Raw genomic sequence first — 126,413 nt, 5'->3', positions numbered from 1 at the left:
TTGTAGACTGCAAGCATTATATAGAAGTTTCTAATTATCAGAAATCAGTTAGAAAATCAGATTCTTTATGTTACCCTAGAAAAAAGGTAACTATGCCATTTTATAAGTATTTTATTTGCTTTGTCTTCTGATTTTTTTTTAAAGAGCAGTATTGTCTTTACTGGAGAAACAATTCTAAAACTATCTTGTCAAATTACATTGATTCTCTCTCTCTCTCTCTCTCTCTCTCCCCCCGCCCCTCTCTTTTCTTACCATCTCCTGGCAAATTTGAACAGCTTTCTTTGTATCCTGGTACATGAGGTAGACGATTTTTATACTGCACAAATAACTCTTTTTCTCTTGTGATTTGACTTTAGGTTACTTTCTCTCTTTTTGATGTAGCTCTTTGCCTGCTTGTTTGCATTACAGCGCAAAATCTGCTATGTGTGCTTCACATCTCCCTTCATTTCTGTATTCATGATGATAGGCAAACAAATGCAAATTGAAGTGCAAATGTTAGTGGAAATATACATAAAGAGAATAAATATACTATGTAGTAAGCATTTTAAAACATCCATATGCTTCTTATGACAAAAAGCAAGCTGTTTTTAAATTATAAGCTTTCAAATTAAATAGTTATTAATGGTTAATACTTAATCATTACTTGCAAATAATTAAGAAACAGAAACATGTATTTGTGTCTCTTTTAAGATCTTCTTAACTTTATAGCTTAATAAAATGACTAATTCATTCTGTACATCTATCCATCCTTGCAATGTTATGACTTCTCTACAGCCACCACTTATGTGAATAAGATAGGAAAACCAACATGTACAGGGCTCCAGTTTGTGATTAGTGTCATAGGTTTTTTTAGGGAACAAAAGTCCTTCAAATTAGACATCTTGAACTTCATTCAAACTGGGAGCTTGTGTTGGAGAGGAGAGGAGAGGCGAGGAGAGACTTCCAAAATGTTGGTGAAATATATTTCTATCTATAAATATATACATTAGGATTATTGCTACATCTTCAAAATGGGAATAACACTTCCATTATTAGCAGAGTATTTGCTTTGATATCAGAAAGGGTTACCAGAGGAAACTAATAGGAAGAAAAGGGTAGTCCAGTCTATAATGGATATTGGGTATCTCATCATGAGCTGTATCTTAATCAGCTAGTATTCAAAAAGAAGAGATTTAAAAGTCATCCTGACTGAAGAAAATAAATCTGCAAGATGTTTTCCTCCCTTCTTACATTAACAAAACAATCTGCTACAAATGAGCTACTTGCAGTTTTTCAGAGAGTATAGTAGATAGGCAACTTTAATCAACTTTGATTTTGCCTAAGGTTGGCAGCTCAATTGGCAGATTACTGAATTATTTTTGTTGTTGATCATGGGTTGTGAATTAGACCCAAGTTATTCAGTTTTTGTCGAGTTTCTTTTATTTGGTATTATTAAAATAAGGTATGCCCTTTCTTTCTACATCTAAAGAAATATCTTTCTTTCTATTTCTTTTTCAACAGTAAGAATTACCTTTTGTTTGTTGAATTCAAAGCTATCTCACTCCACAGTATGATTTGGGGAATATGCAAATATAATTGAGCAATTAGATATCTAATAAGGACAATTAATACAAATTGAAAAAAAAACCATTTTAAGTCTACCAACAGACCAAGTAGAAATCTTGTAAGAATTCAAATCATCTCTGTAGCAAATTATTTTAAAAAAAAAAATCCAGAGCAAATTATCTTGTAAAGCTTGAGTCAAGGAATATTTTCTCTAAAGATTCCACATCTTATTCACTTGTGCCTGAACAATGTATAATATTCAGCAAGCAAGAATATCACATCAGTCACATATTTCCTTTTCCAATGCGTCTACTTTGACCTGAAGAGCAGAATAGAACTAGTTCAGGAAAGCTATACACACAATTTTGTGGTATCCCTTCACACACACCCTTTCCTGCAGCTGTAATAGATTAACATAAGGGCATGTCAATGATCAAGGATGCAGGTATTAATAGCATTGTACCAATAGTGTGACTGAATTCTGCTTGTAATTTATGATGGAATTGTTTATCTTATGCCTCACATCAGCTATATTTTGGGTGTTGTTTCCTATCTTCATAATTGTCAGACAACTGAATGTTCTGGCTATTAGTTACAGGAGCAGTAATCTTAATACTCCAGGAGACAAATAGGATGATCTGAATTCATTGTTGTTGTTTTCATGGTAAAGACTTCTGCTTCTAATCCTATTTAACAAGTACTTTTCTTTGAAAATAAAGCTTTTCTGTAGCTGTGGTAATTTTTGTGGTACATTACTAAGGAAGCATGCAAAAAATCACGGTCTGTCATTCCTTTTTTTCTACTGCATCAATAAAAACTCCAAGACTGCCATGCAAAATGCTTCTAAGATGAATATAATAGTGTTGTGTAAATTTCAATAATTAAATATGTCAGTGTGGCAAGGATATTAGATGTTGCCACAAAGAGTGACATCCAGTCTGGATTCTGAAGAAAATGATGTAAAGAGATTTTCCTCCTTATTGATATTTCTATCAACTCACCTATCTAGATGTGCTATTGTTTCATTTATCATTTCCGTAATCCTTCATTTCTTAAGGGTTTTTATTCTCTTTTCTACTTTGTAGTTGAAGATTTATCCCTGAGTTCTCAAATGGTGGCTAAAAGCTCCTTTTATCTGATAAATCTCAAGACTATCATTACTATATTACAGTGGTGACAAACAATATCAGAATCCACACCTCAAAGTAACCAACAGAAGACCTTTGTGTATCACTGTTGCTGCAATCTCTATTATATCTACATTAAAAAAAAACCAAAGAACTATCTTTTTACTGTATGTGTCCTCTTTTTTAAATTTTGCATCCTCATAGAAAGCCACCATGTAATTATGCATAGGGAATGGAGAGGTAAATTGGAATTTAGAAATTTCTTTCTTTTTAAGTTCTTTTTTTCTAATGTTTTTGGATCAGGATACTTTGCATTGAAAGCTAACCCCTGCGATTGTTGTTTGCAGATGTATATAATATTGTACCTGTTATTACAAACTTTTTTTTTCATTTCCCCCAAATCTTTCTACTGATTTGCTATAATGTATCTGACAAGCAACTATAATAAATACTCCATGAGGGACATCCCAGCTGCCATTCACAACACAAAATCCATTAAATATATTACTGTAGAGGCCTTCTGGTTTATATGGAATAAAAGGTAGTGAAAAATGTCAGTGGGAAGCTGATGGGATTATTTTCCTTCTTTCCATGAGAACAATATCCCTGTTCTACAAGGTACCAAAGTAAAGTTCTTATCATAGTGCCAAGTATTTGTGCTAATAGGTATGTTCTATTCTCCCACTTAAAGAATCACGGACTGAAACTCTACAGGAAAACTATTTAACCACCCAGTGCTGATAACAAAATCTGGTATTAGTTGATTCTGTCAATATTCTGGAAATTGGGCCTTCATAATACTCCCCTTCTTTAAACCTGCTAAGCGACGCTGGGCATACAGGGTTAGAGCTGCGCAATCTTTCTCATAATGCTTCCAACTAAAATCTTACAGCAACTTTTTTTAAACTGATGTCCTCCAGAAGATTTGGATTTTCTTTTAATTGCATCATCCCTCAGCTAGAATAGCCAATGATTGAAATAAAGTAATGAATACTGGGTAGAAATGTGGACTTCAGCTCTCCCAATTTTCAATGTTAGCTAGGAAATGTTTACAATTGAAGCCCACACTTTTTGATGGCATCAGATAACTAATCTCAGCATGGTAGGAATAGCTACAAGGAATTGCAGTTAGCTAGTAAACTCACCATGGCACAGAATAGACAACTGATTTTTGCTTATTTGGCTATCATTTCCTGAAACTTGGATACTACAGATAAAAAGAAGGGAACCTATAATGAAAGAGCCTTGTTTGTAGATGTGTGTGCATGTAGTCATATGGCCTTGAAACAAAGAGGAGAAATCACCTTTCAAAATGTCAATATTCTTAATTCAAAGAGACGAAACATTATCAGTTAAACAGAGACACCATTGGTGTCAGGCTTCACATCAGGTTTGGCTATTAATGTTGGCTCTTCAGATGGCTGTTGATTTAGACTGAAATAATAGAAGACTGTGCTTCAGAAACAACAAGTCCAGGAGATCACGAAGCATCCTGTACTTATAGAAACCAAACTATTTTTTTTCTTTGTGTCTAATTGACCCTTTTCTACATCAAAAGCTGGGCAAAGGTGAAACCTTTGAAAACCTGCTTATACAAAACAGTTCCTTGAACGTCAGCCAGATACCATGGTGACAGATATGGGGGCTGAGATCACCTTGATACAGGTGATGCCATGACTTTGTTCCTTTCTTTTTCTAAGCAGAAGACAGATTGAGATCTGTTTAATGCTGTTGTACTTCTTTAGAAATAGTTTTCTGGAGAATTAAATTGCTGATTAACAAATAAATGGAAACAAGTGTGCCCTATATATCAGCGCAAAAGAAAATGAAAGCAAACAGCAGAATCTATCAAGTCTGGAGCACACAAATTAACTTCAAGTAGAATTCTGCATCCAGAACAGCTAGTTCAAAATCACTGGACATTGAGCAATTCCAGACTGGCTATTTCCTTTCAGGAATGGAATTATTATGGTGGTTTGTCTTTTATTAGACTCTTTCAGAATGATAGGTTTACAGTGGGAAAATCTTTGGAAAGGAAATGAATTATCTTATTTCAGATTGGCCTTGTGTATTTTGGATCCTGTCTATACCACAGTGGAAGATGAAGTACTGTTTAGTACTTAATTAATTAATTAGTGTTTACATTCCTTTAAGCAGCAAATGGTTCAGTACCCATTGTTTTTCTTTAAGCAGGAGTGTATAATTTGTTAGGGCCAAGAATAACACTTGAAAAATGGTGAAGCATAAATACAGCTTCTCTTTACTAGTCTCTAATACTGGTAGTCATATCCGTTTCTAGTTCACATAGCTATAATAGAAGCTTCTCCACTGCAGTTGTATAAGCCTAGAAAAAGATTTGACTGATTTAAGTAATTTCAAAAATATGGTATATACACATTCACATGAATTCTGAAGCACCTCTTTCCAACTAAATCCCATTATTCCACAACAATAATCTTTATTATTGCCATATTCTAGTCATATATTTAATAGTTTCTCATTTCTAAAGTTGGAAACAATTTTTGGAGGCCACTGAGGGATACTTCTAAAGCTTTCAGAGGATGTTAGACCTTTGGGTTTTACATTGGAATGAGGTCATTTTGGGACATTGCTTAAGTAATATGGGGCAGGAAGGTATATAACTCACTCGGTCTGCAAATCAAAATCTCACATGGATTTTCATCTTTGGCATACAGTTTGGAATATAGTTTGCAATGTGTTAGGCAACTCTGTGTACCAAAATTACTTTTGAGGTTTGCTCAAGAGAAAAGGTGAGATATATGGTGGAAAAAGTAGGTGCAACAAACATGGTCGCTGCACCTCCTTCCTCCCTGCCTTTTGGATCTGATTAGAGTCAAACTTAGCTTTTCTCTTGACTAACCCTATCAGATCCAAATGGATTCTCCTTGCCCCTGGACAAAGCCACCTGCAATCCCATCTGAACTAAATAAAGTATCCACTCACTGTAATCAGAAAAATGGAATTGCAACACAGCGACAAGGTGAGAAATATCAGTTTCCATCCTTAATCAAGGCCCCACACCTGATTAACATTTCTACTACTTAGCAATAAATTTCCCCAGTTCTGCTATTGCTACTGACCTATTGCCTAATAGTAACTTAAATATCATTTAACTAGTATTGAACAGTAATTTAATAATAACCTCATGGCCACAGACAAGGATCTTCCTCAAAAGTCACAAACAAGTCAGATCCCTCAGACTGCTTAACCTGTACAGTAGACCTCAATTTTCCTAAACACCTTTACTTTCCAATTGTTTAGGGTTTTCTTTCTTATAAAGTTGGAACCTAATGATAATTGAATGAACAGTTGCTTATTTTTTTCTCAGTGTTCTCTATTCTTCTGAATTTTGTATGTATTTGATGGAATTGAGAGGGAAGGAGATTATTGGATTCAAAGAATGACAGGCTTATCCTTGAATAGTAACCTTGTGGTCAATCACTCCAAACGTTGCTTCAGTTTCTAGACTGTGCAAGCAGACTCCTTAATGGCCCATTCCTTCTTTTCTCACTTGATGACTGGTAGATGGGGAAGGAGATGGGAAGTAGAAAATCTGCTAATACCAGTGCTATCCTAAAATTGTCCTTCTGTATCTATCTTCTAAAGTGTTGGCAAATCCCTCCCTCCTCCCTCCCCCCTCCCCCCAAGCTTGGTGTTTTATACAATTTTGATGAATCCTCTTATATCCTCTCATCTAGATCATTTATGAAGATATTGAAGAGTACTGGGCCTTGAGGTACACCACTGCACGCTTCCCTCCATGTAGATATACAGTATTTCCATTGAAGAGAAGCTGGTCAACTAGTTGTGAATCCATCTAGTGGATGTTGTCTATCCCACATTTTTCTAACTTACCAAGAAATAGGCCACAATCTACTTTGTCAAGTGCCTTACTGAAATCTAAGTAAACTAAGTCCACAGTATTTCTCCAATTTAGTTACTTTATCAAAGAAAGCAATAGGGCTTCTTTGACATGACCTGTTTTTAACAAACCCATGTTCACTTTTTGTAACAGCTTTGCTCATATTTAGTTGGTTGCAAACCTGCTGCTTCATTATCTTTTCCAGAATTTTCCTACATATTGATGTCAGGCTGATTGTCCTATCTGTCTGTTACTGTTTCACCAGTAATAACAAGTGAGACTTCTTTGACTTAATGTAAGGTAAGAAATGACAATACAGCATATGCACTTGGAAGCACATCTCACCATATTTGATAGAGATTTAGTTGTTTTAGTTACCCAATTGTTATTTTAGCAGTCTACTTTACTGTATTTAGGAACGATCTGCTGATTTCAAGTAATCTTTAGGTAATTTAATTGGGCATGAGCATTCTGTAACATATCTGACTCTAAACCACCAAAATGACAATCTTTGTAATGCTTGAAATAGCCATAGAATCCTTATGAGTATCCCCTTTGTGTACTGTAGCTATAAATTTAAAGCGATCTTTCCCATGGTTATGTCCTTCAGATTAAGACTCCAGCTAGTAGCAGGTGGAAGAAGGTTGTTCTAAAATCTTAAGATGACAACCATGTTTCCAAAGGAAGAAGTAAGAGTGATTATACTCAATGAATGTGTGTGTGCTTTTTATGGTGTCTCTTATATATCATGCTGGTACAGCGTGACTATAAAGTAAACTGTATGATAAAGGCAGAAGTCTTTAGATAAAATAGCAAAGAAAGGCTAGTAAAAAAAAAAACTGTAAGAAGGACACTGCAACTAATTCAACTAGGAAGAAAAATAACTGGAAAGGGCCAGAGAATTTGGCTGCCTGAGATATTTCCATCCTTAATAATAAAAACACAATAAATTAAATAACTATTTTCTGCTTATTTGCAGTATCCCAGATCTAATATCTGAGATGACAACCTTACTTTCACTAGTGGTAGAACAGTCATGAAAAGTTGAAAGGCAGCACAGAGGATCAACAACTCAATATGCATATTTGATGGGAGTCAGTTTTATGAATGAGTAGCTTGCTCTATCAAAAAGTATCTAGTTCATTTTTGTTGCCTTATTGCTCTGAAACCAGAGTCATACCTAATCTTATACTTTAGGGTTTTTTAAAAAAAAATATTTAGTTTGCACCTACATAGAATAAAAGGTTTTAATGACATTTACCATACTTTATCACTCTGCCTTTTATATAACTGTTTGCTGAATGCTGTCAAATGTTTGGCTTCCTTATCACATGGAAGTCCAATTTATGGAATAAAGTCCCCTTCTTTTGCTTCGACTGGCATTAGTGTGACTTCACAGATTGCATGCCTATTTTACAAAAGGATGCTCAATTGATTTTTATTGTAGCAAGGGAGTAACTCCCAGCATTTCAGGTTACTAAGTGACCTAATGCAAATGTTTAAAAATAGCAGCATAGTTATATCAAATGGATATTTATAGAAAATGGAAAGTAGTCCTTAGTATCACCACCTGGTAACCATGACGTGGTAAGTGACATGAAGTAGTAATGGCTGCAATCCTGCTTTAACAATGTGTGTGAACATAGAAAGATAGCACAGTCCAGTTAGATTATACAGTAACTTCAAATAGTAGCTAAACTGGTCAGCCAGGCGCTTGACAGTAGTTTCTCCTATACTTGGTCCCTAAGTAAGACACAATTATTACGTCTGTGGAAAACAAGTTTACATATTGGATCAAAAGATAAGCAGATTTGCTGTATCACAGCAAAACTCAGCTGACATATTATCCCAGTTCTTATGCAGCAGAGGGAATAATGGAGAGGGGATAGTTGCATTGTTTAACATTACTGAGATGGCGGTGGGGATGAAGAGAAGGACAGGTAGATGCCTTCAATTGAATTTAATTCCTGCAGATTATTTGGACATAACTATCCACAATTTTGGCAACAAGGAGTTGTTTTACCACTGCTTTATCCAGAATGTTTTTCAGCTTCTCGGTCTAATCTATATTATCTAGTACGTGTATCTGTTTATAAAGTTTTGTTTACTGTTTCAATAGTTTTAATAAAGGATGGCCCTGTTTCATTATAATTCTTCATATATGATCTAGATCTTTAAGTGGGTGATTCAGGAACAGTTCCCATTTATTTATATGGTTCTGAAAGCAAAATCATATCTTGCTTCTAAGGACTTTAAAATAAAAATAAAAAGCCAAGGAACTGTTTTTCTTCTGGACCATTTTAAATAAGTAATTTTTTAAAAAAATCAGGCATTTCCTTGCATTTTCCATTTCTTTTTAATATTTGTGATATAATTTAATAATACATCAATGGAAGAAAGAAAAATTATCAAGTCCATTCCAAAAATATTCTGTTAGAGGCACTTCCCGCCCACTACTACCACTTTTTTCAGTCTTATTTCTCTCACAAACTCCGGGAAAGCAACTATGACCAATTTTACTTCTGTCAATCTTAATAAGGATAATGAAAGAAAGAAATGACTTGGAAGCAGAACAAGCCAGAATTTCCATTAATGAGAAGGAGAAATTTAGCATGAGGCAAAGATAGGTAATAAGTAACTTTTCAAAATGGAAAGAAAGTCAAAAGTGTACCATCTAATTATGAGGATAGAGGGCTTAGCCACATCGTGCTTTTTGCTATCCTCTTTTTGCTATCCAGATACATTATATACTGTATCTGTTAACATAGCTACTCCATAAGAAGATGAAGCCAGAGGCTGAGGATGCTTCCATGGGGAAGATTTGTAACATTCCAAAATCAGCTCCAGAACTGCCTTACCCTCTACATCTGCAGTCTGGGAACTGAGTCAATTTCACAGTATATGTAAAATTACAGTAAAGACAGCCTTTTTCTCTTCAATCACTGCAATCTGACCAAGCTGGTAGAGAGTGCTTTCTCTTTCTGTAAGTGTTTTAGCTTTGGTGCTTTATTTAGAGTAGAATAACAAAGAGAAGGGACCTTGGTGGTCTTCTTGTCCAACCCCCTGCTTAGGCAGGAAACCCTACACCACTTCAGACAAATGGCTATCCAACATCTTTTTAAAAAGTTCCAGTGTTGGAGCATTCACAACTTTGGGAGGCAAGTTGTTCCACTGATTAATTGTTCTAACTGTCAGGAAATTTCTCCTTAGTTCTAAGTTGCTTTTCTCCTTGATTAGTTTCCACCCATTGCTTCTTCTCCTGCCCTCAGGTGCTTGACTCCATCTTTTTTGTGGCAGCCTCTGCGATATTGGAACACTGCTATCATTACTCCCCTAGTCCTTCTTTTCAAATTCCCTTTGTTGTGGTGGGGAAATAATCCCTCCTGAGTTTTGTATTCCTTTGGCTGGCTTGAGCATGTACTTTGCAAAGAGAAAATTAATTACAGATTCTTGCAGGAGTGACCTGGGTTGCATAATTGGCCATGAGCATGCCTAGATTGCAAATATCTCCTGACTGAGATATGGAAAGAACTGAAATGAACATGACTGCTAAACAACAACAACAACAGCAAACAAAACCCTAAGCTAATGCCTCACAGTAGTATACAGAGAAGTTTTTTCCAAAATCATTTAAAATGGAAATATTTGTAACAGGATGCTACTATAAATGGGACAAAGCCTGGGGAGTTTAATGGGATTTACTTCCAAGTAAACAATCAAAGGATTGAACTATTAAATCCCTGGGCCATTATGTTTCTCTTTTCTAACAGTAGTGAGCTCCCCATATTTGTTTCAGTAATGTACAGCATTTTAAAATGTTTGCAGAGCCACAATTGTGGAAATAAAAGAACTACTGCTTTGGGGTTTGCTCTGCTCTGACTAAAAAATAAAATAAATCCATATTCTCCAGTCAGGAATAAAACAGTCCCAAGGAATCCTGTCTTTTAGGAACAGCAACCTACTCAAATATTTGTTGCTTGGGGAAGGAAGTTATTCTACTTCACTCCCAAGCCATCTGTGTTATCTCTTCCAGGCATCCTAAGGGAAACAGCAGTATATTTCTGGTGAATCTTCTTGAAGCAATTTAACAACTACTACAGATCTCATGTGAGCTGTGTAGGCGAAAGGGATACCCACTGAGAATGTCGGCATAAATTCCCAGTAGTAAGCTACCAACACAAGCATCTCCTGATGTATATAGCATACACATCTACTGGTGGATGCAAAGTAGCAAATGCAGTAAGCTCTTTGGTTAGGAACATGCCTGTAATAATCACAAAAAGGTTGGAGGCAGGAGGATAGGATAACAGTTGCAAAAGGTTAATGGAAGGAATGGTATTGGGACACTGGAAGGGAGGTGCATTGGTATATATCAGGGGTGTCAAACTCAAGGCCCGGGGACCAGATCTGGCCTGTGGGATACTTAGATCTGGCCTGCAGGGCTACCCTGGAAACGGTGGACTGACCCGCGGTGGCTCTGCCAGCAAGAATGGAGCTTGGAAGGGCTGCACGCAGCCCTCCCAAGCTCCATTTTTGCTGGCAAAGGGTTACAGGAGGCCATCGCAGCTGAAAATGGAGGTTGCAAGGGCCACGGGTGGCTCTTCCAAGTTCCGTTTTCGCTGACAGAGGGTTGCAGGAGGCCATCACAGCTGAAAACGAAGCTCGGAAGCCCATTTTTGCTGGCAAAGTGCTCAGGCCACCACAGGTGCCCACGACACAAGTGATGTCAAACTGGCCATGCCCATCCTGCCCACACCCACCCTAACCATGCTTACCCTGGCTCCCAAGGTCAAACACCACCCTGATGCTGTCCTCAATGAAATTAAGTTTGACACTCCTGGTATATATTGATCTAATTCGCAACCCAAATCAGTCACAAATTTGACAGTTTCTATGCTTAACAATTAAGTGCACCGATACGCATAATGCTCATACTGGCTTTATTCTTTAAAAAAAAAATCCCGTTTGGCTAAAAGACTTTGGCAATAGCTTTCAAGATATTCAGAGATGGATAACACATCCTCCCATTTGACAATTTCCCTGGTGCTCAGCCCTTCCATTTTCAATAATACAACAACAATAATTTTCCTTGATGATGCAACAATTATGAAGATACAGGTAGTCTGCAAGTTATGACCACACTTGAGCCTACAATTTCTGTTGCTAAGTGAAACACTTCCTTTTCCCCATTTTATGACATTTCTTGCCACAGCTGCTGAGTAAATCATTGTGGTTGCTATGGTAGTAACATGGTTGTTAAGTGAATTGAATTTGCTTGTCAGAATATTGCAAAAGATGATGCATGAACCTGGGACACTGCAACTGTCATACATATGAGTCACTTGCCAAGCATTTTTGATCATGTGATCGTGGGAATGCTGCAATGGTTGTAAGTGTGAAAAATGCTCATTTTTTTCCAGTGCAGTTGTAGCTTTTAACAGTCACTAAATGAACTATTCTAAGTTGAGATCTACCAGTAGTTGATAGGGAGCTAGCTAGCTAGTTTTCATGACCCATGGAGTTACCAATTTTAGGAACTACTTAAGAAATAAAGTGTGACTTGCAGCCATCAGTCACTCTCCTTTGCTTATTTTAGTTTTAATTTAGCCATGTAGTTTAGTTTCATCATCATCATTTTAGCCATTGTCTGTCTGCAGGATGAAGGCCTTTTCCGCCTGTTTCCAACTAATACGGTCTTGAGCTTTCTTTTGCTAATTGGGCCCACAATACTTGCTGATGTCATCAATCAATCTTGTGTTAGGTGTCTTTTGTAGATGCTACTATTTTTACCTTTAGCTTTTTGATTAAGTAAAACCAACTCATTAGACAGTCGGTAAGATTTATAATACAATTGCAGGAACTGGGAATTCACGCTTTTGCTCTCCTGCTGCCAGCAAAGTTGATGGAAATGTTAAGCAAATAATATGCTCAATCCCTTTTCTGCTCCGCTTTCTTCCCATATCCACCTAGTCTGTAAAAGGTCACCACCATAACATTCCCACCCACATGCTGTTCACTACTTGCAAACTCACATTTGTGAGTTGTCCAGTGAAATCCTTCTAACTTGCTGGACTAATCTTAGAAGTGAATGTTTCTTTGCTTTACAAAAAATTAGAAACAATGAGTCTTTCCTAGGGAGTGGTTAGCTACACCATTACCCAAGGGCCTGAAGCCTTCTTGTTGGCAAGCTGTTCAACCCTGACAACCCCAAAATAACATCGTTGCCCTGGATAGCTTTGCTCTAGCTATATAATGGGTGGTTCCACCTTCTCTGCAGGCTCATCACTTCCTTCCCCCACAGGAATGGAAACAGTCCTCCATCTATTTCCTGCCCAGTGCATTTCCTTAACACACCATCCAGCTCATGTATGACTAATCTTGAAGCTGAGCTGAAACAGAATATAATAGGGGCTTAAGGGGTGAGTCAGTGGTCTAAGCTGGAATCATAAGACGAAGTTTCTTTAGTTTCTGACTCAGGAAGGGAACCGTGATCAACTGCAGGATTGAGAAAGCACTTTGTGACTTTTGTCTCATGGTGGAAATAACCATGAAGTGAGTCAGAGATTATTATGATTTTTACATAGAATAAAACAGGAGCATGTGTAGTTTATTTAATGAACTCGCATGTATTCAATCATTTAAAAAAAAAAACTGGAACGATTACAAATTTGAAAAACCAAATCATGAATTAGCTAATATTTAGGTTTTTCAAGAAAAGATCAGTGTATGAACCTGACTGAAAATCACCTCCTGCAATGAAGAAACTACTCTTGTAATCTTAGGCACATTTTAGAAAGAAGGAAATGCATGAAATCCAAAATCCTGCAAATTACGTGTTATTTAAGAGTTACCAAGCAGTGGTTTGAAGGAGTGGCTCAAAAACATACAAGTGACTGAATGATTCATCTTTGGCCTCATTGGTTATCTATGGACATATGTCATAGGAGATTAAAATGCTGATAAGAATATAGAATTAGAGGATTAGTACAACAGTGTATGTATTACAATTGTTTAGGAGAAAGATGATGAGACAGATTTATTCATTAGTGCTGGGACAGTTATGAGGGGGAGCTATCTATAGAACACAGAAACTTTGTAGATTGATTTTGCATGCTGGAAATCACATGTATCAGGTAGTAGGATTACTAGCTTGAAAAATGCAGATGTGGAATAGCATGAACTCTTTACTCAACATGAATAAAAGAATGATGCTGCAATCCTGAAGTATCATACTGAAAGAAAACCTCAAGTTATTCTTGAACATACCACTTATTCTGCCCCTGGAACACAAATTGCCTATTGTGTAGTTTAAATTGCAATGACAGGCAAATATGGAAAATAGAAGCAGGTGCAACACAAAATTTAGCTGTGCCAAAAGAGTAGGAATTGAACTAATGTTTTTCAGCATTCAAAGTAAATGCACTGCTATTCAGCTGTGCTCCTATTCTTTTTCCTCTTGATTGCATTCAAGCATAGATTCTCATGTAGAACTTAGTCCAGTAGATATCATATAAAAAAATGTGATGGTTCCAAATCTTAGGAAAATGGGTAGTGAGAAATTTCATACTCACAATAATAGAAGTGGTAGAAATTCTTTAGAAAGTAATATGCAGGCCATAATATTCCTGCATGTTTCAATTACAGATATAGGAACAGCTTAATCTGAAATGGTGTCTGTATGCAAATCATTAGCCATTTCTAAATGCATATGCCTATGACAGTCTGATGGCAAAACTGAAGCAAAAAACAAAGATATCTAAGGAAACTAGGTATATTTAGCCTAACCTTGGGTTGACATGATAGCCATATTCCAATATTTGAAGGACTATTACAGAGAAGACGGAGACAATTTATTCTCTAAAGCACCAAAGCACAGGAAAAAAGTTTTTCAAGTCTGCCATATTTACAATCTTCATGAATTTAGAGAAGAAAATTGACATCACCAATGGATTTGAAGCTCATGGGTATCCTTAGGAGGGCTCTGACTTTTCAACCATGCCTAATCTATGTTTCCTGGTAAAACATGTGGGAAAATCCCATTGGGGGCAAATCCATTTAGGGTTAGGGTTAGGTCTCCATGAATTTGTAGAGCAAAATGGATATGGCCAACAGATTCGGAGTGTATGGGCATGCTTAGCAGAGTTCTGACTTTTCTGACTCTGGCTTATTTACGTTTCCTCATAAAATACATAGGAAAATCCCATTGGGGACTGAATCCACTTAGGGTTAGGGACAGGTCTCCATAAATTTGGAGAGATAAATGGACATAGCGAAGGGATTCAGCTTGCATACGTATGCTTAGCAGTGCAATTAATTTTGAGGCTGTCTTATCTACATTTCCTGGTAAAATACATGGGAAAATCCCACTGGGGGTAATCCATTTAGGTTAAAAGTTAGGATTCCAAGAATTAAGAAAGCAAAATGGACATTGCCAACAGATTCGGAGCATATGAGTATGCTTAAGAGGGCTCTGACATTTTGAGCTTTCCTTATCTACTGTATATGTCTTGGTAAAATACATGGTGTCGTGCCCCTGTTGGAATCTGATTTGGAGTGGGAGGCCGACCAGCTGACAGGGAGTGTGGGTCTGGTGGCTGTGGAAGAAACTGGGGAAGGGCAAAATCCAGCTGGGCAGAGCAGGAGAGCGGTAGAACAAGGTGGAGGGAATTCCGAGGATGATCCAGGTCCACCTGCTCTTTATCCTAGGGCACGCAGGGAGGAACAGAGAAGGGAGCAACGTGAGTTGTATGGCTTATGGGGGAGGAAAGGGCCCTGATTCCCTTCATTAGCTGCAGCTGGGAACACAATGTTTAAAAAGAGAGATTGAACACAGCAACTCATGGGAAGCAAATTGTGAGTTATCTTTTATTGTCAAGGCTTATCTGGGTTCCTGGCGTCTTCTCAACTGTATGGATTTTGTTGGTTTTTAAAGTCTGCAATTCCTTAACCTGCCCTCTTCTAGTTAATTGCTGCAGCGTGGTTTGTGTGGATTTTTATTTACAGTTATATGTACTTTGTTTTCGGACTGAATTTCCTCCACTTAAAGACTGTTCTTGGGAGAGTTTTTTCTCCAGCCCTTTGGGGCACAAATCCACTTAGGGTTAGGGTTAGGTCTCCATAAATTTGGAGAGATAACTTGATATCCCCAATGGATTTGGAGCGGATGGATATGTTTAGGAGGAAAATAGACATCACCATTTTCTTGAAAGCCTGGCAGGGTTTCTTCTTCTGCCTCTTGTAGTGAAGGGAATCAAAATGGGACAATCTTTTGTCATTTCCTTATTCCTCCAGGCTATTCGGGCTACACTAATGATTATATAATAGTTGAATACCTTCTTCAATGCTATCTCTATACTTCTCTTCCTTATAGCTGGATGATTGTAATATTACATTTCTTTAAATTTCATATTTTCTATTTTTTTTTTATGTGTCCAGTATTTATTGAACTGATTGATATAGAAATATCTCTCTATATATTTCTGGCACAATGTTATTAATGTTAGCTTAAAAATACAATATTTATAGGAAATAAAAAGTAATAAACTACGTATAAAAATTTATTAGACTACCTCACTGCTTTTCCTCCCACATTTTTTGTAAATGAAAGAAAATCTGAAAAAAATAATATAGATATTTGGATGTAAAAAGTTCTTGAAAGAAAAAATAAAACAGTTCAGATCTCCAAAACTATTGTCTTCCAGTTGAACAATACTCTCATTTCCATTATCTGCAGCCAATACAGAATATTCAACAGCTATGCAGGCTGGAATTGATGAGAGTTGCATGCAGCACATCTAGAGAATGTCTGGTCAGGAAGCCTGTTATACATGTTCCTACACACATACATACAGAGAGAGAGAGAGTGTATGTTATCAGCTGAACAGTAGGCTGAGAAGTCTATTAAATAGCATCCAGAACAATCTGATAAGAGAATGTGGACAGATTCAGCATGATTCTTGGTATTTGATTACATTAAAGACAAAAGGAAAGATTCTGTGGAAGGTTTTGAAGACAGAAGTGTGAAAGCAGGGAAAAATAGAAGAACTGTGGGTAGGAAGAACAAAATTTCAGCCACCAGACCTGACTCTGAGACATTGTGACAAAGATTTATTCTCTAAAAAGTTTTTATTTCCCCCCCAAAAGCCTTCACATTTCTACTTGAGTAAGATGTTTAACTTTATTTTTAGCATTAGCATCTTGATGTGAACTGATGATAGTCGGATAGTATCAGATCAGGGCTGAAAAACAGTTATTTATTTTAACAGTTTATACAGTTATCCATATTATAATATAATGACTGTAGGCAGTGAACAAAAAGATTGAAACAACAACACAGTATAAAAAAACAACCAGAACCAATATTAAACATTAATGTATACAAGATTGAAAAATACATTTCACTTCTAATTCAAGGATTGGAACAAAATAAATTAATCAACAAATCTTCCTTCAGCTCCGGATCCAAAAGGCATTGAAGACATAGGGGAACAACCAGGTCTTGACAATAATTTCTTTATGAAAGACTAAAGGGGTTAAGGATATCTGATGCTGTTCTAGGAGGCAACTTTGTCAAGGATAAGATATAACTACTTTATTCCTATTTTATCCCTGCTTAACAGAAAAAACCTGGAATATGCCCATCTTTCTTGCAAAGACAATCAAAGACAGGCAGTCCCACAGATACCCTGGCTTTATGCAATGACTGCTAGTTGGCAGTAAAAGAATACTAAAAAAAATCTAATAATTATTTAGATTTTTTTCTACTCCAGGTAAAGTACTATTGGAGCCCCAATCAAACAAAAAGTACAAGGGAGTTCTAAGGTCAGAATAGCAAGGAAGAATGGGTATAGAGTACTTGCCAATTCTGGCTAAATCAGCAAACAATGGCTAGACATGCTATTATTTAAGAAGCGTAAGTTCAGTCACTATTTGTTCATAAAAATGAAGGCTATTGTTTCTTGCACTAAGAGACTTAACACATGGACATATGGACAAAAAACTTGTGGTTGGTCTGTTACCTTACAAAAGCATGCTGTAATGTCTTCTTTGCTCTTGTTGAATACTTAATAATCATTTTTCCTAGGCTTCGCCAACACATCATCAGAAGATTGCACAATTTTCTTGCCTAGAATAATCTATTTTCCTTCTTTATGTGGTGAGTAGATTATCATTTTTGTTAGAACTCATTGTCAGGAATGGTTGGCTACCTTTGCCTCTTGTCTCTCCCCACCAAAGTTTAATGCAGACTACCGTGTTCTGACTATTTTTTCTTTTACTGAAAAACATGTATTAATATAGTAATTCATTTGCCAATCTACTTAATATGCTGTTCTTTCTGCCAAAGGCTCCCAGAACTGTGTACATATGCACACACACAAATCAACACACAAATCAAATCCTTAGTTACAGTCATAGATCAGCATAGACACCTATCACATATGGACACACAATATATATAAATAATATAAATTAAAAAAAAAATCTAATCACAAATATAAAGTTCATTTTAAAAGGGAAATCTAAAAGGCACTCTGGTTCTGTGGCAGGTGGTGTCTCACAAAAGCCTGGGTGAAGAAGCATATTTTAGTTGTTATTATAACACACACACAAACACAAACACACACACATTCTACATGGGGATCAGCTGTACTTTCTTTGGGAAAATTTCCTAACTGAGGAAAGCCTTAGTCCTCAAGGAAGCCTTAGTCCTGACCATTATAGCCAGGGTAGGATTCAACCAGTGTTACTACCGATTTGGTGACTACGTTTTGCGTAAACATATATTGCTGTATACAACACAATAAAATGTACATTATATTTGTAGAGTGAACTATTTGTTCATAAAAGTGAAGTCTGCAGTATTGTAATGTATGGTTCCTTACACCTGAGGGCCATTGCCTCATCTGTCTCACATGGGAAACATCATTTATGGTGAGAACCACATGATGGAGTGTCTTTTCTAAAGTTATCTTTTTCCATATGATGCATAAGATGGATTTTTCAAGAGTAAACCTTTCTGTCTCTGGACCTGGTTTCTTAAGTCTCACATATCCTATCTTTAGAACATTTCTTTTTTGTTTTTACATTTGTAAGACAGAGGACTTTATATCTCTTGGAATGTACAGATATCTGCACTAGATCACGGAGATTCTCCTTCTGGATAGTTATGTATCTAGAGTCAGAAATTGGTGATTTATTAGGGATTGTTGTTCACAGGGCAGTGGCTCACCTGTGTCAGTTTTGTGAAGAGCTAGTTTGATATTGAAAGGTATGGAAAGAAGGTAAGATGAAAATTTTTTCAGTGATTTGCAGAGATTTGAGGAAGGTCTGTTATTAGAGGTGTGGCACGGAATGTGCTGTTTTCTAGAACCTAAAATGACTGGGGCTGCATCATCATGTATATTTTGCAGAGCTTGTTTTAAAACCTCTAATATTTTATCATAATGGCTTTTTCCTTCCTTGGTAGTTGAATAAAGATTTTTGTTCCCTTTTTAAATTATAGTTTCTTCTGGCACTATATCTGGCACTTAGAGAGTTAAAACTTATATAGTTAATATTCATTGTCATTGTTCAAGGCGGACTTATCTGGCACTAGGTAGCATTTGTTTTACTCTGGGTTTGGGGTCTTAGCTGCACACCTCTGATTTATATTAGGTAGTGATGGCTTAATGCAGCTATCACAAAAAACACAACTGAGAACATTTGAAAGATTTCCAAGTCATTTTTCATTTCTAGAAGAATGAACAGGATAATTAAAGTTTTAAAATTAATTATTCTGCTGTCATCAGAGGAACTAGAAAGCCATTCTTTTGTCTCTGGGTCAATTTGAGGAACTGGAAATCAAAGTAATTAGCTGAGAATAAAAAAGTCTTACGGGAAGTCCATTTGTTTTTCTTGGTGGGGCTTCTGATAGTTGTCTCCCCAGCAGCTACGGATTACCTTCAGCAGACAAACAGGCAGACAGATAATTTAGAAAATGATGTCTGTCAAGTTTGTCATTAATGGGGGCAAAATGTAGATGGATCAAGGATGTGATGTCCTTGAAAAAATAAAAGCATTGACTTGAGAGTTGATCAGAAAAGGAAGAGGCAGCAGTGGGAATTCATATGTGGCTCATCTCGAATGGGCTGTTATTACATTTTGTTAATATATAAAACACTCAGAAAGGGAAGAAGGCTCATTGCTTTGTTTATTACAATAGCTTCAATTTTAGTTTCAGTTAGATTTAAGCAATCAGATTGATTGTTTAATATGAATAAATTATCTTCATTTACCAAGGATATGTAGTCCACCACTGGAATTAATTCATCAATCTTCACTTGTTTTGAAGCTTTCTTGGGCTTGGAAGTCTGTAATTTGTTTATCCCTTCTTTCTCTCTGCCTATATTGCAGCTGATAGTAGGCTTCCAAGAAAAGCAAGTAAAGAAAGAGCAAGTAATTAAAAATGAAATGAAAGTAAAATAAAATTAAACATGCTAAAGTCTACAGAGAAATGTCATGAATAAAGCAGAGGCACATCCTCGCCTTGACTACATTTTCAAACCAAATACATGGCATAAAACTACATATTTTCACTATTTTCAGTATAGTATAGTGTAGTATACAACAAAGTTGGCATTACATGCTAGTAATCATATACTTGCACTAACAGTCTTTCCTTCCTACTTTCCGCCATCCACATAAAGCCTCCAGAATGGATCCAGTCAACTTTCTGATAGTCAATCACACAGAAGATAGAACAGATTTCTTATCTTTGTTTTCATTGCAGAAATGGGTAGAAATGGCAGAGAAACATATTCTGATGAAATGTTAGATGAACCACCTGAATTGTCTTAGTGACAATTACGTAATGTCTGATCTTTTTGGAATACTACTCTGCATAGTACAATGAGAAGTTGAGGTTGTATTTATGGCCATTTGCATAGTGTGCACAATGTATACTCTACTATTAAACTTCCATCTTTCCTGAAAAGAAGGATATCACTGGTTCCCGCTAAAACTTCCACAGTCGAATACAGTTAAAGGGAAGGAGACTAATGGCTCAAAAATGTCAAAAACAAACAAATAAATAAAGGGCAATATTAATGCATCAAATACATGCTCAGCTGCTCAAAGCAAAGCTAGATTCAATCACTTAATATAACAATATTTCAGTGAGTAATGTTTCAAGTTAGCATTCAAATTATGCAATCAGTTAAGTCCTTTCCAAGTACTCTCAAGTCCAGCTGCACCCCCTCCCCACCCTATCCCATTTAACATTCCAACTCTTCAGCTATTGCTACTTAGCATTCGATACAAACTTAGCATATTTGGTCCTCACTGAGCTCTATTTTCCCTACAGATGTTCCACTATTCTGTATTCTCTTACAGAATTCATCCCGATGACAGTTTTGTTTGCATAAGGTTGCATTCAGGCTGGCATACGCTATTCTGAGAATCATCGGTTTGGATTCCGATGTTCAAAATCTTCTGTGGTCCAAAGTGGGAATCTGCTATTTCAGCTTCTTCGGTCTGTCAAGTCAGAAAAATAGTCAGGTTTGTATTTAAATTAGCAGAAGGTGGAGATTGAGGATACAGAGGAAAGGATGTCCCTCTAGGTTTCTCTGCTTACTGAAATGCATTTTAGCTATTTCCAAGTTCACAGGAACGTATCTGTGTTGTTCAAATCAATGTCTTGCATAGCCTACAGTACATTCTAGCTGTAGAGAAGCTTGTGCTTTTGGTGCATTGCATCTAACTGCTGCATTGCCCTGCAACATTAGCTTTCAGAAATTAATGATGCCTGCACTCACTTGCCATGTATGAGAAGCCATTACAGTATTAGACCTTTTTAATATGAATGAACCTGATCACACAATACAGCAAGCGTATGGAGTTTGGATGAAGATTTGTGCACCTATGTACCAGACATTTTCATCGCTAATTTATACTACTGAGGTATATATATAATTACAGAACAGAGTTTAAATTGCCCATAGTTTAAAAAGCAGACAAATTTGCAATACTGCCATCCAAGGAAATTTGTTGCCATCTGTAATTCCTGATAGTGATGACCTATACATAGCAATAGCACTGAATACATTTTCATTGAAACAGAGGACTGATCTGTTTTGAACTTGACCTCCTCTACTCTCCAGGGACATGATCCTATCATACAAGAATCTGTGTTCATTATGAACGTGCAACTTGTTTCTGAATGCCGTTACATTGCCAAATGTGTATTAATGAGTCATTTGTGCTATTGAACAATATATTCAATTGGGCAATAGCCATTTTGAATCAGAGAAAGTTTTTATAGGGGTTGGGGATTTTTTTTTTTTTTGCATGCAGAGACACACATACTATATGAGATCCCATATTTCAAGAAATTCAAAGTGCTTTGTTGTATGTTTCAGTGGCTTACATTTGTCCCTGATGTCATACAGTGAAAATAACTACCCTTATAATATTAAGAAAAATAGATCAATGGAACTGATCCTATATCCTATACTAAGGGTTGCTTCACATATTTCTCTGGAGCACTGCATCTACCATTACAGGCCCACATGTTGAATTCATGAGATCAGAAGTGAGCAACAAGTTCATCTCCCAACAGCTGTGGTCAGAAAAGAAGAAAATACTTCCTCCCTTTTCCAGCACCTTAAAGCCACAGGACATGAAATTAATTTTGAGGGAACCAAATTAATCTCCAATACTGAACACTTCAACAAGAGAATAATCAGGGAAACCATCGAAATAGAGAAACACCCCCATAACATGAATAAACGGGATGATACGTCCCACCTACCAGACATCTGGAAACTAGCCCTTATCAACAAATCCAGCCACAAAAACCAACACCAGACCCAAAACAAGACATGACGCCACCACCAATCTCCCTCACCAGACTCAAACCCACCGCATAGACGAAAGACAACCACCATCCAGAAACCAGACCATGGCTGCATCACCAGGTGCCACATACCCCAACCCCCTAACCAAGCAAACGGACACACGCCATGAACACATAGCCAGGCCTCAAACTCGGAGCCAAACCAAAACCCAGAACGTCCCATCACAGCCACCTGCTCAGGATATCACATCATGGAACTCGGGAGGCTACACCAAAAAACCTCAGGATGTTACAACACAGCCAACGACCCAGGAGTTCACAGCACAAGACCCAGGATGTCACAATAATAGAACTCAGAAGGTCATCATACAGCCCATTACCTAGGTCGTTACAACACAGGAGGCTGATAGACACACAGCCAATACCTCAGCCACACATGTTCTCATGAAAAAGCCAGGCAATCTGCAAGTATCAACTCCATCAACCAATCAAGAAATGACAACACACCCAAACTCCTCACCAGTATTTATAGAGAGATGGCAGCTCAGATCACGCTTTGCTCACACAAACATGAAGCCGAAAGCACCAGCCTGAAGATGGCGAGTGGGACCTTGTTGAAACATCACCAAGATACTCTCAATCTTACAAGGGAAAAGAACCGAACTTGCCAAAACCTACATACCTGTACCCATGAAAATCTACAAGAATATATATATATATATATATATATATATATATATATATATATATATATATATATATATATATATATATATTGGAAGTATCTAGGCGACGTTTCAATGAAGTCTCATTCATCATCTTCAGGCTTGTGTCTTCGGCTTTGTGCTTTTCAGAGTAATGTGAGCTTGCAGCTCCTTCTTCCTTTTAACTGCTAGTGGTGTGTGACTTGATTGGGTGGGGGCTTGGCTGTGTTCTGATTGGGTGGGCGTGTGTTCTCATTGGTTGGGGGTTTGGCTGTGTTCTGATTGGTAGGGGGGTTGGCTGTGTTCTGATTGGCTGGGGGTGTGGTCTGTTTAGGTGGGGGCTTGGTTGTGCTCAGGTTAGTCTTAGTTGCTGGGGGATTTGAGCTGGTGAGCTGTGATCCTGTTGTTTGGCTTCGTGTTCGTGCCACATCTTCATGTTGGGTGTCAGTTCGCTTCATATATGGGTCGGAGGGGTTTGAAGTGGATAGTGATGCAGCTGCGGTACGGCTTCTGGTCCGTGGTCGTGTCTCATCATCTGTGTGGGTGTGAATCTGCTTTCTACGTGGAAGTGTGGTGGTAGCATCTTGTGTGGCCCTCGTGGGTATGGTGTCATTCTTCATGTTAGGTACTCGTTTGTTAATGAGGGAGGGTTTCCAAATGGCTGGTAGGGGGAGGTATCATCTCGTTTCTTCATGCTGTGTGGGCGTTTTTCTATCTCTATGGCTTCTCTGATTATTCTGTTGTTGAAGTGTTTGGTTTTGGCAACAGTCCTGGTATTTTTAAAGTCAAACTCACGTCCTGTGGCTTTGAGGTGTTGGACCAGGGAAGAGGTCGGTTCTTCTTTTTTGATTGAGTTCTTGTGTTCTTCAATGCGTGCACTTATTCTTCTGTTAGTTTGTCTGATGTATGTGGTGGGACAGGCTGTGCAAGGGATTTTGTATACTCCTTGGTTTTCTAACTTGATTTTGTCTTTATGGTTTCTTAGGATGGTGGATATTTTTCTGTTTGTGCAGAATTCATTGAAACGTCACCTAGATACTTCCAATTTTATGTGGGAGAAAACCCGAATAACCAAAGATCCACATACAAATACCCGCAAAAACCTCAGAAAACAAACACACACACACACACACACACACACACACACACACACACACACACATATATATATGGATCTTTGGTTGTTCGGGTTTTCTCCCGCGTAAGATTCGAAGTATCTAGGCAACGTTTCGATGAAGTCTCATTCATCATCTTCAGGCTTCTGTCTTTGGCTCTTGCTTCTCAGAGTGATGTGAGATTGCAGCTGCTTCTTCCTTTTAACTGCTAGTGGGGGTGGGACTTGATTGGGTGGGGGCTTGGCTGTGTTCTGATTGGGTGGGGGTGTGTTCTCATTGGTAGGGGGTTTGGCTGTGTTCTGATTGGTTGGGGGGTTGGCCGTGTTCTGATTGGTTGGAGGCGTGTTCTGTTCAGGTGGGGGCTTGGTTGTGCTCAGGTTAGTCTTAGTAGCTGGGGGATTTGAGCTGGTGAGCTGTGATCTTGCTTCAAAAAAGAAGAAACGACCTCTTCCCTGGTCCAACACCTCAAAGCCACAGGACATGAAATTGATTTTAAAAATACCAGAACTATCGCCAAAACCAAACACTTCAACAGCAGAATAATCAGAGAAGCCATAGAGATAGAAAAACGCCCACACAGCATGAACAAACGAGATGACACCTCCCGCCTTCCAGCCATTTGGAAACCCGCCCTCATGAACAGACGAGTACCTAACATGAAGAATAACACCAGACCCACACCCATGAGAGCCACACAAGATGCCACCACCACACTTCCATGTAGAAAACAGACTCACACCCACTCAGAAGATGAGACACGACCATGGACCAGAAGCTGCACTGCAGCTGCATCACTACCCACTTCAAACCCCTCCGAGCCATACATGAAGCAAACCGACACCCACTATGAAGATGCAGCACGACCACGAACTTGAAGCCAAACAGCAAGATCACAGCTCACCAACTCAAATCTCCCAGCTACTAAGACTAACCTGAGCACAACCAAGCCCCCACCTGAACAGAACACGCCTCCAACCAATCAGAACACGGCCAACCCCCCAACCAATCAGAACACAGCCAAACCCCCTACCAATGAGAACACACCCCCACCCAATCAGAACACAGCCAAGCCCCCACCCAATCAAGTCCCACCCCCACTAGCAGTTAAAAGGAAGAAGCAGCTGCAATCTCACATCACTCTGAGAAGCAAGAGCCGAAGACAGAAGCCTGAAGATGATGAATGAGACTTCATCGAAACGTTGCCTAGATACTTCGAATCTTCACGCGGGAGAAAACCCAAACAACCAAAGATAGATAGATAGATAGATAGATAGATAGATAGATAGATAGATATCTTCTTAAGTTTTCGTGGGTACTTACATGCATGGTATTCAACTTTGCTCAGGTATTTTCCCACATCATTGTAGTTGTGCTTTTAAAGTTGTAGCAACGTTTCAGCAGTAGCCGAATACAGAAGCCTGATGATGGCAGATGAGATTCTGCCGAAACGTTGCTACAACTTTAAAAGAACAACTACAATGACATGGGAAAATACCCGAATAAAGCTGAATACCATGCATGTGTCTATATATATAAGTGTGTGTGTGTGTGTGTGTGTGAGTGTTTGTGTATGTATGTACACACCAAGGCGTATATGAAGTCCCCTGTGCATCATGCCCTGCCACATACGTTGGACAGACCAATAGAAGAATAAGTACCTGCCTGGATGAACACAAAAAATGCAGTAAAAAAGCTGGAACACATTTCCTCACTAGTCCAACACATGAAAGCCACAGGTCATAGCATCAACTTCAATGGCACCAAAACCCTAGCCACTATAGAAAACCCCAGCCACAGAATTATCAGAGAAGCCATAGAGATTGAAAAAAGACCTGAAAGCATGAATAGAAGAGATGTTTCCACCAGACTCTCAATTATTTGGAAGCCTGCACTCACAAACAAAAAAATCTCCACACCACAAGCCAGGGAAACACCTGAGCACAAACAGATGCCCCCTGATACCTCCAGCTCAAACACACCCCAACCAGGCACCCAGATGAAACCTAGCTTCCTAATAAATGATAGCCGTCCATTTACTCGGAGCCAAGCTGCACTAAAAGCCTCCAATACAGGAACACAATGTTGCCAGCCAATCAAGACAAAAAAAGCCACAAAACAGACAGAAGATATTAGAAACACCAATCAAGCAGAACACAGCAAAGTCCAAGACCAATAAACACAGACCAAGACTCCCAACCAGTCAGGATGAAGAAAAAAACATTCTGGCACAGCAGTAGGCTAGCACCAAATTTAAAACTGAAACAGCTGTGAAAGTCTGACTCACAGACGAACATAATACAGAAGCCTGATGATGGCAGATGAGATTCTGCCAAAACGTTGCTACAACTTTAAAAGCACAATTATAATGAAGTGGGAAAATACCCAAACAAAGCTGAATACCATACATACAAATATATATATATACACACACACACACATATACATATATATATTTCATTATGTAAAAAGGTCACAAACAATATTTCATTACAACTTTATATTTTCATTCCCGCTTGCACAACACAACAACTAAGTTCTGAATTGAGTCTTAGGAATATCCTTACTAATTGCTTCTTTTCTAAATCCATATTTTCAATTAATCAATCATTAATTTTTATTTGGTCGTAGACCAGCAAATAAAACAAAGATCACACTTAAGATAAAAAGAGAATGATATAAAATTCTAAAATATTTAAGAAAAATTGGAGGAGACGTTACAGGGTACTACATAAATAATACAGCACTACTTAATTGTGGTCAGCAAAACAAAATTGGAATGGTAATTTGAGTTAGTAATTTGAGATAAAAAGCATCAGAATGACCAAAATGCTTAGTTTAAAATGAAGACAGTAATTCCTGGTGAGCATCTGCATAGAGGGAGCAATAAAAAATAACTTGTTCCATCATTTCAATTGCCAGTCTTGGTTCAAAAGGGATATTTTGGTATCTTCCTTCAATAACAGCTGTTGAGACGGCATTAAATCTAGCCAAGGATAAAGCTCTTCTAAATTGCAGAGTTGTTATGGAACTTAGGTATGTCTAATTGGAGAGAATATGTAGGATGGCCCAAAAAGATGTTTCTAGGTAGGACTGATAAATCAGATCTAGATTGATGATCCATTGTTAATGCATATTTCTAGCCTATAAAGGTGATGGCTGTCCATGTAAAGCCATAGGATCTATTTAGCATGCATTGCACTAGGACTAGGAAGGGGTCAAGGCAAGTGGGAAAAAAGGAGCTTAGGCCAACAGGAGAAGATATAAATCCAAGCATAAGTTTTTGTTTTAAGAAAAGACAGGATAACTGCTTTGTAAAGAATATCATCAGAAAGGTCACCCGAGTTAATGTTTTACTCAATACTAACATTTCCCATGGTTTCTCCTAGTATTCTTTATGGTAAGTTTCTAACAAAAAAAGTTTGGCCAGGGATTATCCCATATTTGGACTTCTACACCTTTGTAGGCTGTATGTAACTCATTATGACTTAAGACTGATGAAACAAAGGAGGAACAAGTGAAGCTAAAACAAAACACTAAATAAAACATTTCAGAGTAATCTTATCAGAACGTCACTAGAGACACTAGTCAGCTCTCGGGGTTTTCCCTCCATAGATAGTTAAAATGGTATATAAAAAGTGATCTGAGCAATGTCAGATTCAGGGCTGCACACAAACTAGAAATCTGATCCAAGAAGTTTTCACTAGTTGTCAATCAGTATTGGGATTCACTTTTTTTTTTTTACTACCTGTTTTGTGAGCGTGGCTTGGTGGGCGTGGCAGGGGAAAGATACTGTAAAATTTCCAGTCAGAGATGGTATTTGCCGGTTCCCTGAATTACTCAAAATTTCCACTACCAGTTCTCCAGAACTGGTCAGAACCTGCTGAATACCACGTCTGTTGTCAATGCGGCATTCTACCAATACCACTTTTACTCTGTTTTTATCTGAACTAAGTTTTGATTTACTTACCCTCAGCTATCTATAGCAGTCATTAATGGAGGTCATATTCTACCAGGATCTGATGGAAGGAGAAACAGAGCCGAGTTTACTGCTTTGTCAACTTCCCATATCAATTCTTCATTCAATAGATCAACCTGGGCTTTAAAAGGTAGGCTTGCCAGGTCAGGACGAGGTGAGATTAGAAGACAACTTCAGCTTGCTACTATTTTATTTTCTTCTTTGCTATAATAGAACCTTTCTTAGCTCATCAAAATGAACTGGTTGTCAAATAACAGAGCTAGCTCTCGATTTTCTCATTTCATTTAAGAAATATTTCATCTAGTTACTTATAGTGAAACATCTGATTCAGCAATTATTTAACTCTGTTTTTGCATCTTTCTCAGAAAAGCTTGCTCTCAAATGTAACAAGATATAATATGGGTTTCCATGCTAAATCAAATACACAGCCCCTATCTACAGATGGATATGATCTTCACAACTGTTAGGTATGGAAGAAATAACAGATAAGTATATCATGAGTCATTGGTTACAAAGGTCAAAGTACTAAATAGGAAACAAGAGATAAATAGATAATAGAACAAAGGTTTAGTTTCAAATGCTGGCTCACATTCAAATCTATACTGAGAGGGAACAAAAAAAAAATCTATGCCGAGCCACCTGTAGCTCTCCTGGAAAAAATGCAGATTTCAAAATTGTAGAGGCTGTAAAATATCAGCTGGTCCCTATGATTACAAACATTCCTCTTATTCAGAGTTCACCCCTACCCATTCTTAGTGATGACACGACAAGAAACATGAACTCCACCTCAACTGAGGTGTAATGGATGTAAGTAGTAAGCATACTTGCAGCTGTGCCAGCATTTCCTCCCTGCATTGATCATACAGAGGGTATCAGCCATCTGCATGATAGCATTTGTCAGATCTGATGACTTTGGAGCATCTGCTAGATGTTGCCTGATAGCTGCTTCCACTATTGTGCAGATATCCTGCTGCACTCAAGAGCTAATGCTCTGCTGCTGGATAGCATCATAGGCTGCTTAGTGTTGCCAAAGGTGGGAAGGACATCTGGATGCCTAAGTAACTGTAACTGCTGTAACAACCACAAGAGCAAAAGACACCTTGTTTTTTTCCCCTTGTTCAGCCATGTCCTACAACAGTTCGGGCTTTCAAGCAGAACCTTGATGGGGTTCCATATTATGTTACCTTCTAAATTGCTGTCCCACTGCCCACTGTCATCATGTGCATGGATTCAAATTTGAAAGGACAATTCCTCCTGCTCTTGACCTTCATTTTCACTCCTAGTTGCTAATTGAGAAGAGCAGGCTTGTTGCCTGAAAGTGTTAATCTCATCACATTTTCTGGTTTAATTTCAACCATTTGCAATAAAAATAAATGTATGTTGATTCATATTCAAAAGTAATCCTTGTTTTAATTTGTACTTGCATATGTTTGATTTCATTTGTGAATGTTATATTCAATGTTCTAGGCTTGAAATGGGTAATTTTCAGGCTGTTTTGCATATCCCTAGGGACTAACCATTGCTTGTGGGACGGTTGTTATTCATCCTAGCAATATTAGTAGAATTTGAGATGAAGTCTGGAACATCACTGAATCATTATTACAATCTGCTTCTACATTTCCTGTAACAGACTTGATGTTGGAGATGACTGAGCTGCTGAACCCAAGGGAGGGTTCAAATGCATCATCAGTTTTGAGTCTCTTTGTGCCCACAAGAAATCTAAGTCCGGTCCACCTTAAATTTCATTGGCTCTTATCTACCAGCAATTTGCTTTGACCATTAGTAGTTCAGATTCTTGTAGAGAGCTTAAGCTTCAATAAACCTTTTATTTGAAGTGGCTGGATTTCCTGATTTCCCCATGCTTCATACTTGAAGCATCAGCACTAGCTATTTCCCTCCTTCACCATCACCCCACTCATGCATAGTTCTGAAGAACTTAAAAGATTTCTGTTGGCTCAGAGCCGTGTACCGAGTCTCTTCCCTATTTACTTATAGAACTTTGTCAGATAGTTATAGGCGCAAGAGCTTTTGAGGTCTTTTAAAAAATTATTCTCTCTCAAATCTCAAACACTCACAATGTATCTGAAGCAAGTGGGATAACCTCAAAATGAACTAAGAAAAATAATCATCAACATTGAACCTGGAAAGTGATGAGTTGTTGCTTCTTGTCCAATTATGTTGAGTTAGGGAGAAGACCAATTTCAGCAGTAATTACTGCTACTTGATTAACACCAGTTGTCAATGATGTGCAGAGTTGGCTTTTCCCTCTCCACACTGAGCTCTGAAAACAAATTGGTTATACTTATACACACCAACTAAGACTAAGGCCCATTTTTCCATTGACAGGTAAGTAGGCAATGATTACAGATGACTTAGTCATTTCAGCTATAAAGAGTAGCAGTCTTCTTAGTAAGAAGTAAGAATAGAACAGTTGATCATTACTAGAGACTGGGAGTTGCCCTGAAAAACCCAGAGATGGAGAACAGAGAGATTTTTATGAAGTCTGTGCTTTGATAATAACATGTCTAATCTGGGCCTTCTGAATGAATGTTTTGTGAATGGAAACACAATTAAACTTTCATGTTTGTTTTCTTCTGAATTTTTAAATGTAGTGCTTCCATTTTTTAAAACTGCATGGTTTATGGAAAGGTTTGAAAAACACACATGCATATTTTCAAAAATAATGTATAAAAGTTCATTCAACTAGGGAAAAATGTTCTGTAAAAATAGAGAATTATGCAAAGGTGCATAAGATAACAAATATATATGAAAACTGTACCATAGGAACAATGCAGCTTTAAAAAAAAAATAGATGTGCAAATAGGATGCAATAAATATAAGATTGAAAAAATACCTCAGGCAAATTGATATAGATTAGTTTGGCCTTATCTAGAGAATTTCCTGATGCTAGAGTTAATTTTTGTATTGTGGTTTTGATTGCTTTATTTCCTGCCTTCTCTCCTTGCCTGGATGAACTCTTTGTCAGAAGTAAGTTTAGAAGAAAACATGTTGATGTCATAATAACTCTAAGCCATCATGTTGTTTGTTTGGATTTTTTTTTGTTCAATATTTTGTTTAAAAATATTTGTGGTATATATGCCATGTTTTATTGCTTAAAACGAAGTACAAATTCCCACTTCTGGCTTATTCAACAAACCATATTTAAAGAATACATGGCTTAGTGCAATGTGGGAAATCCGTCCTTAATTGATGCAGTCTGATGTCTTCAGCATTTAAGTTGCATATAAGGGAACTACTACTTGCGTATAACTGCAGCCCTAACCAAGTGTTAATCAAGACAGAGGCTGCACAGCATCAAATCTGAGGATGTTCACTAATATAATACTGTAGCATTAAAATATTATGCAAAGTATCATTATTAATCTGTAAAAACAACAATATATTTTCATTTTATTGATATTAATAGGATATAAATATATTGTAAAACATGTATGATTCTATTCCATCCTGTTGTAAAGGTTTGATACTCTTGCCATATCCCAAGTCTAATTTGTGCAGTATAACTGTAATTATCCCTACAGATATACCATTGTGGTCCTTGCTACATCCCTTCGTGCTTGATTATGGCAGCTTACAAACAAATGCCAATGCTCTTCTAAATGCAGCAAAGCAGCATTCGGGAATTATAAATCATGTCAGCTAATTCATTGTGTCAAGTTATATGAGGAGACATATATTTATTTAATAATTTTCCTAGCTGTTTCTCAATACTGAAATTTTCAGTATACCTCAGGACGTATAAATAATATAACTCAATACCAATTTAAACTCAGGCAATTTAAAAGTTAAAATGAAATCCCATTTCAAATATCTAACAGCTATAGATTACTGCAAAATTGGAGTGCTGAACTGATGGGCACATCACACCGTCTCCCTGCTGCCCCAAGGTTTCTTTTAAAAGCAATAGCCAGGTTGTAATTTCCAACAGATTGGAAGGTGGAATTTATTAAATATTTAGTAAATTGGAAAATGGTCATTGTAAACTAAAATAACTGAATTTCAAGTAAGCAATCATTAAATCTTTTTTTGTCTCATACATTTTTGGGTGGGGAAAGAATGTTGGCTGGAAGGGAGCTCAGGAGAAGAATAGGACTTGGGAAATGGTTAATCAAAGAACCACATGCCTAGTACTAGGATGATGGAATTAAACAAAATGATACAGAACCCAAGGAGGATAGTACAGCAAATACAGATGAGAACTAGAGAAATGAAGTATCTTAAAATAGAGCTCTCTGAACTTGGCAGCTTTAAGATTTGTGGACTTCAACTCCCAGAATTCCTTAGCCAGCCATGGCTGGCTGAGGAATTCTGGAAGTTGAAGTCCACAAGTCTTAAACTTGCCAAGGTTGGACACCCCAGTCTAAAAGAATGGTCTTGAGAATCCCATCTTGGGTTAAGTATGTTACACTTTATGTTTTCTTCTATAGGTCAATGTGGCTGGACTTATGCAACATGGACATGGACTAAAGCAAAACCCTTGATAGTTTAGCAGAACTCACAAGATCAGGGTAGGCATTATTATAGAAAAAAGTCACATGAAAATTAAAATTCCTGATGAGGGAGGTAAAATCTGGATCATGGGATCAAGGAGATAATGTAGCAGCAGGAATGGTCTGTGTTTTACTATATTTGGCATGTATAAACATGGTTTGTTCAACAAACCAAATCTCACTAGATTTCTATAACATACTTAAGCCAAAAAAAGCTAAACCTCATTACCCACCCATAGAAAGATGTATTCACACATATACCATCATTTTGGCAGAAGCTATTTTATATTCTGATTCCCCAAAAGACATGTCAGAAGACATGAACATTCAATTTAGGGTTGAATTTATGGCACACATTGAACGTGTAGCCTTCCTTCTATACCTCAATTCACTTTCCAATACTCTTCAAATTTGTCCCTGAAAGAACCGGTATCTCAAAAAAGATACAACATAATCAGTGGAAGTCAATGAACCTCTGTTTCTAAGTATTTAAAGTAAACATTTATGAAAATTCACTCCATAGTGAAAAATTAAAAACAATTCTTGTTCTTGAATAATTTATTGTTTCAATCCAAAATAAGTGATACACAAGAGCTAGTGGGCTACAAATGGCAGATCCTATTAATTCACATTTGTATAGTTGCCCTTATCTCCAGGGGTGGGATTCAAATTTTTTAACAACTGGTTCCATGGGTGTGGCTAGGTGGGCATGGCCATGTGTCTGGGTGGGAGTGGCTTCTTTTTTTGCAGCAACCCCCCCCCTCCCATTATTTTGCCTCCTGGGCCTCAGGGAAGCCTCCTGGGGGACATTTTTGCCCCAGAAGGCTTCCCTGGGGCCCAGGAAGGCAAAAAATGGAGCCTGGAGAGGTAGGCATCCCCCCCACATGCTGTTTTTAGGCCTCCTGGGGGGTGTTTTTGCTCCCAGGAAGCTTCCCTGGGTCCCAAGAAGGCAAAAAATGGAGCATGGTGGGGGCACAGCTCTCCCTGCACCCGCTGTACCTCCCCGTGCCCTTTTTGCCTCCTGGGCCTCAGGGAAGCCTCCTGGCCAAAGCAGACATTGAGGGGGATCCCGGCATAGCTGATCATCAGAACAGTTAATAGTTGGGAGGGGAAAAAAAGTAATGCCTTAAGGAGTGACTGGGTGGGGGAGAATTCAGTCCGTGATGTTGGGCATGCACATGATGTTGCATATACGTGATAAGGACTGACTGGGTGGGAAGGAAAGGAGAAAGGTGAGTGGAGAGGGGCGGAGCCAGCCAGGGGCACAATTTGCCAGATTTCCAAACTGCCCAGAATCATAACAACTGGTTCTATAGAACCGGTTGAACGGGTAGAATCCCACCACTACTTATCTCATAGTGACCCTCGGTACAATGGGCAGCATACAAAATAAATCAAAATATATACAAACCACTGAAACAACCAAACTGAATTAACAAAATGAGGGCAAAACATAGACACTGCATTCCTTAGCAGACTCCTATTATGAGTTGACCTCAAATCCCATTCCTGCTTCTTTAAGTCAGTTGACTGTTGTGAAATAAAATGAATGCAGGCTATTTTAAGCACCTTAAAATGGTGGCAAGAGACCATTAAATCCTAAATAGATGTTGCAATTACACTTCGTATTTCCATTTTTATCATAGAATATTTGTGGAAGAATGTTGATTTCTTGCAGCATCTAAGTGAGGACATAATTTGTTGGGGGGGGGGTGGTCTCCTCCTCTTTCCACTGAGATCTTTAAAAAGCCTTTATTCATTCATGTATTTGTTGTTTAACCTAACCCTAACCCTTTCCTATGGAAGAGGCACAGGAAAACTCCCCCTTCCACCACTATAAAATATGAAAAGAATTAGGATAAATTATCTCTGGCAAGATAGTTACTCTGAGCTGATGTTCGGCTATACCTTGTTGTTGTTTTTTGCCTTCCTCTTTTACTTCTTTTTTGTTCTTGGGTTTCCTCCATTTTTTTTTGCCCATCCTGATATCATCAGCTAATCCGTATCAAACTCTTGATATATACAGTCATCCAGATTAGTTGAAAGTCAGGAAGTAAACAAGTTAAATAAATTATTATTGATGAAACAAGAATAAAAGCAATAGGCCCTAGATAATTAAAACTTTCTCCTTAAATTATAACAAGTTGCAGCAACAATTTCTTTCCCGAAATTGAGGAAAATCCATAAGCCACAATAAATGAGCATATTGGGAACCAGATTTCTTTTTGTTAAATCATTTAGACATAGATGAAAAAGTACAGCCACATTTACATTAATCCAACTTGTTCTTTAAAACTGCATTACACTGCTCTTTTCTCCTGTCAACACAAACTGAGCAAGAGCAATGACTGCTAAATCCCTACTGTAGACAACAGCTGGGAAGCATTCACACCTCAGTTGGTACTGCTGATTTGACTTAAGAATTTCCATGTGGCACCTCAAGGTTTCTGTGTCCATTGAAATCTTTCTTGGAATCTCTGATGTTTAGATTAAGAGATTTTAATTTTTAATAAATACAATGCTTGTGTTGCAGAGCAAACATCACCCATTATTATTATTCTTGATTTACAAGTCTCAGATGAATTCCATAGGGTTCCTTAAAGATACTTGTGGCAGAAGTATTTTGGGAAGTCTGCCTGCCTTTCCCAAAAAATAACTAAGAAAGCACAAACAAGAAGAAATGTCCAAAGGGAAGGAAAGTCATGGCAGAAGAGATGGCAAATTACATTCATATCAATTTATACTTTGCAACAGACTAACCTGGCATTTTGTCAGAGCAAGTGTTCAAAAAAAGGTTAGAGATCTTTGCTCATGAGTGCCACTTTTGGCCTTTGAGTGGCATGCTAGAGTCTAAAAAGTGGATAAGTGCCAGGTGAAAAACTAAGAGGTAGCAAATAATTTGAGAAAGAAAAGTTGCTTGGGAAACATGTTGTGCCTATTTTTTAACGTGTGCATTCCTCACATAAAAGTCAACATAACACCCAATTATAATTTCCCCAAAACCCCAGAGTGTTCAAGGTGTATTTCCTCTTTTTCCTTCTGGACAACTCCAACAAGCATCATTTTAAATCCTGATGTTTTAGGAGGTTGCATGACTGTATTTGAACTCTACAGGGTTTCTCTGTTTATTTTGAGCCTAAAATAGAAGGCCTAGTATATTGCTGGCAATAAGGGCATCATTCTAAGCATTTTGGGGAGTTGTGTTCAGAGAACTCTAATCAAGACCAAATATCACATGTCAGTTTGTACAACTTGACCACTGGGGGCAAACTCCCACATGCTCATATTGAAAAAGTATTCCTGATTGGGATGGGTGCCTCATTTCAGACTTTTTTTTTTTTGCTGAAAATCATCTGGGCAGTTTTCTCTTGTGGTTGAAAGGACTGGTAGAGAGAGGGACTTTTTCTTTTTTCAAACAGGAAGCAAGCAACCTAGACTGGGGGCCCTCAGTGGGCTTTTTCCCCCCCAGAATAAAAGTAGTTTAACTCATAGTTGGTTTTAAAATGACTCTTAATTGATATAACATCTTTAATAAAGTCATACAGGTATTAACAAACAGATGTGAAGTGCTACAAATATTACTAAATCTGAGTTTAAATCAGAGCTCAAGAGTTCATTGAAAGTTCATTAGCAGAGGACAAAGTGACTTTAAAAAAAAGAAAGAAATAGTGGGAAATGAATGTAGAGAAAAGTGCTTTATTCATTGGCCTCCCTTACAATTCTTTTAGAATTTCCTCACCTGCACTCCACTTGGTTTTCACAATTAAAGTATCCATTGCTGTCAAAAAAAGAAAATATCCATTATGAGTAGCACATACCTATTTGATGTATTTTGCTCCAAGGAAAAGATTAGTCTAACTGAATCTGGTTTTTTTTAACTCCAATAAGCATCATTTTAAATTGAAATGGATGCAATAACTGATCTACATTGAAACTGGCACATATTGACTGGTAGCATTTCATGTGACAGGTTCAACCTCGAATTGGCCTCAAATGGTTGTGTAAAATGAATTTGAGGACTTCTAAGACTTCACTCTGCAAATAACATCTAAATGGACTATCAAAACTAGATATACATAGAAGCTGAATTACTGTTGTGGAACCAGATGTATTTTTGCAGCATCATGCAGTGTAAAAAGGTACTGTTATATTTTGATCCTTTTGTGGAATGCTCCATAAAAAGAATTATTTTACGCAGAAAAGCATATGGAAACAAAGATTCTAAGCTAGATGTTTCCCTACTGTGAAAATGTTTTCACTCCAGAAATTGACATTTATACACACAGTACATACAAGAACATGATACTTCTATTTGCACTTTGCAATGATCAAGTAACCCTCCACTGCAGGCATAGTCCTGCTTGTTGTTGTGGACTGGGCCCAAAAAACCCTCACATTCTCCATCATGTTATCTGGAGAGGGAAAGTGCAGGTAAAGCTGGTTATTGTTCATCTAGGAAATAACAAATTGCTTTTGCCTATCTTCCTTTGATGAGGGCCCAATTTTCTCCATTGCCAGGAGAAGATAAGTGAGTAATTAAAAGCAAGGAATGTTCCTTCCTCTTTTTATTTTTTGCTGGGCAATCTTCTCCAACTCAATGGGCTCCAGATGTGTTGGACTTCTCTCAAAAACTATGCTGGCTAGCATTACAAGAATTAAAATCCAACCTATCTTAATGTCATCAGGTTGGGGAAAGCGCAAAGCATTTTGTGGGTTACAAATCACATTGATCTAAAACATGGGGAATGCTGGGAGTTGAAGTCCATACATTTTAAAGTTGCCAAGTTTGAAAAACATTCCTTTAGTTAAGATGATGTGTTAGGTTCGATTCACACTCACAGTCAGGACAAAGACCAAACTAATTCATTAAAACTGAATTTTTAATTAAAATTTTGTTGAAATAATGCAGGAGGGTCAACCCATTGAATGACTGCTAGTCATTGCAAAAATCACGGGATAGGAAAAATTGTTTTCTTATTCTGTAGTTGACAATACTTGAAAGTGACAGGTCCACTATTTAACATTTAAATAAGACATTTGTATTATTAAATGTTTTTTTTTCTTGGTTGGGCATCTTAACGGACAGGTGGTTAAATAAAAGAAATATTTCACGAGAAGAATTCTCCATTCCTCTACTCATAGCAGAATACCATAGAATACCTAGATAAACTAGAACTACGCCGCCTTCAGTCCGACCTAAGTGTAGTACATAAAATTATCTATTGCAATGTCCTACTATCACAACAATACACGAGCACACAATAGATACAAACTCAAGGTAAATGGTACCAAACTCGATTGCAGGAAATACGACTTCAGCAACAGGCTGAAAAATAGCTTCTATCCCAGGGCAGCAGCTCTTTTGAATTCTGCTGTATAGTGCAGTGTTGGTGCGGTGTCAGGGGTTTTCGGTTCAATGTGTGGAGGGTGAAGGATGTGTGTTTGTGTTTATTTTCATGGTCATGATGTGCACTGAAGATGTTTGATTTCATTGTACAAGCTGCAATGACAATAAACAGAGTGGTCAATGTCTGGAATACTCTACCTGACTCTGTGGTTTCTTCTCCAAACCCCAGAAACCTTAACCTTAGACCAGTGGTAGTCAACCTGGTCCCTACCGCCCATTAGTGGGCGTTCCAGCTTTCATGGTGGACGGTAGGGGTTTTGTCCTCTACTTTATAAATCACCATTACTGTGGAACTGGTGAGCAGTTAGAGAAAACTTTACTACTAACAGAGATACAAAAGTGGGCAGTAAGTATAAAAAGGTTGACTACCCTGCCTTAGACTGTCTACTATTGACCTCACCCCTTTCCTAAGAGGACTGTAGGGGGCGTGCATAAGTGCACCAATGTGCCTACCGTCCCTGTCCTATTGTTTCTTTTTATTCATATCCATTTCATGCATTCATAACCATGTTTATACTTATAACTGTTATCGAATACTTGCTTGACAAATAAATAAATAAAAATAAACCACCACTTCCAAGAGTGGAAGTTGCAATTGCGCTGCCCACAGAGAGAGGGCGTTCAAGTGCACCCCGAAAACTCTGCGTGAGCACTTTTCGCTACTCTACTGTAGTGCGATTCTGTTAATAGAGCAAATCGCCCGGACGGCCATCAGGAGGGAGCAAAGGGACAAAGCCAATTGTAACTTTTTGCTGCTAGCAAGCTAGCGCACGTCTGTATATTTCGGCTCAGAAGTGACAGCAGCACGAGATAGGGACAACTGGATGCCTCCCGCCCCCCTAAAGGGAAGGAGAAAAGGTTGCAGGGGTCGCACGCGCTGCTTCCATGGGTGGAGGAGGATCGTTCCAGCACCACTTCCAACCCGAGAGCGGATCCGGGCCCCGCTCGGGTGGAGGAGAGACGAATTAAAAGTGCCGGTCGGACGTCATCTATGCAAACAGCGAGAAGCTACACACCCTTGGGAAAGAAAAAAAAAAAAACCAGCGTGCGGAAGCCAAGGTGCAGCTTGGCCTTCTCCCTGCCGCCTCGCTGCTGCTCCGTCGGGCCGCTCCGGACTTGCCGCGCTGCTCCTCCGCCTTCCGTGCGCCCGTCGCTCTCGCTCCTCCCTCGCCGGCTCCAGAGCTACGCCCCAATCCCAGGGAGGAAAGGGGGGGCGGGGGCGGGCGGAGCGCAAGAGCTGCCGCCGCCGCCACCACCGCCGCACACTGGAGCCATCGAGCCTGGAGCGAAGGCCAAAAGAAAAAGAAAAAGAAAAAAGCAGGCAGGCAGGCAGGTAGCGAGAAACCGGAGGAAGGAAAGCAGCAAAGCAGCGGGCGGCTGGGCTCGCCCTGGCAGGCAGCGGCAACGGGGTGAGCCGAGGCGGCAGGAGACGGGAAGCGGGTGGCGGGTTTGCTCGGGCTTCTCCTCTTGTGCGGGGCCCGCTCGCCTCCCTCTCGCAGCCAGGCCGAGGGGCCCTGCAGCTTTTCGTGTTGGCTCGGAGCCCGAGAGGGAAAGAAGCGGGCGCGGGGAAGGGTGGTGTTGGTGGGGAAAATGTCTCCCTCCGGAGAAAAGGAAGAGGACCTTCTCCCTCCCGCCCCCTCCCCGAAGCGAGGCGGCGGCGTTACTGCACCCCGGTAGCCAAAAAGGAGGGCTCCGGAGGAAAAGGCTCTGACAGCCAGGCTGGAGCCTGGCCAGAGAGTGAGTTGCCCCTGAGTGCACGTAACGTGTGCGTGTTTGCGGTCGGGGGAGGGGGTGGGGTGGGGGAGTCGTGGGGGATCGCGGGGTTAAAGTGGCGAAGTTCTCCGACGTTTCTTTTGAGGAAGGAAAAAAAAGGTAGGAGGGCTGGGTTGTTGTGGGGGGAGGAGGAGGAGGAGGAGGGGAGGAAGGTTATTTTGATCGATTTGACAGCACAGATACCTTTCCTCATTAGTTAGAGAAGGTCGCTGCCTCTCTTCTCTCTCTTGCTTGTTAGTTCTGCTGCTTCAGGGCAGGATGGAGATTTCTGCCTTTTTTCTGGGGTGCCCGGAGATGGTGGTGCTGCTGCTGCCCACACAGCTAAAAAGGTCTCTCTGTGCATGGTTGAAGGGTGGTCCCTCCCTCTAAAAGGGCTATATTGCTGTGATGTGATTTTTCTCCATGGGACTGAGAAACCCTGGGACGAAAGGGAGCTGCTCCTTTTTTGGAGACCACTCTGTGGGTACCAAGCATTTTCGGGCTAGTTTTTGGAGCAATTCATACAGTATGGCTGACATTGCATTGGTCTTCTGAACATAAGGGTATGAATAGCAACAGAAGTTTAATGCTTATTAGTTGTATTGTAGTCTCTTTTCTAGCTAAAGATGTTCTGCTTTTATTTGTATTTCCAGTAGCCACTCATGACAACTTGTTTTGATGTGCTAGTGGATCCAAAGTTATTATATTGAAGTCATTGGCATGCTGGGTTCTTAATTCCAAATACTTGATTTACTGCCAGAAAGACTCTGTTTCCTTGCATCCCCTTCCCTTGAATTTCTGCTTCTGGTTGGTTTCCATTAATGAGGAAGTAAAATACAAAATTTCCCCATGTCTCCCATGTAACATGTAAGGAAAAGAAACTGGACTCTTGACTTCTCTGTTTTGAACTTTTGTGGTTGGGAGAAGATTGCTGGCACTTTGCTGCCATCCTGTTTCAGGTTTAGCACAGCTTTAGGTCTTTTGCAATAGCAGTTTTGCTAAGGATCCCCATTTGGGTCAAAAGACATTCCTTAACTTCTGATGCTTTTGTCTGCCTTAGATGAATAGCTCTCTCCTTGAAAGAACCAATAACTTCCTGCCAGCTGTAAACTTTGTACCAAGCCGCTTTTTGAATATTGCAGTGGCTGAAAGCAGTACTAAACTGAATTCTGTGTAAACCAGGGATGTTCTGCTACTGTTATTATATATACCATCCAGTATGGGGTTGGTGCACATGTTCATTCTCTGTATTGAATTGTCCATAGAATGAATTATAAATTATTCAGGTTATAGTAATTTCTGGCTTGGGGAATCTGAGCAGCTGCTTGCATTTCTAGTGAATGGTCATTTTTCTCTTAGAAAAAATATTTGATACAATATCACCTGACTAGTTCAGCCATGACTGTACAGTAACATAAAAGGTCCATAGTCTTGAATTTCAAGTGCATATTAGACTCATTTGATGGGTTTGTACAGCCTCTTAATTTATTCTCCCTAAAGCATGGAAATAAAAAAAAAAGAGCAGTTCATAAAAGCAAGGATGCCTTAGGTCTCCTGAAAGCTAGTTATTTTACCAAATAAATTAGGTATGCAGGAAAGTGGTTGTTTTTTTTAATTCTTGGAGTGGGAAAATTGGAAGGTAAAAATTCAATGGAAATCCACTCAAATGAATATTTAGCACTTTAAGTTATTATTGTTTAATGCCTTCAAGTCTATATTAACTGCTAGGAACTGCCTGGAAAGTCCCTGCAGTTTTCTTGGCAGGATTTCAAAGATGTTTTGCCATTGCCTTCTCAGGACTGAGAGAATAAAACTGGCCCAAAGTGATCCAACTGGCTTTGAGCCCAAGGTTGGTCTAAATCTCACAGTTTCGCGGTTACTGGTTTGGTACCTTAACTACCAAATTTGCTTAATGGAAACTAGAATTATTACTGATTTTTCAAGCTGATAATATTTGAGCGTATTCAATTTGGAATTTTCTTTTTCGGGGTGATGGGGAGCGACTGGGTTTTCAATGTGAAAAATGAGCTTATCTGATAATTAAGTTTCCTAGCTATAGGATTTCCTATTTTGAAATACTAACATCATCTCCCAAAAGGGAAATTCAGTATACTACTTGCAATGTCACAAGACAGGGCAGTCACATTGTCTACACTTCATGCCAGTCTTCTATTTTAATATGATGTGGGAAGTATAATTCTTCTCCATGACATCATTTCCTTGCTGAGTAGCACCCCATGCCAGTCCATCATGTGTGTACTTAAATATCCTTGGGATGGAGAAATCTTGTTTGTGTAAATTTTAAAGTTTAGATAAACACAGATTTTTAGATTGCTTCATATAGATCACATTGAAGATCCAAAGCATCTTAACAAGCTGCATGTATTGACCAATGGCAAGATGATATTCTCTCTCATTGTAAAACTTTCAGAATAATTGAGTGTTTATAGTAATAATCCATGGGATATTTTTGTGGGCCAATATTTGTTATTTGTAGAAAGACTGGAAATAGTCAAGTTATCTGATATGCTTAAAATCAGAACAAAACTCTCAATTAAAACTAAATGTTATGAATAAAGTAAAATGTATTGGGTTTTTTTTAAAAAATGAACAATTCATGTTTACAAAACTGTAGTTATATGTTTACAACATTTTAAGATTTCAGAACATAACAGTGTTCTGTCAGGAATTGGAAGTTTTCATGGCATTTACTTGTTACCTTAGTATTTGTAGTTGAGCTTAATAGTAGCAGCAGTTTGAATGTCAGAATTCAGTACACAATATCTTGGTTTTAATTATTCTGTGTTACTTAATGAAACAGTTTAAAATAGCATGGGTGGGTAATTGATTTTCAGCTTCCGTAGCCTTTTACTTAAACCAAACCCATTGAAGTGCTATTTTTCAAATCCGTGAACTACCTTGATATGTTGAACCCTGATACTTTGTATATACCAAAAAACATTCCAGGAAGAGTTTCAGCAGTGCAAGTTCCACTGAAATAAAGTAGTGTAAAAACAGTTACAATACTTGTATAAACCAGTTTGAGAGCCATTTTGGTCTGGTGATTAAAACACAGGAGTAGAAAGCTGGAGACTGAGTTCTAGTCCCTCCTTATCCATAAAAGCCAGCTGGGTGACCTGGAGTTAGACACTTTCTCTCAGCCCATCTTACCTCACAGTGTTGTTGTGGGGAAAATCAGATGAGAAAGTTGGTATTAGATATGTTTGCTGCTTGAGTTCTTTATAAAAATAATAAAAGCAGGATATAATAAATAAATCAATTAATTTAAAAAAAAACTTTGAGAGAATACACGCATTAGTTTTAAGGTGCTATGAGATGCTTTGTGTTTCTGCCACAAAAGCTGAATGATTTGTAAGGTTCCAAAAGATGTCTCTCTTTTGGAATTTTACTTTAGAGAGATATCCGAAAATGCTGGTTGCATTGTGCATATTAGTGTTCAAACTTTGCAAAAGCAGTATAAAATAATGTACTGTAACTCCTATGTCTATAGTTCTATTAGAACATTGTATTCTATTGCCATGGATCCCCCTCCCCCCAATTGTCAATCTTCACATATGATTTCGAAATTACTAATACTAATACTTTCTTTTGTTTTTGGACAATTTGATTATTCTACTGCAGATTTGAAGAGTGTTTTCTTTACAGTTGGTGAAAAAAAATATTTATTTCATTAGAACATGTGTAGTTTTTAAGGTGGAGCTGAATTAAAACAGGAAGTCCTGTGTTCAACTAATTCTGTAAACAGATCTATTTTCATACATGTTATTTTCTCCAAAGCTTGACACTTCAACAGAACAGTGGTTGCTATTTCAGAAAGTCATAATGTTGATCCCTGCTATTTAGTATAGGTTATAATTTAGGAACAAAACAAAACAAAACAAAAAATTACATTATATTCAATAAATATGTAACTCACAAAGGCTCCCTTCTCCAGATAAATTGGAGTATCTTGCTCAGAATAATTAAGGGAATACTATTTCTGCATGGTGGTGAAAATGATAAGTGAAAAGTTAATTGCAGTTACTTAAGTTTGAAAAAGTGTTCTTTGGAGCCTTGCATTGGCAATATTTTAAGGGTTGAAGATAAAACTAAATAATTCTCACATTAGAATTTACAGGATGAATGCATGTCTATGGTCATGATGAGATACATATTTGTATATATTTTCTCCAACTTTTTGCTTTGTAGAAGGCAGCTATATTATAGTACTAGATTTTTGCAGAAAAGTTGGAGTTAATTCTTAGTTCTATTAATATTAATATGATTGCAATGTAATAATCTAAGTATTTTTATTAGAATAAATTCCTTTGAGTTCAAGGGTGTCTATTTTCACACACACACACACACACACACACACACACACACACACACTTTTTAATTTGCATTTCAATGCAATTATTGAAGTGGCTAGTTTATTTGTACATGTTGTGTTTACAGTTTTGTATGCTACTTTGTATAAAGAGTGTCAAAACTGTAGCCATGCACTGAAAAAGTTTATGCTCTCATATGCCAAATGGTACAAATTTCATGCCTCACCCATACCAAAAGATTATTGCTGGCATAAGTAGAACTGAATTTGGCAGCTATAGTATCTGAATAACAATTATAAAACATTTTTTTCTTTGAATATTTAGAAATGTGCATTTATATATCATTATTTCTAATTGCAGAAATTTTGTATTGAACAGAAATGTATGACTGTACTTCCTAGTTCTATCAGTGTCCTATTGCAGGAAAATATTAAATATACTTCATAAGTACAAACATGATTTCAGGAAATTTTGGAACAAATAATTGTTTGCTGATAAGCCATCTTTGCTTAAAGAATCTAGTGATCTGTACGTCCAACAGATATTTCTTCAATTTTGATAAGAACTTAATAAAACATAAATGAATGCTCAGAATTTCAATGTGAGAAAGGTTTCAATATCTATGGAGTTGTGGTATTCTGTGGATGTTTTACTTTCTCCATGATTACTTTTTCATTCCATTTATGAAGAATAGCACTAAGACTTTTATACAGCCCCATGGTGCTTTGAATGATATACAAATGACAGCATATTGCCCCCAACAATTTGGGTCCTTATTTTACCGACCTCGGAAGGATAGAAAGCTGAATCAACTATGACCAGGTGTCTGGTCAGGATCGACTCCTGGCTGTGGGCAGAGTTATCCTGCAATACTGCATTCTAACCATTGCACCATCACTGTTATAATTTTGCTTATTAAGAACAGGAAAAATGAAAGCCTCTCAAATTTAATAGATAAACTTATTCATTCATTGTTTGTATAGCCACCTCTCTCAACAAAGGCCTTTGAGTGGCAGTGAATTATTTTCCTATGTTGGAAATATGTATTGAATGTGCCATGTAGTTTTGAAAGATGAGGTCAAAAAATAGGATTATAAATGCAAGGTTAATCAAGGTTAAAATTGCATGCATTCATACCAAGACTGAAAAGATAAGCACACATTTCAAATAAAGATCTGAAGTTGATTTAATCAGAATCAGTTGTAAATTCTATTTGAAAAAACAAATATATATGAGTCCATCTAGAATTTAGATAGGAAGTGGTTAGAGTTCTCTGCTTGCTGAATTCTGTCACCTCTCGACTGGATTTAGAAGGTAATTAATACATATCTGGGGAAGACAAAAGTGTACGCACTCTTGAGGAAATCATTTTTGATCAGCTGTATTGGACAACATCTACTCTGTAGTCCTTTTTAGGGAAGTTTTGAATTTCTTCTAGTTAGGATTCAGGCTTGGGTATAGGAGAGAAATAATGTTAGTTTCTCTGGTGAATGATTTATGCAAGGACCTGGATAGAGACAATGCTTTCCTCTGGTTGCATTAGATCTCTGAGTAATGTTTAAAATGATTAATGATAGTATTCTGTATCTTTAACCCCTGCAGTCCCTGGTGGAAATGGGAAATACCTTAACAGAATGATCCTGCATCTTCCGGGATCAGGTCATTCCAGTTGGTGTACAGGGGAGAGGAAGTTTTGAGCCCTTGATTACATCAGTAAAGGTATCACAAGACCTGGCTGTCTCCCTATGTTATTTAATATATACCAGAAACTGAAACTCTTTGAATAAATACATTTCTATTTGCACATCCCTGAATTAAAGAATTCATGTATTTGTTTCGATTGTCTATTTATCAGATGGATAAGCAGTTCTGTCACAACTGCTTCTCATTCCATAAGTGTGATGATTTGATTATTTAAGTAGTACAGGTTTGATCTATTTGGGATACCTTGTGGATTGCACACTACTAAGGTAGGCAATGAATTATGCCATCCAGATGGGTGTGCTTTTGGAATCTTAAATGGTTAAATAGCCTCAAAAAGCTCTCTCTCTCACACACACACACACACACACACACATGCACACACACATATCAGTGGTGGGATTAATTTTTTTTTTTTACTACCGGTTCTGTGGACATGGCTTGGTGGGCGTGGCAGGGGAAGGATACTATAAAATCTCCAGTGAGAGGTGATATTTGCCAGTTCTCCGAACTACTCAAATTTCTGCTACTGGTTCTCCAGAACTGGTCAGAACCTGCTGAATATCACCTCTGACACACACACACACACACACACACCTGGGGGGGGGGAGGTGTGTGGGTGGGGGAGGGAGAGAAAGAATTATAATTTGTTTTTCAAATATAGTTTTAAAAAAAACCTTGTGGTGCAGTGGTTAGAATTACAGATTAACTTTGCCTACAGTCTGGTATTCAGTTGTGATGCTGCTTGAGATTGATTCAGCCTGCCATCTTTCCAAGGTGGATAAAATGAGGACCGAGATTGTTGGGGGCAATAGGTTGACGTAATATGATCAGAGAGTGTATAAAGCACTATGGAACGGTATGTAGTCTTAAGTACTATTGCTATGACTATTGTCATATATATATACAATTAATTTCAATACATGTCATTGATAGGAATTTTAAGTTATCTTTCATAAAGGGTGTATATGAGATAGCCACCTTGATTTAATCACTGATGAAGAAAGAGCTATTATTGATTTCTTTTAGAAAATTCATGCAGTAATTTTGTCAAATGCTAATGACTAACCTGGCTTGAAGATCAGAATTTTGACTGGAATAAACTTCATTGTTGATAGCCCCTGTTTTCTGTATTCATGAAATGATGATTAATGATATTTATTTGGTATTACATGATATAATAAAAAGGGAGTAGATTGTGATTTAATAGGATGCAAAATAATTTTTATATTATTCCTTGGAAGTATTTCTTATTTATTGAAAAGCAACACTATTTACATTTACTCTTTGTATAACGTTTAGTCTCTATACTTTTTTTCAAATTATTTTGAACCATTTTCAACTATTTTTCAAATTATACGTATGTACTTTTACAACAATTCCTGGATTTGATAAATCCCTGTGGATTGCAGACAAATCTAGAACTGAATCTATCCAGTTTCCTTGTTTGGAAACTTGATATATCATTAAAATATATAACAGAAAAAAATCTTCCTTCTCTGAGTAGATCTTAGCAATTTAAAGTTATAATTGTTCCAGTCAAGTTTAAAGTATTAAAGTTAACATCTGAAGTGATTGTTCAATAGAGTACAATATTCTAAAATGAAGCTGGTTCTGTCAATCACATTGTAAATATACTAATGCCAAAATCACCATGACTTTGGACTGAACTGGCTGATATGTTAATATAAACTTACACATTATTGTTTCTTTTTTTAAACTTGGTGGCACTTACATCACATGAATGAGAAATTTTCATAGTTTCAAAGGCTAATTGTAGATTGAGATCAAAGATAAAGTCTCCTTCAACCCAAATTCACACCTGGTGACTTCTTGGATTTCTTTATATTGTTTTCTTAGGAATACACGTAGTCCTTGACTTACAACCATTCATTTAGCAACTGTTCAAACTTACAGTAGCACTGAAAAAAGTAAGTTATGGTCTGTCCTTACCCTCATGACTGTCACAGCCTCCTTTCTGTCACATGATCAAAATTCTGGCACTTGGCAACTGGTATGTATTTATAATGGCTTCAGCTTTCCAGGTCATCATCACCATATATGTGAAAGATCTTAAATCCGGTATTCCTCACTTAACAGCTACCTTCCTTAGCAATGGAAATTTTGTTCCCAATTAAGATTGTAGGTCAAGGACTATTTGTAATATGGAAATTATTAACCAACATGTTCTACCAAGTTTTATCGATTTTCTTTCTTGATTCTTGATTTTTATTATTCTATACCCAACTATGCTTAGCTTTTCAAAAGTAGTTAAAAAAAGACTGTACTGCCCCACTGGGCAGATTAGGAAGACAAAGAGTGGAACATTTAGTTACAGTCTATTTTAGTTTCCCTTTGAGTTCACATTCCTAAGAAATGTTGAGTCCCATTTCACACACTAGAATGACTGAAATGTCCACAGATTTCTCCAAATATACACGTAGAAGTAAAAAACAACAACCACCCCTTCTGTATCAAGGTTATAGTACAACTTCTGCTTTTCTGCTCTGTTTTATTATGAATAAAGATTAGGTAAACAAAAGCTAAAGAGATAATAGCTGTTTTTGAACATTACAACTGTTTTCATTCTTTTTTAAAAAGTTGTAGAATACAGATAGTCCTTGTTTAGCGGCTATTTTAGTGACTAACTGCAGTTACAGTAATGATAAAAATATTAACTTTGTGACCAGTTTTCATATATATGACGTTCACAAGTCTGTAAAGCTGAAGTAAGTTCATAGGCACCATTGTGGTTTCACCTAGCGACCAGCTCATTTAACAACTGGGTTGCTGGTCCCAATTGTGCTTGCTAAATGGGAAGTATTTGTACAGAAGAAATAAGCAGTGGAGTTCCTTCTCTGCGTTATTGGAGACAGCTGTTTTCCCTCTAGCATTTACAGTAGTATCGTCGTTGTTTTTTGCTTGATCTAGTTTTGTAATTTTTCTCATTTCAATGTTTTAAAAGTAAAGTAGTTGCATTCCTTAAGTAGCACTTTAAAGTGCGTGAGATTTCAAATTTTCTTCTGTGCTAATAAGGAAGTTCTGAATGTTTCTGAGTCTCTGACACCTCTTCTGTCAAACCCTTTACTTCCTAAGTAGGCCTAGCACAACAAGAGCAAATTTTAAAAAAATACGAGGAAAAAAAACCACTCTGAAATTCAGCCATGAGAGGAAACGTCCTGTGTTATTAGTCATACAAAACTGTTAAGATCTTATTTTGGATCCTTTTAAAGAAACCTTTTTCTATGGTTTTTAGATCTGGCATGGTATGTACTTTTGAGCTAAAATGAGGTCTAATCAGTGTGTTAGCAGTACAGGGATTTTATTTTCCTCCGAAATCATTTGGCATATAGGTTGGATGATATAAATATGGTTTCATTTTTGGTTTTATTTTTATTGCCTATCAAATGGTCCAAAGCAAAGGACAAAGTATTCCATAGATGTATTTAATTTTCATAGTGCTGCCTCCTTGCCTCATTTCAGCAGTCATTTTTTACACTTTGTTATATTCTCTTTAACACAATTACAGCCCTGGAGATTTTCATGCCATTGATGTTGACCAACCAGGCTATTTTGGGAAGTCCTGCAATTTGGATTTGTGTGCATATCCAGAGAACCAGAGCAGGCAGACTGTCCCATATAAACAAAAAAGGTCCCAGTTCCCAAAATAATAACTTAGTACATAAAGAAAATGGAATGAATCTAAGGCTATTTTTAAAAAAATCTGTCCCTTTCTTCAGTAGCATTTAATAGATCTAGTTCTATATGCAGTGTTTGGGAAAAGCATGGAGCTTTTTGTAATTTTAGGTAGTTTACTTTATTGTCATTGCACCTCATACAATGAAATTAAATCCCATCTTCAGTGTACATTATACATAAAAACCCCTCACACATCCTTTACATTCTATACAATTGAATTGAAAACCCCTGATATTGCAATATGCAATAGAATTCAAGAGGGACTTGCTCTTCTTGCAGTTCTCTTTTGATATGCTATCACAGATAACTAATGAACTAATTAATATCTTTGGATTGATAATTCTGGTAGAGGATCTTGCATATCTACTCTAGTCCAAAGGTGTTAGCTTTGTTTTATTATTTTTAAAAAGACTAATAAAAAAAAACCCAGTATAGACAATCTTCTGAATATAAAGGTGATGGATTCCTTTTTTAAAAATTACTTTCAACAACTGAAAACCTTTTAGTTTCAGTGAAACAATTGGGACACTACCTTTTTAACAAATGAAGTTACATTATTTTCTACAGTGATTACTTAGCGGAATAATTATATCATTTCAATATATGTAATAATATATTGGCAAATAAGGGAAGGAAAATGTAAATTCACAAAGTGCTGCAATTTGAATTTATAGAAACTAATAAAAAATGGTCTAGTTCAGTGGACCAGATGCGTCACGTGCTGGCCACACCCTCGCCTGGTTTAGCGAAAGGGAAAAAAGTCCCAATACGTCACATGAAACCACCGTGATGACGTGAGTTTGACACCCCTGGTCTAGTTGTTTTGAACTAGCGAAAATATTGCTTTAACTGAGGTGACAACTGAAAAAGACCTATGCTAGGAAGCAGTACAGAATGAAAACTGCCTTTCCAAGGACATTTTTTGAATTGTAATTCTTAATGTGACAGAAGAGGAGAAATATGTGGGAAATATATTCTGTATTTAATTACATTTATTTTTTTATCAGATTTAAATTAAAATTTGCTCTTATTTTACCATGTTTTCTCTTGTCCTGGCTCTCTTGCTTTTTAAAATGTGATGTTCAGCACACCACTAATATCTAAGCCTCAAATCCCTTGGCCTCAAAATTTTATTAAAAGTAGATCCTTACAGTAAGATGAGTTGGAATGTTCTATATTTATTATTATATTTTTTATCCCACCTTTATTTTGGTTAACCCAGAAATATAGCTAGTGTTCCTAAATCAATTTTCTCTCCAACAGTAATTCTGTGAAATAGTTTGGGCTTAGGGCAGGGGTCTTCAAACTTGACAGCTTTGAGACTTGTTGACTTCAACTCCCAGAATTCCTGCACCAGTCATGTTAGCTCAGGAATTCTAGGAGTTGAAGTCCACAAGTCTTAAACTTGCCAAGTTTGAAGACCCTTGGCTTAGAGAAAGAGACTGGCATAGAGTTACCTAGCCAGCTTTTGTGCCTAAGGGAGGCCTGGATCTTAAAGGTTCCCAACTTCTAGCCTAGCACTTAGCCAGTGCACCAAACTGGTTCTCCTTTTCTTTGTGCCTGGCTTTCTTCCTTTCTTTCATAATGGAAAAAACCTGGTTCACACAATGAAATGTACTGGCAAGTGATTCATAATGGAAAAGAAAGGCCTTTTTCACAAAGCACATTCAGGGTTTTGTGGCTTCAGTGAGATTTCCTCCCAATTTCTTGGTAGTTGCTGATCTGTGCTGATCTAAAAACAGATGATATGGCCCCAGATCTGCATCTGTGCTATATCATTTCTTAATGTGAAATCTTGAAATACATATCCATTAACTCTACTAAAATAACCTACTGTATGGCTCAGGATGCTTGGTAGTATTTTCATCAAGTTTACTCTTTTCTAAGTGTCATAGTGTCAAAATGTTAACTAGCAAAGTCTTAGCAAGCTGTTTTAGCAAATCAGTTAAACATGCCATTAGGATTGCTTTATTGATGAATGTGTAATTTTAATTCATTTTCCTCTCTAGTGACTTTTAAGGCCATATTTTGTTTGCTTATTTAATATATTTAATGTATAGTTTCCCATGTAATCACATTCCCTGATGGTTTATAAAAAGTATTAAAGTACAGCTAAATAATATAAAATATACCAATAATTACTTGAGGCACTTCTGTATATTATGCTGCTTGTTGCTGATTGGTGTAATAGCACTGTACTTTGTCTGCTTTGCTGCTTTGGTAATGCCTGATGTTTAGACTTGAGATAAGTGAGGTCTAAACTTTATCTACTCAAAATGATCTTGAGATGCAAATTATATAAATAGGCAAAGTATCTGAATGTATTCATGCACGCACACAGGGTTGGTTTGGAACTCAGCAGAATTTAAATTCCCTTCACAAATAGATCTATTTTAGTAGCCTTTGGGTTATTGTTGTTATGTAATTTATTAATATTACATTTAAAGAATCCTTTACTTGAGATATATAATGGTCATATTTTTACCAAGTTTCATATTCTGCCACTATTATGAAAATTTGTAATAAATGAATGTAATCTTCCTTTAGCCAATGTATTTTTATAGAAGTATTGCTTCTAAAAATCACATGTTTAGTTTAGTTTGTCATTGCACCTTGTACAACAAAATCAAACACCATCTTCAGTGCACATCATGACCATGACCATGAAAATAAACACAAACACACATCCTTCACCCTTCACACATTGAAACGGAAACCTCCGACACCGCACCAACACTACATTATACAGCAGAATTCAAAAGAGCTACTGCCCTGGGATAGAAGCTGTTTTTCAGCCTATTTGTCCTTGTTTTTATTATTCTGTACCATCTGCCAGATGGTAATAGTTCAAACAAAGTGTTCCTAGGATGAGATGGATTTTGAGAATGTTTTGAACTTTCTTAAGGTAGTGGGAGCTAGAAAGCTCTTCCAAAGAGGGGAGAGGGCAACCAATGATCTTCTGGGCAATGACATTAACCCTCTGGAGTGCTTTCCTATCTGCCACTGTGCAATTGGCAAACCGTACAGGGGTGTAGTGTGTGAAAATGTTCTCTATGGTGCAGCAGTAGAAGGTCACCAGCAGTCTTTCATTCAGTTGTTTTCTGAGATGTCTCAGGTAGTATAATCTCTGCTGAGCCCTTTTGACCAGGGTTGCAATGTGGGCACCCAGGTCAGGTTCTCTTTTAGGGTAACACACAGAAATTTAAAACTGGCCACTTGCTCCACTTGGTCTCCATTGATAAGCAAGGGCTGGACTTCCAGTTTGAGTTTCTTTAGGGACAGACTGAAATCCGCAACCATGCACAGTTTCAATCTGTGCTCGCCGCCAGAGCGCCCCAAGCCGGCTGGATTTGGGGCAAAAGCCACCCCATAGAGGTGGTAAAGTGGGGGGGGGACCGCCAGCAGGGTTGAGGAGAGACACATCTCTCCTCCTCAGCTGGCCATTACTCCCTTTCCCGAAGGCGGTTTCAGCAGTGGTCAGAAATGGCCACCTCAAGAACTCAACCAAAAAATATTGTGCAGGAGGAAGATAAGAAGAGAAAGTTTTGATTGACCGGGTTGAACTGAAAAAGCAACAATATAAGGTACCCTTGAATTTGAACTATAAAGAATAACTGTTCCGAAAGAAGATTTTTGAAGCAGTGAAGGAGTGAGGGAAGGGGAAAGATTTGGGGTTTTTTTCCCTTTCCTTCCCCATATTGACAGCTAAGTGTCTTAAGCAAGAAATTGATAAAAATTCACTTTGACATTAATAGGCATTTAAGCTGAAAATAAAATGTCAAAGTGATAATAAAGATTTTTGGATATTTAAAAATTTTTTAAAGAAGGAAAGGACAGAAAAGAAAAAAAAAGGTGGAATCTGGAAAAATGGAGGAGACCACCTGGAAGTAAAAGGAATTAACAGTGGTAGCAAGATTCCTAAAAGATACATTCTAACTGAAAGTTAGTAACAAGATAAATAGAACCCCAGGAAGAGAAAGTGGGAAAAAAGAAGCAAGAAGCAGCAGCTTTGGATTATTGGGATTATTTGTTGATTTTTGGATTTTTGATTATTGGACTTAAATGTCTAAATTAGGAAGAAACAGAAGAGAGGATTACAGAAGAGAGAATTAGAATTAGAGAGACAAGGGGTCAAAAAGGGGAGGAAGAAGAGCGGGAAGAAGGAAAGGAAAAGAAGTTATAAAGGACAGAAACAGGATATAGAGAAATGAAAAATGTACAAGGATTAAAGGTATAAGCCTATTTAGAAGACATAGAGACAATGGGTGAAAATTTAATTGAAAGAGAGGATTCTGCAAGAGTACATAAGATAGCATTGTAATATTAGAAATAGAAATGAATATAGAAACAAGTGTAGTTAAAGTGATAGATAAAATACTTATTGTAGTGTAATGGAATGTTTGCTAATAAATAAATGAAATAAAGAGAATGGGAGAATGAATTTAGGAAAGGATGGGAACATTTTAATTGTTCTTAATGATTTATAAAAATTAAAGTGAAGAGAAATATGAAAAAAAAATATGGAAATATTATAAGTGTTCCTAAGGAAGTATGATATTTAATTGAAAAGAAATGTTAAAGTTGTTAATTAATATTAATGGAAGATTGTAACTAACATTAATGGTTGAGCTGAACTGGAATAGAATAAGTATTTTATGTACTATTGTTATATATATAATTTTTCTTTAAGAACTTAGTGTGTATTTTAAGAATGTACCAAGCAGAATTCGATTGGCAAAATTTATGTGTTATAAAATAGAGGTTGAATGTTATAATTGTAAAGGTATAAATTGAAGTTTAAATAAGATTTGAATGGACAACAACTAAAAGATACAAAGGTGTCATACTCCAATCAGTAACTACAGGGGAAAATTTGTTTAAATAGAAAAGAAAATAGGAAATTGAAACAGGACATACAAAAATATAAATATAATGATTTGAAAGATATTGAAACTTAGAAAAAAGATATATAATTGAATTTAGAAAGGATTGAGATGATTAAAAACAAGGTTGAGAAAACTTAGGGAAGAGAAAAATCACCAATAAAATGCTAAAATAGTAATAAGATATGGAATAGAATACAAAGATGAATATGAAATTGAGTTTGTGTCTGCATGGAGAAGTGATAACCCGGGATCATGCTATTCTCAAAAAAAGATATTTTATTTGTATTATGTTTTGTGAAAACCCAAATAAAAATTTTTAACCCCCCCCCCCAAAAAAAAAAAAAAAAAGATAAGGGCTGGATGTCTGATCTGTTCCTTCTATAATCCACTATAAGCTCCTTGGTCTTATTAGTGTTGAGGACCAAGTTATTGTCTCCACACCACGAAAGCAACCAGTAGAGAAAACATATTAATAGAACAACTAGGTAATAGAAATATTTAAATTACTTTTCAATGTTATTAAAGAATCTTGATTTCTCAGAGACCAAATATCTACATATATCAAGTTATTTAAAAAAAACTATTTTATACCAAATTGAAAGCTTTATTTCATAATCTTTTTAAACTGTTCCTAACAGCAGCTGCTAAAGATACATTGTTTTGTTATTAACATTTACTATTCCTCTTGCTTAGAATAACATTGGTTGGCTGATGGTGCTAAATGTTAAAATTAGACAAAAATACTGGAAGGTAGGAAATATAATTTAAGAGAGGGAAACTTTTTATATATGTACTATACAGTAATGACTTTTGAAGAAAGCGAAGATACTGAAATAAAATACCTACCTAAATTAGTCATTAGTCACATTCAAGAAAATGCTGGTTTATAGGATTTCATCTGTAGGTTTTCAGGCTGATACTTAAATACAAGACTGGTTGTAGCTGTGTAACAGGCTGCAAAATTTAGCATTAGATAATTGCAGTTGTTCAGTATTCTTATTTCAATCACTTGCAAGTAAGAAACTTGCCTAATTTAATTGACTTGAATAATGCTGTCTCATAACTTACCAGGAAAAATGCAGTATACAATTCTTGATTATTCATTTATATAAGGATGTAAAAAACAGGAAAAATTACCAATGTTACTGCAGAAGGAATAGGAAGGGTAGACCTTAAGGTCTTCCTGGAAGAGCAAAAAAGTGGCTAAGTATGAAATTTCAGAGGTTACCTCATTTTAAGATGAAGATTTCTAGGTGATTGGTCATTCAACTGTATAGAGGTAATGGAGATTTGAGTTGCAGAACAGAATCTCTAGAGACATAGTAGTGGTGATATGGTTGCCTAATTGTTTTGACCTTCTAAGGCTCAATAATATAGGAATTTCTATTACTGTAGTTATTTTAGAAAAACCTGGTGCCCCATATTTTGTCTATCTTGTAACTTTAACATGACACATACCGTATTTCCCCATGTATAAGCCACCCCTTTTTTCCAAAATTTTCAAGCCCAAAAAGTAGGGGGGTGGCATATACAAAGCAGGTACACTTTTTATATGTGAAAAATGCATAAAATAATAAAGTAGGAATAAACTGGTTTTCCAGCAGTATGCTATACTTTTTTGTAAAAATTGTACGTGATGATACGATTACGAGTGCGAGTACGCGATAGAAATGCATACGCTAGGCATCGGCCTGAATGCTTCGTTCCTACTCTTGTTCCGATGCGTAGATTGCTAGCGTCGCCCGCACCGCTTTCGGCGTCATGACCGAAGTTGTAGATCTAGACGTCGAATTTTGTTTCTTTGTAAATTTTCTTTCTTCATAACTTGTTTCTCTAATAAAATATTTTTTTTCAAAACTTCACAGTCCAAAAATTGGGGGGGTGGCTTATACAAAGGGGGTGCTTATACATGGGGAAATACGGTAGTCCAATTCTTTACTTTCATCCCTGTAGGATATAGCCTGGCAGAGCAAGGAGGAGGCAGGGCATCAGTTTAGAGTTTCTACATAGTCACAAGAGAATGAAGTTCAACCTCCCCTTGAATGCTGTTGACCCTTATTTAGTTTTACCTAGGTACAAACTGTTAGTCTAAGAAAATTCCTGTGCATGTATGGACCTGGTTGTTTGTGCTTAATAATCCCATTGTAACTGAACTATAATTTGTGTAATCTTTTCTGTTCCTAATCTTTGTGCCTTAATTCATGCCTGTGACCCTTCTGAAACTAAACATGCCATGTGGATCTGGAATGGCCTGTCTTTTGCATAAATTGAAGTTGAAAATCAACCTGCATATCAGAATAGTAAAAAAACAGGTTTTTCGGGGAGAATATCTTGCACACTGTAAGATGGCAACAAAAACCAAAATTTCCCTTACAATAAATTCATTCTTCTAATATTTAAACAGAAAGTATATATGTAAAAATCATCTATAAGCACCTCTGTCCCTTTACTTGTGAAGTGATTAAGACTGCTTTCTAATAGTAAAGTAATTTTATGTCTGCACAAAAAAAGCTTGATTCTTCATCACAGATTAACTCCTTTGTGTCTTGAGATGCTAAACTATAAGAAGCCTTTCTAATTTCTCCCCATGCCCAACCTTTCTTCTCTGAGGATAGGTGCCAAATTAATTTTCCTAAGAGGTTTATGGGTGGCCTGCCAGAATTTCCATCAATTTACAACAGGCAGTTTCAGAAAGACCCTGGTCTTTGAGAAACTTTGGCAAATGTTATAAACAGTAAAAAAAAGTTGGTGCCCTTCTTTGACTACTGAGGCCTAGTTTGGCATCTCCACTACAGTGGGATGCCACACAGCTGACTCAGAAATGAAGAAAACAGCTACCAGGTTAAGTATGCCAGAGAGAAATTCTTATCCTCCATTATTTCAAGCCTAGTTTGCATGAGTTTATTTCAAAGATGTTGGATAAATTCTTGGATTTGTTTTCACTGTTAAAGCTGATTTCATACTGGGATATTTTAACTATTTATGCTAGATGTCATTGCAACACAAGACTCTTGACTCTTAAGGTACAAAAATACAATAAATATTAAAAAATAAAAACTATAAAACCCAAAGAAAATATATGGTATCAGATCCCTAAAGCCTTCAGGAAAGTTTTGTCTTTTTTAGAATTTTCTAGAAGGCAAATAGTTTTGGAAACAAGTAGACTATGATTGGGATAAACTATGATTAGCTAGTTTTGTACATTGATTACAGAGCAGAAAATAGAGAATATATAAATAACTGGCAGTAGCCTAAATGAAGGGATGTAATTAAGATGCCTCATAAGACCTGTAGTGATGATTTCTAACAGACTTGTAAATAATCAAAAGTTAGAGATAAACAGTGAGATGTGAAGTCTATATAGAAATGTTAACTAAAATATATAATTGTAATTTCACCATTTGTTGATTAGACCATAGTAGACCTAGTTCAATCAGGTCTATTTTGTTTTTCATTCTGCTTTTAGGAACAGGTTTCTGATCTATCAAATTTGGAGTAGACATGGGTTGCACTTAGGATAATATAGAGCAAGGCTGTCAAACTCCTGGCTCACGAGCTGGATGCGTCATGCACTGGCCACACCCATACCCAGTTTAGCGAAGGGGAAAAAAGTCCTGATACATCACGTGATGTTGCCGTGATGACGTGAGTTTGACATCCATGGTATAGAGCTTACAAAAAGAAAGAAAGAACAAGCCATTAGTCTCAAGTGATTATATTTGGTGGGAGGGATGTTGTAGAATATGAAGAGACTAGATAGAGCCTTCAGGAAAGGCTCGGTTTGGTTTCTTCTGTTGAAATTAAGATGGTGGCAAATTCAGGATTAATAAATACAGCACTTCATCACGATTTTAATAATTTTTTTAGGAATTGTTTCGAGTTCATGGATTGAATACTCATTTGGATGGCCCAAGTGGTCTTTTCCAATTCAGTAGGCTTTTTTTTTGTACCACAAGTCATATCGTGTTTCCCTAAAAATAAGACCCTGACTTATTTTTTTTTGCCACCAAAAAGGCACCAGGTATTATTTTTGGCAGATGTCATCCACTGACTAACCTCACTTGCGTGCGTTGCCCCCGACCTCCTTTTTGCTGTCAGAGGCCTTCAAGAGCTACTTCTTCTGCGGCCAGCAAGGCTTTTCTGAAGGCCTCTGGATCGATACGAAGCTATGTTATCAGATACAGAGGCCTTCAGGAAAGCCTTGCCAGCCTTGCAGGCTGCAGAAGAAATGGGCTGGCAAGGCAGGTGTTGGGGTGTGTGAGATCTGGCTACAACTGTCCAAAGGTAGTAGCCATCCCTATCTTAGCTTAATTTTTATCTGTCCACTCTGGAGTGGGCCTTAATTAGGACTTATTTTGGGGGGTAGGACTTATATTGGGTGCACGTTTAAAAATCAAACTAAGACTTACTTTCAGGGTAGATCGTATTTTTGGGAAACAGGGTAGTAATAGTCCCAAATTTAGATGGCTTCAAAAGGGAGTTAGACAAATTCCAATAGCTACAGTGTTTGTGTGTTGCAGATTCTGGGGAGAGGAATGTGTTACATCTACTTCTGGGATATGGTTGGGTAGTACTGCTGCTGAACTAAACAGTTGTTGGACAAGTCCAGTATATCTTTTAGATACAAATTGAAATGGTAGAATAGACTTTAGCAAGGTAATCATATTTGTGTATGCTAACTATGAAAATGAAAACCAGCCCAGCAAGCAAATGAGAAAGCTTTTCTCCCATTCACTAATTTTATATGGCCAGGGTCTTGTAGTGTGTATTTTTCTTGTTTGTTCTTAATCCAATCCTGAAATTAAAAAAAAAATTAAGAAGTGGGCTTCTTTTATTATAGTTTTAAGTGGTACATTCCATTCTGCTCACTCATTCTACTGCATGAGTACACTCTCCTCACTTTGTGCAAAAGGCAGAACCAAGATATTGCAATTGTTCCTGAAGTCCTCTAAAAGCCACATGTGGGTGGCGATTATGGGAGCTTGCTGTGCAAAATAGGGACCAACTTGCTTAGATGCAAGAAATACAATTTAACGTAAAAAAAAAAAGGCTCATGTTGAATTAGAATAAAATCCAACTTTTATTTTCAAATACTTTTTGATTTTTGAGTAGCATTAAGGATTGTGTGCTTGATAAAATGAACATCCTCATTCCTCCTGCCTTATTTTTAAAATCTTGCTAATATTAAATAGTTGCATGTTTTGAATTCGGAAATATTGCCATAAAAGAATGCCAGGTACCTTTGATTCCCTTCCTTAGGAACTTATGCACAGTGGATAGATTGGAAGCTAATAGAGCTAGAGATATTTCCATTTACATGGTGCCTCAAACATGGGAAAATAATCAAGAATTTTGAAAGAATATGTATAAAAGGAGTAGAAAACTACTTGCGTATTGTGCGATCATTAAATATGCATCCATCTAGTATAAGTGATATGTTTAAAAAATGTGCTCTTTGCAGCCTTGAAGAATTTGCTGAAGGTAAACAAATAATTTTAGGGCACGGAAGAAAAGCTTTGTGTTGGGAAATAAATTGCTACCTTTTGGCATAATCAAGAATGTTATTCTCACTGCATTTCATTTGCATCTGATCCAGCCTGGAGTGTGCCAAATAAAATTGGTGATGTGGTTTGTGAGAAAGCAGGTTTTTGATGAACCTCCCAAAGTGTTGTGATTTAAAATATAGATTGAATTCAAAACTGGGTTCTTTTTAATGTCAGTACAATTATTGCCTATTGATAGTCTCTACTTGGACTGTAGTTTGGGAATTGGCCCATGCAAAAGCTAGAGCTGAGCTCCACAGGCAGACCAACATATTGTAACTGAGTTGCCCTTAGCAATGGTTCCATTCAGTTTATTCTTAGCATTATAGTACTGCCCCCAATTAAATTTAAAAAGATACCAAGAAAACATCAAAGAGCAAATATTTCTCCTATGTAGAAAGGAAAAGTTTTATATTTTAAATTATATTGCTTACTTACCCAGCTATATTTAAATATTCATTTAAAATAAATACTTAAAATATTTACTTTAAATATAGACCTAGCTTGGCATCAGTAACCTGTCAAATCATAAAGATACAGATGTGAATGGTTCTCAACATTTTTGTGGTGGGAAAAAGTAAAGTTGCTTATTTTTCAACTGAAATATTTTTTTGTCCCAGTTGGTTACTTTTATGGATGCAGAGCCACTTGGTGAGATGGGCAGATAAAGAAATAAAATGATCAAATATCATTTTGTAGGATTTAGCCCAAAGGCACTCCCTATGGATGTATTGGAAGCCCTGAAGCAGAAAAGTACCAGTATGAAAAAACCTGTAACGATTTTCTCAGAAGTGACATCCTCTAAAAATGCTCAACTACATCTCTTATCTCCAGCCAGCATGCTCATCTGAAAGGCCCTGGATAGAAAAAGAAAAGGAAAAAGAAAATTCTGTCATACATGATTTTGACCATCCCAGAATACCTGAAGCTACTAGAACTGCATTTGTGCAGTGAAACTCAAGAACGAGAACCAAAGTGCTTAAAGCCAGACTTGTGCAATATTGCCTTTAACATTTAATCATTTAATGATTATATGGATGACAAGAAACACTTTTACATTTATTTAAAGTGTTCCGTGTTTTGGCTAAACTAATTTCAACAAGTCTTGATTGTGCAACCATACAGTTGTATGGTTTATGAGATTTGAATATATAATCAATGAAAATTGATTTTCCCAAAGTGGTGAAATGGCATAATTCGAAATTAACAATTATATGTATCATTGGTATCTGCTTTAGATTATATGTATCATTGGTATCTTAGAGGATACCTTTAAATCTCACAAGAAAGCAAAGCTATATGGCAGGCTTTTTTATTCCTAGTACTGTAGCTGGGTAGTATCAGACGAGGATAAATAGACATTGGAGGCCAAAGAAAAGGATGTACTATTTTATACATTCTTTTTTATTATGCAAGAAAGTTATACAGTAGAGGAAAACTGAATTTAAGTTGCATGATTATTGTACTAGGTGTGACATACGGTGAAATCTTCATGTGTGCCATTTTGACCCATAAGGGAAAAGGCAATGTATTATAATAAAAAGCCACTATTTCCCATCCACATGCCTGAAGGACACTTACTTAGGGAAGGTTGAATTGCAAGTATCCTTATCCTTCATTACTGAAGTTCCAATTTATAGGGAAATTGCTTCTACTATCCTTAGATTGTACCCCATTGGATAGTCATATAATACAAATGTCATTTAAGCTGCTCCATTCTTTATTTCAGTAATATCATACTTGGCTATCATAAAGTCTCACTGTAGCTTTTTAGGTAGTATCAACATGTTATGAATTTCTTTTGTTTTTATAACACTTTTCTAAAAATACTAAGTGTTAAAGAGGTGTCTTGAAGGAGGCATGTTTGAAGTTCTTTTCATTTTAAATTTTAGGAACAGTGGAGAGAATTATGTTGGAATATATGAACTGACCTTTATAAATGTAAAATCTAATTACTGCAGTTGCAAGCCCCCTGACTTATTTATTTCAACCCAGTCTATTTCATATTTCTATCTTAGATAGTATTGAATTTTACAAAGTATGTAATGTGTCAGTTTCCAGTGAGATTTAAATTGGAAGGGAACTGGGACAGCTCACTTTATAGAGATGGCTAGAAAGTTTGGAAAACAAATGTCAGACCATTTTGGTAAATAAATTAAAGGTCATTTAGTATTATTTATTTATTCTTGTCTGTATATGATCTGCATAGGTCTAACACTCAGCTGTGTATATCTTAGTATTTTTTAATTTATATACTCAAAATAGAGATGATACCTACAATGCATAATTCTGTAATATTTTGTTACGTATATGTTCAAAAAAAAACCCAAATAAGTTATGCTCTTCCTTTTTGATAACTTCCTCTGTGTTCATTGGTGATGTTAGTTTAGACTATCATTGTTGAGGAAGATACAGACATAGTAGTATTTCATATATATTACATACACATGTGTAAAAAATTCAGATAGGAAGAGTTGGACATCATTTGTAAAATATGGTCATACTTCTATTTTTCTAGACCATCAGTGTGGAACTTAGCCTTTTTCAGATATTAACTACAGCTCCAAGCATCTCTTTCAACTGCCAATTGATTTAATGTGCAGCAATCTCTGGAGGGCCAAAATATCCACATAATGCACTAAATACATTGTTCTTAGGCAAGGATGCTAAGACTAAAGGAACAATACAATTGGGAGGATTGAAGACAGTGATACTTTGAGTTTGAACAAATTATTGTAAAATTGTCATGCTGGATCAAATCAAATATGTATTTAGTTTAACATTCTCTTTCCACAATGGACAATCCAATATCAAAATAAGTGAATAAGCATGAATAAGAATACATTCCTTTTTAATGGTACTTCTAATTTTGGAGGCAGTATAATATTGCCTATTTCTTGTGTGTTCTTGTCTTTTGAAAACTGCCCAAGTTAGAGGCCATTACAAGCCAGGGTTTACACTTTGAGAGAGAAGCATGCCTAGGGTATGTTGTTTAGATAGTATGTCACCATTCCTTCCATTATCAGATACAAATAAGAAATAATGGTTAATTTTACCCATTGTTTATTTATCGTATATTCTGAGAATCAATTGATTGATGTACTTAGAAGAAAAACATTGCCTCAGGAGTACCCAAGTTAGTTTGAGGTGAAAGTGCTTCAAGATTGGATCATATTTCCTATTGTTTTTTTTAAAGTATCCTTTAGGAGTCCTCTAATGTTGCTTGGTTTCCATGAAGGCATTTACAGTAACGCCTACTGTATGCGAAGCTAGATTGCAGGCAGAACACAAATTTTTGTTTCCTAAGGTGGCTGTTCTTCCAAAGATGTGTATATGACTTGTTTATACTTTTTAAATAGGGAAACATAGATGCTAAAAATAATTCAGTGCTTTTAGAAAGCAATTCTTTTAACCATATATGGGCAAAGTTTTGATTTCCAACATTTGCTTGTTTTGAGTTAGTTAAATTGTTTGTTTTCTGGTGTGGGTCACAAATATTTATTTGCACTTTTGTTTAAATATATAATGATAATATTCAGTGTTTGGAAAGTTACACAAATGTGAGAGCTAATGACATGATATATCTCCAGAGACAAATAGATTCAAATGTGTTTCCAAAAGATTCTCAGAGTTTTCCCAACTTGTGTGATTGTTATAATGGCTTGACATTGGCTAGGTTCACCCATCAGACTAAACTTCAGTGCACAATAATTGTAGTTTACATGTGAACGAAGCTATATCACTAGTTCAGCTAATTATAATTAAAATAGGCACAGAGTGTGAACCCCTCTACTTTGAATGGTACATGATGCCCAGGGATACTTTCACAGATCCATATTATTTCCTTACTCTAATTTAGTAATGGGGCAAGTAGAATGATAGTTTGAACATACGTAGAGAAATACTTTTGCTACAGTAATCAAATGCAGTAATTAAATTCATTATTTGTACAAGAACTTTCCAGCAGAATTGTCTCCCTGTGTAATCTAGAAAGAAATATTTAACATGATGAAAGCCTTAATAGAACTTGACTCTGAAAGAGAATTGGACAAATCTATAAAATGTTACCATGAAAAAATTGAAAATACTTAGAAGGTAAAATTCTCTACAACCAGCATGCTTTAGTCTTACGATGCTAAGATTTGAAGGTGGAATCAACATGCAGATATTAAAACTTGCACACTGAGGCATAATCCTTGGTTAATGCTAGCAGTCATTTATATGCTGATCCCATCATGGGATTGTTGCATCTAATAAGCAATAATGGAAACATAGATTCAGAAGACTTTAAATTCTTTTTTGAAAGATATGTACTAACACAAATCTTTTATAAATAGTCCTCAGATCATTCAACATTTTTGAAAAAAATCTGCGCATAGATTCAGAAGCAAGGAATATCTACGTGACAGCAGCTATCTTTTGTTGGGCAAGATGTTTGAATGAATGTCAGCATATAGCAAACCTAATTTGTAGCCAGATGTTAGAGATTTATTTAATCTTCTAATGTCATCGAAATAGTCTTGTGCGTACTAACAGTAATGCAGAAAGGACTTACATCAATTCAGTTATAACTGGGTGACATTACCAAAGATGCTATGAGTGAAGTTTAAACTTTGTTTGGCTTAAGTCCAAATATCCCGTTGAAATCTGTGTGGAAATCTTTGCTAAGAAAGAGGTATTGTCCTGTATGTCTCAGCAACTTCATTATTATCAGCCATAATATCCTCCTGGATTAGCTGTCAGAACTGGGAGTTAATGGAAGTATTTCCAGAATGTAGCCATGGGATTACTTTGCTCCATGGCAAATATGCAGTGTTTATAAAGGCACTTATTTTATGTTGCCTTTTTTTCTATAGAACTTCTGGTAGAGATTATGAATAGGGTAATGTATTGGTTGAAGAGCTCGTAAAACTTAGTCCAAACAAGACAACATTTTATAAATATATAAAAAGAAGAGTGATTTCTTTGCTCACTTCAATAGTATTAGTCTGTTCTTCAGAGAAATGAAATCACGTAAAGGATCAAAAACACAATGTTAAGCTGTTCTCGACCTGTTATTGTTATTGGTGACAAAGCCTTATCCTTTGGAAGTGACCTTTATCAGGTCATGTCCTTATACTAACAGTGGTCTTACCTGGACACAGATAGTCTGGTATTGAAAGTGATAATCTTTTAATTGGATCACATCAATTTATTATATGTAGGGTCTTCTTTAATAATGGTTCAGGGACTTCAGCTAGTTTAAAATAATACTGTTGAAATTAATTACGCTAGTTTAATAATTTGTGTAATGTCATACTTGCTTGCTTATGTGACATCAAATCAATGTTGATTCTTAGCAACCACACAGATAGATTTTCTACATGGTGATTTGTCCCTAACCTGGTCTTTTGGCTATGTATGTATGTATGTATGTATGTGTGTATGTAATGTGTGTGTGTTTACTGCCTTTTAATAACAACTAAAGAAAGAAAAGGGCAAAACACAGAAATAATAATGATGGGGATAAATACATTGTCAAAGAGAAGGTGGGGGGGAAACATAAAAAGTGCTGTATCAAAATGGAAAAAAATAAAAAACCATTTATGCTATTGTAACAGTAAACAGTTATAATTCAATATATTTAACTAATACAAACATTATTCCATCATGTATATATTTCTAATGCATTAATATGATTATCATTTTTAATCATCTGTATACTGTATAAATGAGTTCCATATTTCATTATATTTGTCTATACAGAGTCCACATTTATAGGCAATCTGTTTCATAAGTGGCAAATGCAATTAGGTATTCAATCCATTGAATAAATGGTGCCATACATTTATCATTTCAGTGCTGCAATATCAGTCTTTAACCATAGTAAGGGCACAGAGAATACATTTACATTAACCAGTTCTGAAATTCCATATACCAAGAATATAGTTCAAAAGGATATTATTCTCTGGAACTTTTAGCTTATATCAATTTATATAATTTCTCCCAAAACTTACAAATGCAGGATAGTATAGGAACATGTATTAATGAAGCATTTTCTTTATTACATCTCCAATAAAACATTGTTTTGATGTCTTTTTCAGTTCAAACAGCCCAATATGTTCTAAATATTAATTTTTATTATATAAATTGTAACTTGAGGTCCACACTTTTGCTATAGATGACATCATTACTGGTCATAATTTCTCTTCAAAGCCTGCTCAGGAGAACTGGATCTTGAAATAATATGCCTCAAATAATAATTATGGGTTGATTTGTTTGCTGGTCCATTCCTTTAATTTCTTGGCTGTCCATGATATTCTCTCATAGTTTTCTCTAATGCCAAATTTCAGAAGTTTCAATATAAGCAGTCTTCAATTTATGACTAACTGAAGTTGGAATTACAGTTGTAAGTTATGGAAATCACTTGGTAACAGTGCCTGATGTTACATCCATTTTTGCAGCAGCCATTAAGCGAATGCTGCACTGGGCTCTTTTGACGGGAAATCAGAAGTAAATGCAGGAAACTGGCAAAAAACCCGTGATCACATGACTGTGGGTTGCTGCAAACAGCCATGTATGTGAGCCAGTTGCAAAATGCAATCTGATCATGAATGAGTGCTGCATAAACCTTCAAAAATGGGTCACAAGTAGCTCTGATGACTACCTTATAACTTTTGAACAGTTGCTAAGTGACCAGTCATTAAGCGGGGACTAACTATAGTCTTTTTCCATAGAGCTGTCTCGAGCGTCCAGGTTGGGAGGAGCTCCAGTCTCGGCTCTTACAGGCTGAGCTTGAAATTGAGGAACGCCCCTCACCGTCACGTGGTCCTCGGGCGCTCCCCAGTTTTTTGCTCAGCCTCGTGGCAAACAGGCTGTTTTTCTCTTGCTCCGGTCGTTCAGCATTTTAGGCCTATTCCTCTCATCGCTTTCTACGTGGATCACCGGCAGGCAGCGCAGGAACTCAGGTTTGAACTCCCCAGGGAGTGTTTTTAACATCCGAACTGTTTCCTTAAGGGGAGAAAACGAGCGCTTCGAGCGCTGCCCCCCACCGCTTCATTTGCTGCCTAATCGCTCCATGCGCGAGCCGCTTCGTTTCTGCCTGCCTCTCCTCGCTTTAGCCAGCCTTCCCCCTGCGAACGCCATCTAGCCCAGGGAACGCTTCCTGGTTCTCCCAAAGGGTCGATTTCTCTATTTTTCCCTGGGAGTTTACCGCCGCTGGGGCTGCCTCCGTTACTTGCGGCCTCCATCTTGGGCCCCCTGTGGCGTCCGCCATCTTGGGTGTGCCCTGGAACGGCCGCCATCTTGTGAGTGGCCGCATGGCCGTCCGCCATTACTAGAGGCCCTTTTACAGGCCGCAGCCTTAACTGACCATTAGGCAGCCTGGGACTCCCACGTCTCAGCCTGTCTTTCATTCTACCGACAGGCCTCCGGCAGAAATAGGGCCCGTTGGCCCTGCAGCCTTTTCCCCAGCAGGCGAAGTAGCAGCTCTGCCCCCCACCCCCCTCCTCGGTCCGCCCGGCAGGGGTAGCTGCCTGGCGTTCACCTTCTGGCTGATTGGTCTCTGGGCTAGGCCTGGTTCGTACTCAAACCTCTATTTTAAACAGAAAAAAATTTTTTTGACTAAAAGGGGGCGTGGAACGTGCGCTGGGATTCCCGCCTCATGTAGGCCGCATCCAGACCTGGTTTCAGCTTACATTATTCCCTTCTACCTGCGGCCCCAGGGTCATTGGTTTTTATCAGAGGCCTACCAGTAGGCCGCATTGTTTCCTGACTCCTGGGCAGATCCTGGGACTGCTCAAATACCTTGCAATCCTGCCTAGGTCCCTTCCCGGTTCGCCCGGCAGGGACAGCTTGCGTTCATTCTGGCTGATTGGCCCCGGGCTAGGCCCTACTTCCCAACACGTTGCAGAACAATTCTGTTGCCTTGACAAAAAGGGGGTGCAATACGAGCACTGGGAGTTCCAGCCTCTGCTTAGGCTGTACCCAGACCCGTTAACCTCCTCGCATTAACCAGAAAATTCTTTCCTTTTTCTCTCCTCTCCAGATGGCAGACGACAATACCTCTCGTGGCACTTCTCTGAAGGCCAAGGCTAAATCCCACCACCTGCGCAAACAGGCACAGGAACCATCCAAAGCTTCCCAAAGGGATGCCCTCAGGCGACACAGGGCCCTCGAAGGGAAATTGACAGACGCTCTCATGAGTCAAGCTCTGTGCCCCGGGACCCTTCCGCTCCATCAACCTCCACCCATCCTCCTCTCCCTCCTCTCCTGCTTCGGCTTCTTCCCCACAGCCTGGACAGGCCCCTGAGGTCACCTTGCCCACCACTGCTGTAGAACTGCGCCCGGAGGAGTCTCACCCACCCCCCATGGCGGAAATACCCGAAAACCTAATGCAGGCTATGGAGCTGGCCATCCGGCAAAGGGTAGCGCAACAGATGCAGCAGCTGGCCGGTCTGGCTCCTCGGCCTGCGGCCCCAGACCCTAGGATCAGCGGCCTCGCATGGTCAGGCAACTCCCCAAGGGGACTTAACCTTACCTTTGGAGATGGAGGGGATGGAGGCCCAAGAACCCGGGACCCTTCCTCTTTGGGGACGAGCAGGACCTTGACATGGGGTCCCTCATAGGCAGCAAACTCTTCGGGAACAGGCCCCTAGAGGGGACATGTCGGAGGGCGAGGCCTCTCTCCAGGCCAGCCCGCGTTTTAGGCTCTTTAAACCGCACCTATTTAGGTCCCTCCTGTTCAAAGCCAGGACTACCTCGGGCCTGAACCCCCTCCCCACCAGCGGTGGCAGGGGTTCCTCCTGACTCTCTCTTCTCTCAGCCCGTGGTGGAAACTGAGGTGATCCCTGTCCCGCCCATATTCTCAGACATGGTCTCTGGGCAGCTGGCCTCCTCGGGGCCCCCTCCTCCCCCAATGCCCAGGACAAGCGGTTTTTTAACCTGGAACCGCAGTTCTCCACCTTGCTCGATCCTCCCCGTGGACGAGCCCGTGGTAGGCCTGGCTTCCCGCTCTACTCCCAGCGACTCACTCGATGCTCTCCAGCCCGAGGACAAGCGAGCTGAACTGGCCCTGTGCCGCTCACCTCTCTGACGCCTGGGCAGTCAGGGCCTCCACTGCCGCGTCTTTTTCACCAGGTCTTCCATCAAGTGGCTCCAGCAGCTCAAGCAGCATGTTCCCCGCAGCCAATCTCAGGGCGCACCAGGACATTGCCAAGATCCTGGCCGCGGCAGCTTTGGCAGATGCCACCTTCCAGGCGGCAAAGTTCTCCACCAGGGCCATTTCGTCCCAGGTTACCGCCCGCCGTCTACTCTGGCTCCGCCACTGGCAAGCGGACGTTAAAAACAAGACTAAGCTAGCATCAGCCCCCATCTCTGGGGGAAGCTATTTGGACCGGTTCTCGACCCATTCCTGGCCGAGACCGGAACAAGCGCAAGTACCTCCCTTCCCTCTCTAGGAGGTCTGACTTCAGAGGTTCCTCTCCCTCTCCTCGCCAGGGTTCTTCCCATTCCTCCTCCTTTTCCAGATACTACCGATCCTCTCCCTACAGATCTCCCTACCGAGCGGAGCCGGATGGGTCCGGAGGTAACTCTTCCAGGAAGCCCTCCCGGGAATCCGGGAGAGGTTCGTTCCGTCGTTCCCGATAATGCAGTCGTTCCCAGGCGCTTGCTTTTAAAAAAAAAAAAAAAAAGCAGAGAGGAAGGAGTGCGAGAAGGCCAATCTCTACCCCGATCTTTAACCCCTGCTTGCAATAGGCTCCTACCCCAGGAGCACTCTTGTCCTCCTCACCCTGCCCTGGGCAACTGGTCGGCAACACATCTACCCCCATCCAATGCTAGCTGGGGTCCCTTCTTGCGCTCCCGGTCCTCACACAGATCTCTAGCCTTCACTACTACTTTTATCCCCAGACAAGGCGGCCCTCAGCCAGCTGGGTCCTTGAGCAAAGTCGTCCGCCTCGCGTTGGGCGGAACCGAACCTAGCTCCCCCCAGGACAGGCTGCTGTTCCGGGAACTTGCTACATCCAGGCAATTGGCTCCCGGGGCCTTCCTGATCCTAGCAGAGGGGCCCCTCCTTCTCTCCCGGGTCATGGAGGTATCCCATTGCCGTGTTCCCCCGGCCTCTAGTTTTAGGGGCTCCTCTGCGCCTCCCCTCCTCCTCTCGGTCCCAGAGTTCTCCCAGGGGAATTCCCAACACGGGTCGATCTTCCCAGTCTCTTGAATCCCGGTCCCAGTGCACACCTGTTGGCCTCTTTGGCGGGACTGCCTTCTGGACAGCTCCACCTCCTCTTTAGGCCCCTTGTTGAGACATTCCAATCTCCAGGGGTTTCTTCTGTTGGGCATGCCTTCCAGCGGGTCATCAGGGTTCCAGGAGAGATTCTATACCAGACGGGGCCCCACCCGCAGGACTAGCCAAGCTTTGGTATGTCCCAACCTGGACGCTTCGAGACAGCTCTATGGAAAAGGGCGTTGGTTCTTACCTGATACGCTTCTTTTCATGGAGCTGTCGAGAGCGTCCAGCCCCACCCGTAGGCCGTCTGGTGGGAAACCTGGCTGTTCGACCGAGCAATCTAATATATTTTTTTCCTGAGTGTGATGAGAACAGGACCTTCCTTCTCGTCTGCGCAAAAACCTGGGGAGCGCCCGAGGACCACGTGACGGTGAGGGGCGTTCCTCAATTTCAAGCTCAGCCTGTAAGAGCCGAGACTGGAGCTCCTCCCAACCTGGACGCTCTCGACAGCTCCATGAAAAGAAGCGTATCAGGTAAGAACCAACGCCCCTTTTATCCTGCTTTTTCAAAGTCCAGATCTCAGTGCTTAAATTATGCAAGCACACTAATCTGATCTTGTGTAATGGGAGGCTTTCCAAAAAAATGTTCGTTGATTGAAAAGGCAGTTTTAAAAATACAGAATCCTTCAGCTTTATTTTTCTATGCTTGTTGTCTTTTTTTAAGAATCTTCATTATAGTGCATATTAGGTAGGGGTGTGTGTGTGTGTGTGTGTGTGTATTTGTATTCTTGGAAGGATGTTTTTAAAGAAGTAAAAAAAGAATACTTGTTTTATTTCAAGACATGGTTTCTATAGCAAATATTGTCCCACTGCAAATTTTTAAGTAGTACACAATATATTTAGGCACATAAATAGTTTTGAATATTCATTCTAGTTGTAGTACAGGTATAGTTGTGCTCATCTTCTTGTGGAATGTCCATTCTTAAATCAGTTAAAAGGATTTACTGAAAAATGAATAATACTTGTTGTGGATTATGGAATTTGGAAACTATGAAATATTTATCAAATCTTTTTTTAAAAATACTATATATAGTATATTTGCAGATAAGATGACATTTTTAACTTCCAAGAAGCACTGCCAGAATTGGACTCAGCCAGTCTGCAAATGGGCTTTATCTGTTCATTTATATGATATACTACATGAGGCGTGTTCCCTTATACTGTGGTAATTTGGAATTTTGAAATGTGTGGTCAAAGGGCCTGGTGGGTTGAAGGTCAGAGGCGGGGCTTGGCTCCTTGCGTCTTCAATCTCCTTTTCAAAGGCCCCCTAGGGCATCCCTTTTGAAGGCTTTGGATGTTTCATGTTTGTTTGAGGTGGTGAGACCACCTGGCCTTCAGGGAAGGCCACGAGACATTGTCGTCTGCTGCAAATGGAAGAGGAAAAGCCGATTGGGGATTTTTTTGCCACCTTGGGATGCATCCTGTGTTGAAAATACTCTGCAATGCTATACTATGAGAGGCCCTGTGCTAACTATGGCGTGCACATGCACACACACACACACACATACATGGAAAAATCTCTCTCTCTCTCTCTCTCTCTCTCTCTCTCTCTCTCACACACACACACACACACACACACACACACACACAGAGTTTTCTGTTTTCAGTGTTAATATACAATTGTTTCTGTGTGTCAATGTAGCTTATTATATCTCTCTTTTTCATCAGCATAAGAATAGAACCCAACATCCTTATTTGCAAAAATAACAAAATATTACCCAGCTTAGATAAGTTCTATGCCTTCCCTGTCCCACCAGGCACATTCTAACTGCTGGGGGAAGGGCGGCCTGGTGCCTGTGACTAGCGCCAACGCAGGTACTGGCAGTTCTATAATTAGAAACCCTGTTATAGGCCTCTGCTGGCTGAGCTCCTCCCAACCTGGACACTCGAGACAGCTCTATGGATAATTTCAAATCTGAATCTTTCAAGGTGATGGCTTTGGAAAATATAAATCATAAAGATAGTCTTAGTAGCACAAATGTAGCAATTCTGAAAGATAAATGGTGTATATTGAGAGTAGTAAATAGTACTCTACCCATACCCAATCTGTCCAAAGAGTCAGGAATAACAAATGGAAGGGCCTATGAGGCATGGCTGCTTATGTAATACAAAGATTTTAGATTTGCGGGGGAGCGGGGAGAAAAATAATCTTTTAAAAAAAAAATCTCAGATGGGTAAGATACCAGATTTACTGGCCTGAAATATTATCTGCCAATGCTCTTCGAGGGATTGATACATCTCTTGAGAGACAGTATGGAAACCCAATCCCCCTACTTTGTTAATCTTCTGCTAGGGTTGCACAACTTGTACAATAAGGGTTTACCCACACCGAATTCCTTGACTTAGCTCCAAGATGACCCATTTATAGTTTGTTGAGGACATGTCTTCACGACAGAGCTTCCATCTTGTTGCTAACCTGCTGTTCTTGTTGAAGTTCAATCAAGATAATCCTTGATAAGAACATTCTGTGTTGCACGAATGAGGAGCCTTCAGAAGATTGACACCTGCTGGTTTATATTAGGAATGATAAGGCCCCTTCCAATCCAGTTATGGGTTCTGTGCCTCTGGGACCATCTCTATTCTGTCTGCTACTGAGATCCAATACTTCTCTTGTGTAGCTGTCCTCTTTTCATACTTGGTGAGGGGAATTTCAAGCTTGTGGAACTCTAAAACTTGAATCTTCACAAAGTCAGTATTCCCATTCTTCAGAAACTTTCTTAACCTAAAGTTTAATGGCTTATTATGTCATTATTAGCAACTTGCTTAGATTTCATTTCCTGTCAGTTTCATCCACTTATACACATAAAAAAATAAAGATACCTACATTAACTGTAAGAAAAATGCCTGAATCTATATTAGGACATTTTTATTAAGCAAATCTAAGTCACTAAAATAGTGTAGTAGAGAATGAGAGCAGTTCAATATCAAAACATATCCAATTATCAGAACAATTTGAGGGCCTGGCATGGAATTCCCCTCTTCACTCTCTGGTATGGATGGAAAATGAAAAGAAACCGTAGGAAACTATACCATACAGGGGAAGAGAATCTGGGTTTGGCAAGCAGAATTGAAGAGGAACTGAGAAATTTTTTTGTCCATACTGCTCTTATTGCAGCAATGACTCAAACACAGAGTTACAGTTGAATCTGTACCATCGTCACTTCCTCTTTTGTTCTTCACCCTGATGGCATGTTGGAGACCATTACTCCTGTACCTGACAGCAGCAGAAAATGTCAATCTTTTGTGCAACTCTACCTTCCTGAACCTTGTAGAAGTTCATGGTGGAGTAGTGATTTTCAAACAGCACACATTTCTGTCCTGTCAATAATAGGAAAAATGCATCAATGGAACTGTGTCAATGTCCCCTAAGGTGTGCCTATTGGAGATGCAACAATTGACTTTAATGTGGCCTCATATGGCCAATATATAATTTAATACCAAGGCTTTTATATGATGGAACTGTGTTAGTAAAAATTGCACAGTAGTTCAATTTCACTTTTTAGTTAGTATCGTAGTACTCTATACTGCCATTGCAAGGTGATGTGGAAATTGATAAAATAAAATTATTTTGGATTTTGTGAATACCTATCAATCTCAAAATAATCTGGGACTATTCTGGGGTTCTTGGTTTTCTATCTTCTATAACTTTCTCAAACAGATCTCACTTGGTGGGATGAATATAAATAAGTCAAGTACATATTTTTGCCAAGCCAGGGAAAGATGCTGAACCTTCTAATGATGTTGGTTGGATTATTATCTGTTTGTGGCAGTTTTCCAACCATTTAGGAAGTCTCCAAATAGGAAAAATTGTACTTAAGAATGAAAAATGTGTTAGACATAGCTATAAAAAACATTCTTAGATAAGCTGCTCTGGTGTTGATTTCTTGCTTTTTCACAAGTGTTTGCTGAGTCATTAAATTTTGATTTTGGCGTCTGGTAATCTTCGTATTTGGTAAACAACTTTATGTGCAGTTTTATTTATTATATCTGTTGACTGAATTTTGATAGCTAAGAGGTGATATATTAATAAGTATAATGGTAGATTTGAAGAATTTGAAAACATACATTTAATATCATTGATTTACTGAATCTTTTTAGATAGTGCTAGTGTTCATTTTTAGTCTGCCGTGCCTTTTAATGTAGGTTTTTTCATACATTTCCATACTACAGAGCACATTGATTAGCCAAAGCTTGAAAAGGAATTTTCTTTTAGCTTAGTACTGCATAAAAATATCAGTTATGATAATAGCATTTCCTTAATTGACTATATATTTGACTAAGCATTAATTAATGTAATACATCAATTAATTATACTTATTAAAATAATTGACAAAGTTACTTGTCTATATGTATTTGAACTTGTAATTGCAATACTGCATTCACAGTAAAATGAGAATAATAGACAATTTAAAAAACCTTCCATTAGACAAAACAGCCTGTTTATTAATAAAGCAAGAATTCATAAAATTGATACAATGGTTTTAAATAATGTTCATGAGCTTGATGGTACTTTACAATTTAATTATAAGAAATTATTTAAACATACCATGAGGAAGATAGCATGTCTCCCTAATAGCTACTTTGAGCTTAAATTAATTGCATGTGTTTGGGTAATTAACCCAGCATGAATTTTAGAATCTGTCCATTTCCTGATGAAAATAAAAATAAAATTTCAAATTGTTGCAAGAGCTTATTTGTTGACATTTCAAATCATGTTAGAAATCATCTGAACTATTGTATTCATGCCTGCAAAGGATAAAGATACTGTCAGTGGGGGGAATCTGAGGCCAGAGGTTCTGTACTACCTTATCCAAGGGCCAGCTGGACTCCCATTTGGTAGGGTGAATAGTAGTATTTTGGCTTTTTCTGGCCTCTTCTTTACTTCCTTCTCTCCCTTTGGTTTCAGACATAGATGTTTAGAAGTAGCTTGGAGAAGGTACAGATTCATTATCTCCTAGCACATCACATAAAATACATTTCCCCCAGCAGCACTGGTTTACTAGTGCATGGGTAGGAGCATAAGGAAGTTTCAGGGACCAAGATCATTGTCCTTAGGGAGTGAAGGGAGTGGGTGAGTGGAGGGAATGGTAGATGGGGACATCTTGTATAGTATCCAGTATCATGATGCCTAAGTCTCTCAGTTTAGATGGTATGTGTATATGTGTGTATCTCTAAGCGGAAAATGGCCAAAAGCTAAAAGGAGAAGCCATAATCCAGTGGAAAATTCATGCTTTACATGTAGAATAATCCATTGCATCTCCTTGTAAAATTTGCAAAGGAGAACTTTAAAAAAAAAAAAAAACCTTTCCCAGATGCCCTGGGTTAGATAGATCAATGGTTATCTGACCAAGTCAATGCATATTGCATTATTTTAAATATAATTGGACTGAAGATTTTATTTATGTATCATGCTTTGATTAAATTGTTCAAGTGGTACGTTGTTCCATACTGATGCCAGTTCTTGATTTAAATGCTATTAAGGAGATAAGGATATTAATTTCCTTTTGTGCGGCTGCCAATCGGCTTCTTCTTTCACCAATGATTTTAAGCTCTGCTTAATCTTGCTGCTGCTTTTCATGACAGCTTTACTTCCATCCTCATCCACCTTTCCGCTGTCTTTTCAGGCAAATGCCAACACTTTAACTCAACCTTCCTGAGCAGTCAGTCATGTGCCACCCTCCAGATATATAGACTCCGGTTCCAAGAATTTTCCAGCTTACATAGCTGTTGAGAATTTTGGGAGTTGAAGTCCACACAAACCTCCCTGGTTAGGAAAGGCTGAGGAAATGATGAGGAAAGGAAGCTGAGGAAACTTTTCCATTGATGCTGACTATGTTGCCAGTATTTCCGCAACATTTCCAGTGCTCTAGTTGAAGTCTGGCTTTTGGTGCCACCGTTTTTTGTTTTTGTTTTTTTTTTGCTGTTCCAGTTGCAATTGCTCTTTCTATCTGCCATTGGCCTTGCACCTCCTGTGCCCTTAAAGGTGGGCAAAGGACCACATTGCTAAAATATAGATTAAAGCAGTGGATAATTAGCCATGCAACATACACATTAAAAAAGATTATTCCTAAGATATCATTATTAGGGTTTATCAATTGTTTTGATATTCAATTATAACCCAGTTTTGAAGCCTAGAAGCAATAGCAGCTGAAAATAAAAGTTAATGATGGCTTGAGGTCAGAAACTGATGTCCATTCTAATCATATTTCTTTAAGCCAGCGGGGATGGTAACAGTTGCCTAATGTGACTTCACACATAGCAGCATGGGCTATCAAAATAGACAGTGCTCACTGTCGAATCCTCAGTTCTGGTAATTGAAATGCAGCCTTTTATCCAGAGCAGTCAGTCATGTGCCAGCCTCTGTCTCTTCACCCAGGAGTCACTTTGATCCTTGAATCTCAATGGGTATAGAATGAACCTGAAATCTTTTAATCCTCAACACAGTCTGTTCCTCTTTATGGCTTTACTCTCAGCTCATCTGTGCATAAGCCATTATAGGGAAGTTACTGAATTCTTGCCATTTACTGACTCTAGAAAAGTTGTATGTCTTAACTTAGCAGTGTCAATCTTTTTCTCTCTCTTTTTTTTTTTTTAAAGAAACACTGTAGGTTGCTTGAACTGTGATTTCATTTTTGGTCAATTGAATATGCGTGGCTTCTAAATACAATATGTTTAAATATATTGAGAAGGTATGCCTACTTACATATGGGTTTCTTAAACTTGGAGGAGTGTTGCAAAAATGAAACAGCTTTCCATTCTGTTTCTGAATACTGTCAGATTTCAGTTGGTGGTTTTGATAGATAATATTTCAAGCTGAATATATATTTATTTTATTTTAAAAGTGCTATATAGAACAATTTAGAGCTTTGCGCGGTTCTCTTTGACTGATGGGAAGGCAGTCTGATGCCTATGAAGCCCTGAAATGTTTGTGAGCATTTCTCTTACTTCCTGCCAGATTCTGTATCACCTGACTTAATTTAAAAAATTCAAAATTGATCTGTTAGTCCAAAAACACTGCTAACACCTTCTATGTTTACCTATACCACAGACACATACTACATGTATGACTTTTTTTTTTGCATACTTTTATGACAAATATTATCCAGAAATCTCTATATTAATTGAATAATTCTCACTGATATTATTTATTTCTTCATCTCTAAACTGTACATTCAGGCCTGAGGAAGTGCTCTGTGGTCTCCTGAGTTGTTGTTTGTTCTGTGTGGATTATCTTATCTGGATAATGCTAAAAATAATTGAAAAGGCTCATTCATGAGTTTTGGTATCAGCCATTTCTTCCAATTCTTGACTGATTTTTGTTGTTTTTGCATTTTTAAAAATTTGCTTCTTTTGTATTTGCATATGACTTACAGTTACTGGGTAAAATCTTGCTGACTAAACCTTTTGCAGTTCTTCTTTGGGGTTAGGGCTTTCTGTGAACAGAAAAAAAGTAAAAAGTAAACCATAGAATGAAACTTAGGCTTTCCATATTTTTTTAAATCATATCTTTATCAATTTACATTTATAATCAGCCTTATCAATAAAAAAAACCTTGTTTTTTGAGAAGGTAGGGAAACCTAAGTTTGAAAATTCTTATTTACATCATTTTTCTGATTTTTTTTCCTTCCTTGGGTTTTCTTTTGAAAGTTGTTGAACTGTTGAATTTCAGACTCCCACCTGCATCCTGATAACATTTGACAAAACAGCTTTCTATCTTTACTATTTACAAAACAGGTGGAGAAATTCTGATGCAATTATTGTAGGAGAAAAGACATAATAGCACAAAGTCAGAATGACTACATCTGATGAATTGAGCTGCAACTCAAGAAAGCTTATGACTGCTGATAACATTTATTAGTTGGAAAAGCTGATTTGATACAATGATGTATTTACTTTGATCAATTTTCTAAAATACATGGATATACATTTTTTATTTCCCAGATTGCATCACTCAACTTCCCAAATGTCGCTACAAAATGCGTGGTAAAAGGTTGAATTTTGAATTTTTGGATGACTCTTATGTAATAAAGTACATAATTGTTTATCTTCCATGTTGTATCTGTGAGTTGCCTGATAAGCTTACACAATCTACTGTCTTCTGTCTGTAGAAGGCAATTGTATGAAATGAGAAAATTATTATACTATCACTACAAAGGGCTTCTTGTTTGAGGTAAATAAGAGATAATAGTTTGTCCAGAATTTTGAGGGATGAGAGCAATGAATGAATAATTCTTTTCCTTTCAACATATTGCAAATATGTTATGAATGAGCTCAGCTTTTACTTGATGCAAGGTATTCATAGAAAGTTACAGAGGGTAGATATAATTATTTTGCATTTTCCCTATCACTTAGTGGAATTGTCTCAGACAGCTGATTGGATTTCAAGTATGAGAAGGATTCTGAGCCCTGACTTTCTGCAATGTGTCATGATTAGACCTTGCCTCACCATTGTGGCTCATGGAATGATTGCATGAAATCTATTTCCACCAAGTAGAATTATATTTCACCACCAAGAGCAGAATAACAATATTGGTCCTTCTCCCCAATTAAATTGAAATGTCTTTAATAGTTCATTGTTGCAATGAAATGCAGTGGATAAGCTTCAGTTGATAGGAGAAAAGTAGTGGAAATCTTGGTTTCTTTAGCATAGGTTGCCATAGCTCCGACTCAGTCTCCCTTGCTTTTTAATATCTATGTGTATCTTTATTACATTTAAACTATTCAGTTATACATCACAATATCAGGCTGGGGTGGAGATGATGACTAGGTGCCTGGAAACTGTAAGGGACTAGGTTGGTCAAAATAATTTCAAATTAAATCGTGGCAAGATGGAGTTGCAGTTTATGGCTTGATCCAGATTCCTAGGTTGGCTGTGGATGGAGTTGCATTTCCCTTCAAAATATTAGTTCACCATAAAAAGAGCCTCTGAGCTCATGGCTGTTGCTTGTGGAACAGGCTGAGACTATGAGAACATTTATCCAGCTTCAGCTGGTGTTCTAGTTGCAAGTTTCTTTTGGGTCAAGATATCCATGCAACAGTATAATAACTTATCCCCTCAGCATCTCCCTGGTAGACTACTACAAAGCACATTACAAAGTGCAGCCCTTGAAGACGATTCAGAAATTGCAATTGATCCAGAATGCAGTAAACCAACTACTGCTAATATTAAAAGGCAGATAGGGCACTGTTAAATTTACGTTGAGGGTGCTGTATTTGGGCAGCTTTTGAACCCAATTGAATAAGTTGATTTAACCTTATAAGCCTTATGTGGCTTGCATTTGCAAGATTATCTTTCCTGGCCAGAATCAGCTTGCTCTGTGTGTTCCCTAAAAGGAGTTCTCGAGGTTCTCACCCAATGTGTGGTTACAGAGGTAGAAACCTGGAGAGGTCCCTTCTTGATGGCAGCCCTTACATCCTGTTCTCTGAAAAACAGGTAGCCTCCACCTTACTTGCATTTTCTTTAAAACTGCAGGGTTTATGGCAGGCCTGTTAAACTGGCAGCCTGCAGGTGCTGGTCATGCAAAGGCAAAAGACGATATGATATGACACGATATGGCCTGTGATCGGATTTGACATCCCTGGTTTATGTATCATGTTGTGTAAAATACTTTATATTATTTGGATAGTATAATACAGGGGTGTCAAAGTGGTGGCCTGCAGGCTGGATGTGCCTACTCCAGCGTCACAAAAGGTCATGTGATGGCAGCGTGACATGGTGAGTTTGACACCTGTGATATAAAATGTTTAACAAAATTACTGAACTTGTATGCATTGTTGAAATCTGATTGGTCAAGAATTTGAGTTGAAAGGAGAAGTCCCATATCTCATTAATTAAAAATTAATTACAAAGATGATTTTAAAAATGTAGGATTCAGTACATAATATTTATTATTATTATTATTATTATTATTATTATTATTATTATTATTATTATTATTATTATTATTATTATATCTTCCACTAGGGAATAATATGAGAGTACTGGATACACAGGAACACTATAAAACACTATAAAATTTCATATCCAAGAAGGCAGTAAAATAAAAAAATAAAAATAATTAAAATGCTTTCTTAAAATGTCATGCTGACAAAATAAATTAAAATAGTTGGGTCAGTGCCCATTTCATTTTTGTTATGCCTGCTCTTTTCATGTAACTTTTTCCATATTGGGGAGCTGTTAAGTATCTTGACATAATATTGTAAATGAATTTATGCACATTGCTAGGCTTAAAGATTTTGTAGCCATGATCTCTTAAATAGGCTGTAGTGACTTAATTAACTCATAAAACTAAAACATAATATTGGGTTCATATACCGCAATAGACTGGAAAGGGATAAGCCACGTTATGACTTAGATTGTCTGTAAATCAGGCCAGTGAGTTCTTCAGAGTTACAGAATAAGCATACTTTACTGTCATGTTTGTAGTTTGTCCAACAGCATCCATATATGGTTCGGGGTGTGTGTGTGTGTGTGTGTGTGTGTGTGTGTGTGTGTGTGTCAAAATAGAAAGGATGGTAGTTGCAGCAGTGGATTGAAGCCCTGATCCTTTTGTACGTGTACAGATGTCACATGTATGTACAAAGGGGAGGGGTTTGATTGTGCGTACTCCCTCTTGTCTGTTTTGATCCCTCTTCCTGTGGACTTTGGTAAGTAATATTACCCATTTTGATGCATTCCTAGTATGCAAAACAGTACCTCCCAACATCTGAAGGACTGTTATGTAAAAGAAAGGGCAGAATGATTCAAAGTTGCTCCAGAACACAGGTTAAAAAACGGTGGGTTTATAGTACAATGAAGCAGATTTTGTGTGGATACCAGTATAGCAACCTGATGAATGGGGAGTAGTGGACTCCCCTTCATTGGAGGTGTTTAAATTGAAGTTGGATTTCATCAAGATGATGCAGTAGTGGATTTCTGCCACTAATAGAGATGATGGCTTTGACTTGTTCAGTCTTATACTTATGCTTCTATCCCTGACTAGGTAATATTAGCATAGTCTAAAGCTAGCCAACAAAGGATGTGATTGGCTTCTTCAAGTTTCAATCTTACTTTCCTAAAATGACCAAAATTTATTTCTAGTTTTAAAACTCCTTTGAGGTTTTTTTTTTTTTATAGGCATACCATAAATAGCCTTTATTGAAGCAGATATTTTATACAGGGGATCTTTGAAAGCATTTAACTCTAAATCAGGAAGGTCATAAAACACTGCCAGGTTTTTTTTTTCTGATTCACCGTAATAATTACTGGGTACTGGGGGCTGACTTTACAATAGTACTTGTTTTGTCTTATCTTGTATACATTTGGGAACTAATTGTGGAAGCTGCTTTCTATTCAACCTTGAGCTATTCTGGTTGATTGGTTAAGACATTTATATATAACCTTGAACAATGAATCAAGCAAGGTTTCTACTTGACCTGTCCTTAATAAGTAATGAGAACCCATTCTTGGATAATATCTTCTTGTGCCACTAATCCTCAGTGTTTAGCAGGCTGGTGAACACAGCCACCTGCAAATAGAGTGGACTGATGCTCCTCTTGTCCTTCTTTTAACATGTTTTCTGGAAATGAGTATCCCTGTGATCCCAACAGACCTGAAGAAGGGCAGGCTAGGAAGCACTGGGTGAATCTACAGTATCAGGCATATATTTCTATATTGACTCTATTATGTATACTCTGAGGGAGATATTTATGTGAGTCCAGGGATGGGATTCTACCGGTTCAGACTGGTTCTATATATCTGTGCAGTCCAGAGAACTGGCAAATCATGCCCCTGGCTCGCCCCTCCCCTCTCAGCCTGCCCCTTCCCTCTCCACCCAGTCAGTCCTTATTGAACCGGCAAATCATGCCCCTGGCTCGCCCCTCCCCTCTCAGCCTGCCCCTTCCCTCTCCACCCAGTCAGTCCTTATTGTTCCTGCACCACATTGCGTGCATGCCCGACATCGCTGACTGCGTTCTTCACTGCCCAGTCACTCCTTAAGGTATTTTTCCTCCTCCTGAAGATTAGCTGTTCCTATGATCAGCTGTGCTGGGATTCCCCTCACTGTCTTACTGCTTTGCCCAGGAGGCTTCCCTGAGGCCCAGGAAGGCAAAAAATGGGGAGGGGGGGCGCAGCAGCAGCACCCTGCACTCCACTTTTTGCCTTCTTGGGCCTCAGAGAAGCCTCCTGGAAGCAAAAAAATAAACCCCAAGAGGCTTCCCTGAGGCCTAGAAGCCCCCAAAACAGAGCATTGGGGGTGCTGCACGGCCCCTTCAGGCTCCGTCTTTTTCCTTCCTGAGCCACAGGGAAGCCTTCTGTGAGCAAAAGAGCCCTCCAGGAGACTTCCCTGAGGTCCAGAAGGCCCCAAAATGGAGTGTGTGGGGAGGTGCTGCACACCCCCTCCAGGCTTCATTTTGTTTCTTCTGAGCCCTAGGGAAGTCTTCTGGGAGCAAAATGCCCCCCCCCCCCCACCGGAGGCTTCCCTGAGGCCCAGAAGACCCAAAAAAATTGGGGGGGGGTGCTGCAAAAAGAAAAAAAGAAAAGAAGCCACACCCACCTCACATGGCCACACCCACCTAGCCATGCCCACAGAACCAGTTATTAAAAAATTTGAATCCCACCCCTGTGTGAATCTGTAGCTAGATCACATTTATCGTATATATAAAGTAGATGAAAATATTTTGGATTATAAAAAGAAACCAAAATAAACTGTGATTGTTTGGCTTGCAGAATTTTCTTATTTTTCTTCTGAGGAACAAAAAAATAGAAAAAATATATGTTGACAGAGGTCAGCAGGTTCTGACCAGTTCTGGAGAACCGGTCGTGGAAATTTTGAGTAGTTCGGAGAACTGGCAAATACTACCTCTGACTGGCCCCACCCCCATCTATTCTGTGCCTCCTGAGTCCCAGCTGATCAGCTGGATCTTCTTTTGTTGCCCTGCACAGGAGAAAGGACCTGGAAGGCAGGTTAGTGGAATGGGGAGAGAATGGGATTTTGCAATAACCTTCCTCCAGGAGTGGAGGGGGAATAGTGCAATTCAGAATTCCTTTCTTTCCCCTCCCCCCCCCTTTTTTGCATTCTGCTTGTTAAATTGGTTTCATGGCACGCACACACATACACACACACACACCCCTCATAAGAGCCTTAATGTGTTTTACAAATCTGAGAAATATATAAATGGAATAATTGCAACCTGGAGTATCTGAATTATTAAACTAGAAGAACTGATAGGTTTTGTAATTGTCAGAGGCCTTAGTTTTAAAAGATCAAACAGCTGGATAATAATGTAGACTGATCTCAGCCAAGCTTTGTTTTCTCTTGATAGAGTTAAGGACGGGCGTTCTCATTTTTTGCCTTGCACTGAGTACAGCATGACCTCATGCTTGCACATATGTTAACTGATTTTGCCACTGCCCCTTTCTTGTTTGTGTTTCTGCATAATTAGCCCGAATCACAAGGCCTGATTTTTGAGAACTGTTATATATTCAACAGATCCTTCAACAATGAGTCTCTTTTCTTGCACAAGTGTTGATCATCACTGACTGATTACTGACTTTTTTTATTCTCTCCATCCGTGATCATTGCCTTGTTGATCTGCAAGTCCTAATCCTACTCCTAACGGATAGATATACACATACATGCACCCTACACTTTCTTTCTTGATTTCTGTTCATGAGCACATTGAAGTTGTGATTGCCAGCACAAGATGCCTTTACTTTCTTTCATCTTTGCTCCCTTTCTTTCTTTTTAAAATAATATTTTTAAATAATCCCATAAAGAACTCCAAGCCTGGTGATACGTAGAACTGCACATAGCAAAGTGACCGGAAAGCAGAAGAGAACGGAAGCTAGTTGTAAAAGCACTGCTTATAAAAGCATGATTCAGGAAAGCCTCTAGTTAACCCTGAGCTGAGCAAACACCTCTTAGCTATTAAGGCCTTTTGATGAGGACATTTTAAAGTAATTGATAATTGAGCAGGCTCTTTATCTTAGCCACTTGTACATTGTTTTTGCTAACTGATCATAATTAACCTTGAAATTTGAACTCCAGTTTAACAGGGTGCAATTTCATTTGTTTGTTTGTTTTGATAAGAAGTGTGGGCAGCATTTTTCTTGATGAAAAGTATCTTATTGGCCAATTATCTGACTGTACTTTTCCCTTATCCCTTCCAAATGTTCTGCACTACTTGAGGCTGGCCAAATTTTTTAAATTTAAGACTGACCATTTCCTTTGCACTAAACATTCTGTATCCGGGAAATCCCTATTCAGAAGATCAGCCTGCAGGCAGGAATCCAGCATAGTGTTCAGAGGGCCAGAGCTACATGTGCTAACCCACCCCTTGACCTTGGGCATTTGTTATGAAGATCTGAATGGTGATTTTTAGTGCGTTTAGCAGACAGTGTTTAGAAGCTTCCCTGAAATGTGGAATTCTATATTAGCGTAGGTTGCAATTATGCCACACCCCCCCAATACGCACACAGAGACATATACAGAAACATACAAATATCTTAATATTTCTCACTAAACAAAATTGTCTGAAAATAATCTAAATTTATGGGGTTTTGTTTGCATACCTCTGCTTCCAGGTTTTTAAGGGCCATGCACACTCAGTTTGAATAAGATTAATCCTAGGACTTTGTGATCATAAAGTCATTAAGTGGGAATTATTTAGTGATGATAACATTTAAAAAGAAATCTGCAAAACAGTGGATCTGGCTGAAATCCTTGTGATGCTTAAGACATCTTCTCTAGAAATAGATGTTTCTGCAGTTGTGAGTGAAAAGCCTTTTCACGATGGTCCATGATGTAGTCTAAATATGTTTCCTTTGATTCTAAAACACAGATCCTTTTTTAAAAATAAAAATATGTGGATGAGGTTCATAAACAGAAGGGAGTGGTGCTAGCACCACTGCTTTTTTTAAGCACTGTCCATAATTTTTGAAAAATCTGTTTTCACATCTGAGCAAAACACATCCTAATGAATTTTTCTAGTTGGTTCAAGCAGACTTTAATCATTAGATGTTTATAAATTGCTGAGTTCAAGATAATATAAATGCATGATTTATTATTTTAATGTGATGGTAAATCCAGATGTAAGGTTCAACTCATAGAAAGTTACATATGAATTATTTCTGCATTGCACGTTGTACATTGTTTAAATACCCACATTTTCTGAATTAATTCTGATTTTAATTTTAACCATTAAAGGATGGAGAAAAATTGCACTTTATAAAACAATCAGAAAGAGCAGCAATACATAATAAAACTCTGAATTTCATGTAGACAGATGTCTTGATCTATCTATCTAACTACAGGAATCAAATAACGTAAATTGTACCATATTTTCTCATTGCCAACATAAATTTCTGAAATTTTACAAATGTGTTGTTTTTAATTGTTTACATAAACATTACTCAACAAAGAAAAATCCTAGCCTTATTTTAGCAGCAGCAGAGTAGATGCACCTGAAACCTGTGGAGATTATGTTGATCTGATATATCTCTTTGCACAAATTAAAGATTATTAAAGGTTATAACTTGGGATACTATTTCATGCACATTTACCTAGAAGTAAATCTTACTGAATTAAATGGGACCTATGGTGATTCTCACTTGAAAAATGTATGTAAACAGTGGGGAAGCTGGTAAAACCCGATTATCTACCTGCAAAACAGAGCTGGCAAAATTCTGCATCACTTAAAAAGAAGGCTTGGGATAATGGCCTTGCACAGATAAAAAACTGGGAGTGAACAAATTATTATTTAAAGAGCACCAGTTTTAGGTTTCAAAAAACAAAATGTACTTAAATTAAGAACTGATGACACAAATTTTGTTAGTAGAAATATGTCATAAACAGTAAACAAATAATATTCTAAGTTAGGGTCTGTTTTGAGCTTACCCTTTTTCCATTTGTGGCACAATTACAAAGAATTAACAACATAGTTTCTCACAAAGTTGAGGTAGAAATTACATAAAGACTTAACCTTCTGCCTTTGGCTAGGCACAGCATACAGTAGACTAGAATAGACCAGAATACTAGACTAGACTAGACTAGACTAGACTAGACTAGACTAGACTAGAATTCTTTATTGACCAAGTGTGATTGGACACACAAGGAATTTGCTTTGGTGCATATACTCCCAGTATACATAAAAGAAAAGATACATTCATTAAGAGTCAAGAATCATAAGGTACAACACTTAATAGGGTATTATTAAAATAATAAATGTATTAAATATATTTAAATAATAAGATTCCTAGCATAATTCGCTTGGTTAGTGAAAAAAAGAAGTTGCATTGCTTATGCCACCCAGCTCATGTTGGTTTTTCTGCTTCATGTTGCTCTTTTGTAGTCTCTGTGGAGGGTGCTTTTGGTTTCTCTGCTGGAAGCTAATACTACCCACAAATGGCTTCAGTAAATTTTTGGAATATTTTCTTTTTTTGCGTGTGTGTGTGTGTGTGTGTGTGTGTGTGTAGGTAAACAAATTAGTTTCTTAAATTTTTCATAAGAAATCTGTTGAGGTAACTATAGAAGAATGCACAAACAATATTCTTACGCAGTCTTTTGTAGATAATTTTCAGATAAATATTTGCAGGTTAATTTGGTGTAGTAAATTTTCTGAAGTTTTGCAGCATTGTTCCTAGATAATATAGTAAACAGAGAATTGTATTTTATTTAAAGGCATGAGAACATTTTTAAAAAACCACAAAACTGGTCTTTTCTGGAAATTAAGGAAAGATGAAAGAAATGATGTTTCCAGTAGAAGGAAATGAAGGAAGTTGAGGGCTTCTTATCAAGAGCTGCTTGATTAGAGGAAAAAGTTAAGTATCAGCAAGTAGAGGCATCCCCCACTCTGGGCCCAGAATAACTGAATAGCAGAGGAGGAACTAGCAATCTATTAGGCATTAATCTTGGAATGATGCGTAGGCAGAAAGAATAGTAACTGTTTCCCCTTAATTCCTAATTCTTTTGCTGACTATTGTTTGCCGGTGTCTTTAAAGGGAAAGCTGATCTGCTATACTTCTATTATGACAAAATAGCAACATAAAATACTTTGTAAAGGATGTACCTTTACAAAATGTGACATTAAACAGGAACTACTAAATGTACCTGTTTTTCATTTTTTCCCAATCATAATAAAATATTTAGGAAGCAGTATTGAAAAACAACATTGCATGTTGGTTAGGAAAGTCTGGGAGTTGAAGTCTACACATCTTAAAGTGGTGAAGGTTGAAAAACACTGATATAGACCAGGCCTGCATAAAGTATGAACTATAGAGTATATGCGCTCTGCCTTCATTTAAAAAACAACAACTATTCACTACCAAGTATTGTGGGATGATACTATAGACTCCTGTTCACCAGTCTTTGCTTTCAGAAAATCTACCATCTGATACTTTACACAGATCAAACCTTAGTCTTCAAGGAAAAGAAAAACTCCCAAGTGACCAGTAAATCTAATATCTGGCCATGATGACTCCTGACCAGTTGATTGGGCAGGGAATAAATTGGTTAAGCATGAGCTGATCAGATGAATTGCATCTCCTCTGCTGTTGTCAGTGTCTTCCACTTCAAGGTTGCTGAGGATTCTGCAAGAAAACACAATTGAAAAAAAAAGTTGTTGTTTTTTTTTAAAAAAAACCTTTCCATGCTGTACAATGCTAGTGCTTGCATGCTGGAAATTTTTATATGCTGTATTTCAGCTGCCAGCCTTATGCTTTTTTTTTATGAATGTTGTATAATATGAGGTAAATTAAAAGTAAATTTTATTTTAAAGTTTTCATATTCTTTTGCAAATTTTAAGAGAATTTCCCTGAGATTATTTGAAGAGTTCCTCCAGGGTAAACGTTGAGAAAGCGTGGTCTACATCAAAGGGCTCCAACCTTGGCAATTTTAAGCCTGGAGGACTTCAACTCCCAGAATTCTGGGAGTTGAAGTCCTCCAGGGTTAAAGTTGCCATGGTTGGAGACTCCTGGTCTACGTCACTAAGTAGAGTTCCATTATTCCCTGTGGTGTCTGTTGTCTGGCCTGACCCATGTCAAAAAGTTGACAATACTGAGGTTGAATAGGTTGGATATTTTGTGGTCCAATGGATTGCTTCTTTGCAGGACGGGAATTAGATACTTTCTGCATTAAGCCACTGAATTGAGCTACTTCCAGTACTGTTCTAGAGGTTTTCCCAAATCTTCATAGGAAATTTTCATGGATGAAGAATAAAAGAATAGTTAAATCCAGAAATGTTATGAAGTAGATCTTTGTGACCTGGAGATTTTAGAAGACAAAACAAAACAGATAACTTAGTTTTGTTAATTATTAGATTTATTTATTTATTTAGGTATGGCATTATTACATTAGCTAAATTATTACTCTGACCTTGATGGCAAATGTTCAAATACCATGAGCCAAACTAGATGCAGTAACAGGTAGGTCCTATTCTGATTATGAATTCAGACAAAGGAGGTGCCAGTTAGGATGTATGGAAGAGCATCATGGAAGAAAGAATTATTTTTTTTTGATGTCTCTCCCTCCGTACCAAATTTGCCGTATCTGTTACTTCACCAGAAACACACTTTGGTAAAGATAATAGAGCAGGTCATTTTCTATACAAGTATTTGGGAGAGTTAGGGTGGAAAGTTATATATTTTCTATAAATGCAGAACTAGACAATTGAGTTCTTAGTATGTATCTACCAGCACTGTTCCTGCCAAAAACTATTTTTGCTGAATTTCTATTATAATCTAGTATTGATGCAATGAAAAGTCTTTGTTAATTTCAGTGCTATTGTGCATGGTTCCAATGGGCATTTTGCTTAAATATAACCGTAGCTATGTGCATGAATGCAGTTCTGTTTTGCAGCAGCCCTTGAAAATATGTCCAAGAGGGATACTGTTAAATTTCATGAATTTTGGACATGTATTCTGTCTAGTTAAAATTTTCTTTTTGACAATGATACCTGAAGTCTATAAGAAAAAGAATGCATGTATGTTTTATAGTTTTAAATTGAAGGCTGCTTTATTTTAGCCCTAAAAAAGCTGGATTGAATTTGGTCTTTAACTTTGTTGCATTGTATGTCTGTGATGCAGAATAAAGCTTCCTTCCCTCTCCCACACTCTACATTTGTAGAGAAGTTCGAAGCTAGCTACTGCTGAGGTATACAGTTGTTTCATACCTTAATCAATTGCTAGGATAAACATTTGTTACATATTATATACCTGAAGGGAATGAATGGTTCATTGTGTTGAACTGGCATGCGCTGCTGGAATTGCTTAGCAGAATGAAAGCAAAGTATTTAAGTGAGGTGCCTTGCTTTTAAGAAGCACTTGTTTTACCAAATAAAGGATAAGGAGACTGGATGAAAAAAGGAGTGGGCACCATTCTTGCCCTATAAGTTGTTTGCTTAATCAATGATAATGAACATGAAGGATGAACTTCAAGAAGCCTTGAGATTGCAAGGCTGGAAGGAAGCCCCTTCTATCACTACTTGTTGGTGGGAGATGAAAGATCACTAGTTTATTGTGTAGATGTGAATTATTAGATCATAAATCACCTAAAGGATCGTTCAACTGAATTTAGAATATTTAGCATATAATATATGCATTAAAATATTATTGCAGAGTGAAAGAAAATGGCAAGGCTAAAACAATAACTACATCAATTGCATATTATAAGAGAAATATCTGAAACAAATCAAAACCTTTTTTTGCTTATGTGAATTAGCCAACAGAGAAAGTGCACTCGGAGTATATGACTTTCTAATATACACCCAATGCCTTAAAAATATTTTATCATATCTTGAACTGAATCTGTTTAACAAAGGAAGTTATTGACCTTGTATTTATTAGCTTTGTGATCTCAGCTGGAAAAGATTATAACTATGCTTGTCATAGTGTTACCTTTTCCCTATTCACTCAAAGGTTGTCTTAATGCCACTTATGTTGAAGGAAAACATAATCTTTCCATCATCATTTTTCATTGTCTGTCTCTAATCCAATGCAAAAGAATGGCAAATTTTGTAAATCAAGAAATGCATAACCAAAGTTTTGCACAGACTTTTAACCTGCATTCCCAGGCAGTAACTTTTTGAAATGCCGTATTCAATCTCAGGAATAGCCCAATGAAAAATCCAAACAATAAATTCTAAGAAATGGTTTCTAGCCTTGCTGATTGCCCAAGGTCAAACCAGCTGGTCTATGGCTGCTTAAGACAAAGCCTACTCAGGATGAACTCTCTTCTCAGTAACCTTGTCCCTGAAAGACTCCTTTGGGCCTGGAGCCAGGTCTCTCACAGTTCCTCTAATGGGCTGTCATCTCTCAATGGAGACATTCTGTTCTGCTTTTCAGGCTGTGAGTAAAACTTGCTAATTTTAGCTCATAAGTATTTCTGTGATATTGTGGAGTAAAGAATGCTGAAATATTAGTTGTCTCACAAGTTGGCACAGCAAAGTAAAATGTGTGGCATTTGAAACAAGGAGAATCTCTTTGGAAATAAGGCAAAGGGGGAATATCTTTGTCTAAATTCATTGTGCAGGTCTTCAGAATGAAAATAGAAGACCGAAGGGTAAAAGTATTTAAATCTTAGGAGATCTCCTTATATGGGGACCAATGAAAGTGTATGTATGTGTTATTGACACTCCCTTAACTAGTGTTTAGTATTGCCAAAAAATGAGGTATAAAGGATTTATTTTAAGAACTTGTGAGCAAGCTTGCTTTCTTTGTTTCTCATGAACTGCTAAATGTAATACCCACTTTTTTCTTGTTATACCAGCAAGATCTCAAGTTAATGTGCATCTATTCTGACTCCAATAACATTACTTGCAGTTTTACATCTGTTTGTGTCCATTACTAAGATAATTTCCTCTGGTTTCCCACTGAGAATCCTCTGCCATATTCTGCCTGAGGAGAAAAACTGTAGAACTGCTAGCAAATTACAGGGAGTGTTCGGGATGCACATGTATTTTGAAAGAAGTTCTTCAAATCATTAGGAATATTTATGAAGTACCTCTCTTTAAATGTTAAAGCAATTGCATTTTTTCAGATTCCTGTATTTGCTTTAGAAGTTGCCCCAGCTGTGTCCACTTGTGTCCCAACTAAGCAACTGTGTATGAACATGCATGTGGAAACAGCCAGTATCATTTACCAAAGTAACCTTGTGAGACTGTAAAAGAACATGGCTGCTTTAGTAATTTGCTCTGAATATGCATTGCATGTTTTTGAACAATCTGTTTTAGACGGAAATTTTTTGAAGATAGTATTTGCATAATAGGAACAACTTGGAGACTTCTACACTTCAACAGAAAAAAACAGAAATACAAACTAGTTAGTATTTTGTGTAAAAAGCATACTTGTGTTTAAAATACAATTTAATGCAAAGTACTGGTGGTGGTAGGGATGTGGTCTTTCAAGAAAATACAATTTCTTAAAATACTTCAAAGGTAGATTTCTTAGAAAATTAATATAAACATGCCAAAAAAATTAATGCATAGATTTTACCTGGTTTTTTGCATTAGGTATCCAATAGAATGTGATGTTAATAGGACATGATCATGTTGTCCTGTTTAGCAACCAGCATAATATAAGAATGTAATAGTGGGAAGAGAAAGGGTGTGTAAAGCCTTTCTGTAAATTGTTTATGCTGACTTTGGTATTACTTTGCCTTATAATTTGGAGAAATGTAATGCATTTGGAAGAAGCAAAAGAAAACTTTTCATTTTGGAATTTGTGTACCGTTTTATTGGCTGGTATAATATCAAATATGTGGCTATTTTAACAGCAATAATGTATGTTCAGGTTTGTTGGAGTTACACAATCATACTGCTCTTTTAAATCTTACTTCAACAATATGATTTCCAGTTTCCAAATAGTTGTTGTATTGAGTCAACTCTGAGCAACTACAGGGAGACTCCTGTAATCTACATTCATGTAATTTTCTTGGAAACAATTTGAAAGTGATTTGCTATTGCCTTACCTGTTTCTTCTGTTCACAGATTTTCAATCTAGCGTTCAACCCTGATAATTCCTGGTGGTCTTCCATCCAAGTACTAACAAAATCCGAGCTTTTTTTATTTTTCAGAATTACCCATCATCCACAAAGTGCTCACATTTATTGAGGCACTAAGTTTAATAAATACAGCAGCCAAAATGTAAGGTTGTTTTTAATTTTCTATTGCCTAAATTCAGTTACCTGAAATTGCATATATTTTATATTGTGATACGTAGTTTATCCTTATTGGTGCACAGAATGGGAAGGGGGGTTTTTTGAATGAGTATCTGCGGTCACGATCCTTAAAGCAGCCATTCTACTACCTTGAAATGTGCATTTTTCGGTATCTATAATTATAAGTTTTATGTTAACATTTACATTTTTGAAAATGAATTCCATTTTTTTTCATTTCAGTCCCTTAACGGGAGTTTGGGAAGACCTCTAGCAGGTGCTGTTCACACGGATGAAATATCTTATATTCCAAGGTTTGAACTATTTATTATATTTGCATTTTTCCTTATATTGAGATAGGCTTATATTGATTCATCTATTCATCATTCCTTATATTGATTCATCTATACATATCACAGTAGTTCTGTCCATCTTCTTATTCTTAATTGTGGCAGACTTTCAGATATTTTCCTCTTAATCTACCTGGATATACTAGGGATGAACTAGGACTGTTTGCATTCAAAACTATATGCTCTAACACTGTGTTATGTTCCTTCTCAAGTCCAGTGGTGCTGATTGTGATTGGTAGTAGACCTGGCTGAGTCAGCCAAAGATCTTTCCTGACCCTAGGACCTGAAAATACCTAACTATAAATGGCCTAGGCCTTGATCTGTATGTCTTCTGTTTATATATGAAACTGCCCTTAAACTCTCATTTCTGATGAATTGTCAAATATTCTCTGATTAAAATTTAAGAATTAAACTGAATTTTGTTTAAAGAATAAGTCTTACTCATATCCCATTCCATTGTTTCTTGTCTTAAATGAATAGATATATCTTGCTGGCAATAAAAAAGTGTCTTGTTACATCTTGGGATGCTTTAGCAGTTTAGATACTATTGTATTTACTAAAATGCTATTTGTCAGGCTCCAGAGAAATCAGGAAATTCAAGCAATTCAAATGAGTATAAAGATTCATTGCAAGCTTAAGCCCTCTGCAAGAATCTGAACTACTAATTGCCAAAGGAAATTGATGGTAGATAATGGTGGAAGCGGAAGCAAGATTTGCTTAAATATTGCAAAAAAGAGTGTAAAATCTGGCATGACTCATTTAACTTGCTTAGCAATGGAAGTTCTGGTCCCAATTTTTGGTTGTAAGTTGGGGACCACCTCTACAACTTACGTTTTATTTCACAAGTAAAGAATAGTTCACTAGAAGAAAGATGCTGATCGGGAAGGATTGTTCATATAAGACAGAACTACATTACATGGAAGGCAAAGGCAAAGAACAACCTAAGTTCCTGATAAGACAGGGTTGGTTTTTTTTAAACATGGTTGAATATGTGCAGCTTTAAAACAACAGCATGATCTGTAGAGCAATTCTGTTGTGTAAGATGTTCCTGTCAGTCATTCAATATCCATATGCAAAATCAGCAGCATATTTTAGCATGTTAGCAATATAGAGAAAGCCTTAAATGAATGTATTGGAGTATGATGGACTGAAGTGTTATATTTTCAAAAAAGTAAGCTCTTTCTCATTTGTTTAAAAAAAAACCTACCCTAAAGCATTTTTTCTCTTTTTTTTGTTCTTGGCTTTAATCATGCAGTGTACTAATTAAAGTTTGTAGAGTACTTTGCAAACTGTCTTCATTTATAGCTTCTAAATTGGGAATTAAGCTGAATTTTGTAAAGCCACAATTATACAAAACTTATTCTTCAGATGAGTTTTTCATACAAATGAAAAATGATCAGTGAAATGACTCTGTTCAATCAACGTGCTTGTAAATGGCAAAGATTATCAATAAAATAAAGCAATTATATAAGATATATTAAAACCGCAAAACATAATGTAAATCCTTGATTAACAGTAGTCAGCAATGCATGATTGTGTGTTGTTACATATTAATTTTCTTTTCTAATCCCTAAATTAATCAATTTAGTAATAAAATCAAATTAAGCTTCCTTTTGATTAATATACAATATACCTGAAGCTTCAGTATAAGCTCTGGTAGTATGCCTTTAAACGGCCACTTAAACGATCACTTTTTGCGCATTTATTTAATTAAAAATTGGCACCTTAAAGCCCAAATAAATAATTCTGTAAATGCTCTAAAGACATGTGGAGTTAACACGATTGTGTTGAAACTGAATATGGGGATTTTGTTATATCAAAATGAGTTTTAGTATAATAAGGTATCATATACTTTGATTGGTTTTTCTATTCTGCATTTCTATCTTGTGTGTTGCTGGATTTAGCAAGAGTATTAAATCTACTTGTTGGTCCTCATTAAAATATATCACATTCAAGCTAAGCAGTAAATCATCTATTTGAGGGGTCCTTGGTATTCTTTGAGCTTGCTAGCATTGATAATGTTAGCTAGTTTGGGTAATGAAACGTCTGCAAGAAAACAAGCAAGCTAAGGTAACACTCAGTCCTGAGCTACAAATATTCTCCTTTATTGGTATCTTCTTCTGTTAGGATTTTTTAGCTGTAAATAGTATTGTTTTATGGATTGTACACTTCATCCAAAATAAGTCTGTTTAAAATTGATGTACACACTGAAACTGGCATCTGCCTTCCAATCAAAATTTATTGTACACAAGACAACCTATGACCCATTAGGTCATCATTTCAGAGATATTTCCTAACCTAACAAACAGAACAGCCACGGGAGGGGAAAAATTCAGTGGGAGTGAGAGCAACTTCATGTCAAGTTGTCCACTGAGTTTCCTTGTGGGAAGCTGGCAATGAGCATCTGAAATTTACAGAGTTGTAAAGTACCTTGGAGCAGTGGTAGGATTCAATTTTTTTTTTTTTTACTACTGGTTCTATGGGCATGGCTTGGTGGGTGTGGCAGGGGAAGCATACTGTAAAATCTCCAGTCAGAGGTGGCATTTGCCAGTTTTCTGAACTACTCAAAATTTCTGCTACCAGTTCTCCAGAACTGGTCAGAACCTGCAGAATACCACCTCTGCCTTGGAGGTCTTGTTGTCCAACTCCCTGATCAGGCAGGAGACCCTGTATCATTCTAGACAGGTGGCTGTTCACTCTCTGCTAAAAGTCTCCCATGATGGAGCATCCATAACTTCTGAAGGCAAGCCTTTCCACTGGTTAATTGTTCTTACCATTAGGAAATTTCTCCTTATAGGTTGCTTCTCTCCTTGATTAGTTTCTATCCATTGTTTCTTGTCTTGCCTTCTAGCGATTTGGAAAATAGATCCCCCCTGTCATGACTCCAATAAAGAACGGGCTGGAGCCGAGACAGCCAGGATATGATACGACCATATTCTTTCACTTACCTAGTGTTGCCATGTGACGCTATAATGAATATTCGTCAAATAACTAACATCGGCTTCCTGACAAGGAGTGGTGTAATGATTCATGGCTGGATGTCAAGGGGGTGATGTTGTAATAATGATAAGAAATAAATGAGGGTACATGGACTCATGGAGCAGGGGAAAGGAACAGTTACCATGTTTCTTTAATTTAAGGATTACGGATGTTAGGCAGTGAAGCCAGACGGAAGGTGGTTATAGTAATTATATTGTTATCCAAAGTATAACATGTATAAATACAGCTCTGGGTTTCGTTGCAACCCAGAGCAGACTTTAAACATAATTTGATGGCTGTTACCTGTTGTTGTGGTATGGAAGACGGAAAAAAAACTTCACTAAAGCTACAGGAGTGAGTTAGTATCTTATCGTTCACCCCCTCAATCTCGGACGAACAGTTGACACCCCTCTTTTTTGTGACAGCTCCTTAAATATTGGAACACGCTATATATCACCCCTATCCTTCTTTTCACTAGACTAGACATACCCAATTCCTGGAACTGTTCTTCATATGTTTTAGCCTGCTCCTAATCATCTTAGTGCTCTTTTCTGCATTCTTTTCAGAGTCTCAACATGTGTTTTATAAGATAAAGTGGTGGTAGCACAGTGCTCAGAATGCAGAATTACGGGCTAATTCTGCTGACTGTCAGTATTTTGATTCTCATTGGCTCAAGGTTGACAGAGACTTCCATCCTTCTGAAGTTGGTAAAATGAGAACCCAGATTGTTGTGGGCAATAGCCTGACTCTGTAAACAAAGAGGGCTGTAAAGTACTATGAAGCAGTATATAAGTCTAAGTGCTATTGCTATACTATGGTGACCAAAACTAAATGCAGTAAGTGTGGTCTTACGAAGGCTTTATAAAGTAGTACTATTCAATTCTTAACTGTTTAATTGTTAACTGGTATAACTTTTGTGGTAAAATATAGAATGGGTCATTGGATACCAGTTGATTCTCCTTCATCAAAGCCGATTTTTATTCCTCAAACTTTTTTTAAAAAATAAAAGGTCTTAGTACTTAATTTGTGTAGATTAAATGTAGCAACCTAGGGTTCCAATATAAATATTCACTAAAGTTAATGCAACAGAAGAAAAATAGGCTCTAACTATGTTAATTGAAGGCATGAGTTTCATGCTAATAAATGGGGTTTTGACATGCTCAGCTCTTGTTTGTTCAAAAACAGCTGCCCAGTAAAATACATTTTTATCATCTTCAGGTAAGTAGAATAAGGAAGCATAAGAATAAGCATAACGGAGAACAGTTCAAAACACAAATTTATTATTAGTTCATCACAAGTTATTATGTCCACTATTTTAGTTTCAGCAAAAAAAAATCTGCTTGATATATAGAACGGCCAGATTTGGTATACCACGTGCCAGGCACCAATACTGGGAAAGAAATTTGAGTACCCAAAGATCCATTGCTATTGGGATTGTCACTGCCATGTAACTGTTAATTTCATACCTAAAAAAGACTACATTATTGTAGAGGGAGGGAGGAGGGGAGGGAGGGAGGAAAGGAAAGGTTGTTCTATTATATTACAGTTGTAAGTAACGTATTTTGGCTTTATATGTTAAAGCAGATATTCCACTATTTAGGTTAGGTTAACCTAAGAACATATCATCACATAACAGACTTAGGATTTGCTAGGATTTGGCTTAGACTTTGCAAACCCAACCTTGGCATTTTATTTGTTTAGCTTTAGAATTTTCTTTCCACGTGTAAGATGCAAACATTTTAGTATAGGGCTATTTCCCAGAAAAAAATATTGAAATTTATTTTATTTTATTTTGGCTGTTCATGAACACAATGTATCTTTGCCCCCAACAGTCTTTTCTTTCTGATGTTGGACTACAACTTTTATTTATTTATTTTTGTCAATTGCTTACAAGATAATAGGTATAAGTACAAAACTAGTTATGAATACATGGATACATATAGGAAAAATTAAAATAAACAATAGGACAGGGACGGTAGGCACATTGGTGCGCTTATGCACGCCCCCTACAGACCTCTTAGGAAAGGGGTGAGGTCAATAGTAGACAGTCTAAGGTTAAAGTTTTTGGAGTTTGCGGAACAAACCACAGAGTCTTGCTTTGTTTCAGGCAACATGGCAGAGAATGGATAAAATAACCCTATTATGTGAATGAAGAAGAAGCTTTTCAAAAAAATATTCCCAAAACAAAATTCAAATAATTTTTCTGAGCTCTAGTCTCATAAAAGTTTGTACCAACCATATATTGGTTGCAATGTAGCACAAGTTTCCAAAAAAGCTGCTATTTAGAATGTTTTGTGCCATTGCTTTAGTTTCAGTTTCAGAAAAGGCACTTGTTTTGCTATTCTTGCTTATTTTTCTCTCTCTTTGAATTACCAAGCCCTTTGACCTTTTGTTCACATAACTGTAGTATTTCCTGTTTAGATAGATATATACACAGATTTTATGGGAACTATTCTGAACTTTATGAGAGTTAATAAGGTGCAGATTCGGTAGCATGGCTTTTCCTAAATGTGCTATTTTCAAGTATATGATGTTATTGAGGAAAGGAAATCCCAACCGTGCTCTGTTCAAATCAAACAAGAACTTGGTTTTATTGCTTCCTCATAATCCCATCTAAAATCCCACAGGCAAAGTGGCACTTTTTGTTTTTGTTTTCCTATCAGACTTGATACAAGTTGTTGGGTGTTCTGGCTTTGTAGGACAAAGCAATGTGTGTTCATTCACTAGATGTATTCTCACTAGTCTGATGAGCACTGCTAGGGTTGGGTGGATGAAAAAGCCTTTGCACTTCTCTTTAAAGTAAAATAATGAAGAAGAAAGCCAAGCTCAGAGAACTTAAGAAGACTTCCAAAACAAGTGAGTTGATGCTGTGAAATTCTTCTGGCAGGCTTCTGGCAGTTCTGCTAAAATGTTGTTGGGATGGGGGAGAGCTTTATCATTTTGCACCTGCTCTTTTAATTATGTTTGTCATGTCTGCCAAAAGGGTTATAGCAATTACCTAATTAAACTTTCCAATGTGGCTGTGAGGAAATGAGACAAGGTGGAATTATTCCACTCATGGGGAAACCCGAATCAAGAACTGCAATTCAGTGGTAAAAAGGTGTCTCTCAGATCAAAGGAAAGTTTAGATATTTTGGGGAAGAATTTGTGTAGTATCATATGAAGGACCTACCTTGGTATTTTGTTGTTTGCTTTATAGTCATATTCTCTCTTAAATAAAAGGGATTGTAAAATACTATTTTTATTTTAAGTTGTTATGACTTAAAATAATAATATAGACTCTGGGCAGCTTACAAAATTTAAGTAAACAGTTAAAATAGTTACAAACACAAAATGGTTAAACAGTTTATTTGTAAAAAGCATGCCTCCCAACTGCTGATTTTATAGTTGATCCTGTCTTAGTACTCAAGACACAATATTGAATGTCCAACTCAAATCCATGCTGACATTTAAAATATTTTAACAAGGCCCATATTTTAAGGCAGAATTGTGATAAGAGACTTATGCCCTGCCCTGTATAACTACCAGCTATTAAAATTCTCCCTGTTTCAAAAACAAGTTTTTGTCCATGGAGTTCATGGAGTTCATGGAGGATGGATGACTAACGAAAAACACAATTTGTTTGAATTCTGTATTTGAATTCGTTCTGTTATTAACTGTCAGAAATATTATGTCTGGAAGTGCCTTTTAGGTAGAAAGTTTTTTTAAGTGTTTGTCACTTCTTATTTCCATAAATAGGTTTGTTGCATAGATCAGAGTAATAAAACTTGGATTTAAACTCTATTCATGGACTTTTTCAGTCCTGCAAAGCAATAGAAATAATACCTAATAGCTGAACATTTTTCAATTTGCTTTGGCATTGTCTTTTTTTAAAAAAAAAACTCAAGATCAGATTCCTTTAATAATTACATGACACACTTTCACCCAAGTTATTTTGCCGGCTAGGAATGGGCCTCCTAATGTACACATTAGACAGACAGCTATTCAGAAGATTCTTTTGCAAACCATTCTTTCAAGAAGAACCAATGTAGTCATTGTTCAGAACTTCACTGCTCTTTCCATAGCCAGCAGAATAATAGGCAGAACAGTTGACTTGATGCCTGCACAAGCAAATAATTGTAATCTTCTTCATGACCCACTAACTAAATGACACACATATAAAAACCAGTGAAACATTTGAAGAATTGTATTTTCTGTCCAATTCCATCTACAGTATATGCCTCTATGTGCAACTCAAAGAATCTGTGACCACAAATTAGTTTTGACCAGTTACATAATGGTATTAAATTTGTCTCACTTTTCCCATATGTGGCAATCTAATCCCTGACCCCTTTCCTGTGGCACTTCTCAAGGTTATATTCTCTCCCCACTCCTATTTAACATCAACATGAAGCTGCTGGTGAAGTCCTTTGTCAGGCCTTATCAATACATTAATGACACCTAGCTCTGTCTTAAGCTGATGAAGTGATTATACCAATGTTCTTAGTATCTGGAAGCTGTGGTAATCTGGGATGAACAAGCTTCAGCTCAGCTCAAGCAAAATCAAGTTACTATCTTGATTTTTCCAGTGCTGATGATTTTCATCAGTTGTTGGAACCCAGGTACAGGGAATGACACTTTTTTGTGTAGTCATTCTATCTTGTTGGCCTCCAGGAATTTGCAGTTCCTTTGAAAGAGGTGCTTATGAAGCACTTTCTTGATCATTCAATTCATTAAAACAGCTGCCTTTATTCAGGCTTAGATAGCTATTTTGCAAGTTGTTCTTACAGAGGGCATAGGGAATGTCCTGAGGAACAAGAAAAAGAGCTGCTACTAAGGCAAAGATCAGACAAGTGGGACTTGAGTTCTTTCAAAAAAACTAGTTTGAGAATCCCAGACATTTCTAATTCAAATGAAGATAAAGTGCAAGATTTTGTCACTAGTTGATCTAATAAAAGTAGTTTTAAAGCTACAGAAGAGTGGCAGTTCCTAGCTGATGCCACGTATATGTGCATGTACAGCAATTTTGCTTTTGTGTTTGCACCCAGTGATATGCGGTGGCTGATGCGGATCCATGCACAGCCAGCCAGGAAAAGCCAATGAAGTAGGTACATGAATGTAAGAAAAGACAGAGTGCTTTCATTTCAAAGAGTCATATTCAGATGTTCTTTCCTACGTTGGAAAGTACTTTACAGGATTTGCAGATGTTCTTCCCTACGCTGGAAAGTACTTTATGGGATTTGCACAGACTTACTGGAAACTCTGGAAATAGAATGCTAGACTATATTGGTGTTCAGATTGATCAGGACAGTTTATTTTATCCAGTGTTCTTAGCAAAGTTGGATTATGGTGTGTCTGATGAGGCTTTTGCTGTTTCTGAATCCTTACTTGAGAGGGCTGAAGAGGTAATTAGTAAATGATGTCATGACTTGGCTGGGATCAGTTGGGGCAGCGAAGGCTAGTTTATAATATAAACACTTTTAAAATGTTTATCATAGGTTTTGCCATTTTCCATATTTGTCAAGTAATCTTGAAGAGAATGAAAGGTTTTCTGGTACAGCATAGCAACTCGGGAGATTTCCATAAAAAGGCACAGAGAATGCTTTGAGGAACAGAAAGATTTCTGAGTTGGCAGTGGCAAGTGAGGCCTGACCTTGTACAGAGAAAAAAGCTTAAATCACTCCCTGTTGGGAATATGAAAGCAATCCTAGTTGCTTGCAGCTCGCTACTATAATTTTATTGCTCAATGGCACATACTTCTGTGCAACTGAGGGCGGAAACATAAATTATGTAAGTGAATATTAATGCATTTGAAAGTAAAATGTTAATGCCTTGGAATTCACATCTAGCTGTTCTACTCATTTCTACAAAATTTTAATGTGCCAGAGTTGTATTCATACTATTTCACTTCAAATAACAGAGAATATAATATCTCTATCAATGCATAGACATTTTTAGGGGAAAACATATATGATTCATTTTTATCATAGTTATATATTGCTTTTTAATCTGAAGTCTGCTCAAATCTATAAGGATCTCCATCTTGCTGCATGTACCTGTGATTTTTTAGTCTTTCAGTGTTCTTACTCATATTAAAAGCAGTGCCAGGTACGTTTTGAAAATGTCAGCCCTATACAGATGGGTGCCTGCTAAACTACTGATATGAAGTTCATGGAGAATGTAATATATTATATCCTGATGCCCTTTCATTGCTTTCATTGCTTTATACATGCCCTAAGTTACTGATTAGGCCTACTGTCACCAGACCTTTTACTACGGGGGTATCAAACTCACGTGGTCACGGTGGCGTCATGTGTATCAGAACTGTTTTCTCCTTTGCTAAACTGAGCTTGGGCGTGGCTGGAGCGTGACGCATCTAGCCTGTGGGCCAGGAGTTTGACAGCCCTGTTTTACTAGTTGTTTCTACCTTCCTCAGTTTTTTCCCCTTCCCTTTCCTTCCCTTCTCTTTTTTTGGGGGGTGGGGAACGACAGTCTCTTTCTTTATTAATATCACCCTATCCAAATTTTAGGGCATGGAAGTAAATAGATAGTTGAAAGTTGGACTCAGTAGTGGTGGTAAAGTGGGTTTACTTTGTTTTGTTCATTTTATTTCCATTACTTTAACTGTCTGTTATTTAACTGCATTACAACAGCTGCATGTTCACAATCTGTCAAGTGCGATAAGGCTAAAAAGCTCAGGAAAGAAGAAACACTTGAATTTTTAAAAATATCTTTATTGCTGGTAGAGTATTTTAACAGAATCTTGAAAGCCTATCAAAGTGACTCTCCCACTCAACATATACCCAGCAACATTATTAAGGCAGGGTTGCTTTGCATCGCTTTGTCACATTTATTCCTTTGTAAGTTTAAGGAATATTTTTTGAACTGATTTCAGTTATCTTGTTTAACTGTTTATTTCCATACTCCATGCTCCTAGAGTCTGGCAGGCAGTCCATCATTTAAATGTAACTGGTTGCACACCTAGATTCTCCTGGTTTTTTTTTTAATACTAGTGTACTTTTTTAATACTAGTGAACTTTTTTTAATATTAGTGTAAATTGCAACAAAACTATTCAAAACAAATAGAGAGAAATGTTGAATATACAGTGAGTTTTTCAGTTTATAAAAGTTACATAAATGAACTTCTTCTTTAATATATGTTTTATGTTATTGAAAACAAAATTAAAATATGTTGCCTTGCTTTCCATATGCAAGGGACAGAGGTTATCCAAAACAACATAGATCAAAAGAAAAAAAGAGAAAAAAAGCAATTAGAGTCCAGCAAGAAGTTGAAATAAACCAGCATTTAATCAGCTAATCAACTTTCTAAAATAAAACTTTTTTTAAAAAAGTAAATATGTTAATCAAAATATCTTGGTCTTTACAGACCGTAAATGAATCCATTATTCTATTGTGCATTTTAGAAGATTTGGTTGAAAAGTAGGAACAGTGCTTACTGTCAATTATAAGTCTTTTCAAATGTCTTAGAAAACCTTATATATTTTTGTTTATAACCAAACAAATAAATATGTCTCAGTAACTGGCTGTCTTTACAAAATATGTTGAAATACTGAAGTATATCAGCATAGCAAAATTTTGTTTTATTAATTACTAATTTCTCTTTTACAGCTTCTCAGTATTTGAATAGACCACATCATGCGTGAGTACAAGCTAGTGGTCCTTGGCTCAGGTGGTGTAGGCAAGTCTGCTTTGGTAAGTTTAATGCGCAGTAAAAAGCAAAGTTTCTCTCTTCAAGATTTTGATTTTTCAAAAAAAGTGTATTTAAAATCTTGTAAGTTTGACCCGTAATTCAATAGTTAATAGTCAAGATGTTTGCATTTAAAATATTCAGAAAAGAAATAAATATCTCTTAAGTAGTTGCTTCTATAGTATTCAAATGGCAAAATTCTGAATTAACCTGAACCAGAAAACTTATACTATTATATCAAGGTTATCCGATTTCCATTTTCATGGGAGCTTCTGTATCCTCTATAATGCCTGGGAATTGAAATGTGCTTAGTAAACACATTGCCTCCATAAAGTTTGTGCTAATAATTGTTTTCTAAATGGTTATGTAAGTATGCTCAGCAGCAGCATTTTATATATGTACAAATATTGTAATATATATAACCTCATTAGATTTAACATCTTTAAACGTATATGAAGTCGAAACATTTTTTTCCTTGATAAATGAACCTTGGACCAAACTTTGTAATATATTTTAATTAAATTTGGAAGGAGTACCAGCAACCAAATACAATAAAACAAATGATCACAACAAATCTAGAGAAACAATTTTCAACCCTTAATTTAGGCCAATGGCATGTCTGCATTTTGACTGAAACAGGTGTTTTTCACAAAATGCTAAGCTTGGGAATAAGAACAATACAGTAGGTTATAACTAGTTGCTCTCTGAGCACTTAATTGCATCTCTTGGACCACCTTTGATCTGTAATGTAATACAAAGTAGATAATTAAGTGCCAATCTCCAGCATTGTAAAGAGTTTAAGAGTGTTTTGAAAAGTTTACTGTACAATATGGTTAAAACCCCATATTGTACTTTTAGTTAACTGAACCTGAATTGATGGAGCTGAATATTGTTAGAAGCTTAAAATACCACCATTTCGATGCTGATAAACACTGGTGCTTACTTTAAATTCTAAGCCTTAAATTACTATGCTTCCATGTTTACTTTATTGCTCTTTTAAGTATCATATTTTTAGCCTTGAATAAAAAAAAATAATGTTTGATGTTGGCCTACTAAAGGGAGTGAATTAGATAGTGTAGGCTTTTGTAACATTTTGTGACTAATGATTTGTAATGCTGAAATAATTATGCAGACTAAAAATTGCACTGGTAAACTAAGGAATCTCTTTTTAGTGGTTGTCCTCATTATCACTGAAAGTAATAAAATTAGAAAGAATTCATTCCCAAATCTTTTCCCTAAGAGATTGTGATCACAAAGCAATTGAATTTAAATTGATGTGTTATATAGTAGATAAATATATTTAAAATCGAATCAATTTGAATCATGATGGGAATCATTAATTTAAGAAGACAGTTTCATTATATGGATTCTATTTATTCATTAGTCTGAAAGTTTCTAACATTCAATAAGATGGATTCTTGATTGTGTGTGTGTTTGTGTTTTCAGTACTTTTATATTTCCACTATACTTTGAAAAAAGATGTATGTGAAAAATGCCTTTTAAAGATTCTTTTTATTAGAAATAACAATAACTGAGCACAGAGTTCTCTTTTAAAAACACAGGGAAATTATGTGCAATACATTTTTATAATAAATCTTACACTTTGGCTAGATAGATTTCTTCATTTCTCCTTGGCATTCTTTATTGTTCTTTTTATCTTAGCATTCCAAAAAAGTCCCTCCTGGATTGATCTGTTTTTATTATATTTTATTTAGTGGTAACAAAGTCAGTCAATATTAATATTGTTAAAGCTGGCCTTGCTGGATGACCCTGGGAAAAGAAGCTCTATTTCATTATTAGGGAATAGCATTGACTTACTTAATTTTGATAAGATGATAGAAAGAAAATATCATTAACCCACAACTTTTTTTGTGCACTCTATTGAAAGTTATACTTGCTTGATCTGAGTACTTCCAGATGTGTACCTTTAAAAGTAGAATATTAGAACTCACATAGTCATTGCTAAGAAATCTGGGACTTGAAGGTTGTTATCTGGAGGATAGCCTGATTGAAGAAGGCTGTTGAAAATAAAGATGATATAGTACTTAGTACTTATAGTACTTAGCTTATTCTATGTAGTTCTGTTCAATATTCAGTAGAGTTCCACATTCTGGATTTAAAAAGTGGAATTTAGTCTTCTGGCCTCACAAATGGTAATACGTATCTCATTTTATGTTGCAATGAATCCATTTGACATTTTGTAAAGTTGTAAATTCAGTTCATGTTTCTTACATGTTTAAGAAGACTCATCAAGCAGACAGTATTTAAAGCGATAGCAAAAGAGATCCAGAAATAAACTGAGCCAGAATTTTTTTCTGCGAGTTACCTTAATGACCTGTTGTGGCCCCGATTTCCAAGCCTATGCTGTCAGAGGAAGAGGACCTGGAAGATGAGGAGGAGGAACTGGGAATGCCTTCCTTCCCAGGACCTTCCTCTCTGGCAATGCCTTCCTCCCCAGGACCTTCCTCCCTGATAATGCCTCAGGTTCCATCAGACAATCGAGAGGAACAGCCTGAGATTAATCAGGAGGAAGGCATATCGGAGCAGCCCCTGACAGGGAGTAAAGAGGAAGAGTGTTGGCTCGATCCTAAGCAGCGTCGTAGGGAGAAACGTGAGCAGCAACATAGGAGGCGTGGGAAGGTCAGAGAGTGAACTGAGTCATTGAGCCACACCCCACAGGGGATAAAAGTGGGTGTGTTTTCTCCTGAAACTTTTGTATGGGACAAAGTTTAACCTTACTTCAGATTTTCTTCATGAATGACTATTTTTGTGGACTGACTTGTGATTTTCTGTGATTTAAAACTTTTATCAGTCCGGACTTGGCAGGGAGGACATGTGGGAATGCCAAGAATATTATCAGTTCCAAAGAATTAACTCTGTGAAGTCTGAACCAGCTTGCCTGCCTGTGTTGGTGTGAGTTTGTACTCTTTCATATTTTGGGAAAGAGGAAAGGCGAGACAGAACAATGACCTATGATTGTTCCTTATTTACCAGTAGCCTTTGACTCCATCCAGACGTACTCACACTTAGAGGAGTGCCTCCTCTCATATATTCCATTTTGGATTTTGAGATTACCTTGAAGAAGAAGTTATTTTTTAGTTGTTAAGGTAATAAAAAGAAGAATAACTACTCTTCTATTTTGATTGCATCTTCTTTGAGAAGAGGATATTTAATAGAATAGAATAGAATAGAATAGAATAGAATAGAATAGAATAGAATAGAATAGAATTCTTTATTGGCCAAGTGTGATTGGACACACAAGGAATTTGTCTTGGTGCAAATGCTCCCAGTATACATAAAAGAAAAGATACATTCATCAAAAGTCAAGAATCATAAGGTACAACCCTTAATGATAGTCAGAGGGTACAATAAGCAATCACTGTATGTATTCTAATAATTATGACGAGGATGAATAGGCAGGATTGAAATGGTGAACATGATATATCTTGATTTCACCAAAAAAAATTAATAATGTTTATCATAGGATTCTGATTAGCAAATTAGTTGAATCAGGATTGGGTATCCACAATTAAGTGGATACATAAAATATTCAGTATCTACCTGTGCAATTTAAGAGTTGCATAACCTGAAAACAAACTGCAGGAGAAAATTGCACTTGATTTCATATTGATTTCTTACTACCCCAGATTCTTACATATGAACATCTGAAGGCATGTATAGCTGAAATAAATAAGTTATTCCTATTGCTACTCTTACTCTTAACCCTCAAGTTTTAGATTACACTCTCCTCTAGGAAGGATTAGATTTCCTATATTCTACATAACACTAAATGTGCTAATAGTGATAAATAATAATAAGCAATTGCTTACAAAAAATATTCTACCTTTGGCTAAATTTAAGCCACAGTACCATAAGTCTTTACCTTTTCTATTGTGCAATTATGCCTTTGATAAAAATATAAAAATCTGATATAATTAATAAAATGCATGTTCTAAATAATTAAAATAACACTGATGTATACTCTTCTTTTGGTATTTGAAGGAAAGCTATTACAACATACGTATTTACAGAGTAGCTGCACTCCTGTATTTAGAACACTGGCTGTTTTGCAAATGGCTTAGGCAAGTGAGAATTTTCTATAATTCTGTGTTTCTTTGGTAAAAAATAACTATGTTCGAATCATTTATCTTATGTCCACACTGTACTTCAATATAATTATTTGGGTCATCTTCCCCATTTAAGTTTTTTGATAGGATGAGTTACATAAAAAGAACTTAAACTGGTATTTCATTTTGATTACATATTGAGAGACCTTTTTATAGGAGAAAGTGTAGGTTGAGCTAGACCGGCAGTATGTCCATAGTCAACCCTCCCTAAACACAATTGCAAGAAAGCAACTATGAGCATGAAAGGTATAACATTGGTTTTTTGAAGCATGCATCAATTTCTTGAATACAATATTTTCTGCAGATAATTATTAGACTTTCAAATCTGAAACCATTTATTAGGAGCAATAGCGCTTATATTCCTTGTTGTCAAGCAAAATTTTGCAGCAAAACAAGATGGGGTTTTTATTTAAGGATGTAGTGGCTAGAAAAACTTATTTTTCAGTCACTGCAGGAAAGGCTCATTATGTATAAAGGGGAAACACTCAAATCCTATGCTTTTGAATTATTTTCATTTAATTCTGGAAAGCAGAGGATTTCATTTTTAGAGTTAATGCTTGTTCAGAAGTGAGAGAGGCCTATTTTGAAAGCTTGCTGGTTGGCTTTAAATGAATGTGTAAAGTGTTGGTGTTGGTGTTTATAGTACAGCTCACAGAGAGTAGTAAAGTTGCTGAAAAATAGGAAGACTCTAACAAAGCGTAGCTTGAGTTCATTGGAATCTAGTTCCAAATTTCTCATTGTTTAAATTTTTATTTATGAATCCAGAAGCACATATTGCTTCAGTAATGAACTCTAATTCCAGTTACTTTGCTTATGCACAGCTGTCATACTGTAGCTTCTTATAGTATTTTCTTTGACTGAAAAAATGAGAGAACAACTAAATACTGTAAATTTTGGTATATTGAACCTTTTTGGCCCTACTTCTGGTTTATCTTTTCATGCCCACTTATCTGTGAGCTATGATTGTCAACATAGTGTCTTGGTTCTGATGCCTCACATCTTTAATATATTTAATATATTATCATTCATATATATATATATATATAGTATGTGTGTACACATACATACCTACATACAATGAATTCGTATGACTCAGGACTGGCTTAGTTCAGACTATATGATTTGCGTGTAAGAAACTACCTGGTTAATAAATTGGAGCATCCACAGTGGAGGGAAGGTCAAGGTAAAAGGGAGAGAGAATACATGGGCACTTAGTTAGAATGACAGTACATCCATATTGAACCATATTTCTCTGTCAGCATGTGTTTTATTCCTATGAGGTACATTCAGAATATGTGTCCTTTATTGCTAGCACTATTTCTGTGTGTGTGTGTGTGTGTGTGTGTGAGGGGGTGGGAATGAGAGAAATTGCACTTATATAGAAATATGGAGATGCTCTATGGAATTAATCGATGAGCAGGTCACAAGATAACCTTGGACATTGGATATCAACTTCTATCATTCCCGATCAATCCATGAAGGCTTTTGAATTAAGAAAAAATAGTCCAATTGATCAGTATTGGAATAGTTTATGAACCAGTATAGGAGGAGTATAACATAGCCTAAAGGAATTCAAGCTGGCTGCTATAATTTCTTACTTGAAAACAAACTAGTTAAACTGTATAATTGGACTAGTGTCATACATGCTTGGAAAAATAAACCCATTCATATATTTTGTTGAACTCGTGAAAGGTTGAAAATCAGTTTTCAGTAAAGAACCTGTTCTAAATCACATAGGTAAATATATATTATAAATATATATATTTATTCCTTTAGACCTTGGAGCATGGAAATGAAAGTCAAATAACCAAACTTAAAACTGTGTTATCAGTTGAATATTCTGTTGTAGATTTTTGGATTTAGGCAACTAACCGAATATATGTTTCCCCTTTCCTTCTTTTCCAGACTGTGCAGTTTGTTCAGGGAATTTTTGTTGAAAAATATGACCCCACAATAGAAGACTCTTACAGAAAGGTAAAATACAAGTTATGTCAAATCATACCCTTTATTTCAGTCAATGAACAGATATACATTTTACGCCTTACCTGAGATAAAATTACTTTACAAATATCAGTAGTTTCTGTGCAATAAATATTCTTATTGTGGGTGATTGGTTCTTTATACTGTACTGTAGTTGTACTATACTATACTATGATACGCTATACACTATAAACTATACATATACTTATGCTTAGATTTCTTTTTTTCTGTAAAATGATAAAGATATGATCTAAACTGGAAACATGACCCTCAGGGAAAAAAAACCCTTGATTCTTCTCCCATTTCATTTCACTGCCAACAATTAAACAAAAACAGATATTTGCTCCAAAGGTGGTGGTGTTGGAGCAAGTTATATTCACAAGATAAATTGTTTTAGCAGTAATTTGTTGGTAGAGGGGAGGGAGTGGCCTTTGAAAGAAGTTCAAAGCTCAATCTAGTTTTACAGTTCTGTGTGAATTGGTTTTTCCCACTTTTGTATTTTCTGAAATAATCAGCCATCTCTCCAAAGCCAGGAGAGTTCATTATCAAAAGCCTGTTGCAGCCACATATCTTAATACCAACAATTACATGGAATGCAGGCTTGTTTTACAATATCAGATAAAATAAATCAGAATTTGTCAAAGTTATTTACTTGCAGCATATAAATACATCACGTTTATGTGAAACGAAGATGAAATTTAAGATGGCTCCACCATAATAGTTTGAGGTTTTTTTAAAAAAAACCTATATGCTTATAGAATTAGTATATTCTCAGCTAATATAAAACTTTTCAATTTAAAGTTGAGTTATTTGGGGAAAATATTGTTTTTTTCAGTATGTCAATTTTCTATTTATTGTAAAAGTAACACAAGCTAACTAATGAAAGATTTTTTAAATGAAGTAGGCAACTTATATTCCCCAATTATTTTTGGAGTAATTTGTAACTATAAGCCACAACATTTTTAAAATCCACAAGGTAGATAAAGTCATTTATAATTTCATTTCAGATATTTTTACTCTTGATTATAATACATGTCAACACTATCTAATAAAAACTTCTAAAAATGAGTACTATTGTCCATTTGGATAACAATTCCAGTATACCAAGCTTGGCATATGAATAGTCAAAGACATGCTTTAATATGTTCAATTTCAAATTGGCAACCTATGGTAGAGCTAGAAAAACAACCTTCTTTGTTTTACAAACATTAAATATTACTGAATGAAACGATCTGAATAAATTCCTGCCAAGACCTATAGAAGTTTACCAAAGATTGGGTTCATCCAATGCATTAAACCATAATATGGCTTTTTTTTCTTTGTTTCAGCTTAGCATAATCATCCCCTTAGTAGTTGGGAAGCTATGGCTAATAGTGTACTGTGCAAAACCTTATATTCAGCATAACATACCTAAGCAAACTGGTTTAGAGTGATATGCAAAGCACACTACTGAAAACTTTTCTGTTTTTCTACAAATTAGAGAATTTTTAGAATAATAAATTATATTGATTAATCTGTGTATTTGTAAATGCCTGTGATCATGTCTCACCATAGTTGTGTGCTAAAGCACTGAATTTTTAATGCTTCAGTTGCGTGTCTTGTTTCTTTGCTTTTCAGCAAGTGGAAGTAGATTGCCAACAATGTATGCTTGAAATCCTCGATACAGCAGGGACAGTAAGTACAGATCTATAATAATTTTGAAATGCTTCCATTTGAAGACAGAAGCAAGAACATGAGATCCAGTGTTTTGGAGAAGGGATCTATCTTCCTTGGTCTAATTTTGCTTATAATATATCCAGGAATAGCTCAAGTCATACACTTACATATTTAAGATTGCTTTTATGAGAAGTAAATAGAAATTTCATGATCTTCGGTTCCAAGTACAGAATTCCAATAGTATTTGTAAAAATATTTACATAATCCTGGAATAATTTAGTTTTGCTTAACAATGGCTTAACTGGCTGTTCTTTATTGGACTCAGACCAGACCAACCTGTTATACCAACCTGTTACTGTCATTAGCTAGGACTATTGTCAATTGCAAAGCAGATAAATATGGAGATAATTCTCCATATTAATATTAATTTTCCTGAATTTTAATACTGCTTTGCTCTTTACAGCAGAAGTTAATAGATTTGAAGACATGTATTCCCATAACATATGGTCTGACTACAGTTTTCTAAAGCTAGCCGCTTATTTCATCTGTGCTGTTTGAATGCGTATAAGAGAGAAGAAAGAAGAGTCTAGTTGGACTATACACAGTTGTCCTTCACTAAAAAAAATAGAGGCACCCTCATGTACTGTATGTAAAATATAGGATAACTCCTAAAATAACTTTAGCTTTAGAACATTGTTTGGGATACTTTTTTCATTTCTAAATTTTCAAAAATTACATTGAAATAATTGATATAATTAAAAATACATCCCCATGCTTCATTGGTTTTCTGGAAGAGCAGAGTGAAAATTTCAACATTAACAATGACACTTTTGTCTCTGGTTTAACATGAGATAACTCTGTTGAATAATTAATTTTTAAATATATGTACATATTGATTGCAGGAGCAATTTACCGCAATGAGGGATCTGTATATGAAGAATGGTCAAGGATTTGCACTAGTTTATTCTATTACAGCACAGTCCACGTTCAATGACTTACAGGACCTGAGGGAACAAATCTTAAGGGTCAAGGACACTGAAGATGTAAGTAAATAGGATTTTTGTCTTGTGATCCATTGCATTTTTAAACAAGGCAGCATCTGTTTTTGTGCAGTGTCTGTGTGACTGAAAAACTGTTCTAAATATTTTGTATGAGGCAATAACATTCTTGATTGAACATTTCATTTATTTATGTGGATATTACTGGCGAATTAGTCACCAAAGTTGAATGGGCACTGAACTCTGGAAAAATTCAAATCATGTAGTAAAGGGTCACTGCATACCTTTTGCTCGAGACAAGTTGACCCTTAAGCTAGATGCCCCATCCTGTCCTCCCATCAGCTTCCACTGAACTATGTTGCTACTGTTCTCAAAGACTCATTATTATTATTATTATTATTATTATTACCTAGAGATGCATTTTCACTCTCAGTAGAAAATGTTTCTAATTACACTCACGACTATTTAGTCTTCAACATTTGTGGCTTTTTTAAAAACTGTATGAAATTATTGGTAACAATACAGTAAATAATCCTTCAATAATTTATAGCAACATAGATTTTTTTTTCTTTCTTATACTCTTAATTTGGAGAAAGTGACTCTTCCAGAATGTAGCTTAATGTCAGAGCAGTCAATTCCATTTGATGAGAATGAAACTCATAGATCATAGAATAACAAGGTTGAAAAAGACCTTAGAGGTCTTCTCCTCCAACCCCCTTGTTCAAGCAGGACACCCTATACTACTCTAGACAAGCAGTAATCCAATCTCTTCTTGAAAACTTCTAGTGTTGGAGGACCCACATTTTCTGGAGGCAAGGCATTCCACTGGTTAATTGTTTTCACTGTCAGGAAATTTCTCCTTAATTCTAGGTTTAATGTGTCTGTGATAATCTTCCACCCGTTACTTCTTGTCTTGCCCTCAGATGCTTTGGAGAATAGATTGATCTCCCTCTTCTCTGTAATAGCCCATTGAACATTGGAAGACTGTAATCATGTCACTCTTAGTTCTTCTCTTTATTAAACTAGACTTACCTAGTTCTCACAACTATTCATATGGTTTAGCTTCCAGACCATGTATCATCTTTGTTGATCTTTTCTGCACTCTTTGGAGCATCTTTTTTTGTATCATAGAACCAGAACAGTATTCTGAATATGATGCAGTATTCCAGTGCTGTATGGTGTTTACCAATGCAGTATAAAGTGGTACTATCACTTCATGTGATCTTGAAACTGTCCCTCTGTTGATGTAGCCTAGATTTTCAGGGGTTTTGGTTATTTTGGCAGTTGCAGCATACCGCTAGCTCATACTTAAGTAGTTGTCCAGTAGGACACTCAGATCCCTATTACAGTCATTTGTGTTGAGCCAGGTACTACGTATTTTTTATCTCTGTGTTTGGTTTTTCTTGCCTAAGTCTAAAACCTTTTCTTAGCACCAAATTGCATTTTGTTAGATAGGCCCAGTGTTCAAGTTTATTAAGATCCTTCTGTATCTTGAGCCTATCTTCTAAAGTGTTGGCTATTCCCCCCAGATCGGTTTTATATGCAAATTTGATGGGTTCTCTATCTATCCCCTCATCTAAATCATTCATATGTTTTTCATGAAGATGTTGAAGAATACTGGGATAAGCCTGGGGTATTCCACTGCATGATTTCCTCCATGTAGATGTAGTTCTATTGAAGATTACACATTGAATCTAGTTAGTCAGTCAGTTGCAATCCATCTGTTGGTGATGCTATCTATCCCACATTTTTCTATCTGACTAAGAAATAGGCTGTGTCGATTGTCTTACTGAAGCCTAAGCAAATTATGTCACAGTATTTCCCCCATCTATTGATTAGACACTTTGTCAATTACCTTACTGAAGTCTAAATAAATTATGTCCACAGTATTTCCCCAATCCACTAATTTAGCCATTTTGTAAAGAAAAAAAGCAATAAGATTTGTCTCACATGATCTGTTTGTATCAAATCCATGTGGACTTCTGGTAATAGCTTTGGTCATTTTTTAGGTGTTTGCAGGCTCTTGGTTATTTTTTCCAGGATTTGTCCAGATATTGATTCAAGCTGATTGATCTGTAATTTCCTGAATCCATTTTCCCCCTTTTTGAAGATTGTAACTACATCAGCTCTTTTCCAGTTCTCTGGTATTTCACTAGTGCTCCAGGAGTTTGGAAATGTTATATTCAGTGGTTCCGAGATCACGTCTGCCAGTTCTTTCAGAATTCTGGGATATAATCCATCTGATCCTGGCAGTCTTAATTCATTCTTCAAAGAATTACCTAATCCTTTCTAAATGAATTTCTTCATATACTTAATGCATGTAATATGTGATGTTGTCAGTTTGTCTGGCCATTTTGCTGAATTTGCTTTATAACCAATTTAGGAAACAGTTCTATGACTTTTGGCAATACTTTGCGTTAAGATGGATTTGGCTATACTGCTGAATCCAAATTGTGCTTTTTTCTACATATGTTTTTCTGTATTATTTCTTAAGTTGCTACTTAAATAAAAATATTGGTGTACATTTTCATTAATAATAATAATTATCAAGAATTCTGAACTTGTTAAGTGCTTATCAAAGACATTCATGCATAATGGAGCCTTGGTGGCGCAGTGGTTAGAGTGCAGTACTTCAAGTTCTCCAACTTCAATTTGGCAGATCAAATCCCACCAGGTTCAAGGTTGACTCAGCCTTACATCCTTCCGAGGTGGGTAAAATGAGGACCCAAATTGTTGGGAGCAATATGCTGATTCTGTAAACTGCTTTGAGAGGGCTGTAAAGCACTATAAAGCAGTATATAAGTCTTAAGTGCTATTGCTATTATCTCAGGCTTCAGTAAATGCCATTGACCCAATATATTTCATAAAACTGCTTACTACTATATCTTTTATTTATGTGTTTATTTTATTGGATTTTCTATATACTATTCTAGGCCGAAAAATCTGAGCAGTTTACAGTTCTGTGTTAAATTGTAGCATTACAATCAATAGTTCACCACACCTCTGCCCACAACAGACAATAGAACTAAACTGCTCTAATTCCATCCTTTTAGAACACTTACTTTCTGGATGTTGTTTCACCTTCCACTTGTCTCAAAAGGCCCACTGAAAAAGCCTGGTCTTTAGAAACTTAGTACATAAGTCTTAGTAGCAAGGTAGGGAAGGCTATTCCAGAGACAAAGGATTGGCCCTGAGGAGGCACAGCGGCAGAGTTCTTAATAATGATGTTCTTTCTGTGACTGGACCTATGATAAACCTTCTCTCCCTGAGTTCACAAGACAGGCAGATTCCAGCTGGAGTGAATATTGTGTTATAAAGAATCCCAAAAAAACAATGTATTTGTTTACTGCAGGTTTTTTCATTGACCTAAGTCTATCCTTATTTCCTCAAGAGTATTTTATGATGGAAGTTGTGATTCTGACAAAAAGGCATCCAGTCTTTTGCGTCTTGGGAAAAGAAAGTTGGAGAAAAGGCATGTTTAACTTTTGTGCTTAGAGTGGTTGTACAAAATTTTATGTTCAGAAGTAATGTTTCTGTTACTTAGTTTGGCCCAGCATCATTTAGTATTTGAGCTTTTTTTCTGTCATATTTGTAAACATTTGCTACTGTTCCATCCAGAGTCTAGTGATATGAGTGCGAGTGTTTATGTGTGTGTGAATATAAATATCTTAATGAAATAACTCATTTTCCAGCCAAAATAACTGACCTTCTTTCTTTTCTTTTTCTCTTTATGGTGAACTATTTACTTACTTATAGCATTAAGCCTTGGTAGAAGCATGAACACGTTGCCAATTATTACTGTAGACAGGGAAAAGACATCACTATATTTGTTTCATAATATGAGCATCTCCCTGCCTTCCTATGAGAAGTGAAATGCTATTTAGTATTTTATCTACTAAATGGGATAACAAGTAATGATAACAAAAATATATTGTTGTACTGTACCCTTTTCCAACACAGGTATTATACTATAGTCATTGCTGTTCACTGTATAATCCAAGTTGAATGTGGTTTGGAATACACTATATTATGACCTGGTAATAGCATTTCATTTTGAACAGCCGTTCTAGATTAGATTAAATGCCCACTTTATTTAGTGTTCTGCTTTTATTAGTATGCCTAAAGCTAGAATACTATGTATTTTTCCCTTTCCCAAAAATTGAAATAACTAAGGCTGCAGCTGAAAGTGAAGACTACATAATTCCATTGCAAATGGAAATATTTTTAATAGGAAAAATATCAAGAATTCAGTAGTAGATCCTAGAAATATCAATTTACCCAAGATATCCATTATTTTGGCAGTACATTTTACTATGAATGTGATAGCATTGATCTAATCTGATCTTTCCCAGGCATTCTACAGTTGAACCTCAAATGAGAAATTGGAATCTAACTTTACTTTGTCTGAAACGGAACCATAATTTTGTTTTTATGAAAACTTCCCTGCTACGAAGATGAATAAAATTAATGAATGAGTGAAGTTTTCCTTCAAATTTTCTCTGTCAGAGTAGGGAAGTTAAAATGGAGAAGTGGAACTGGATAACATCTGTCTAACAAATTAGATCTGACAAGGCAGAAGATGGCTTTATTTTGAAATCAGAAAATACTGTATTTAAATTGTTATTGAAGAAAACCTATTAAAATTCATGAGTAGAGGGATTTTAGTTGCGTATTTCTGCTTTTCTACTGTTACACCAATCATTGTTTCATTTTCTTTTCTATAAGCCTTTGCTACCTATTCTGATTTAAGTAGATATATAAAAAAGTACACGTAAAACTAATCTTCCTTAAAATAGGGATGATTTTTCATGTAGACCTTTTGAAATCCAATTCTTTTCTAAGCATTTAAAGTCATATAGCTCGTGAAGCTGTTTTCACCCATGAAGTGAGACACTTATCAGATGATACATCAAATGAATTAGATTGAAGACTAGTTCCATAATTCTGCTTGTTTCTGATTTTCCTTTTTTACTAACACATTACTTGTCAGGCTTTAATACGCTAAAATGTTCTCATTTGTACTGTTGTGAATGGTATCGCCAAGGGACATGAATGACTACCTTAAAAATATAGGATAACTTATTTTAATCAAAATGCTTTCTCTTCTATTCGGACTATTTACATTTTCAAAACAATGTAAATAGTCAATTTGAAATAAATACTATTAGTGTGTAGTAGTTGAGAATATGTAGCACTACAATCTTCATACTTAAATTCAGAATCTATTCAATATTCACTATTAGTTTGTAATTTGAAGCACAGGTAAACAAGCTAAAATGACAGATTTGCACAAAGTATAAAAAGCTTGCCAAGAGGCAGGTCCTATTCATGTTCATCACTTACTTATCTGTCTCCTACAAAAAAGCAAATTTTGGCAATGTATGGAAGTTCTCTCTATATCTGATTGTCACCCACAATTGGAAAGTCCATTATCATTCTTCATAGATAAACATGGATTTTCCCATACCCTGTCCAGTTAGCCAGGCTTAAAACATGCTGTTAGGACCAATATTTCTAGAGTAATCTCCTTTTTTCTTTCCATTCTCTCATTCTGTGGGTCAGGTTTTAATTGTAATAGTCAGTCCAGCCTCATGTACTGAATGTTGGTTCTCACTAAAAAATTCAGTGACAGCAGTTTTTGTATTTGTTTCTTAATATAATGGAGAAAACAACTCCTTTAGATGTTCATTTTATAGACTTGCTAGCAAGTACAGAATTGTGCTTGCTCTCAGATTCATTATTTACATTTTTGTTCATAATCTTAAATGTCTGTGCTCATGCCAAACCTTAGAGATAATTTCTTTTGTAAAATCCTTCAGCTTTTTACCTCAGCTCCAATTCTTTATGAAGTGCCATCCTTTTCTAGAGTAAATAAATGTTTAGGGTATTGTATATTTTATAGATTGCATTCTCATCAAACTCTAGGAACTAATGTGGAGAAAAGCAGTCCTCTGTAATTTCCTCCTTTGTAATTTCCCACCTCAAAGATCCATAATTTGGCAGGCCTTTATCAAGGGAAGCTCAATGTCTATTATTCAAATATATGAATGGTATATGAAACTGGGGTTGAAGTTCAAAACTGGTGTCAAAGATTCTCCTATTTCCATGAACTCATTGGGATTTATACATCTCCTTTTGATGTTTGGATTGAACAACAGAGCATGCAAATGTAATCTAATTAAAATAAAATGTTATTCAATTTTCAATTCAATTCAGTTTGAAATAGAATGCAAAATCAGAACATTGAGGGACGGACTGCAGACTCTGACAGACTGCATTTCCTCAGAAATTCATAATGTTCTTGCAAATTTCAGTCTATTGTGTATTTCATTGAATCTGTGGGATATTTTGGAGGAAGGGAGAAGCAATATTTGTTTTGCTTTTTTGAACTAATGGGCATTTACAGATTGCTTACTGTAATTAATATTTTCAGAACTGAAAATAGCTTGATTTTGATTGGTCAATATTTCAGTGCTTTTTTAAAAATACATTATTTGCTTAAAATTTTCCTTTTAGTCTTCACTCCAGCAGTGGTCAAAGAGAGGAACAAGAGATCTCTGTTGATGAAAATAATTAATAATAATGCATTTTAATATATTCTGTTCCACATTTTGTTTCTGCAAACATAACTTGTCAATAATGGTGATTATATTATAGAATTGGTTGCAAAACAAATAGCTAGACATGTCTACCCATTATACAATCTCTTGTGGGGAAAGATGGGTGTATTAATATCTACTAGCTTTCACCCTGGGAGTCAAAGCAGTGTATGGTGCAGTATTTTAATTTTATGCCCACAACAGCAATTCTGTGAGGAAAACTTGACTGAGAGAGCATGATTAGCCCCAATCACTTAGATGGATTCAGAGGGAACTAGAATATCCCTTGTCACAAGTTCAGCATCTCAGTTAATGTGCTATCAGACTTCACAAACTCCTTTGGGGGATTATATCTCAATTTAGTGAAGATTAAAACTGAGGGTCTTGTCTGTCTATCTGTCTTTTTTGTTTTAATTGAATTTTTCACCTTCACCCACCTTGGGGTGGTAGGAGGAAAGCTTATAATAGTAATAATAATGTGTAGCTGAACAAACACAAAACCCCTGTATTCCTTAGGAATTAAATGAAGTAGATCTGTAAACTAAAGATAGGATTGTGCATTAAACACCAGCAAGGAATCAGAAAGCAAAACCTTTTAATCTTTTGATATTATCCTGATTACACTGCCCTGATAATTATGAATTGTCTTGACAACTATTAAATAGAAGGTATAAACGTTTGGAAAGTTCATTGATATGCTTACTTTCTCATGACAGGAGACTAGCCAGCAATTTTTTTTCAGGCCAGCCCAAAGTAAGGAACTTAAAAGCATTTATTTTATCGTCAGTTACACATATATTTCTTTTCTCTTTGGACAGGTTCCCATGATTCTGGTTGGCAATAAATGTGATCTGGAAGATGAACGAGTAGTTGGCAAAGAACAGGGACAGAATTTAGCAAGACAGTGGTGTAACTGTGCCTTTCTAGAGTCATCTGCAAAGTCTAAAATCAATGTTAATGAGGTAATATTGGTTGATTTTTCAGAAGGCATTGTATTACCTGGCTTGTAAGCATGAGTATATTTTCTATTTGTATAGTTCTATTGCATTTTGCCAGTAGAATCTCTCAGAAATGTTCCCTTTAATGTGCCGGTCTGAAAGAAGCTTTTCAGATAATTACCATTGATATTTTTGTTTCAAAAAGTGAGAATTGCACCATCAAAGCATATAAGTCTACATTGCTGCCTGTTAATATTTTCTTCTCTAACGCATAAGTGATAATAAATTCTATGATTTCATAAACAAGCAAAACAAATAACTTAGGATCTTTGACTCCTGATGAGCAGATAGAAGTATTCTTATTAAATTATCATTACCCAGGTATTTTGAAAGCAGTAGCATTGTTTTTTATTTATAACTTTACAGTACTGATAGAAACTGTTTGGTGCCTTCAGTGAATGGTTAATTATACAGGGCTTCTTCCTTTCATATATGTATGTATTGTTACATATGTATATATTAAATGATATGCTGTATTTTTTTACATTCTTTGACTTGGATTGTTAGGTAACAAATTTATAATGCCACTTAATTCCACTGGCTCTAGATAGCAAATTAATAATTCAACATGCCTACACACATCTCATGGACATCCATGAGCATAGTTTTAACATTTTTAAAATATTTAAGGTATATGGCACACTCTTTCTTTTCAGCCATGCTGTTGCATTCTGGGCCAAATCTGGTTTTTCATCTATTATTAATAACCATCCTGCAAGAGGAGATTTGTAGCAATCCAACTTTGAAATTACTATAGCCTGAGTTCACTCTGCTAAATATGATAAATGTACTGTCTAGCATTGATGCCACATCAAGGAGGACCCACAAATTGTGAACCTGGTCCTTAAAATTGAGTGTAGCCCTGTCCAAGTAAAGTGGGCCATTTTCACAACAGGATCAGCAAGATGTTAAATAAGTGCCTGAATCATAAGACATACAGGGCAACTTTGCCTAAGTTGCCATCCTGCCTATAATAATGAATGTTATGCAAGATTGGTAGTAATGTGTCTTGATAAGACTAAAAAGCACTCCAAAAGTTAACAAAAGTTATCCCAGGAGAGTATAAGTATTGCCTATTGATTAATAAGTTCAGCACAGACATCATTAAATTAATTAGACATTCTCATCTAGTGAATGAGATTTTTAATGTCGGATAGCATTTATTTTGAAGATGAAAATATGTACTCCGTCATTTTTCTTGTTGCTCTTCTCTTTCTCATTTCTTGCTCTGATTTATTTTTCTTTTTGAGAAGACTGGTCAAATTTCTGTACTGACCTTTAATATTCTTTGGACTCTGCCAAGACTGTGGAGCTGCTAAAGATTGCATTATTATTTTATGTTTTGGAAAGAAGAAGTGACTTCCTCTTGTAATTTCCATTTTTCAGAATCCAGAAGAGCTGTTGTCATACTTGCTTTGATTTTCTTAAACAAGAGCCACTATGGAAAGCATACTTTGTCAATCTAGTTCTGAACAGTAGAATAAAAGAGGACTCAGCCTTCCTTCCTTAGGAAAAGAAAATTGGACTCTGGTTCCCATCCTTCACAAGTAGAATAGTAAAACAAAACAAAACAGATGTGAATAAGTGTGAATTATAAACTTAAAGTCTCTGATGGATAGCATTTCTAGGAGCTCATTTTTTTATTGCAATCAATAATTTTTAACAAATTAAAAGGGTCTAAATACCTTATTCTATCGTTTGAGAGTATGAAGTTAAGGCTTAAATATGCTGCCTGCTTTTGTTTATAGTATCAGAGCATTTCAACCTCCCAGGATACATTATTTCAAGTCTCACTTTTCATAGTACTGTTGAATGAGTGATTACCAAAATCATATAAAATATTTCACACAATCTTAAAAGGTCTCAACAAACGGAACTGGTTTAACACATTGCAGTTGTTAATTGATAAGGTGTTTGTAATCTGTGTCACATGTAAATTGAATCTGCATAACTAACCCATCTCCCCACCCCAACATCTAATCCCAATTTAAATCTTCCAGTACATCAGTGTAACCACTCTGTGCATTTGTTGAAATGAGCTGCAGCTCACAAAAGTTTATATTTTTTAATAAAACATATTAAGGGAAGGATTATTTTTTCTTTTGGGGGGGGAGGGGGAATTTGGAAATACTACATTATATAGGGATTTCGGGATTTCATATTCCTCTCATTTACTAGAAAAATGGATTGTGTTACACAAACCATGAAGCAAATGATGATTTCAAAGGAACATTTGAACTCTGAAGTTCATGTTACCAGATTCTACATTTTTGTAAAACGTGGATTTTTTTGAGTGAAGGTAAAAGACATGGAAACAAAATAGGAGGATCCTTGAAACAGCTAGATGTAAGAGGATTGTATTAATTCACTTCCTTACATCTGGTTCAAATATTTTGAATATGTTAATAAATGGTTAGCAGTAAGATAGAATGTCTTTGAGGCAGCATTATTGGAAAATATAGTAGGTGCTGTCTGCTTATTCCTCCAAAATCTTTTCTCAAATCTGTTCATTGCAATCTTTGACCTCTAAGCTTTATGAACATCTAGCAAGAAGCAGTCAGATTGACCTTATTAGACTGCTGATATGTTTTGCTTGGCTGATTGCAGAAACTCATATAACTGTTTATAGAATGCTGTTGTATTGAGTAAAAGAGATGCTGGTTTTATCATGCTTTTAGAAAATGCTTGGTTATCCCTTAGGGCTTTTAAAGATAATATTATTATTTAAAGATAATATCAAGGCACTAATTTCTGGATTTTGCAGTTCACAAAATACTAAAGCTTGCTGGAATCTTCAGAGCATTCAGGGTTGGAAGAGAAAAATGAGTTAAATTAGGTTTTAATTGAGTATATATAGTGTCCTTGGTGTTCTCTGAGTTTAGATTACTTATACTGATGACGTTACCCAGTTGGGTAATGAAACATCTACAAGCAAATCACCAAGTTCACAGAGCACAGATAACTTTGCCTTAAGTGAAGTGAAGGTTGCATTGCTACAGAGTTGACTTTTACAAGAACTGTGTCTGCAGTCTCTGAGAAAGGAAAGTGCTTTTATCCCCCAGACTATACCCACACCAATAAAATGTGACATTTGTGTTTATATGATAGGTAGTTGCATATACAAGATGATCTATCTCCAAGAGTAGTGCTTTGCACGTGAAACACTTTGGCATTAATGATTTGATAGGTTTATCTCTTAGCGCAGCTTTTGTTAGATTGACTATTCTCAGAAAGTATTCATGTGTCCTGCAAAATTAACTTTCTTATAAGAGAGAGAGAGAGAGAGAGAATGAATGAGAAGGGGAGACAAATAATAGTATCATGGTGTTCTGTATACAGAATTTACACATGGACAGTAGCATATCATGCTTACAATTGCCAGTAAAACGGTATTAATTTTATAAGGATTTTTAGGATATGATACTGTCTTTGTTGAAGCAATACCCATTTAAAGTAATGGGAATATTTTTAAGAGCACTTTTTGTTTTGTTTTGCATGTGCATAGTTTCCATGGTTAGGAAAGTCCCAGTAGGAAATCAACTAAATCTTTGTTTTAACTGAATGCATTTTTGTGACAAACTCTTCTTTCTGACATCAGATTTCTTTCCATTTCTTTCTCACTTGATAACAGCACAAAGCTTATTAGATGAATTTTTTAAAGAAATTTTCATTCTATAAAACCTATTTCTCTAATTGCTTTCGGTGCTTTTTTTCCCCTCTTTCTTTTGTAGATCTTTTATGATCTTGTCAGACAGATAAATAGAAAAACACCAGTGGAAAAGAAGAAGCCTAAAAAGAAGTCATGTCTGCTGCTTTAGACGGACAGCATGCAGCAGCTCTGAGCCAGGTAAGCAAACACATTCCCTTCAGGTTTGTCAAAACTTGGGAACTTCTAGATGGGTTAGACTTTTAAAGTTCTCTGTCAGTATGGCTGAACAGTCAAATCCAATTATTGTTTCCTGAGACATGTTTCCACTGACTTTACCCTGAAGCCACTCTGTTATGTAAGGGCAACTGTGGACTGTGGAACAGAAGCTGCAGTGGAACTGAAAGCTGTTTTCTGTAAAATTTTGGCAAGCATTCTTTCTTATTCAGTACTTTAGATAAAGATCATCTTTTAGTTTCAGAAGACCTAGATGCAAAACTTTCACACTGTAAACATGACATGCACAACATTTGGTATAGTGTTTTCTTCTGATAAGTTATTCTTGGTTTATATACTGTACCTTCTTTAGCCAGTATCCTGCCACAAATGCTTTTTTTCTATTATAGATAAGTGTTTCAGGATTACAGTAAATCCTAGGATGTTCTTTTCCTCCCTATTCCTTGTTTCATTTGTCATTAGTTTTCTATCTCAGTGTTCTGTCCATCTCTTCACACATTTGTTAGAAGGCTTGATTACAGTTTTAGTCTACAATCTCTGAAAGGATTAGCATAGTATATAGATGGCAGGCCATTAATTTGTAAACAGATTTAGTAGTTGAGTAGTTTAAAATGCTTTTTGCCTGCTTTGTAAGGGAGGGAAATTAATATTGTTATATTAATCAGCATTCAACCAGTGAGGATGTAATGCGTGTATTATTACATTTTTTTCTGAGGCATTTTTTTTCTTTTTAATGTTGTGTTACTTTTTAAAAAAAATATTTTGGTATTTTGTATTTTAAATTACCTTGAATAAACTAAATACAAGCTCTATAGGGTGTTTCTGCTCATGTGATTTATCTTTCCTGCTTAGTGCAAGAACTGAAACTTAGGGATGGGGGTATACGCAGTAAGGTCAACATTTATTGTCCAAGTTCCCTCTCTGTTTGGTACTCTTGTGCATTCGGAAGAAAATGGGGTCTTGAAGTGAGGTCTTTTGAGAAGTCAGAAGTTTGCATAATTATTTGTAACATTTTAGTTGGTTCAGTGAAAATAGATTTATTGAATTAAAATATTTATATCCCAACCTTGATGAAAAATGTTTTATGATGAGTATGTATCATTATTAGCAAAAGATGCAGTTAATAACATAAAGGTAAAGTAGCAGCTGCAGAAATCATATACCATCCTCTTCATACCCATCTCTCAACCGCTGTCTCATATCCCATACCATTCCAGAAGGCCCATCACCCTCAGGACTGACAGTTGGGAATCCCCCTTATGTGTATGTCTGCTTGTACTCAAGTTTACAGTGATTAATCCATTAACAAATATGAGAAAACTATTTTAATCAGTGCTAAGTCTATACCAATGAAACATCTTTATGGAGGAAGTATCCCATTTGGAGTATTGATACAGAAAGGACAGGTTCTTCTGTAGATATCTGTCCTTCTGTCTGAAACTTGAATCATGGGGTGTAATCTGGAAAGTAAAAAAAAAAGATACTTTTCCCAGTTTAATTAACTTGAGATGTATTGGACAACAAGTCCAAGAATTCCCTGCCACTGGTGCTGATTGAAAATGACTGGTAGAAGGCTCAATGCTCTTTTATGCTGCTACAGTGAACAAGACTCTTGGTAGCTCACATTACACTATTTTGACTTGAATGTTAATTTTTCCCTTTGACTTCTTTACCTAGGATCGCAGGAATGAAGAACTGTTGCCTAATTTGGAAAGTGCCAGCATTCCAGAAGTTCAAAAAAGCTATATCACAAATTGACAACATATCTGAAGAGGCTTCTGTTTTTATATATTATGTGAAGAAATTAGATCTTACAATGGTTTGCACAAAAGCCCCTGAGGAAAAAAAATAAGAAAATAAAATTGCTCTGTATATCTCTTGGAATTAAAGACAATAGTACTTCTCTTTTGCAATAGTTAACAAATGTGATAATAAATATAATTGACTCTAGTTGTATGATTATACAAGAGCATGGATGCATTTCAAATGTTAGATATTGCTACTATAATTTCATATTGACCTCTTCCCATAATCCTGTGCCCATCAAGCACTAAAAATGATCAGTCATTAATACTTGATATCTATCATGATAGATATAACTATACAAATTTTACTGTTCATACTCACTGCAGCGATAATTTTCCAAGTCATTGACTTCATTTTATATTTAAAAAGTTATGGACTATCATTTTCATTCTGCCCTATATTCTAATTAAAATTGTGCATTATGCTTTGGAAACAAATGGGTCTTTTATAGGAAAATAAACTGGGATAACTGATTTCTATGGCTTTGAAAGCTAAAATATATAATATACTAAACCAATTCTAATATTGCTTCTTGTGTTTTACTGTCACGGATTAAATTACAGCTTTTATGATTGATTAAATTTTAGTACATTTCCACTTTGTTTGTGTGTTACTCTTTTAGGTTGCAAGTCTCGGTTTTTAATTGAAAAAGTGAAAAATGTTTGTAATAATAAATACAAGTACACTAGTAACTCTCGTTTTGGTTGTACCAGAACCAGCATATGATGAAAGCAGAAGTGGTTTGAAAATGCAGTTAAGAGTGTTTGTATAAGTAAACAATCATTAAAGAATGCCCACCATTGTATTAGACAAACACAGAAACCAAAAAGTAATAGTAGATACAAATAGACATGATGGACCAGTAGATTATGAATGTAGGTACCTTTTAAGTTTTAATTCTGGAAACTATAATACATTCTTGAATTCTATAATACAAATCTGTTG

The 126,413-nt window shown here is 36.8% G+C and overlaps 1 protein-coding gene across 4 annotated transcripts; it reads left to right on the top strand.

Annotated features, from left to right (window-relative positions):
- The first annotated feature begins 39,307 nt into the window (after nucleotides 1–39,307).
- On the top strand, nucleotides 39,308–126,063 carry RAP1A (RAP1A, member of RAS oncogene family). 4 transcript variants are annotated; one of them, XM_026712933.2, is made up of 9 exons: nucleotides 39,308–39,509; nucleotides 92,649–92,719; nucleotides 103,343–103,426; nucleotides 109,454–109,522; nucleotides 111,146–111,202; nucleotides 112,087–112,227; nucleotides 119,600–119,743; nucleotides 123,511–123,626; nucleotides 125,340–126,063. In XM_026712933.2, the coding sequence occupies exons 3-8, from the start codon at nucleotides 103,370–103,372 to the stop codon at nucleotides 123,595–123,597; spliced, it is 555 nt and encodes a 184-aa protein (XP_026568718.1). In that variant the 5' UTR covers nucleotides 39,308–39,509; nucleotides 92,649–92,719; nucleotides 103,343–103,369; the 3' UTR covers nucleotides 123,598–123,626; nucleotides 125,340–126,063. The 4 variants fall into 4 exon arrangements, with proteins under 4 accessions (XP_026568718.1, XP_026568719.1, XP_087785457.1 ...); XM_087929331.1 differs by having other exon boundaries at nucleotides 39,501–39,837; XM_087929332.1 differs by lacking the exon at nucleotides 39,308–39,509 and adding an exon at nucleotides 39,905–39,972.
- The last annotated feature ends 350 nt before the right edge of the window (nucleotides 126,064–126,413 follow it).

The sequence above is a fragment of the Pseudonaja textilis genome, chromosome 3, assembly GCF_049901715.1.
Source record: "Pseudonaja textilis isolate UNSWEBS1 chromosome 3, rPseTex1.2, whole genome shotgun sequence".
Classification (NCBI taxonomy): domain Eukaryota; kingdom Metazoa; phylum Chordata; class Lepidosauria; order Squamata; family Elapidae; genus Pseudonaja; species Pseudonaja textilis.
Note: the sequence above shows the minus strand (reverse complement) of the source record. Positions and strands in the feature narration are given on the sequence as shown.

Excerpts from the sequence above, each read along its gene's own strand:
- RAP1A (XM_026712934.2), top strand. The coding sequence starts at position 103,370 with ATGCGTGAGTACAAGCTAGTGGTCCTTGGCTCAGGTGGTGTAGGCAAG. Across the intron at positions 112,228-119,599 it reads GGGTCAAGGACACTGAAGAT|GTTCCCATGATTCTGGTTGG; the intron begins GTAAGTAAATAG and ends CTCTTTGGACAG. Across the intron at positions 119,744-123,510 it reads CTAAAATCAATGTTAATGAG|ATCTTTTATGATCTTGTCAG; the intron begins GTAATATTGGTT and ends TTTCTTTTGTAG.